Source organism: Rattus norvegicus, chromosome 17 (assembly GCF_021556685.1).
Source record: "Rattus norvegicus strain SHRSP/BbbUtx chromosome 17, alternate assembly SHRSP_T2T, whole genome shotgun sequence".
In the NCBI taxonomy this organism is placed as follows: Eukaryota; Metazoa; Chordata; class Mammalia; order Rodentia; family Muridae; genus Rattus; species Rattus norvegicus.
In genome coordinates this window covers 12590197-12708445 of record NC_141550.1, presented here as the reverse complement: position 1 = coordinate 12708445, position 118249 = coordinate 12590197, and the positions used below count along the sequence as shown (strand labels likewise).

Below are 118249 nucleotides of genomic sequence, written 5' to 3'. Positions count from 1 at the left end.
GCCATGTCTGCTGTTATTTTTTTTCTTTTTTTTTTTTTTCTTTTTTTTTTTTCGGAGCTGGGGACCGAACCCAGGGCCTTGCGCTTCCTAGGCAAGCGCTCTACCACTGAGCTAAATCCCCAACCCCTTGTCTGCTGTTATTTTGACCAGCATTTAAGTTATTGGTACATTTTAATATTTTCCCCATTAAAAGTGAGCCATCCTTATAGGCAAAGGATCTCGAGATGGCAAAAATAAAAGCAAGAAGTGACCTGTGGTATATTTCCATTTTCTTATCTTCTTCGAGGAGTAATAGACAAACGAAAATGGGATGCGGTTGGAGGCTTACATCGTGTCATCTTGTCATGCATGCATATTAGAGATGATTTACACAACTTCATCATTAACATGTCACACGCATGTGAACCGTGTGTATGTGTGTGTATGTGAGTCTGTGATGTGTGTGTGATGTGTGTACTTAATATCTGTAATCCATCTACCATACATAATTATTGGCTGTCATCATCCTAATGTTTCATAGATTGGGATTGTTGGCATGTTACTGTCATTTTGTTAAAGAAATTTTCCCACACATGAATGCTCCATTCTATCACAGCTGTACACACAGGCAGATATATGCACATACAAGTGTGCACAAATACATACAAATGCACATATATGTATGTGTACTAATACACACACACACACCCCTCATGATCTTTCATTAAAAATAATGATTAAAAAAATTTTTGAATGGCATTAAACATTACCATGAGGCTACATGGCCTGGGTAATGTAAGATGCCTTTCTAACTAGTAATTTCTTTCCTCCAGTTACACAGCTACATTGAGACACTGGCAATCCATCTCCATGTAGCTCTTTTATTAACCGGATCAACTTCTTTTTCTTGGCTACAGTTCACTGAACAAACTTCTGCCCTCTTCTCAGGGACCAGCAATGGACTTGTTGAACATCAGTCATGCACACAGAACAGCATGTTTTGAAGATTCTGCTTCAGTGGTTGCTCTAGAATAAGTCAGTGCCAACACTTGTGTGTGTGTGTGTGTGTGTGTGTGTGTGTGTGTGTGTGTGTAGAAAGCAAAATCATCCCATTTACTCAGAATATATTCTGTTCTTTAAAAGAAAACAAGACTGTTTTTATGTCTGTTGCTCTCTCTCTCTCTCTCTCTCTCTCTCTCTCTCTCTCTCTCTCTCTGTGTCTGTGTGTCTGTATGTATGTGTACGTATCTGTGAATGCATGCATGCACACACCTGCCATCAGAGGCTAAGGTAACAGAAGGCTGTGAAGCCACCTGGGAAGCAAACTCAGATCCTCCACAAGAGAAGCAAACGCACCTCGCTGTTGATCGGTCTCTCTGGCCCCAGAATGCATTCTGAAGTTTGAGCTTCCGTGACATAGAATAGATGCTATGAATTCATCCTCTGCCCTCAGGACCCATTTCTCCGTGACATAGCACACTCAGGGTGGGCATCGGGGAGCACGGAAGTCCCTCTACACAGTTGCTCTCTAAAAGCTAACTGTAGACACTACTTAAAAAGAATGTTATAATGTACTTACAAAGTATAATGGCGATGTGTGCAAAACATGTGGTGCCTGTTTTGTGTGTTGTGTGGTATGTAGTACATAGTATGTGTACATTGTGTGTGTGTGTGTGTGTGTGTGTGTGTGTGTTGGTGGTGGTGGTGGTACATAGTTTGAATGTTCTGTGTGACCAAAGGAAGTTTTGGTTACAATAGGTTGTATATGGCATGTGATGTGTTTGTGCAGTATGTGCTAGGTACATGTGGTACGATATGTGTGCTGTATTGTGCCTATGTGGAGTCTGTAGGGGTGGCTGCCATGTCACCTTTCCTGGGTGGGGAGGGGACGTGCACAAACATCTATTCTAAGAAATCCATGACAGATTCAAGTAATGATCCCACTAAAGTCCATCCTGGCAGACCAGTGAGTTCACGGATGTTACCTGCAGAGCATGGAGTGGGAGTCCCTGATACAATGGATAGGGCTGCTTTCCTAAGCATGATGTGTCAAAGGTACAAAGCTATACTCAGCCTGGACAATGATCCACACAGCCTGCACCTTGGGGCTCCCAATGCCTTAGAAGGTAGGAGAGTTGAAGCTCTTAGTCTCCTTGGCGGTTACTGTTGATTGCACAACCTTGGTGGACCTTGCAGCGTGTAGCTTCTACTACCCCGCTTTAAGCTCCGGGCGGACTGTGCTACCAGTCCCACCTGTGTTCCCTTGGATCTGTGGATGAAAGACACGCAGCTTCCCTATCAAAGCATCAGAACCACCCGCTGTGAACCTTGTTAGTTTCAGGACTTTCCTGAGGTTTGCAAATTGTTTTTTAGAACCTTGTTAGTTTTACGACCTTCCTGAGGTTTTTACTTCCTGAGTCTCATGAGTCTCTTCCCTGCATCCCTCTAGGATGTAATGTTCCAATTAGGAGAACATCGCTATGCAACAGTGCTGTCTTAGTCAAGCTTTTATGGCTGGATGAAACACCATGACCAAAAAGCAAGTTAGAGAGGGAAGGGTTTATTAGGCTAACACTTCCAGACCACAATCCACCATTGGAGGAAATCAGGAGAGGAACTCAAACAGGGTGGGGACCTGGAGGCAGGAGCTGATGCAGAGGCCATGGAGGGGTGCTGCTTGCTTCCCCTGGCTTGCTCAACTTGCCTTCTTATAGAACCCAGGACTACCAACCCCAGGATGGCACAATGGGCTGGGTCCTCCACCATTGATCACTAATTGAGAAAATGCCTTACAGCTGGGTTTCATGGAGGCATTTCCTCAGCTGAGACTCTTTTCTCTGTGATGACTCAAGCTTGTGTCAAGTTGACCAATCAGTACACATAGTGTACACCATATTCCTTATGTATGTGTGGTAGGCCCGTGCATGTATGCTCAGAGAGTGTGTGAGCGAGTGTCCCCTCCATTCGTGTCTCCCCCATTTCCTCCCTTCAGTAAAATACCACTTCACCCCGTTAAGGGGTACATACGTGCACGCATCAGATTGGTTTTTAAAGCAGGGCAAACACATGTGGTTCACAGCCCATCTACAAATGCACTTTGAAGGGCTGAACCCACGGCTGGCTTTAAATGGATTAAAGCCCATCAGACAAGGAGTCGTGGGGCACTTGGCCCCTTCTCTTCTTACCCCTTTCCCTGACACCAGAAGAGTTCTGAGGAGACTGTTAGCTTTTACCAGAAAGCTCCACATTGGCAGATTCCGGGTCTCCTAAAGTAAGCTAAATATACATGAAATTCTCCGGGGCAGCAATAATTTTCTTCCAAAATATCAAGTGACATTTAATCCAATTCCTTTTACCGCAGACACTTGGAGAGTTGACATTTCTCTGCACTTTATTGTTCAAAATGACTCAACATCGCTTACCGAAATTAATATGCTACCTTGGCATATTTGGAGATAAGGAATGAAACTCGGGGCCTTTTAAGAAGGAAGATGTGTTGGGGGAGTTGCTCATTTTCTAGCACGGCGGGTTATCCAGAATGGGGGACTACCCTAATTGTATCCCCAGCTCAAAGCAGTCCTAACAGAGGCTGGGGACACAGCTCAGAGACAGAGCAATCACCTAATGCGTGAGATTTCGGACTCAGTTCCCAGAGTAGCAAAGATAGAATTCTCCCCTCAGGATAGGGTATTCAGGGCCTCAGACCCCAAGCGGCGCAGAGAAAAAGAAGGGGAGACAGCATCTCTTTGTTGGGACCTGAGGGCTGTAGCCAGTTTGTCCCCAGACCTTATAGGACCACTCACCACTGACATCAGAAAGCGGGCATCCAGGTTTCTTCCCTGGGCCTAGGGCAGTCCTTTTAGAATCAGGGATACTTGAATTAAGAGATCTTGAATGAAATGGAAGCTGGCTCCTTACTGAAGTGCAAGCAGCCGAGTGTGCTGTCGATTTCTTATTCAAACAGCCGAGGGAAACGTGCTCTGCGGAAAAGAAGGACAGAGGACCCACTGCCCTTGGATAATTAATTGCTCCATCTTCCCTTGAAGAACTGGTTTTATTATCTCTAATGGATGTGCTTCTGCTCTGGTTGTGCACGGGTGACAACTAAACAGAAGTGCTCTGGCATCATATTGGCCCTCGGCTCTTTAAACGTCTCTCCTGCATGTAAGATGAGAGACGGTTTCCATCATTGATGGGTTAAGGAAGCCGCTCAGGCCCAGGTCCAGCCCCAAACCCTGCCCATGTCAGTGAGCTCCATGCAGTTAGAATGATCATTCCAAAGACATGGGACTTCTCTTAGGATTTTATACTTTTACTACCAGTTAGAATATTATTCATAGAATTTTATTAGAGAGATAGAGACAGAGACACAGAGTCAGAGAGAGACAGAAACAGAGACAGAGACAGACAGACAGATAGACAGACAGACAGACACGCAGAGTCCGAGAGAGAGAGTCCAGAAGGGAAGCTTGAGAGTTTGAGCTCCAAGCTATGTTTGAGATGCTTAGCAGACTCTGTGTGGGGGAGAAAAGGTAGGCAGGTAACCCTGTGAGCTCAAGACCCAGAGAATGAAAGACACAGCTTTGGGGTTCGTGACCGGCACTGAGGTGTATTGTTGGACATTAAGGAGTTGATTTAATGTCACAGACAAACAGACAGCAGCATGGCTTTAAGGAGAGTTCAGGTCCTGGCACCAGAGACAGCATGGCAGGGGCTCTGACGCAGAACCTGTCCTACACGGCAAAGCTGGGGGCCTTATAGCTTTGTGGGGAATGGGATAGTCAGGGTTTCTATTGCTGAGTTAAAACACCAAAACCCAAAGCAACCTGGGGAGGAAAGGGTCACATTCAATTACTGAGGGATGGGAAGCACGCGGATTGGGTAGGAACAGTCCACACACACACACACACACACACACACACACACACACACACACACACCTTGAGGTAGGCCCCGAAGGAAAACTGTTTACTGCCCTACTCTCTTGACTTGATAGGCTTGCCTTCTTATACATCACCCGCCAGTGGACTGGGCTCACCCACAACCAAGGAAGTGCCCCGCAGGCCTATCTATAGGCCAAGATTATAGAGGTACTTTTCTCAATTAAGGTTCCCTCTTCTCAGATGACTTGAGCTTCTGTCAAGTTGAAAAAAAAGTTTTTTTAAAATAGCCAGCACAGAGGTGGTTTTACAACATAAGTCTTCAGCCAGGCTTTCAGACTCCCAAGCAGGAGACTTGGAAGGGGTGGAAGGCAGGATGTGTGGAGACCAACACTGTCTTAAAAGTAGTCACTTCCCCAGGTGAGACATCTAGGCACCTGCCCATCTGTTAGCTTGAGATTTCACTGTGACTCCATGGGAGGCCTGACAGCCTCTGTGAGAGGGGAGAGGCAGCAGCCAGGGTAATGGCCTGAGAAGCTGAATTCTAACATCACCTTCTCACAGGGCTGCACTCAGAGTGGGAGGTAAATGCCGTCATCACAATCCACCAATTCCCTGTAGTGGGATCCAATGAACTCACTCAGGCACGGGCAGGGCTGTCTCAGTGGTACCCTAGGACCTTGCTGGCAGCCAGAGATAGGAAGCAACTGGCCTTAGGCAGAGTAAAAGCTCTGAGAAGGAAATCTGCAAAGGGAGGAAGGAAGTCAGTGGCCTGCGGCAGATACCGAAGTGCAAGTGCTGGAGCGTTAGCCATTGGTCTTGAGAACGAACGGCCTGCTGGCCTGTGGTGTACACACACACCGGCTGCAGAGGAGCTGTGAGGGCCAGACCCTAAGGCAGGGCTGGAGAAAAGCCAAACAGAAGAATGGGGGTGAGAGCTGTCAGTGAGCTAGGGCACTGGGGGGTGACTGCAAATGCCCTCCTAAGTGGAGCCCTAAAGGATTATTGTGTGTGACCTGAATGGGAGATCAGGGACCACCTCAGCTGTTGCTTCTCAGGCAGGCACCATCCACTTTGTTTTGGTTTGTCTCTTACGATTGTGTGTGTGTGTGTGTGTGTGTGTGTGTGTGTGTGTGTGTGTGTGTGTGTGTGTGTGTGTGTCTGTGTGTGTGTTTGTCTGTGTGTGTTTATGTGTGTTTGTATGTGTCTATGTGTGTGTTTGTGTGTGTGTATGTGTGTGTGTGTTTGTCTGTGTGTGTTTATGTGTGTCTATGTGTGTGTATATGCTCGTGTACATGTGCCACAGTGTGCACTTGGAGGTCAAGGACAGCTCTCGGGAGTTGGTCCTCTCCTTCTGCCTTCTGGGGCCTGTGGATCAAATCCAGATCACCAGGCTTGGGGGCCAACATGTTTTCTGAGACAAGCTCCTCTGGCCTTGACTTTTCTACCCAGACAGACTTGGTAACCCTTGAGGTTTCCCAGCAGGGGTGGAGGACGGCAACATTCAAGTTTATGATGTTAAAATGTGGCAGAGGACCATCTGGTAGAAACATATTTTTAAAAAAACTAATTATTATTTTTGTTTGCACACAGCGGACCTCCACATTGAGTACAGATGCTCAGAGGGGACAGAAGAGAGAGTAGAGTCCCTGGGACTGGATTACAAGTGGAGAGAGTCATCTAATGTGGGTGCTGGGAACTGGACGTGAGTCCTCCACAAGAGAAGAAAGCATTCTTGACTGCTAAGCCATCTCTCTAGCCCCAGCCCTGTGTTCTGACCTTGGGGGCTTTTGACCGGAGTCAGATGAACCCACGCTTAAGTTTCGTGGCTCACCTATTCTCCTAACATGGCAACATCCCTCTCAACAGGGGTCAGGGGTGGGGAGGTGTTGTTGATTGATACCCTGGAGCAGTTGAACATTTACTCTCATCTGTAACACACCCAACCCTGAGGGTACTGGGGTGTATATGTGTGTGTGGGGGGGTGGGATTGGGAAAAGTGACCCAAAGCCTCAGGGCTCTCTGAGAAACTGTCCCAGAATGAGTCAACTCTGTTCCCAGCCCCCAGGGACCATAGGCCCCGAGGGCCACAACTCCTCCAACACCTGTCTTGTCTACATGAACAGACTCAGCACCCAGAACCTGAGCCCTCATCTAAGTCAGACTTCTTAGAATTTTGTTGGTTTCGAACGTTACATTAAAAAAAAAAAAAAAAAAAAAAAAAAAAAAAAAAGGGGTTGGGGATTTAGCTCAGTGGTAGAGCGCTTGCCTAGGAAGCGCAAGGCCCTGGGTTCGGTCCCCAGCTCTGAAAAAAAGAACCAAAAAAAAAAGAACCAAAAAAAAAAAAAAAAAAAAAATCTTAGCTAAAGAAAATAAAGGTGGGTCCAAAAAAAAAAAAAAAAAAAAGCGAAATGAGTTAAATTTAAATTTGTGGTTCACAGGGTGGTGAGTGAAAAGAAGAACTTGCTGTGAGAACTTCAAATCCTCAGTTCCCTTTAAAAGCCATGCATGGCTGCTCTGGGGTCAGGTAGATCCTGGACGCTTGCTGGCCAGCCTAGCCAAACAGGAAAGCTTCAGTTCAGTGAGAGATCAGTGTCAGAGCAATAGAGGAAGGCACGCAGTGTTCTCTCTGGCCTCCATTTTTGCATTTGCACATTCTCTTGCATGCACATGCATACACCACACATTCACATACATTCATGCATACACACACACACACACACACACACACACACACACACGCAATGCACTCCCCACGAACGCAACATAATTTGTGTTTTATTAGTTTCTAACGAAGCTAAGTCCTGTGTTTCACGCTTCTTTATCTGCAAACGGTCTCGTGCCTTTTATCTGTTTTCAACAAAGCATTTCCCCTTTTGTGATGCTGCAACAGAATTCCTAATGTGTTTGGGTAGCAATGCTTCTCTGGGTTAAAAACCGCATTGTGCCTTTTAATGATCTAGAAGTTTCCGGACTTACCCTTTAGGGTTGGCACGTTAGCATCTTCTGCATGGCGTTCTTTGATCTTTTGAAATTACTGAAATATGGCGTCTTACAGGAGTCTTTAGTCGACTCTGACATTACTCTTCCCTTGGGAAATCACTGCGCCACCTTTTCGAACTGAGAGCAAAGGCCGTCTCTTCTTAGCCGGGTTTCCATGGGCCTGGCAGATCTCAGGGTCTCTATTCTGAGTTTCCTGGCAAGCTTCTGTATTAGCAGCACCCTTCCAGCCTATTGTACCCCCTTAACCAGCCGGGAGGAACAAGACAAGAGTCCCCTTGCCCCACCCAGGAGTTCCCTGTCCTGGACATTTATGCTTACATAGAAGACTAGAATTTAGTCAAAGAACCTTGTCAGTATGCTAATGGGATCTCCAAAAACTAAACGATAGCGCCATTCAGGGGAGAAATAGTATTTCCAACATTGCCAGTGCTTCTCTCAACAAAGGTGTATATGTAGTTTTTCTTCAAATCTTGCGGTAAAGCTTCAGGATTTCAGAGTATAAAGAGTAATTAACTGTATGCCATCATGGCTTACATATCTTTGAGAAGCAATGTTATCGTGTATGAATCATAACTTCGTGTTATAAATATTTACTAGAGCTGCATGTAGACATGCAGAATGTAAATCTGCACCTGGCGTGTTTGACCATCATTACATTTGGAATGATTGGAAGCATAATGCCTTATCAAAGTCTTCTACATAAATAATCCCTGCCCCCCAGATTCTGTGTAATTCGTCCTTAGTTTCTTTATTGTTCAAGTCTACCCTATTAGCAATGGCCTTTTGTAAATGTTGCCTTTTTAAATGTGTGAGCTACAATCTTGAGAGCGGACTAAGTCCGCGAACCATGTTTTTAATTTCATACCTCATCGATTTCAATAACTCATCCCCTGGACTCTGAATGTTAGAAGTTACACTAAATAGGCATAAAGGGACCCCAATCCTGACTCTCACTCATTAATTTGTATCCTCTTAAAGCAACTATTTAGACAGTGTAGCCAGGGAAGCCCCTACCTCACTATACAGCTGAACACAACCTTGAATTTCTGGCCATCCTGCTTCTTTCCCCAAGCTCTGGGTTTATAGCTGTGTATCCATCCCTAAGCCCAGTTTCGACTGGGGCTGCAGGCAGAACCCAGGGTCAAGCACTCTGCCAAGCGAGCTACCATTCTACCTTGAACTCTCCGTTGCTGTAACAAAAACCATCATGACCCGAAGCAGCTTGTGGAAGAAGGAATTTATTTAGGCTTACGTTCTCAGAGAAAGGATTCATAACCTCGGGGGAGATAAGGCAGTAAGAGGTTGGAGCAGAGAGTGGACCAAACAAACTGTCCCCAGCGTGTGTCCTCCTTCAAGACTGCATTTCCTAAAGATTCCACAACCTCCCCAAAACAGTGTCTGTCACCAGCTGCAGACTACGAGAGCCTATGGGGATATTTCCCATCCAAACCACCATATCCAAACAAAACTTTCCCTCTTGCCTCCAAAGGGTGATAGTCCTCCCACACACATGTAGATGCTTTCTCCTGGGCTATCTTGTGTTATATTTTCTGTTTAGTCCCTTTATCTTCCTCTAATCCTTCTTTTCCCCCTGGATAGACGCCACTCAGCCCACCTTCCCCCTCCCTTGACTGATTTGGTGTTCTCAGGACTCATGACCCTTCTTTCAGGGAGTTGCCTGGGTTCCACAGCCCATCAACACCTCCGCTCTCCCAGATGGCACAGAGATCTTAGGGATTTCAAGATGCATTCTCTGCCCTCCACACCCCTGAGCTCAGACCGTTGATTCACCCTCCGTCTCCGTTTCTTTATCCATGCCTGCTGGCTTGTGTTAAACAGAATTCTCGCTTGTTTGTGCCTGCTGTGTGTTTATTCTCTTTGCTCCCCCTGAACCCCTGTCCCCCCTCCTCTTTACCTTTCAGACCTTCATGAGGGCCATGGGTGTGTTCAGCAGTATGTAACTGGTTCTTCCCTTCCTGGATTTTATGTGTGTTTGGGGTACATGTTTGTGTGTGTGCAGTTCCATATGTGTGTGTGTGTGTGTGTGTGTGTGTGTGTGTGTGTGTGTGTGTGTGTATGGGCACATGCATGTGCACATGTGTGTGTGGAGGTCAGAGGACAGTCTCAAATGTCATCCCTGAGTGGCTATTCACATTGGGTTTTTTGAGACAGTGTCCCTGACTGGCTTGGGCCTCACCTATCAAGCTAGGCCAGCGGACCCCGGAGGTTCACTTGTCTCCTCCTTCCCCACACAGGAATCACATACATGTGCTTGTCTTTTTTGAGACTTCTGGGACTAGACACTCAGAACCTCATATTTGCACAGCAAACACTTTATTCACGGTTCAATATCCCTAGCCCTCATGGCTGAGTGTATCTGGGCTGCTAAGCTGATCCCTCTTCGACCTACCTCCCTTCCTCACCTCTGTTCTGCTCCATGATCTATTTCTCTGCTGTGAGAAGAGCTGGGAGCTGGAATTCTTCAAGGCTTGAGTTGAAATCCATTCTTCTGAGGAGAGTTCATTTGTTGCTAGGCACCTGGGATACCAGGAACTCCACTGTAATCGTTTGGTTTCCTGTAAGATTTTGCAGGCAAGCCTATAAAGACAAGCCCCAAACGCATCAGGAGGAGCTCTTGGTCCCTTCCTCCTCCTGTGCAGAGTAAAGCTGGCAGCATACACCCACACCTAGTTCCCAAGTAAGGCAGTGCATCTCGCATTCACCTGGGAAAAAGTATCACTGTAGGAGCTTTCACTCTGTGGCTTAGTTGTTCCTCTCGAGGGAGGTTAATGAGAGACAGTTTAGTTACCGGGGACCTCATTGGCTTTTGTTATATACACCCTGCTTTAATAATGCACTTGATAGTTTAATCCCATCATCTGAAAGGACTATGAATACACATCTCTCTCCAAAGAAATAAAAAAAATGCACCCTGCAACCTCAGAACCCCAACTCAAATTGGGCTAAACACACACCTCTCTCTCCTCAACACCAGTATAGATTTCCCTGCCCCTAGCAACAACCAAGTTTAGGCAGTTTTAATTCAAGCGCATTCTTAATGTATCTGGACACAGAGAATAAAAATGACGATCCGGTCTGAACTGGTTTGGGGTGGATATGCAGTAAGACAAAACTGTTCTTCAAGAGAACTTTAAGGGGGACCCTTGTGTCACACATAATTAGGCATGCATGTGATTAAAATCAGATGTCTTTTGAAAAAGGATAATGATGGGGGTGGGGGGGAATAAATACGCAGTGTGGTAGTTTGGATGAAAATGGTCCCCCTAGGCCCAGTGTGAGTCGAACAAGTTGGAGGTGTGGCCTTGTTGGAGTAGGTATAGCCTTCTTGGAAGAATTGTGTCACTGGGCTTTGAGACCTTAGATGCCCAAGTCATGCCCAGTGTAGAAATCTCTCCCTGCTGCCTGAGTATCCAGATGTAGAAACTCTCGGCTACCTCTCCAGCACTGTGTCTGCCTACACGCCGCCATGCTTCTAGCCATGATGATAATAGACTAAACCTCTGAACTGTAAGCCAGCTCCAGTTAAATGTTTTCCTTTATAAGGGTTTCCAGAGTCATGGTATCTCTTTACAGCAATAAAGTTCTAAACCACACAGCTTAACCTATCCTTCAAACTGTAGCCCAAAACTCCCCACTTAGTAGCTAATTCTTCCTTCTATGAACCCAGAGAAGAAAACTCCAAATAACATTAGGGGCCTTGAACTCCTCATCCATGTGGCCGGCTACCTCAGTGCACACCCTTCTGATCTGTTCTGTTTGCTTTACTTCTGAATAGTTCGCTTACTGCATTGCCCATAATGAGAAGCCTCACTCAGTTCTTTGAGTAAGAGGCCAATGTGGTGGTTGGGTCAGAGTGGCCCCCATGCACTCATGTGCTTGAATACTTTGTCCACAGCTCGTGAACTGTTTGGGCAGGATTAGGAGGTATGACTCTGTTTGGAGTAGGTGCGTGCGACATTTCGGAAGACTTGAACCGTTCCCAGTGTGCTCTCTGCCCCCTGTTCATGGTTTGGGGTGTGAGCTCTGCACTGCTCTCACTGCCATATCTTCGTTTCTTGGTCATGGACTCTAACTCTCGAGAATGGTAAGCCCAATTAAACGCTTTCTTTTATAAGTGACCTTGGTCTTCATGTTTTATCACAGTAATAGGAAGTAACTAACAAGGACCTGGGAATACCAGGCCCAGATCTGATCCTTTGGAAACACTTGCAGCCTGTGAGACCCCAAGATTGCCTTGTGGCATGGTGGATGGCTCTAAAACTCCATTCCAGCCTCACTCTGTACAAAGAGCATGTGCGAGTGTACTGTTTTAAAAAACACAAGAGGGAGAGAAAGAAATAAAGACAGGTCTGTGTCCCCAAGGCAGGTTCTGTAACCAGTGAATGACTGCCTGGAGGCTTTTCACCTTCTCTCTCCCTAAACAGCCCCCTTATTCTGCTACACAATCCGTGTACTTCTTTAAACCATATTTTTTAAAAAAGGCTTGCGTAAACCTTTCCAAGCATTTGCTGAACAAAAGGGAAGCTCTGTGGCTCCCAGACTGCTACATTACCAGAAATGGAGGTGTGCTCCTTCTAGAATAAGGACAATCAAGACAAATGAGTAAAGGTAAAGAAACAATAGAAGTCAAAGCCCCGAGTGGCCGGCACACAGAGCGTGTGAACCGCATCAATGAAGGATATTGACTGACAAGTAAACCCCACTCAAAGGCCAAGGTGTCACAGCCTTCATTGTCTACAGCACAAGAGGAAACCATCAGGAAACAATGGTGCTCTTTGGGCATTAATTAATTAATATCATGGAGGGAAAAGACAGGAAGGAGAGGGAACAGCCTGGAGCCTAAACTGATGAGAAAGACATACACACAAGGTCAGGAAAAAATGATCAGGCTCATCTAAGTTGCCACATGCACACACAAGCCTGCACAGATGTTCACACACATAAAAGGATGTATGTGTGCATACAGAATACCCAAAGAGCTGCCTCTACTGAAGGGCAGGCACATTGGCCGACTGCGAAGTCATTTTCTAATGAGCTGATCTTTCTAAACCACACTAATGGGAAGGGAGGAAGAACGTAACCGAACACTTCCCAATATTCACAATGGCTTCTGGATTCCACCGTGCCCACCCTGAGGGCACAGTCCATAGACAAACCGTTTCCGAGCGCCATCTCAGCAAGACGTGGGGGAGAGTGGCCAGGTTACAGGCATGTGAGGAAACCTCACCTTTCCCTGGGGTTCCTTGCCTGGAAAATGGGCACCCTCGCTCCATCAGATGGAGAGGCACCCAGAGCTCTGACTTCTTACTTTAAAGGAGAGAAAGAGGGAAAGGAGGGAAGAGGTGAAGAGAAGCTGAAAGATGGGGAGAGAAGAGAGGGAGGTAGAACAAGGCTTTTAGAACTGGTCCGAAGCTTCTAGAAACACGGCAGGCTTTCTTCACCTCTCACTTGCTTTGTCTCAAGTCCCAAGCCCTAAAATTCATGCCGCCCACCACGCACATGCGTCCCACCTGTGTCCCAGGAGCATACAACATGTTTACTATGTTACATGTATATGAACTATGTGTGCCATCTGTGTACTCTGTACATATGTGTATGCAATGTATGTCCCACTTGTGTACATGAGTACCACCTGTGTTGTGTTAACAACATTATGCACCAAGCATGCATTGCATGGTGAATTGTCTATATACTGCATCCAATGCCACAAGCCACATCTATGTACATTTGAATAATGGGATGCATGTCTAACATGTGCGATACATATAACATGTATGTAACAGGTGCATCCCCATGTCTATGTCATGTATGCCACATGTATAGCATATATACAACAGATATGAACCATATATATAACCATATATATAACTATATAAATTATATATATATATACATACTGTGTATATTCCATGAGCTATTAATGTGCCACATGTATAATGCTGTATGTATGATATCCCAATGCATATGTCCCTGAGTGGCTGCACCCTCAGCTTCACTGTACTTCATCTTCTGACTCAACAGGCAGCCCACGTGTACCAGGAGGACCCTGAAGAGAAGGAACTCTTCACAAACTTGAATTCCACTCGGCCACTTTGTAAATGAAGAAATAATGAAGAGGCAGGCGGTGGCAGAGCACAATCATGATAGCTGCTTGCCGTGCTATGACAATTGTCCTTTCAAATAATAACAGTCCTCCACTTGGTTAGGATAATGTAAAAGTCCACATTGTCACTTAACAATCAACAACAACCTGAAAACTTGTCCAAGCGGTATATTGGCATGTTTCATTTTTCTGCCTGTCTTTATAGAAAACAATGTTTTTTTTTTCACTTACGTACTATAACAAAATGCACATTGACTAGTCCTTTATTTTTTTTGTTCTTAATTGTGTGTGTGTGTGTGTGTGTGTGTGTGTGTGTGTGTGTGTGTGTTTACGCATGGGTACCTGTACCCATGTGCCTTTGGAGGCCAGAAGAAGGCTGATGAAATCAGACTTGACCTCTCGACAATCCAAGACTGAAGCTTGCTGCTCTTGCAGATGATAAGCCCATGTCTGGGGTCTCAGTGAGGTCTTCCCAGAGTTCCAGACTTCCTACACATGTTCCAATCAGCAGGACAAAAGACACTAAAGGGAAGCCCCTTCAGATAGTTGTTCACAATCAAGTTGCACAAAACAACCAGGAGGCGCCCAGCAAGTTTCTTGGCTCTCCTTGTTGCAAGGGAGGCTAGATGTCATATGTTGTCCATGTACAGGTCAGATAGAAGGAAGGCTGTGTTGCTAATGGGAGGAGAGTTGTGACTAATAGGATCAACAAATTATCAAATGCTGGAATGAAGTATTTTCCGAAGCCCTTGTATTTACACAGGTAAGAGCCCAAGAGAAAAGTTCAAGTATCAATGGATAGAGCAACCTCAGGACCGTGTCTGTCAAGAGCCACCATCTTTCCTGGATCAATAGCAGTTACAGAGACTGTCACTGTACAGCAGGCCAAGGATTCCTAAGGGGTTCCTTTCTCTAAGGACTTCAGCTCTCCCTTAGAGCTGCAATTAGACACTAAGATATTTATATTGCATCTTCTGTTTCTTCATGCAGATGGGGCTCTCAGACATCCTGCATTTAAAGACATACAGGGTACTAGCTGGGAATGTGCAGCATAGGGAGATAGGATACATGACACATATCTATAACTGTAGCATTGAGGAGGTAGAATCAGCAACATCAGGGGTACAAGGCTAGCCTGGTATGTTGAGTGAGTTCAGATCAACCTGACATCAACAAAATCCTATCTCGAGAAAACAAAAGGTAAAAAGAAGGAAGGAAAGAAGGAAGAAAGGAAGGAAGGAAGGAAGGAAGAAAGGAAGAAAGGAAGAAAGGAAGAAAGGAAGAAAGGAAGAAAGGAAGAAAGGAAGAAAGGTAGGTGTTATAGGACTTTTCCAGGAGAGACATCAGCAACTAAGTATCTATATAATCCTCATGGGGCACCAACAGCAGAGCAGAGACAAAAGTCACGGGAGTCTAGCTTGGTGAACAGATGAGTTTACTGGTGACTTCACGGCAGCTGCATCACCAAGAAGCCCTCCAAGGCTGGGTGACAACTCACCAAAGGTGCATCTCCTCAGGGCCACCTTCTGCCTGTCTGTCTATGACATCAATAACAATTCGTTTACACCAAAGGACAATCCTATAACTCGAAACTTTTTATCTCTTTTGTTATGGCATACAGAGTAATACAGTGTAACAATCCAAAATTCCCTGGAGGAAGACCCTAGACTCTGATATTTTGCAAAGACAAAGAACGTTTATTCTGCCTTCAAAATGGCCACCCTAGACAAAGGGGTGCAGGGAATTAGGGGAGTTTTCTAGAAGGATTAGTTAATATAGAATTCCATTGGTGGGTACTAGGGGTTACGAGAGTCAGCTTCTGGTTGGTTTGTGCCAGGCATCAGTGGTCTGCATCCCTATGTCATAACTGCAGGATGAAATAGGACTGCCCAGCACAGATGGCCCATCCTGAGATATTTTCCCATTTTTATGGTTATGCCCAGGCTGTTCTTTGGGAAGGGGTTTTATGACCTTGTTCCTGGATTTTATGGTCTGTTCCTGGAACTGGTACCTTATGGCCTTCATTTTGAACTCAGGCCTGGTCCTTAAAGGGAGACAAATGGGGTTTATGTGTCCCTTTCCAAAGCTTGCCCAGATCCCAAATGCTAGTTTGGTATAGGCTGGAAAACCTGCAGTCCTATTATGGAGAAAGGAAATGTAAGACAGAGATCTCTGACAAGCATGTATACCTGTTACTTGTAGACACTGCAGCCTTACTAGAAATCTCATAGTTGATGTTTCCATGTTTAATGGTGTTCCTGAAAAAGAAACTCATAGTGGTGCACATTATTTAAAGGCACTTTGACTAACATAAAGCGTCTTACACCATCTTATTTTCTGTCAACCTTGGATACTTAAAGGACCCTAGAGGCTTTCACCAGCCTTACACCCACTGCCTCAGACCAAGTACCAGCTTCCCACCTCAGGTCAAAGCTAGGCCAAGTTCCATTCTCCACCTACAGTTCTCGGGAGGAGCAGGGACATTCTTGAAAAACCATAGAATGTACTGACTGATAGTCCCCTGACCCTCTGGTCCCAGATAGAGTTCAAATGAGTATCACATGCTTGCTAGTCAATAGATTCAAAGGTCAATATGCTTAGCCAATAAGTTTAAACTGTAACCTTGCTGATGTAACATGTACCCCTAAAAAGTATAAAAACTGCTTGTTATAGCCATTCGGGGTCACCCTCTAGTCACTCGACATGAGGGGCTGGTTGAGGGTCAACCCCAACAAGCAGGAAAAATAAACCTCTTGCATTTGCATCGAACTCTGTTCTCATGTCTCACTTGGGGGTTCTCCTGATAGTTAAGACTCACTTTAAGTCTTACACTTGGAGTGAGGATAACTGCCCTTGGATCCCCTGCCATGCTGCTGGCTGCCTGTCTATGATGACAATTCTAATAAGTGTGTTACCCCAAAAACATTTGTCTCAGCTGTCCTTGAACACTAAAACCCAAAGTCTTTCCATGGATATAGGCTGTGTTTTATTAAATTATCAGGAAGAGGGGGAGGAGGGGAGGAGGAAGAGGGAGAAGGAACTTCAGAGTTGAATCCCCAAGTTTACAAGTTTTCTCAGTCTGTCGAACATGAAAATTGGATTTTTTGTCACAAGAGAGCTCAAGCTTTTCCTCAGTGTATCCCACTGTGGCAGCTGCTGAGTCACTTGGCAGAGAGCGATCTCTTTATTCTAAAGCCTTCTCAGCCGCAGAAGCCCACTCTTAACTTTCTATATTTTGTTATTCAAATCCACGCTGCAGGCAGACAGGAAGTATTTACTCGGCCAAACTGTGTACAATTTGCATAGCAAAGAGATGGCAGCTTTCCATTATCATAACAATACAGAATTGTTCTGCCCTGAGCCTGCGGAGTATGAATATAGCAGCCAGTCAGTTAATTAGGAGTACTCAGATGTCTGGGGCAGTCTGAGGCGGTGTTTTGCTTCTTTAGAAGCAAGGCAGTTTACTAGATGTGTTTGGGGGACTTATTCCCAAAAGGTTTAAATACAAAAGCACCGCTGGCTACTGCAAGTACCACCCAATTCGGGTTGAAGGATTATTAAAGGATCTCTTTCTGGTCAAAAGAATGGAATCTACCTACAAGTAGAGAGACGTCGACAATCCATTTGGGCTGTCACTCACCTGGCTAAGGAACATTCCCATGGAAGGCCGAGTCAGCTTAAGCCATGCTAAGGAGATGGGAGGAATACGTATCCTTTTAATTTATATTATATGTAAATTATACTATAATTTATATTATATATATAGTATTTATTGCCTTCTCAAGATCGCTGATTTCTAGGTAGTCACTAAAGAGCCACTACACGGAGCAGAAAGAGACTTCTCTAACCAACATTGAGAAAAGGCATTGATCTATGGAAATAAATAAATATTTAGAAGGCGTTTAACTATGTGGGACCTATGTTTTTATCTCATTGGTCCTCATCGGTTGTGTGTACATGTACCTCCTGGACCACCTTAGAATCTCACTGATAGGGGTTGGGGATTTAGCTCAATGGTACAGCGCTTGCCTAGCAAGCACAAGGCCCTGGGTTCGGTCCCCAGCTCAAAAAAAAAAAAAAAAAAAAAAAAAAAGAAAAGAAAAATCTCACTGATAGGAGAGAAAACTCTTTAGATAAAACATAGTGTACCAAAATATTCCTACTTCATCTTTTAACCTGGATATAGATTACCTCCTTGGACCACTGTCTCTTCAAAGGGCACACAATAACATAGACAGCTGTCGTTAAGTGTCAAGCCTCTCTTTCTCCATGCCCACAATCGCATCACTTAAGCCTAAGTGTGACAGGGCAAGACAGTTTTGTATTCTTCCTGAGGGCATTTCGGGCTTCACTAGAATTTGGTCTCCTTGATTGAGAATCCCATGGGAAATAGCCCAGTTCTATTCTAGGAACCCAAAGTTGGGATACCCTTAGGCCCTGTTACACGGCTTGCTAGTACCAACCTCCCTTGCAGCTGAACGAAATACCATGGTATAGTTGTGCCTTTAAAAGCCCCTTGGTCTAAATGCTTGGGGTTACAGGCGGGTCCCTGAAAAACTGAGTGTAATCCAAGCCAGCTGGAATAAAGACTTTCAACTGGCTGCAAGCTGTCAGAGTGGTCATCTCTGGTACGTACCCTGTAAACATCAGCATACATACCACAGTCTAATTTTAATCCATCCCATCTTCAACTCACTGACTCATCCTGAAATTCTCTGCAGTGAAAGTCAGATCCCAACTGCGTCTAAGTAGTGGTCTCTAGGAAGACTTCCTGGAGATGCTGATTCTATCACACGGAGATGGGCAACACATGCCCCAAGGGAGCCCATATTAATCTGGTTCGCATCCTGCTAACCATCGAGCCCCTGTAGTTCTAATCAGTCAACCTTGTAAAACCTCTAACCCAGGTACGGTCTTTTAAGAACTCCAGCTGGTGGCACCGAAGCCACCCACATTTTAATTCACGACTCCGAGAGGGTGAGACAGCCGTCCCTCAAACAGAGCTTGACAAAGGACGGGTGGGTGAGCTAGGCGCACAGCCAGCCAGGGTTTTCCTGTGATGCAGAGGATTCTCCTAGGTATGAACCATGGTGCTAATAATTCCTGTGGGGTCATGTGTCAGCCCGTGGTAAGCAGAAAGGGGGGTACTGCCCAGAGATAGTCCTGTCTGCATCCACTGTTTACAAAGACCGTATGAATGCCTTTGTATAAAAGGAGAGTCAGCTTTTCAGAGTCAATCCTGCATTCCCAAATAATGTGGTGAGCTAATAGCCAGCACACCTTAGTCAGCATAGGTGTGTCAGGACAGGGATTTGGAGGGGTACCATCTTAAGCTTCTCCTGAGTAAAGCACCACCCCCTCAGGTGGCTGATGGCACTAAACCGACCCTCACAAGATTTGCTGCCATGACTGTGGTTGGGGAGAGAGTGGTACCCAGAGCCCTGGCTCTGAAAACCTTTAGCTGGGGGGCTTCCCACCGGACATCCCAGATGAAACTCTGCCAATCAAATCAGGTACTAAAGACACCTGGTATGAGCAGTTTGCATTCTCACACGGGTGGTGTACTTAAAAGCTCATTTTTTGTTGTTGTTTTGTTTTAGTATCTTGAGAGTCTCACCTAGACCAGGCTGGATTTGAACTCACCACATAGCCAAGGATGACTTTGAGCTTCTGAGTGCTGAGGCTGCAGGTGTGTTCCACCGCAATTCCTTTATGTGCTGCTGGGGATTGAACCCAGGACTCCATGAACGCTGGGGAGACACTCCGCCAACCGAACTATAGCCCTAGCACTAACCTGTGAATTTTTTTTCATAAAATGTTTAAAGTCGTGAGTGCTGAGAAGCCTTTGACAATAGCTTGCTCACCAGAGCAGAGAGAATGAAGAAGGCCTGGCCGTGACTATGGGCACCGGATGTCACTATGTCCAGATGCTGCTTCAGGAAATCAGGTAGAGATGTGTCCTGTCGGTGACCTGAACGTAGAGGTCACATCCAGGATAAAGAAGGAACTAACCCCAGACCAGCCAAGAAGCTCTACTGGGTCATTATGATAATCAGGCATTCATGTCTGAATCCTAGCAACTGTGGCTATAAATTTTTTCAAGGTTTTTGCAAACAACCTGTGACATGCACACATTCTCTAAATGGGCAATTTCGGAGGCAGCAGCCCATACCAAATGCTTGGCAGAGGATGTCACCATGCTGTCATTTAGCCTCACAGTCACTTCCCCAAGAGCAAAAGAGCTCCCATTATGGGCACATTAATAACTGCTATAAATAGAGCCCGGGGGAGAATGCAAAAAACTGTTATCATGTCTCTCCGTGCGTGAAATGTAAGGACTCTATTAAAGAGGACAAGGTCTCACCGAGGCTTTCATGTCTGAGCTGGCTCTTCTGAAATGGGATTTCATCTGAGTCCTTGCTATGTGTGTTCTCTTAGCCTCCCTTCTGACAGGAAGCCCTTGTCCAGAGGTGACTGGTTTTTCTGAAAGCTGACAGCTATTACCAGTCCCTCACTTAGAAGAAGATGTCTGGCTGACACTCTAGTGCCCTCTGCTGGATATCAAGTCAGGTCAGGCAAGAAAAACCTCTAGGAGACAGTCTTCCCTCTCTCTCCCCCTCTCCCTCTCCATGTATGTATGTATTATGTATGTATGTTTATATATACATGTACATACATTTATTTACACATGTGTACACAGGTGCATGTGTGCACATACTTATAGGAATCAGAGTACAACCTCCAATGTCATTCCTCAAACGCCTTCCACCTTTTTGTTTGAAGGACGGCCACCCTTTGGCCTGGGACTTTGCCAAGCAGTCTTGGTACTCCTGGAGTCCACCTGTCTCCACCTCCACCTCGCCGGCTCTGGAACGGCAAGTGTGCGTGGTCATACCCGGCTTTTCACCCAAGACTGAATTCAGGTGCACATGCCTGTGCAGCTAACACTCTCCGCTGAGCTGTCTCCCCAGCCTGGGTCACTCGTTTTTGATAAAGCTTGTGAGACCTATAAGGAGATCTCCATGGGAACCGAGCGGGGTTGTCACAGTTAGAAAATATGTCGTTCCCCATAGCCAAAAACAGGATATCTGAAGATCAATCAAAGCTAAAGACACAATAGGGACAAGGAGCCTGGCAAGGGGTGCAGAGCTCATTTTGAGGCCCCCAGGGCCTGCAGCCCCAGTTGCACCTCTTTGCTTGAGACTCAGAGCTTGAAAAAGAGAATTATGCAAGTGGTTGAAACCCTGTGTTACACCTCACCATTCGACAAATGCTGGTTACCCATCTGTCTTAGTCAGGGTTCTCTAGAGTCACAGAACTCATGGGTAGTCTCTATATAGTAAGGGAATTGGTCAATGACTTACAGTCTGTAGTCCAACTCCCCAACAATGGTCAGCAGCAGCTGTGAATGGAAGTCCAAGGATCTAGCAGCCACTCGGTCCCACAAGGCAGGCAGGAGAGGAAGGGAGAGAATCTTCCTTCTTCTAATGTCCTTATGTAAGTCTCCAGCAGAAGGTGTGTCCCAGATTAAAGGTGTGTACCACCATGCCTGGATCTGGGACTTGCTTTGTCCCAGATGACCTTGAACTCAGAGATCTCCTTGCCTCAGTCTCCTGGGATTTATGGCCACTTCGCCTCAAGATCTCCATGCCAACATCCAGGTCAGAAACGTGTATCTCTCAGCCTCAAGATCAAGATCAAAGGTGAGCTTTCCAATTCTGGACTGTAGTTCATTCCAGATATAGTCAAGTTGACAACCCGGAATAGCTACTACACCACCTTTATTCCAACTTCCTTCTGATAGCTGCAGAGGCTGAAAAGGTACAAACCTTGGGTATGGGACCCAAGGTCACATGCCACTCAGGGGTAGAGAGGGGTGAATCCCTCCACTCTCCCCTGGGTGTCCCGACCTCGGAAGAGCCTTCCTAAGTCAGTCCCCATCACAAGGGAGCCTTCAGTCAGGACCTTTGATCGACTAACTCCAATCTCCTTACACCAGATTGGCTGGGCCTAACAGTTTTCCCAACAGAGCATTTTATCCTAAAGATGACAGAAACCCAGGGTGGATCCAGGAGTTTTCAAAGTGAAGAAAACAAACTCAATATGAAACAGGCCAGTGAGGGAGCAGAGGTCCTAGGAGAAGCGGTCATTGATGGGAAAACATATTCCCAGGAGAGAGGTCTGTTCATTCGTTCCCCAGTGGTCACTGAGCATTGCCCCAGAATAAGCATGACTTCTTGGTCCCCATGCTGAAGAAGAGAAAAGTGTGTGGCCGCTGACCCTTTTGGGCTGCCATGCCCTCCAGCACCTGTTGGGTGGCCCCATCACCTTTTCCTGAGGTTCCTCACACTCTCAGGGCTGTGACCAAAGCCACAGAAAGGCGGTTTCCTAAGACCCTGCAGAGCATGCGAGTCCTTCAACAAACAGTTTGAAAGGCAAAAGGCTCAAACTGAGAGCTTTTGTCGCCCAAGTTCCACATGTGCTGAAAGGGATGGCATGCAGGGTGCGGGCACCAGTGGATGCCCCTCGGATGTCTTCGATGTCGAGTCTGGAGGCATTTACCACAGAGCACCAGGGAGCTCACGCAGATACAGAGCTGCAGGCTACTGCTAACGGAACCCCGGAGCGATCCAAATTTGGCCCACTCACTGCCTCTTCATAGAATCGTTCCACCTGAGTCCTCCTTGGACCTTGGGAACAGGAGCACGCATTTTGCAAGTTGTTGCAAAGATTAGAGATAAAGACCCTGGCTGCTATATGAATGGTAGCTCTTAGTATTCCATAGTTAACCACAACACATGCATAGACCATGTGTGGCTCATTACACACACACACACACACACACACACACACACACACACACACACACATATTCATGTGTGTACATGAATGCATATAAAAATAGTCATACTGATCACTTTTCTATTCATTCAACATTTAGCCTAATGCTAGAAAGGAGGGGGGAAACACGTTCATTTGATTGCAAGGAGAAATGGGCTTACTTAGACAACGAAAAAAGTGAAAGTCACAAAGATACCGCCACCCCTTTCTCATCTCCTTCTGAAATTAAAACTTCTGCTCACTAGAAGACAATAAGACGAGGCCAAAGGCAGCCGTACCTGGGAGGGAGCACTTGCCCTGTATCCCTGCTTTGATCCGGACTGCAGGCCTAAAACTTGTAATAGTCAAAAGGTAACTCAACTTAAAGCAGTGGAACGTGAGTCAGACCCTAAGAGTTCTTACAGGAATTGGTGAGCAAAATGTTGAGCAGCCTATAGGACAGTCTCTTTAAAAATAATCAGAAACTCTGGACACACGATCCTCCACTCAGCTCAAGTGGCCGCCAGGGCGACCCAGACCTCAGTGTGGCGGTGCTCCATCCTCACCAGACCAACTGAAGACTGCATTGAGGGGCCAGAATGGAGGAGGCAGGGACAGGAAGCACTGGGCCTCCTGCTGTGCAGCCCTGCCTAGGAGCTGGTGCAAGCCCTTTGGAGCCTTGGGTAGCTTCCTGTAAGTGATCTCCTACTGTGTGACTCAGCGGGTGTGTCTGGTCTGCACGTCCCAGCCACCTAACTAAGAGGAATGATGCAGCCAGTCAGTAACATCCAAATAATATCGCTCATGTGGCTTCACTCAGACTCCCCAAACAAGAATCAGCTTCAACACAGGTAGATGATCAGTGCACACCCAGACAACGTACATATAACATGCACAATGCATACAAACAACACACACACACACACACACACACACACACACAATACATAATACATGTGTGACACATCACATACACTCAAGCACATGTACAGATGCAGGCACACACAGTGCATAATGTATGCCCCGCACACTACACACACAAACACACGCACATATATGCATGCAACACATAAACACACACTAATAACTGCGACAGAAAACCAAGCAAACTGCTTCCTTAACATTCGACATATGTTATCGGTGGGGATAGCGCCCCATACCAAGCCAGTCCTCAATACCAGCTGGGTAGACTACAGTTCAATTCATTTGACACCACCTACCTGGAGACATATACCACAGGGCAGGGCAGGGTCCCAGAGGTCTACCCCAGAAACCCTAGGCTGTGATCTATACTTCTGATCAGTTTGCTACAAACCAAGTCCCTACCATCCCTCCTCAGTTAGATGACTGGATAGGGCAAGTCACAGAACTCAGAGAAATAGTTGGCATTGATTTTGAAACAGTAACAGTCGTTACAGAACTGCAGGCACTAGAGGTTCTGGCCTGGCCATCTCCATCCAGGCATCCCTGATGCTTATCGACCCAGAGACCCTCCAAACACTGATCTTTAGAGGTCTACAGCGGTCTGTCTCATTACTGCTAGGAGGAGGACCTGTGCCTTTAGGCCAGATCCCACAGTTTGGGTCAGGCCACACCTCACTGCAGCTCTCTTGGACAGAATTAAGAAACTGTCTGTGCTGTGACTGAATGACCCTCAACCATGGCACCTTGCCCTTCCGCAACCTCTGTCAAATTTATGATGCTGAACTAAATCATGGGACACTACACTTCCTGCCAACCCTAAAAGGTGGATATCTCCTTTGTTCAGGGGATTTGGGTCTGAAGACTTCTTGGGGAGGTTTTCGTAAGAGTGGGGCATTCTCTAAAGAGGCTCTAACAGTCACAGTCTCCCTCCCACACTCTTTACTCCTAAAGGGAAGCTTCTTTTCCCCTTCAGGGCCCCAGCAAGTTTAGATCTCCATATGTTTTAATGTTTATGTCTAGCTCTTTCTCCTACATTGAGACCCAGCCATGGCCTTAAAATCCCTTCCTCGTAATCATCCTCATTCTCATTTAAAGGGAACCGTGCCAGCAGACTAATTTTGCTACACATGACGGATCAAATCGACAGCCATTGGCAGCCAGCCTTCTCTCTAAAATACCTCCCTGTCTTCCTGAGGCTTGGTAATTCATTAACCTTTTCACTCCATCACATAGAAGATCTATTTTCTTCAGACACCTCCCCGCCCACTCTCCCTTCTCATGGCTGTGGCTCTTTGCAGCATTAACTCTACCTGTAAAGTCAGTGTGCTCACTAGCTTACCACCCATGGGTTGCCCCTCTGGCGGCCAGCTTCAGAAGGACTGAGACCTCTGTGTGCTAACTCCAGTGCTTAGCCCGGCATGGGTTCTGCAGGCATTACACACATAAAACACGTTGATTTGGGCCAGTGCACCTGGCCAAAAATGTAGGGTCAGCTTCCCAATGCTTGTTCACCCAAAGTGTGTTTGATGTTCTGAAGCTTGGATTTTTACAAAACTTTCGGTATACACTTTCCCAAGCAGGCCTGATTTTCTCTACAGGGAGTTGTTTCTTCTCCTCCTCCTCCCCCCCCTCCTCCTCCTCCTTCTCTTCCTCCTCCTCTTCCTCCTCTTCCTCCTCCTCCTCTTCCTCCTCTTCCTCCTCTTCCTCCTCTTCTTCCTCCTCCTCCTCCTTTTCTCCTCCTCTTCCTCCTCCTCCTCTTCCTCCTCTTCCTCCCCTTCCTCCTCCTCCTCCTCCTTTTCTCCTCCTCTTCCTCCTCTTCCTCTTCCTCTTCCTCCTCTTCCTCCTCCTCCTCTTCCTCCTCTTCCTCTTCCTCCTCTTCCTCCTCTCCCTCCTCTTCCTCCTCTTCCTCCTCTTCCTCCTCCTCCTCCTCCTCTTCTTCCTCCTCTTCTTCCTCTTCCTCCTCCTCCTCCTCCTCTTCTTCCTCTTCCTCCTCCTCCTCCTCCTCCTTCTTCTTCTTTTTATCTGTACAAAGTAAGGTTCTTTTAAACACCATTATTGATTTTTCTCTTCTCTTCTGAAGTGTTTCTCTGTTTCATCCTGCTCCTTGTCACGGTTTGAGCCCTGCCAACCCTTTTGACTTCCAAGGAGCGCTTTTAGACGCAGCCCCATGCTCGCACACAGGCAAAGTTGATCTGCTTAAGGTCTTTTGGGGATTTATCGCCTCATCAGCCTCTCCAAGAAAAAAGTCAAAGGCCATCTGTCCCCAGGACGACAAGCCTGCAGGAGGAGCCAGGATTTCCACTACCCCCATCAGCACATCACCCACCTTTGCAGGTTTGGGGTAACCGACTAATTCGCCATCTGATTTTGCATCTGGTCCGTGGGAACACCGTTCACCAGCCTGGCGGCAACTATTCCTGGAGTAGCTTTTCTGACACCCACTTCTCCATGCAGAAAATCTGCTTTTGGGGTAGAATGAGGCCATCTGCTCAAAGATCTGGACCCCAAGTGCCAAACCTCCCAGTCCTCGGGGCTGATGATCGTGCGGTTTCTCCCCACCTCCTGCCTGTACCATTCTCAACCTCACCTTCCTCCACCCCATTTTTATCCACTCTTTGGGGCCAGTGGAGATGGCTGCTGGGAGTGTCTACTGAGTCACTCCAACCTTTTGAATGGATCGACTCTGGGGCAGTGCCAGCTGGGGACAGCATTGCTCTCTCCGTCTTGAATTTACGTCCAGAGCAACTCTGCTTTCGGTCCACTTTCTTTCCTCAGTTTGGTATTTTCAACTTGAAGTTTTCTTCTTTTTCACCGCCTATAAAATTGTGTCCCTAAGAGTAAGTTAGTACTGGAGGCATTCAATGGTTCGCACTGCCTCTGAAGTCCTCTGTCAGGAGAGCATCGTTGGCTGCCATTTTTGACAAGAAATGACAGAAAGTCATTCAGCAATGAACAGCATCATCTCCAATTTACTTTTTCTCCCTTCCTTCCTTCCTTTCTTCCTCCCTTCCTTCCTTCCTTTCTCTCTTCCTTCCTTCCTTCCTCCCTCCCTCTCTCCTTTCTTTCTTTCTTTCTTTCTTTCTTTCTTTCTTTCTTTCTTTCTTTCTTTCTTTCTTGCTTTTCTTCAGAGAGTCTCGTGTATCTGGTTCTGGCCTCAAACTCTCTGTCACTGAGCATGGCCTTGAATTAAGATAGAGAAACAAGCCAGGATCAGACTGAAGAAGATCGGCTGCACTTGAAATGTTTTATTTTTTAAAAAAAATGAAAAATTGTAAAAAAAAACAGAGTTGAGGCACCCATCTTTAATCCCAGCACTGGGACAGCAGAGGCAGGCAGATCTCTGTGAGCTCCAGGCCAGCCAGGGATGCCCAATAAGACCCAGGATCTAGATAAATAAATTAAACCAGGGGCTGGGGATTTAGCTCAGTGGTAGAGCGCTTACCTAGGAAGCGCAAGGCCCTGGGTTCGGTCCCCAGCTCCGAAAAAAAGAACCAAAAAATAAATAAATAAATAAATAAATAAATAAATAAATAAATAAATAAAACCAACAGGTTGTTTGATTTATAAGGGTTTAGGAAAGTTAGACCGTAGATCGTGAAGTTGTCCGATACCATTTTAACTTGGCTCAACAGCTGGGTGACCAGGAAACACCCAGCAGCAGATAAGAACGAACGAGAACAGCCCTGTTGACAATGTGAGCACCCCACAGCAGGGACAGCCATTTTCAGACGGCATCTCCAGGGTTGGAGGGTGCATCAGAAAGCTGGTTCCCAGGCATGGATTCTATGTAGCCCCATGGGAGCAGCTGGGGAGTGTGTGAGCGTAACATGAAAATCGTTAATTCTGAGTTTCTCTAGCATCTCTGAGGAGAATCATCTCTTTCCTCATATCTATCCTCACACCACCCCCTCCCCATCCGGAACCTCAAGGATCATTTCTGGTTCTTGCATTTGGGTCGAAGAAAGTCGCAACCTGAATGCCCAGCGTCCTCTGAGCCAGGGTGTGTTTCCCGAGTTGGCCAAGTCCCCTGCAACAGCAGGCTCTGGGTATGTAGCAACAGCAAGTGTAACCACAGGGGCCCGTTTTTTTTTTTTTTTTTTTTTTTTTCTCTCTCTCTTCTTATTGTTCTGAGGTAACGGTGACAGTCTAATTGTGGGTTAAGTTGGCACCCTGTTAGTCTAAAAATATGTATGCATGTGCCTGAACGCTTTTCACAGGGCTGTCGCGCCATGTTCCCGCACTCTCAGGCATAATAGAATGACCTGACGTCTGGGGGCTCTAGAAACCCGAAGACCTGGGTTCGAATCATGAGTCTACGACTTCCTCTCTATGAGCTTCCGGGTGGAGACCATCTTCATCAGCTCCTCCCCCCATGCGTGGACAGACACACTCCACGGAGAATTATCCACGGAAAGGAATTAAAGAAAGGTAATGGTTGGAGCTTTCGTAAACATCCGCTCGGTGTCTCTTCTGGGCAGAACCTGCTAGAAGCGCTGGGCAGATGAAAGAAGGTAGTAGACTGACTTGAGTAAATGAAGCTGTAGACACTGTTGGGCTGGGGAAAGGGGAACTGAGCCCCAAAAGGAGGAACTGAACTCAGCTGATACTCACTGCTGTCAAGGGTCACCCTTGAATTGTGTCCCTTCGTGGCAAAAACAAAATGTGAGTGCTATTTGTCGGAGATTCTCAATGGCCAGAAAGGGAAATCCATGCCCCTGTAACCCCTCACAGAGTATATTAGGCTTTTATTGCTGTGAAGAGACACCATGACCACAGCAACTCTTATAAAGGAAAACATTTAATTGGGCCTGACGTACGGTTTAGAGGTTCAGTTCATTATCATCATGACAGGAAGCTGGCATCACACAGGCAGACAGGGAGCTGGAGAGGGAGCTGAGAGCTCTACATCTGTTTGTGCTCTGTTTTCATTTTGAAAGCAAGGTTGGTTGCCCCAACTGCACAGGACGTGCGTGCTTGGTCACACAGAAGAGACAGGGTCAGGAAGTACGTCAGGCTGTGTGCAGCTTCCCATTGGTTAAAGATGAGAAGTACATGTCCTTGCAGGCTTTGCCCTTATAAACACCTGACTAGCACAATCTGTGATCACTCTCTGGGAATCCCAGGTATGGACCCGGCTGGTGCCCACCATCCTGGCCAGTTGCTTTAAATTTGGCAAAAAGAAAGTGACCATGGTCTTATTCTTGCCCCGTAGGATTATCAATATCTTATGATGTGTGTAATTTATAGAATGAATATACATGTTCCCATTCTCCAGAATTAACAGCTAACAGCACCCATAACTAACCCCATGTTAATATCCCATTAGCATTGGCGGGATTACTTCCTAGATCAAGTGCTCACAACCAAATCATAGGGACCCAAGCTCACATCAACCAAAAATAGGGCGAAGAACAATCAAGGAAGGAACCCAGGGTTGGCCTCTGCGTAAATGAGCGCACATGCATGCACACAGATGTGCGCGCACACACACACACAGTCAATATTTTAAGGCAATATCGAAGTTATGTTCATAAAAACATAATCTTTAAGCAATATCTAAGCAGGAGTTCGGAAAAACATAAATCTTTCAGTGTGGGCTGCAGAAATGTAGCACAGTTTCTTACGGAACTAAGAGCAATCACGATTACTCAGTATCATCTTGCTTCTGTCCCTGTGCAAATCCCTTGCTCATAGCCATTTTTCCCCCTCATTTTATGTATGTAGGTGCTTGGCCTGTACATCTGTGTGTTGCATGTATGCAGTGACTGTAGAGGCCAGAAGAAGCCGTCAGAACCCTTGAAACCCGAGTTAATGAAAGTGTCGAGCTCCAGGTGGGTGCCGGGAACTGAATTCAGGTACAAATATTTCTTATAACATACAACAATTACAGGAACAAATTACAGCCATAAGTCAAAAACATTTAGGTGCCTGGAACGTGGATAAGCTTGCAACATCGTTTGCTAAAAGTTTAAAAGCTTTGAATCCTGTGGATTGGATTCAGTATTGCATCTTCGCAGCCGTAGGGTCAGGGCTCATGATTGTTGTCTTATTAATCTTCCCTATTCTTTTTAGGGTAATCCTAAAGTCCCTCCATACCATCAAGCAAAATATCCTAAAACTTCGTCTTAAAAACAAAAAACCGGGAAATGCCACACCCACTCCAGTAGAGTCTGTGTGATATGAAGCCCTTGTGCGTCGTTTCTATCCAGAACAGAGGCTTGTGCCTGGAATGGCTCGGCCTCCCGGAGGTCCTGGCCGTCTCCCTACAAATAGATGGTGACTAGGGTCTATGCTTGCAGTGGAGGGGCCTTCTGTGTTCTAGCCTTGGTGATCTTAGCAACTTTAAGCCTGTCAACAATGTCTGATTTTAAGAATATAGCAGTGTGGGAAGATGGTCATGTACCTTTAAATGTCTCAGGAACTGAAAGTTCAGAGACGAAAATGTCTCACATCACCATGATCCCGATGAACTCAATGGCTACAATGAATTCAACTGCTGCACTCATTATTTCCCAGCAAATAGAAGAGAAATTAATTGTAACTATTAAGAACATGACTGTTCCAGAAAAGCCTCCCCCCACCCCTTTTGGGAAAGTTTTGTTTAGCATGATTCAAAACAGTAACAATTCTTTTAGAAAGATCATAAACAAGTTCCAACAAGTTAAATAAACTTATCGAGAGTTAACTATGGTTATAAAAGTTTCCATATTATTCTGAGAGGCCATAAATATAAAGTTTAAACTTTATTAAAACAAAGGTAAATGTTGAATGCATATCTGGTGCCCACAAGTCTGGCAGTATAACTGCAGTTTTCTAAACTATTGTTTGCGGTTAAGAATTGTTTCCTAGACTGTACGTTCTGCTTTCCTCCTTGCAAGGGACATTTGGTGGGGTGATAAATTAAAGCTGAATAACTGCCAATTATAATGTACCTGTTCTAACTGCTTAAATCTATGCCAAGAAGTAAAGCTTTTTGCAGCAGCACACACCTCAAGTTTGTGTCTGTCTGTCATGCCAAATCCGTTCTCTACCTAAAATCCAAGCCTTGGTCCCTCTGCTGACACACTCCCCTGGGTGGTCTGCTGCAATCGCCAATGCACTTAACCTCTAAGCCACCTCTCCGGTGCCTGGCAAAGATTTTCTTTTTCTAGCAAGCCATTTGTTTGTGAGTCACATCCCTCAGCTCCTGATATTTTTCTGGCACACAGTGGGAGTGGCAGCCAGATGGAGAAAGACGATGCAGAGAGGTAAGGGTGAAGGAGAAACAAGAGCCATGGTGTGCTATGACAGGGGAGCAGGGGAGGAGAGGCTCAGGAGACCCGGGGAGTAAACAGGTTACATATGGGGAGAACCGAAACCTGGAAGAGTCTCACGGCTACTCCCTAGTAGCAAAAAAGTAACAGTTGCTGAAGGAGGAAACTCCGAGCTTTGACACTGCAGGGGAGACGTCAGATGGTCCAGCGGCCTGCAGAGAGACCCCCTCACCCCCTGCCAAGCTCAGCTTCCAGCTAGTGTGGACCTCACCACCCTGCAGCAGATACATGAGAGACTCTGCCTCAAAACAAGGATGACATGACAGCCAAGTCCCCAAAGTTGCCCGTGACCTCCACACTCATGCCGTGGCATGCATGTGTGCACACCCACATACACGCATGCACACATGGAGGGAGGGAGGGAGAGAGAGAAAGAGAGTGAAAGTGCAGTGTAGATCCTAAATTCTGGGATAAGAGAGGTACAATGGTTCCAAAACATCACGCCTTTTCTAGTTATCCACCCTACGGTAAAGAGGAGAGTGGAGAAAGCAGTAAAAAGAGAAGCATTGCATGAGGTGTAGTTCAGAGTCAGCAGCTCGTGGAAAACAGAAGTGTGAGGGGGTCATGATCAGGCCAGATTACAACCCCAGCCCCACCCCCACCCTTTGTCTAGGAATCCCAGCCTGATCATCTCACTCAAACCCTGAGAACAGCTAAGAGGCTGTGGCTTATCCCTGCCCTTATCGTGTCTAACTGCAGGAGAGCAAAACGGTGGCTTGTCAGATGTGTGCAGAGAAAGCCGTGCCGGCCGTCACATGTGTTGCAGCTCCAGTGTCATTTGTATGTCCTCCTGAGGCTCCTATGCTAGGAGCTCAGTTCTCATTCAGTGTGGCATTGACTTGGTGCAGCCTTGTAGGTGTGGGGTCTAGTGGCGAGTAGGTAGGTCCTTAGGAAGCCACCGCCAGAGGGATTAATGCAGGTCTCCTAAGACTCTGGTTAGTTAATATTGTGGAAAGGGCAATCCTGGCTTCAAATGTCTCTTTGGGATCCTATCTCTGCCTTTCTTGGGAATACACTGCCACTCTTGTGATATCTTGAGGTCTTTGTCCCAGGCTTGACCAGTGGAACTTTCAGTCTCCAAAAATATGAGAAGACACAGTTCTTGTGGGGCATAGTTGTGTACCCCAATAATCTCAGCACTGGGACTGAGGTGGGGAGACAATGATTTGAGGTCAGGTCATCTCAAAACAAACAGAGAACCAAATAAGCCTCCCACAATCTGCTTACCAGCCCTAGGCATCCGGTTCCATGGACAGAAAAGAGAATTAAATAGCAACTAACTTGTGAGAAATTAGACAGAGAAAGAGACTGGTTATTCTTGGATTTCTTCAAAGCAGCACTTAATGCTTCGAACTCAGAACAAGGGATTCAACCAGTCCTGGGCAAGAGGCAGGAAGCAGAGCACCAACTTCCCACCCGTGTGGTCGTGCCACTCCCACACGGATGGTGACACAGACCACCCTGAAACTTGAGAAGACTGCCCGGGTCCACAGGTGGGCCCACTGGTCGGAACTAAGAAGGAAATTAGAAATGGGAATACAGTGACAGGGAGTGGGCTGGCTGACCAGGAGTCGGGGTTCTTTTTCGGACAAAGAAAAAACTGAGCACACGGAGACAAAGGAAATAAGGACCCAGGAGGGGTGACAAACAGGCATTTACTGAAGCCAGAGGCACCCCATCAGCAAGTGTGATCCCCAGAACTGGCAGACCAGTGACCTATGGTCTGGGCTGACCTTTTACAGGGTCCTCAACTCCAGCCTCTTGTGACCCCTCTTTCTTTCCCACTTCCCACTTCCTTCTTCCTCGCTCCCATTACATCATCCCCTCCTTTGGACAGTCTGTGGCCCAGGATAACCACAGTAAGTAAGGAGACACCAAGCTGAAAGGGAGGGTGGGGTGCTGCCGGTTCACATCATAGTCTAGCTGCTGTGTGGGAATGTTATCTCCTTCCTTCCAGCCTTTTCCCCAACCGCCTATTTATTCCTTGCTAACTCCTCGCAGAAACATTGGTGCAAGGGCCCCGAAGTTAACAGAGTCCTTTAACTCCAGAGCTAAGAATAACTAACCGAGGGGCTGTAGCTGAAAAAAGAAAAAAGAGCACTTGATGATCTAATCTTTATACAAGAAGCACCGTGGGGCCAGGTCACGGCAGCATGGTAGACAACGGCGTAATCTCCAGGCTCAGAGAGGAGCTAACTCTGACATTCAAGCTCACCGCCTAGCAACACAGCTTAAACTGTTTTCCTCTAGTAAGTGGGATAACTCGAGAAAACAGCCCATTTGTGATGGTCATGTCCACAAAGTCAGCGCCCCTTAGACATTTCTTCTGCTAGGTGAAACTCTCATAGTTGTATGGATATAGGGGTGTATAGGGAGGGTATTCTAGTCAAATGAGGTCGTCGTCCTGTGTGTGCATGGGAAGAGAACTCTGCGGTCACTGCCTCAGTTACTTCTCTCATGGCTGTGAATTCAAACCTGTCAAGAACAGTGCAGGGGAGGAAGGGCCTCTCCTGGCCCACAGCTTGAGAAGTGTGAGAGTAGAAAAGGCCTGCGGCTGTGGTGACAGGACTGTGAAGTGGCTTGATCATATCTGCCTGGACCAGAAAGCAGAGAGGACAAAAAGCGGTTCCATCTCTAAATCCTCAAGTCTCTCTCTCACACACACATGCACACACACACACACACACACACACATGTACATTCACACACATGTGTGTGCACACTCACACACGTTCATACTCATACCCATGCACACCCATACACATGCACATTCACACACACTTGTACATTCATACACATGCATACATATTCACACACATGCATACACACACATGCACACATACACATTGGATATGCACATTCACAGACATGCACACCCACAGACATGCACATTCATACACATTCACAGATATTCACACACTCGCATACAGTCACACACAGTCGTACATACATGCACATACACACACGCACATGCACACAGGGTCCAGCTGGAGAGCAGGTATTCAAACACAAGCCTATGAGTTAGACAAACTACGATAGTCACCTCAGGTAAATGTCCTGAATTTGTTGTCTTTTTTATTTTCTCTGTATTTGCGTTTACTTCCGGCATTTGAACAAAATCAAAGATAATTTTTTTGAGCAGTTCTGGGCTGACAGCAAAACTCATAAACAAGCAAATAATCTGCCCCAACGTGACCTCACCATCTTGCTCTCACCAGAAGTGGCAGAGCTCTGGCTGGCTGTTCCACATCCTGCCAGCATTTGATGGTGTCAGCATCTGTATTCTGACCAGTACCAACAGCTCTGCAGTGGGAGCTCATCAGTGTCTTTCTCTGCGTCCCTGCACCGTCTCATTCTCCTCCTCCCCAGCTCTACTTCATCCTAGGTGATGACGGAGCTCTCCCCGACCTTTGAAACCAGAGTCTTTGTTTACCACTGTGTCTTTAGCTCTTGGGACACTGCACAGCCATGCTGTCACTCCTGTCTTGTTCCTGGTTTGTTTGTCCTCTCCTTCTCTTGACACTGTCTTTCCACAAGAGGCCACTTAAAAAAACACGTATTTTGATAAGAAAGGAAGGAAGGAAAGAAGGAAGGGAGGGAGGGAGGGAGAGAGGAAGGAAGGAAGGAAGGAAGGAAGGAAGGAAGGAAAAGCAGTGAGTGAAAAAAAAAAGCACTGGTTGGTTCATGGAACAAGACTAGAAACAGACCCAGGATGTGGCCATGACTAGATAGATCTGCTTTATGCATGAGGAAACTGGTATCTCATAACTCAGGGTAGAAGAATTGCGGATTACAGCTGCTGTCATTGCACCCGTGAGAGGACTCGGTGGACAAAGGTGCTCGGTACTCGCCCCACACGACTGATGTCCTGAGTCCCATACCCTCAAGTTGGAAAGGTGGAAGGAGAGAATTGACTCCACATACACACGGTGTGCACATACATATACATGATGCACACATCGTGGGGCAGGGGGAGGGAATAACAGAGGGAGGAAGGGAGGAAGGGAGGGAGAGAGGGAGGGAAAGGGGGTGACTAAGAAACAAACTGGTTTCATTATGTCTTCCTTTTGAAGACAACTGTTAACGTTATGTGTCATATCATATACCAAGTTAAGTTAAAATAGATCTCGGGGAAGATGGGTCTGAAAAAGAGATCAACTATAAAAAGAAGGACCATTGGGAGAAAATGTAAGGCTAATGAACACAGTATTTTGTTTACTTTTATTGGAAGGTTTAAATTATTTTTAGATTTTTACAAAATGTGTATGAGTATTTGCCTGCATCCAGTACCCATAGAGGCTTCTGGAATTGGAGTTAAAGACAGTTTGTGAGCCACCATGTGAGTGCTGGGAATCTGACTCCTGGTCCTCTGCCACGAAGGGCGAACATTCTTAACTGTTGAACCAACTCTCCAACACTTAAAAGGTTAAATTCTGTCTGCAAGTCTTTACTCAAAAGAAAAAACAAATACAGGTTTATTGAAGTTTAATTGACAAATAAAAATTTATGTATTTTTAAATGTGTAATGTGGTGCTCCTGAGATAATTGCCATAACTCAGCTAATTAGCATCTGTCAGCACAGTTGGAAACACAAACATGAATGTAAGGCTTAGAGATTCCAAGGCAAAAGAACAGACAGAAAACACACCAACCGCCCCCCCCAACCAAACCAAACCAAAAAACAAAACAAAAAAAAACAACAACAACAAACCAAAAACCAAAACAAAACAAAAACCAAAAGTACAGAGCAAAATAAACAGACAAATAAAATAAAATACTCTCGGAAAACTGTAGCATAAATTCATATCACCTGCCTACTTAAAACACACAGCTGAACATGTTCCTTAAAACCATTCAAGGACTAATTACAATCTAGGTTTCTGCCAGAGACAAAGGCACTTTCTAACTGAATGAAAATGTCTTCCTTCTGGTGTCACCCAATACCTACAAATAATTTTTCAGGGATGATGAGTGGCTCACAGTCAAATGTTACTGAGTTCACAAGGAAGTGAGGCACTGTGAGCAAGGAACAGCAGAAATACTCAGACAAAATAACCAAATGTGGAAAGACTTCATGAGTCAGAATTAGCATGGAGAAAACTATACTGCATTCGCTATTTTTAAAGTTTTACTAAGATCCTGTAGACTAAAACCAGATTTTTAAAAACAGTGACTGTGTCGGGAAGTCCCAGGCACAGAGATTAGCTAGCAGGGCTTTTGGGGCTAGCACACTGTCATAGCATGGGTCCAGGTATGTTAAGGGGGAAGCCTAGAGGGCAGTCTTCAGAAAAACATGGTGTGAAGAGAAGAAATGCTGGGTGATACAATGCCTGGCAAGAAGATTTTGTTTTCCAGGGTATTTGTGTGGTAAACTTCAGTGCAGTTGACACTGAAGATGACTCAGAGGTGGGCAGGACCATTATGTCACCTTAGCCCCATCAGTAAAACTCAGAGAGACATGGTCTATTGGAAAAGGCTGGCTTTATTCTGCACACATGTAAAGCCCATGCACATCTTCTTACTGCTGTGCAGCAATTTCCTCTGAGTTATTAAAGTCTTGGAGAGAAGCTAATCAAGATTCATTAAGACACAGAAAGTAAATTCAGTAGCCCCAGGAAGTCCCTGAAACTGACCAGGCATATACACACCCCATCCCCACCCCCAACCCCCACCCCTGCCCAGGGTCATATAAACAATAAAGACTGCCAAGAGGCACTTGCACACCAGACAATCTACATAGAAGAGAGACACCGTTGGACTTGTTGAGCTACCTGCCAGTCGTTAAATGAGCTGCATGGTCCTAGCTTTCTGGCGTGGGCTCTCTATGATGCAGCTGCCTTAGAGTCATTCATGCTCCTGTCAGTAATCCTAACCCATACTGCAGAGACAAGAGAAGCCATAGGCCTGCTGCCCAACTAATGTAGTCAAATAGGTAATCCACAGGTTCAGTGAAAGACACTCCCTCAAAATTTCAGGTGGAAACAGATTGAGGGAGAATTCTGGTGTTGACCTCTGGACTCTACATGCATTTGTATGCACACATGTACAGCCCTCCACACATGTATGCATAACGCACACACTTGCACATAGGAACACCTACCCACACATACACTAACAAGTTAAAAATAAGTTAAAACTAAACTTAAAAACAAAACAAAACACAATAAAACAAAGGGCACAAAGATTTTACAGAAACAATGAATTTGTTTAGTAGTCTCAGAGTGCTGGATTGGGAATATGCATACCACAGTACACTAGGAGTAGTCACAAAGATGAGAAAAGGGGGAGCTTTTAATGGCACAATGTATGTGCCAGGCCCCAGTGCTGTGTAAAAACAATAATCTCTACTTGAAAAGATCACCAATAAGATCAGTGTCTGTTCAAAGTGACATGGGAATTAGTCGGACCCACATCCTTGCAGAAAGATTTTCTGTGTAAGGCTGTGATGGCCTTTGTACAAGGCTATGGTTTTGGCAAAGTTTTTGTGATAATTCTTGCTATTATTTCCGTGTATCTTAAGTACCACCCTTCACTATCTTCCCATTGTACTTATTATTTATTGCTACTTGCCCTTTTACCCCAGTTTTCACATGGGTACTGGGGATCAAATTCAGATCCTTCTGACTGCATGGTAAGCACTTTACCTCCTAAGCCATCTCTCTATCCCTGTTTCTGTGTTTTGACAGGACTGCTCTTTAAAATTCACTACAAACAGTATCTAGATTATTTATTTATTAATTTATTTACTTACTGTATATAAATGCTCTACTCAGAGTTTGACAAAAGTGACCGTTTCAATCTTTACAGCGTTAATGGACTAACAGAAAACAAACAAAAACAAACAAACAAAAAAAACATGTCAAGAACTGCAGGACAGGATTCAAGTTTGTGGGTAACAGGTAACATCCTCAAAAACAGCTTTGGTCAGTCAAAACCCTCTGGAGGCACCTTTCGGTTCACTTAGGTTCTCTGGTGTTGGCAGAAGTATGGCCTGCTGACATTAAACACACCGTGCAGTGAGCAGTCTCACACACAGTTTTGTCAGGCTGTGGTGGCAGGAGAAGGGGCCTGGGGACTAGCTTGAGCTGCATAGAGGGGCTTTGGTCCTCATGACTCCAGATCTGGAGAAGGACAAGCATTCCTCTGAATCTGTCAGACCAAGGGACCGAGAGCCAGTCGTCTAGAGGTGCTGCTCTGGCCTCTCTTCAGTTTCAGCAGTGCTGACCAGCTAGGTTAGTGATTCAGCTCAGGTTCACGGTTATGATCAGCTGAGGCTTGGCTTGGGGATCTAGGGCTACTTGACTCCTTTAAACGTAGTGCAGCGGTTCGGTTTGGGGGTGCTGTCCCGTCCAAGTTCCGGGTCCTAATTGCCCCAGGCTCGGTTCAGCGTGTGGTCCCGTTGTAGTTCGAGTTCGGGCTGGGAGGTGTTACCATACTGGATCTCGGGGTACTTCCCAGCCCAGCTCTGTTCTGGGCGCTGCCTAGCCCTGCTGGGTTCTGGGCGGGGTGCTGTATGCCTCAGGTTCGGGGCGGCGGAGGAAGCGAGGGCGCTGTCCGGGCGTATTGAGGAAGTTCCCGGAGGAGGAAGAGGCCAGCGGGGCGGTGGGGAGAACCGGGAACCCGTGTGTGCAAGGCTGGAGGAGAAACAGGAGGAGGGAGAAGGAGGGGGTTGGAGGACGCGGCCACCTGGCCAGGTAGGAGCCAATCCGCCTTGCCGCACCTTAGCACAGGGCCTCGGCCACCCACAGGCGACAGACCTTGGCTAATCTAGGCTGGACCGCGGCTTCGCTCCAGCGGCTGCGGCTGAGCGGGGACCCGCCGGACTCCAGCGCGCGGGACTTGGACTCCGGCCTGCAAACGCGCGCGACCGGGGTGCAGGGGAGCGCGGTCTCCCACGGGGCCGAGCCCGGAGCTCCGCCTCTGGACGGCTGGCTGGTCGGCGAGCCGGGGACACTTCCACGGTGCGCGCCCCCGAAGCGAAGCAGCGTCCCCAAGCATTTGAGATCCGGGACTGCGGTCGTGCGCGCCCGCGAGTCGCTGCAGAGTCCCAGCGCCTCTGAAATGCGGTAGGTGAGGGAAATAGCAGTTTCCCCAAACTCCGAACCCCTGCCAAAGCCAGCAAGCTCACTCCGCCTGGCGGACTTCCTATGTGAAGTCATCTCTCCAAATCCTTAGACTGGTTAAGGCACGGCAATGTACATTTGGATATATATCAGTATGGCTCCCAAAACTTAATGAGAGGAGACCCACTCCTTCGAAAGTTTGTAGAGTAGAAAGACTTGGAGAAGTCAACTTCCCCGTTTCTTTTTGCGTGTTTGTTTGTTTGTTTGTTTGTTTGTTTTTAAAAAATACTTTTAAATTTTTACCTGGCTGACCAAAGATTGTATTCAAAGTTAAGTAAAATTCTCGACTGTGGGTCTTCTCCTTGGCGTCTTTGTTTTAAACTCTTGAAACATTTCAACATGTGACATTCAAAAGAGATGGGCAGGCGGACACCTCTGAATTATAATGTTTGAACAATACCACGCGTGTGATGCCGGGCCTTTCCTGGAGTACAGGGATCAGGCCTTTGCTTTAGTCAAGGCAAACCCATAGCCTCTTACAGGGCGGCTTTAAAATCGAATGCCATGTGTCTGTCCTCTTTCCCTGCCATTACAATCCGAACAGTGTATGAATATTATATATTTGAGTAAAAAGATTTAAATACTTACAATATAGCAAGAGTTTTAAGCGATACATTTTGCCACTTGAAATTATTTCACCAAGTCATTTTTTTTCTATCCAAATCGATAATTTTCATAGATTTAAGGAGATTTTGCAGTAAAACAGACATAGATTAGTATTCTGTATTTAAGATGCTTAGATATGCCAGATTTAATGAAAGTTTGAAAAAACGGAAAAATTTTAAAAACTTTCTGAAGTTCGGATAAAAGTGGGGAATGTATTTTTGTGACCATATCTCACCCCTGAGAGGTGAAATTGATTTTTTAAAGATATGATTTTATTGCTAGACTTCTATGAATGGTGCTTTGGTGCTTTGAAGGATGTATTTAATATTTTACATGTGGGTGTTATCTCTAACTTGGGTTTTGATTTTTAAGCAAAGGGCTCTTGGTAGAACTTACCCAGCAAACTGTCCCTCATCATTCAATGTGCGTTTGGGATTTAAGGTTTACATTTATAATTTAGAAGGGCATTCGTATAGAGGAACACCTTTGATTGCGACCACTCCGGCGTTGTCGGGCAGTATTTTGTTATTCCGGGCACCATTCTTTCTTTGTCTATATTCCGAGGGGAATAGATACCAACTATAAATAGCTCATGTCCGTTTAGAGCAGGTGTTGTCGCTCAATGAGGTTCTTTAAAATTTAGCCAGAGAAAAGAAAAACAAACCTTGTTTTTCAACGCTGGGATGCAAGAATTAGGTCTGTATTGGCCTCCTTAAACTCTGTTGTACTTTTGAAAGTCAAGTGCATTTACTGCGGGACACTTACTCGTTCCAACACCTAGTGGGCACTTCCCCTTAGTCGGGAAATAGCGAAGATTTACCGAATGTCCAAGCATTTTAGCTAAATCCCAAGTTGTCCAAGCAAGGGTTCGAGGCTTCATCCTTTAGAGATAAAAGTTTCAAAGAGACAAGTTCCCATCATTCCTGTGACTTCAGGGGAGAGCTCTCCACTCTTCAGGAAGGGGGCGTGGCCATCCCTCACAGCTGCAGTCCTTGGAAGACAAGTTTCCGGTTCTCTCCGCAGCTGGGCCTTTGTTGACTTTATTTCTGTTCCCTCTGCCCAAGGATGGCTAGGTCTCCTTTCAGATGCAAGTCAATGTCCAGCATCTCGGCTTTCACTGTATGACCTGCTTCCAACTACCGCAGCTGCCTCCTTTGCAACTTTAAGACATTTTCTCTGTTTCTGGATTAGTGTTGTTGACAACTGGGTGGGTGAAAAAAAAAGAAATATAGGTTTTAAAGAATATGGACGTGTGTGTGTGTGTGTGTGTGTGTGTGTGTGTTCATATTCTATGGGCTGATATTTTTTCTTTTTATGTCAAAAGGCAGAGTCCTGTCAATGATGTAGATGAATTGCTTACCTTAGTTGGATTTTATCATCATGATCTTCAACCTTGTATTTAAGCAGTAGGCCAAAAAGGTTTTCCTATGGAAATACTGGATAAGATTAAAATGAGGCTGGTTGGATTTTATGTAGGCTTGTGCATTTTCATATATTTCAGGGATATTTCCATTTGGTTATAACTTTGACAAAAATGTTAGCCTAGATCCATTGGAGGGTTTTCTATTTGTTCATTTTGTTTTGTTTCCTTTTTTTTTTTTTCCCCGGAGCTGGGGACTGAACCCAGGGCCTTGCACTTGCTAGGCAAGCGCTCTACCGCTGAGCTAAATCCCCAACCCATTTTGTTTTCTTTTAAGAATCATTTATGGGAGAGGGAGAGCCTGCTCAGCAGTTAAGACAGCTTACTGCTCCTGCAGAGAGGGGATCAGGGCTTCGCTTCCCACATACACTGAGGCTCACAGCCATATATAATCAGCCAGCACCTGGGGGCTCCAACTCTCTCTTCTGGCTTTCATAGGCATGCATGATTGTGCACGAATGTGCACGCGCGCATACACTCACACACAAACATACACACAGAGCCATGCTTGATTGTGCACGAGTACACACACGCATATACATAAAAATAAATACGCTTTAAAAAGACTCGATTATGTACACAGGTGTGGCGACACATCTGTAATCATAACACTTGGGTGTCAAAGGCAAGAGAGCTATATAGCAACACTGAGACCAACCTAGACTAAATTGGACCTTTTTTTTTTTTTAAGGAACAAGGCATAATGGGAAAAGAAGCTAGGAGTGTGACTCAGTTAACAGAGACTTGCTTAGCATACATGAAGTCCCCAACATCAAATAAATTGAATGTGGCAGCGCCTGCCCATAATCCTAGCACCTGGGAAGTGGAGAAAGGAGGCTTAAAAGTCCAAGGACGTCCTTGGGCATTTACCCAGTTTGAGTCCAGCCTGGGCTACCTAACACCCTGCCTCAAAAAACAAAATAAACAAAACTTTTGTAATTTGTCCTCTGCATCTCTTTACAGCTCGCTGACTGAATTTAAATAGTAAATATAGTTACAACCAAGGCACGCAGAGAGAGCACGTCTTGTTTATGTTCCGCTCGGGTCCGTAGAGCCAGCCTGCCCCTCTCTTGTCTTTTCTTTCTTGGAGGCTTGACGGCGGCGGCGGGAGGAGGAAGTGGACATGTTTTGAATGTCATAGTGGCTAGTTTGGGGTGGAGAGCAGTTGTGTTGGGGGAAGAGCAAAGGAACTCCTTTCTCCCCCATACATAGTCCTGACTCTGGAAGCTGTGTGTGCTCTGGATCGTAGGACAGCCTTCAGGCTTGGGCAGGGACACGGGCATGGGGAGGAGTGAGCCTGCTGGGGTAATTAGCTAGGATAGGTAGAACCCGGGTACTGTGAATAGAGAGGGAGGGGCTCAGTCCAGTTAGGGAATTCATAATTCCAATGTTGACAAAGGTATGTGGGTTCAGCATGTCTATAAAAAGCACCAAGATTCACACAGTGGAAGTTACTACTGTCCCTTTCTGTACGTTTGACATCACTGGTAGACCTTCGTTCTAGGGAGATCAGCCTATGTCATTCACTTGACAGTTCCTGCGGTGTACCCATGGAAATGTCTTAGTGGGACCTGGGTTAATTTGGCCTTTTTACTTTGTTGTGATTTAACTGAGAATCCCTTCCCCCACCCAGCCTTTGCATCCGTCTTTCTGTCCCACAGTCCAGCTTCTCGGAAGCAAGCTTTTCGTTTTGGAAGCTGGGCATTCCTCGTGCAAGGCATACTGGCTAGTTCATTTCATGTGTCAACTTCAGACAGCATAGCTGAGAACGAGAAGTGGGTAGAAGCCAGACTCCTATACCTTCCAATGATAATCAATCTGTGATGTGGGGTTGACTGGTTTCCGAGAGTGTTTACTGAAGGTGATTCATTCACGACTTGCTGAGTCCACACTTTGTCATGGCGTCTCTACTCTGAAGACCTGGCCAGAGTCCACTGTCTTCCCCAATGGTGTCCTGTGCCCAGGACTCCTGTGTAACCTTTGGAGTTAGCAGTCTATCAGTTTGAATAGTTTGCCCATGGCCCTGAAGATCAGTGTGCTTTCATGAAAGTCTTAGAGTGGGTGTTTGGGTGTTGTAAAGCAGTTGTACCCTTGAGAACTGGGTCCTAACCAGGGGCTTGAAATGTAGGGCACTGTCTGCAGAAGAGGCTGGCATTGTTCTTCAGGGACCCTGAGGGACACAGCAAACCTGGTTTCTGATTGTCTTTGGCTTCTGTCTCTAAATAAGATGTCTTCTTATTTATGCCCCCTGTCAAGGTTCCTTCTGCCATCTCATTCTGTGGCTAACAGGGCCATACCAGTTGCTGAATAGATGGGACCACCCTGTCTTGGACTTCCAAAAATGTGAGCCCAATACACTTCTATAAAGTACCTAGCTTCTGGTATTTTGTTGAAGCAACAAAAAGTAGACTGGCCAGCCCATCATGCTATGCCCTGCCACCTCCTTCCTTGTTCCTCCTTTGCCTCTCTCTGCTGTTCCGAGGGCAAAACTTTGTTATTTTCATATTTTTGGATTGCACAGAACCTAATATAATTTTCTTCTCAGCTTAATGACATAAAACTGAAACCTCTCTTGACACAAGTTTCCACATAGTCAAAAATATGCCATCTTATCTCTCAGTTCCATTTTCTTCTTCTCCTTCTTCTCCTTCTCCTCCTTCTCCTCCTTCTACTCTTCCTCCTCCTCCTCCTCCTTCTTCTTCTTCCCCCTCCTCCTTCCATCTCCTCCTCCCCCACGCCCCCCCCCCAGCTGCCTTCTGTTTTGCTCCAGTCTTAGAGGTTCTTCAGTCTGGCTACACATATGTTTAGAACTGCAGAGAGAAATCCCTTGAGGAGTTTGTTGACTAAATCTATTTCTTGGTGCTCACTGTTTTTTGCTTTGCCTTTTGACAGGCCAGCAAGTAGGTCCATGGTGTTACCTAGGTCCTGTTGTCCCAATTGCCGGGCACATTCCCCATAAACTTTTTATTTCTGTGGTTACTTCTTAGTTGCAATAGAATTTCTGTGGTTTCGTCTATTCGAATCTATTTTGAATCATACGTTGTAAGACTTCTTTCACCTCCAGTGCAACAGTTAGGCATCTACATTCTAAATACATGTAATCCACCCACCGTCATTGCCCTGTTATCTGAGAGAGGGGGATGGTAGGCTCTCTGGAAAACCCAGGCCTGGCCTTTCCCCTCAGTTCTTTTAACTGCTGAGGTGAATATCATGGGTTGTAAGCACCTCCTCTGGAAAGCTGTCTTTGAATCAATGTGGGAAACAGTAGAAGGGTGTCCTGTAGCAAGCGGAACTCATCTGAAGGGTGCAACGACTGCTATTTTCATCCTGTTTATTTCTGTAGGTTTGTAGATATTTTTTTAAAGATTTATTAATTTATTATATATAAGTACACTGTAGCTGTCTTCAGATACCCCAGAAGAGGGAATCGGATCTCTTTACAGATGGTTGTGAGCCACCATGTGGTTGCTGGGAATTGAACTCAGGACCTCTGGAAGAGTAGTTGGGTGCTCTTAACCACTGAGCCATCTCTCTAGCCCCAGGTTTGTAGATTTTTTTTTTTTTTTTGGTTCTTTTTTTCGGAGCTGGGGACCGAACCCAGGGCCTTGCGCTTCCTAGGTAAGCGCTCTACCACTGAGCTAAATCCCCAGCCCCAGGTTTGTAGATCTTATATGGCCAGAAGTGTGCCTTCTCCAAGTTGGTAAATGGTGGTGGTGGTGGTGATGGTTGTGGTGGTGGTGGTGGTGGTGATGATGATGATGATGATGATGATAACACAATTTCAGTGGAAGGATGGATGGCGAATGAGAGCAGGAAGGAAACTAATTTTGAAACATGACATTTGTCACAACAGTTGGGCAAATTCTGTCCTTAAACAAGGGCCAAGGCCTCCAGAGGTTGAGAATTTTTCAAGGTCAAGCAGACTCTTTTGTTGTTGCTGTTGTTTAAATCTGGGCTCCTGATGCACAGGTCCAGCTTGAGCTACAGGGAAGTCTGGGGTGTGACCTCCTGCCCCATTCTATCTGGAGCAATGAAAAAGGTCATCACATTTTAGAACAGTTGGTGGATGACATCCTTAAAAGCTACGGTGTCTCAACTGCATTGGAATTTGTGAGTGTGCTGGATATAATGGCTGTTTTGTGTTGTTAATTTGTGTGTGTGTGTGTGTGTGTGTGTGTGTGTGTGTGAGAGAGAGAGAGAGAGAGAGAGAGAGAGAGAGAGAGAGAGAGCGCAGTGGAGAGATCATGCAACCATTTTCCTTCCACACACATGTGCTTACATTCACAAAAATCTGCCAGAGGGAGAGTTTGCACCCATGTGCACCACTTCTACATGAGTTCCTTGCACCGTTTCGGCTTCCTGATTATTTTCTTACATGTTTCTTAGCCCGTCCCAGTACTATGGAATCACAGCATCGGTTCTATGCCTGTTCCTGAGAACTGTTTTTTTTTTCCCCCTCACAATTACACAAGCTGCCTTCCTTTTGGTTGACAGCTCTGGCTACGGTTTCTGGGTGACTGTGGCTTGATATCTGGGCCTTTCAGACAGCAGCCAAAGGTGACCTGAAGACTGCTCTTATGTAGGCCATATGCTGGCATTGTGTGTGGTCATTTGCTCAGATCCAAATTGGCTATTACACTTCTGTCCTCACCACAGAAAGCACCAGAATTTGTCACATACACCTTTTGATGCAAGCTCTGAGACTGTGGCTTTGATCAGCACCTGTCCAATTCGGAAATGGTGGTTTCCAGGGGTCCTTTGAGTGGCATGACTGACAGAGGCGCCCAGGATCCTGACCCCACCATTTCCTCCATTTCTAGGTTCCCATTGTCTCATCTGCAAAATGATGCTGAATGCCCATTTTCTGGAGCCTCTGTCTGATCTATTAGGTATACTGTGCGTGTGTGTTTGTGTGTGTGTGTGTGTGTGTGTGTGTGTTGTCCATGATGCAGGTATTTGCAAGTATGTATAGAAACCAGAGATCAACCTTCATTGTCATTCCTCAAATACCATCTGCCTTGGGTTTTGATTGTTGTTGTTAAGATTTCATTTGATATGCGTGTATGTTTGAGTGTATGTGTCTGCACCACAGGCATGGAGGTGCCTGTGGAAACCAGGAGACAGGTTGGACCCCCTGGAACTGGGATTTCAGGTGCCTAGAACCACCTGATATGGGTGTCGAGAACTGAACCAGGAGCAAGGACAGCATGTACTCCAAGCCACTGAGCTGTCTCTTCACTCTGGTCCTGCTTAATCATCAAGAGCCTGGAGCTAAACAAGTAGGGTAGACGACCTGGCAAGTGAGACCCAGGAATCCTCTTGGCTTTCCTTCTCTCCTTCCCCAGAACTGGGGTTACAAGTGTGGACCTCCAGGCCCTAAAAATCTCATGTCAAAAATGCTAAACCTGGTGCCTACTTTTGCTTTTTAATAAAAAAGAAAATCTATAGCCTCCAAGTTTCGTCTTAATGGGAGAAACTTCTGGAATGAAGAGATATATAGAGCTCACAGACTGTCCCTTGGGGTTATACAGTGTCAATCATGGCCTCTCTTCTCATTAGTCTCAGAGTGGGCGTGCATGCTGCCCAGGTGGGCTCAGGGGGCTTCTCTCTAGCTCCCCTGTTGAGATGTTCAACATGGGGCCTGTAGCCGTGTACAGCCCAACTAACTTAAACAAACTTGATGTTTCGATTCTGAAGCACATTGCCCAAATTGCAAGAGCCTTGTAGCTTGTGGCTGTGCCAGTGTGCATAAGTATTTCCAGGGTGAAATGACTGCTGCACCCTAAGTTAGACCTGAACCTGCCCCACACCCAGAGGGTTTTGGGAGAGTCTGGAAGTCGGAGGAGTTTTGCCAGCCTTTCCTGGCCGTAAACACTCGCTCACAGAATATGAAACAGGCAACACTTGCCACGTTTCTATTGTAGAAACAGTCTCCCCATTGCCATAGTGGTTTCTTTTTCAATTGTCTTAACTAATACCATGGTCAAAAACAACTCTGAGGCGGAAAAGGTCTCTTTCAGCTTACACTTACTCCCATCACTGAGCAAAGTCAAGGCAGGAATCCCAGAAGCCATGGAGGAATGCTTTGGTCACAGGTTCATGCTCAGTTTGCCTTTCTTATGTAGCCCAGGCTTACCTACCTCTGGTTCAAATCACCTACAGTAGGCAAGCTCCTTTACATGCTGAGCCATCTCACTGGACCCCATCTTTAGTGTTTGAGACAGGGTCTGATTCTGTAGCCCAGGATGTCCCAGAATTTACAGTACTCCTTTCTCCCAAGAGGTGGAATTACAGGTGGAGCCACCATATATGGCTGATGGATCTGCATTTGTGTGTGTGTGTGTGTGTGTGTGTGTGTGTGTGTGTGTGTGTGTGTGAAGAAATGCCTCAGTTGTCGAGGTTCTCCTGCCATGGGCCTCCAGTCTCTGTCAGGTTGACAATTAAAGCTAAGTCAATCCTCTTTAAAGAGATCTAATGTCCTAATCAGAGAGGACCTAGGGGCCTAACTCTTACTTTAGCACAGCAGCCTCTGCCCGCCGCGCGCACACACACACACACACACACACACACACACACACACACACACACACCAGTGTGATCCACTCAGTGGTATGCTACTTATGAGTCATAAGGAAAACTGAACTGGTTCCAGTTGTTGTCTTGCTGAAGTCTTACAGATGAAAAGGCAGCCTCTGACAAACTGTAGTGAATTCTCACCTCAAACCGAGAGGTTGTTTCTGAGCATATGTAGCCCTCACAGCCACAGCTTCCTGAATATTGACCCAGCCTCAGACATAAAGTATTTAAAGACACCGCTGCTTCTGTCCTGTGTGCACACTGTCCTTCATGCCCTGGTTCCCTGACAGTACAGTCTGTTTACATGGCACTCACTATGTATTCTGTATCGTAGGGCATCTAACAACAGATAAAGCCTGTGTGAAAATGCGAGCTTTGGTTTGAGTGAGAACAGCTTCCATGCGCTCATGTGTTTGAAGACTTAGTCTGTAGTTGGTGGAACTATTTGGGAAGGATTAGGTCTCTCTCTCTCTCTCTCTCTCTCTCTCTCTCTCTCTCTCTCTCCTCCTCTTCCTCCTCCTCCTCCTCCCTCCCCTCCTCCTCCCTCCCTCCCTCCTCACCTTCCCCCTTCCCCCTCTTTGTGTGTGTGTGTGTGTGTGTGTGTGTGTGTGTGTGTTTGTCTGTCTGTGTGTCTGTGTCTGTAGCCAACACAAATGTGTCCCTCTGCTTGTGGATAAAAATGTAAGCTCTCAGCAACTCCTTCAATGCCATGCCTGTCTGTTACCCTCTTCCCCACCATAATGTCTCAGACTCTAACCCCTGGAACTGAAAGCACCAATAACTGGTCACGGTTTCTTTTCTAAGTTGGCTCTTCACAGCAGTAGGAAAGTAACTAAAACAGCAGGCGTGTTCTACACAATGCTAAGTGCTCACGAAGCTGCAGAGCTAGGTGCCCTGTGAGCAGATCTGGGTGCCCCATGAGCACCTGTGAACAGAGCTCGTGCTCCATGAGCACCTGTGAGCAGAGCTGGGTGCTCCATGAGCACCTGTGAGCAGAGCTGATGCTCCATGAGCACCTGTGAGCAGAGCTGGTGCTCCATGAGCACCTGTGAGCAGAGCTGATGCTCCATGAGCACCTGTGAGCAGAGCTGGTGCTCCATGAGCATCTGTGAGCAGAGCTGATGCTCCATGAGCACCTGTGAGCAGAGCTGGGTGCTCCATGAGCACCTGTGAGCAGGGCTGATGTTCCATGAGCACCTGTAAACAGAGCTGGTGCTCCATGAGCACCTGTAAACAGAGCTGGTGCTCCATGAGCACCTGTGAGCAGAGCTGATGCTCCATGAGCATCTGTGAGCAGAGCTGGGTGCTCCATGAGCACCTGTGAGCAGAGCTGATGCTCCATGAGCACCTGTGAGCAGAGCTGGTGCTCCATGAGCACCTGTGAGCAGAGCTGATGCTCCATGAGCACTTGTGAGCAGAGCTGGTGCTCCATGAGCATCTGTGAGCAGAGCTGATGCTCCATGAGCACCTGTGAGCAGAGCTGGGTGCTCCATGAGCACCTGTGAGCAGGGCTGATGTTCCATGAGCACCTGTAAACAGAGCTGGTGCTCCATGAGCACCTGTGAGCAGAGCTGATGCTCCATGAGCATCTGTGAGCAGAGCTGGTACTCCATGAGCATCTGTGAGCAGAGCTGATGCTCCATGAGCACCTGTGAGCAGAGCTGGGTGCTCCATGAGCACCTGTGAGCAGGGCTGATGTTCCATGAGCACCTGTAAACAGAGCTCGTGCTCCATGAGCACCTGTAAACAGAGCTCGTGCTCCATGAGCACCTGTGAGCAGAGCTGGGTGCTCCATGAGCACCTGTGAGCAGAGCTGATGCTCCATGTGCACCTGTGAGCAGAGCTGATGCTCCATGAGCACCTGTGAGCAAAGCTGATGCTCCATGAGCACCTGTAAGCAGAGCTGGGTGCCCTATGAGCACCTGTGAGCAGAGCTGGGTGCTCCATGAGCACCTGTGAGCAGAGCTGGGTGCTCCATGAGCACCTGTGAGCAGAACTGGTGCTCCATGAGCATCTGTGAGCAGAGCTGGTGCTCCATGAGCATCTGGGAGTCAGTCCTCTTCAGATACTGTGCAGAGTTCAGTTCCAGAAACAGTCATTTTTAAATAGTTATTTTTATTTATGCTTTAGCAATTTCATGTGTTTATGTAGTATATTTTGATTATATTCACTTACTAATTCCTTCCACTTAACATTCCCACCGTCATCTCCATCCCCTCCTCCACCTTCCCCTTCTCCTCACCACCCTCTCCTCCTCTTCCTCTTTATCTCCTCCTCCTCCTCCAACTCTTCCTCCTTCCCCTTCTCACCACCCTCCCTCCCTCCTTCTCTCCCTCCTCCTCTTCCTCTTCCCCCTCCTCTTCCTCTTTTACTAACCCAGGGAAAGCAGTCAGGATTGCCAGTTCCCAGGTTGTTGGAGCTGTGCACTAGAACCTGGGGCAACCTTTCAGTAGCCACACCCTCAAGAAAAGGAGACTTCTTCACTCAGTAGCCATCAGCTTCCAGTAACATCTCAGCTGGGCGAGCCTTGCCTCTCCTCCTCACCGGTGCTGGAGGCTTGATCTTATACAGGTTCCATGCATGTGACTTCTCAGCACACAGTAGCCCGTGGCACAACCAGAAGGCAGCAGTTAACAGCACTCCTCCTCATACCCTGGCTCTCCCATTCTTTCTGTCCTCTCCTCCATGATGTGCCATGGTGGGACACACAGCCTTGAGCCTCGGGACAGGTGCAGTGATGATATAAAGGCCCCATTTAGGGCTGAGCGCTCACAAAGAGTCATTTTTTGTTTAGAGGACTGTATGGGGATTGGGGAGATCCTTGATATTTGTTCATGTCTTCACAGTTTTAAAGAAAATAGTCAAGGTCTGGTTTGGAGCTCAGCGTTAAGCACATGCCTACCACATGAGGCTCTAGGGTTTTAGGTCCTGGTATTGTAAACATGCCCATGTGTACAAACACACACACACACACAGACACACACACACACACAATATATATATATATATATATATACACATACACACAATATATATACACAGACACACAGACACACACAGACACACACAATATACACACACAGACACATACACAGACACACACACAGACACAGACACATACACACATACACACACTATATATATATACATACACACATACACACAATATATATACACATACACACAGAGACACACACAGACACACACAATATACACACACAGACACATACACACATACACACACAATATATACACACAGACACATACACACACATACACACAGACACATACACACACGTAGACACAGACACACACAAAGAGAGAGAGAGAGAGAGAGAGAGAGAGAGCATACCAACATTGTTTTAGTACATATTTGGAGTCTGAGGTTTGTCTTTCTTCAAAGGGAGACCAAAAGAGGGCTCATGTCCCTCTCAGTGGAAAAATGTAAAGCCATGTTGAGCAGGTGCCCCCATTTGGTTGCTGGAACAGAGCCCCATGTGCTACCAAATCTGAGAGCAATTGGAAGGACATAAGCCAGCAAGAGGCCAGAACGCCCTTAGATACTTTTGGTGGATAGACGTGAATTGGAACCCTGAGGCTATTCCAGGGACTGGGGACCCCTCACAGTGGGCCTTGTGAGTCTCCTCTCCATCCCCTCAGCCCTCAACCACCTGGTCACTCGGAGTGATAGAGGCTGACATGCCTGCCTCTGGAATTCCCACGCTGTGTAATCTGGGGGAAGATAAGAGGTGGTGCTTTGCAGGCCCCAGTGATTAGAAGGCTTCCTCCCTCCCATGAATCAGCCTGGTGTCAGGAAGTGAGGAGCCTGGGCTGCTCCAGTCACCACAGCCTCCCAGTGGGCTCCACTGACAGCTCCCAGCACTGTCATAATCCTCTCGGGAAAACCTGCCGGATCATGGTGGAGGAATTTTAACTGAAAGAGAATATTAGTTATTTTTCTCAGTGCTGCAATAAAGCACATCCCACCCTGACCCCAAACGTAGTTTAAGGATGGTGTCTATTATTGCAGGTGGGGTGGGGCAGCAGAAGATTGAGACAGCTGGTTACATTATATCTTCAATCCTTCACAGACAGCAAGTTTGTTTGCACCCTGAATCCCTCATCTGTCATGATGAACCATCTCCAACGTTTCTTGCACTTCCACGGGACTTCCTTAGAAAATCCAGGGGTAATTTGGAGAGTTTTCTTTGGCAGGTCCCCCTCCAGTCATCAGCCCTGTGGCTGTCCTCTGATTTCAGGAGCCACTTCAGAGCCCCGCCCTCCTTATGGAGAGCAGAGTTCCAGGATGAGTTACTTCCCTCCCAGGCTGCCTGCTGGGCGCCCCTGAGAGCTGTTCCTGGGCCCCTGGCTCTTAGGGATTTGAAGATTCTGGAGAGCTTAGGACATGACCATGGGTCTGTTGGGTCTGTTAGGGGAACTGCCAAACCCTTGGAGTACTGCTGTTCTTGTGGCTGAGCTAGCTAGGACCAGGGAATGATCACCAACAGCACTGGGAGACACAGCTGGCCTTAGACGGTTTCTGTAGGCTGCAGAGGGCTGGATGTCTGGATTTTTAAGAACGATCAGTGACACAGAACATGGGCAGCGGGCCTCTGCTCTTCTCATCCTTCCACAAAGACAGGGTTGGCTTTCTGTATAATTCATTCCAAGCTCTAAAATTCCTTTCTGCCAGGCCTTGTTCAGCTGGGTGGACTTCTCCTGGGCTGTTTGGGGACACAGCTCACTGCCTTCTGAGACTGAGGTCTTGCTAAGGAGCAGCCTGTGGTGCTATGCTGTGTCTAAGCAGTTGGGAGTGACCAGATCAAGCTAATTAGCTTATTCACGACCTCAAAGGCTCCAGTATGCCTCAGATCCCCAAATCACAACTCTCTGACTCTCCCACACCCCCTCTCCCACCCTGGATACCAGCATTCTATCTTCTGTTTCTTTGAGTTTCAGAATTATATACTTCATTTTTGTTTCACTGCTCACCCCAAAGACACCATTTGCACCAAGTCCAGCTTGGTGTCTTAGAGTTTTACTGCTGTGAACAGACACCATGACCCAGGCAACTCTTATAAGGACAACATTTCATTGGGGCTAGATTACAGCTTCAGTCCATAATCATCAAGTCAGGAACATGGCAGCATCCAGGCAGGCATGGTGCAGGAGAAGCTGAGAGTTTTACATCTTTATCTGAAGGCCACTAGGGAAAGACTGGTGGCTTCCAGGAAGCTAGGACGAGGGTCTTAAAGCCCATGGCCACAGTGACACACTTCCTCCAAGATGGCCACACCCACTTCAACAAAGCCACACCTCCTAATAGTGCCACTGCCTGGCCAAGCATATTCAAACCATGACACTTGGTGAATTTATTGGCGTTAGAGGAGCCGTGTGTGTGTGTGTGTGTGTGTGTGTGTGTGTGTGTGTGTGTGTTTGAGAGAGAGAGAGAGAGAGAAAGAGAGAGAGAGAGAGACCAGTAAGAGCACAGGTGGCTTAAATGTGCTGCTTCACTCAATAGCTCACCAAGGCTGCATCCCTGGAATTCCTGCCCAACTTGCCCACACGCCCACATGCCCACACGCCCACACGCCCACAGAAGAGTCTCCTTCCCTTAAGTTTTATGAGCTTCTCTCCCTCCACTCTTCAGTTGCCTGATCCTCGGTGTCTTTTCATCCCTGTTTCTCTTTTCTTTAAAAGGCAACTGTGGTTTTAAAATCTTGGTTCAGTTACCTTCTCGGGTCTTCTGTTAATTCAGTGATGCGGGGCGTTGGGGAGAGGAGGGCCTTCCCTCATTGCCTGTTTCTGTAGTGTGATCAGGGGAGAAGAAGGTTGGCATTGGACAGCCTGAGAAAGGAAGTCCACATGTAACAAACCAATCCAACGTCCACCTTGAACCATTTCCTTTCTCAGGCTGTCAGATCTTTATGATAAGAACTTTCTAGAGGTTGGTCAGCGCTGGGATGGATAGCACCCCGAAACATCAGAAGCTTAGACAGCAAAAAGCTGTAGTTAATACACCCAGCTCACTGGGTTATTATCATAAAGATCTGAGAAAGAGGCCAGGGAGGGTGCAAACAATAAGTTTGCAAAGCACCTACATCCTGCGTAGGACATTTAAGTCCAAGGCAGAGCACAGGGTTAGAGCTATACTCCAGCGGCGAATTCCCCAATGGATTCTGCATTTCAGAACCCTCCTCACTTTCTGGGTCACTTATGGGACAAAAACCTCTACATTGGAGAGGGGCCAGGGCTTAAAGGAAACAGTTACATAATAACAAAAGGGCCAGACATCTAAGGAGATGTAGCAATGTGAAAAGTGTGCACAGATCAGCAGGGCATCAAAATGCATAAGGTAAACCCTGACAGAAATGGAAGACAAAGATGAAAGAGACAAAGCCAATATTATGGTCTGGATTTTTCAGTTTCTCTCTTTCTATAACTGATAGATCAAATAGAAAATCAATGAAGAGACCAGAGCAACACTGTCAACCAAGCTGACATTTGTGAGATTTTTGACTCTATCAACCAAAGAAGGCATTCCTCTCAAGTGCTCAAGGAATATTTACCAAAATAAAATGCACGCTTTGGAAACCCATTAATTTCACATTTAAAACGCCACATAAATTGTTTTTAGAAGACAAAAAATTATACTAAATGTATTGTAAGAAAAAATTATCTGGAAAATGAATAATGGGTTTTTATATAACCCGCGAGTTGATAGAAGTCTCGAAAGAACTCTTAAAACATTTTAGCTAGCATGCAAGTGAAAATCCAAGGCTCTGGAGGATTAGTTCTGCAGTTACACTTGGTGGATCTTACAGAGGACTCATGTTCAACTCCCAGCACCCCACTGACACCTCACCACTGTCTGTAACCCCATTCTCAAGGTATCTGATGTCCTCTTCTGACATCCATGGGTACTAAACACATGCATGATTTGCATACATAGATGTAGGCAAAATACTCATATGCATAAAATAATATATATGATATATATATTAAAAAATGAAAATACGGTTGACAAACATTTTTTTCAAATGATGCTAAAAGTAGTGCTTACAGGGAAATCCCCAGCACTAGGTCCATTGCTATAACAAAATCCCCGAGGTTAAGTACGTTATAAAGAAAGGGAGTTTAATTTGGCTTAGCAATTTAGGGCTTAAAAGCCCAAGTTCAGGCTGTCACATCAGGTGAGCCCCTTACATTACATGCCATCCTGGCAGATGGCACCAAATGGAGGAAGGCTGAGATTGACAATGGCTTTGGACGTGACCAAATTGGTTGAAGATAACAATTCATTGTCAAAGTAACTAACCCAGTCCACCAAGACGTAACTTAGACCTCTGAGATAGCCATTAATCTTTCCCAAGGCAGATGCCTCAGTGAACTCACTCCCTCATACCAGACCCCACCTCTCAAAGGTTCTGCCCCTTGAATATGCCACACCTTGGCCAAGCTTCTAGCACTCGAGCCTGCGATTGGAGCACCCAAACCCTGACGATGTATCATTCAAAGGGAGTGTGTCAACTCAGTCACCTATAATTTGAGGCGAGGATGCTCTAATTATAGCAAAATAAGTTTTATAAGGATTACAAAGAATTATAGTACATTAAGCCTAGGCCTCAATGGCAAAAGGAAGTAACATGAAAAAAAAAACTCTGAAGCTAAAAATAGGAAACTATAAACCAAAATGAGCAAACCCCATTTTGAGTCTTTAAAATTATCAGCTGAGTTAGTAAATCGTCAAACAAGGTGTACAGTAAGTTGACGAGGACAAAAATTGGTATGGCACACAGTTTTAGCCAGGATGCGTAGGGAACATGTGAGAGTCGGTGTGCCCATCCTGGTTGAGAACGACCATGTCTACTGATCCTCCTTCGGCTGGAATGTGTTTGGGAATCCCTGCCTTCCAACTGTAACTTCATTTTGACTATGAAATTACCGAGCACCGCCCTCTCCCCTCCTCCCCGACACACACATACCCTCTCACTTCTGCTTTCTGGCTGGTCTTGCTTGCTGACACTTTGAGGAAAAGCCACTTCCCTAGTTGCAGACACCACTTAGCATCAGGGAGCCTCCACTTGCTCTCCTCTCCTTCCCTCCGTCTCTGTGGCCACCCCCATTTTTAAGCCTGCCAGTTTGGTCCTTTCCACGCTCCATGCTGCCTGGTGCCCGGGAGCCCAGGCCATCTGCGACTCCAGGACAGGAAGGTAAGTCAGATTTGGGCAATCCATAATGGTGACCTCATGGCTCCCTGCACCATGGGCGGGCCTTAGCGAGCACGCCGATATCTGAGTTCGATATCGGCTTCCCCGGCTGATACTGTGCCTGGGCTACACCATGCCCTGGCCGACTTGTTTGCTGTGGAGGAGTTGACAATTACTGCAGTTCTCACGAGGCAGAGCCATCTTTCTTCCCCCAAGTACATAACCGTTGGCCCTATCTTTAAACACCGGGGTTAATTTGCGTCTCTAGATACAGCTGTGAAGTCTCGGGAGTAATTCCACTCTAATTTCCCGGAATATTTTACGGGCCTGAATTTCAGAGAAACCCAGGTTACCTTGAGCAGGTGTGGCATGCCCTTTGTGTCGAATTTGGGTCGTTTGGCTTTCCTAGAGGCCTTGAGGGCCCTGTGCGTGTTGTTCTTGTGAGGTGGGCGGATGGGGAAGTAAAATAGTGCCTAATCGCCAGCAGCTTCAGCCAGGCCCCCACGGCCTACTGAAACGGAGTCTGCCGGTCACAGTATCCACTGTGGCCTCAACCCTAGCCACCCAGCTGGGATTCCCTGGGATGGGGCTTGAGGGGGGAACCAGAAGAATACTGTAACTTAGCTGTTCACCTATCCTGGATACTTTGTCTCAAGATAATGGCAAGGAAAACTAAAAGACAATTCTTATCATGAAATGTCTGGTGCTTGGTCAGTTGTTGCTATTTTATGTGTGAGTGTATGTGTGTATATGTATATACCTGTATGTATGGTGTATGTGTGTATTGTATGCATATATGAGTATATACCTGTATGTATGGTATATGTGATTGTATACATATGTATGTGTGTGTATGTATGTGTGGTGTGTGTGTATTGTACATATGTGTATGTGTATACACTTTTATGTGTTTGTGTGTGGTATATGTATATATGTATATTCCTTTATATGTATGTGTGTGTTGAATGCATATATGTGTATATACCTTTATGTATGGTGTATATGTGTGTAATATGTACATATATGTGTTTATACCTGCATGTATGATATGTCTGAGTGTGTGGTATATGTATATGTGTATATATGTATATACCTTTATGTGTATGTGTATGTGGTATATATGTGTGTTGTATGTATATCTGTGTATATACCTTTATGTGTGGTGTATGTGTATGTGAGTGTGGTATGTACATATATGTGTATATGTCTCTCTGTGTGACATACATACATATATATGTGTGTATATATATACATATATATACATATATATATGTATATATATATGTATATATATGCCATCACCTGAGCAGGCAGAAGCTTGGACCTGTAAGTACTTTCTTCCTTTGTTCCAGAGTCATCTGCAGGTAAAGTCAGCCAGTCACATAAGTACCAGTGAGAACCAGGGTCCGTGGAGTCCTGGCTAGATCATGGCACCTGAATTCCAAAACTTTCTTTTCTCTACATGTTGTCAGGGAAGCAGTGCATTCATGCTCTCTCTGGTGCAGTTGCTTGCTGACTAGCTTGCAGTATCCATTCAGCAGGTCTGTCCAGTGGGTCGGTGTTTAAGATTTAACAGTTATATAAACAGGGGCTAGGAGATGGCTTTGTCTTGTCAAGCAAACACAAAGAACTGAGTTCTTTACCCAACACTGGGGATTTTAGAAAGCTGGATGTGCAGAGAGGTGGGTGTAATTCCAGTGCTGGGGAAGTGCGGAAGAGGCAGATACCTGGGGCTTGCTAGCTAGGTGGCCTGGCCTCCTTGGCTAGTTCCAAGCCAGTGGGAGGTCTCATCTCAAAAGCCAAAGTGGATGGCATCTGAAAAACGGCATCCGAGATTGATCTCTGACCTCCATACACATGAATACCCACTCATACATGAGCATGTACAAAAAGAAAATGTGCTTAGGTGAGCTGGTTGCCTGTTCGTAAGTAAACAGTTAATCTTCTGTGGACTACAGGCGTCCTCTGTGACTTGTGCTAATGTCATCCAGGTAGGCATAGAGACCAGCTTAGAGGCTTGCCTTCAAGATCTGAGGATGTCCAGCGGTCAGCCGAGAGGAAGTCAGCCTTTTCTGATGTGGGGATTCTCTACTCTGAAGCTGCCTCACACCAGTCTGGTTTTAAAGGGTCAGGACAGGCTCTTGTGCATTTTATTGGCCCTCTATTTCTGAATGACGGTGGGCATCAAGCTGGTCAGCCCTGCCTGTGATTCCTGTCTCTGAGGTACAGGCATATGCATTCTGAGACATCTCCTGTTACCTCCCGAGCTGCTGCCAGGATGAAACATGGAGGTGCTCCTCAGATAATAGTGTGGCCCCTCCTTGGGAAGCTAGGTGTCTGTGCAGTGTGACATCCAGTCAGCGTACAGGAAGTCTGGGGGACAGAGCTCCTGTAAGATAGCCTCCCAGAGGACAAGCCAATATCTGACAAGAAGCTGAGGCAGCTGCCCTCTGTGGTTCAGACCCAGGGCCCTCTGGGTTCCATTCTTCCCTGCTTAGGCCCCACGTTTGGGCCCATGCGTTTTCTTCATAGTGAGATCTCCAAGTAGAAGCCCTGTGAATGCTCACAGCTCCAGGAAGAGCAGTTGCAGGCAGTTAACTGCAGATCTCTGTGCCGTGGGGCGGCCTGTCACCAACCAGCCTGACTGGCCTAGTGAGACTGACTCTCCCTCCAGGCTGGCCTCATTCCTCTTTTTTTATGAAAATTAGCATAGCGCCCCCCCCCATCCCCAGAGGAAGTTTTTCTTTTAAATGAGGTTCTAGCATTTAATTACTCAACTTATGGCTGCAAGGAAATTTCCCAGGTACACTTGAGTGGGGCTGTTTTGCATTGGAGTGGCCATGTGGTTTCAAGTGAGAGAAACCTGCATTTGCATCTTCCTGATTTTGTTTTCCCTGTGTGGCCCAAAGTGGGCAGATGTTACCTTTGGCTGGTATTTTCCCAGAGAGCTGTTTCCCCCAATCACAGACCACAGTGCACCTAGGGCTCTTGTGGCCCCTCGATGGGAGAACCAGCCATCTTAAATGACTAAGAACTGCTGTCAGTGCCCCACAGGGAATGGGATGGGGTAGCTGGAAGGGGAGGGCAGCCTCATCTGCAGAGGTCATGCTTTGGTCTCCAAATGGGCCGAGGCTAGTCAGAGAAAGGAAACACGACACGGGCTGCCTCTTCTCCTCCAGTTCATGTTTAGCTAGGAAGTGTGGGAAATAACTCTTAATAAATATAGTTGCGTATAGGTGAAGATAATCTTAGCTTACAAATAACTGGTTTTTTCAAACCTGTCAAGGCAGCATTCTGGGTCTTTTCAAAGACCTGTGGGGAGAAGGGTGGACATTGCTTAAAGCCACTGAACATTTGTTCATGGATTCCTTATTTAAGGATTCACTGTTTCTTGATCCTGGGGGGAATGGTCCAGTCAGTGTGTTGCCTTGCAAGCACAAGAACCTGAGTTCAATCCCATGCACACTTACAGAACAACAACAGTAGTAGCAGCCATGTTGGTTCACACCTCTCAGCCGAGGTAGGAATGCATGGATCCCTGGGACTGCCTGGCCAGCCTCGCCTGTTTGGAAAGCCCTATGTCAGTAACAGAGCCTGTCTCAGAAAACAGGACAGCTAAGGTTGACCCCTGCTGTGCGCGTGCACATATGCATGCCCACACAAACACATACACACATGCACACGCACACATCACGTCACATCACGTCAATGCACATGTACACATGCATGCATGCACACACATACATGCGTGCACACAGGCACACACACTTCACTAAAATGTATTTGTAACCCTCGTCAGGTATGGCACTCTGTCATTTGTGGACATGCACTAAATGATTCCATTCTGTCTCTGTGAGAAAACCCTCTGACCAAAAGCAACTTGTGGGAGGAAAAGGTTTATTTGGCGTACACTTTCGGGTCACAGTTTGTCATCGAGAGGAGTCAGGGTGGAACTTAAGCAGGAACCTGGAACAAAACCACATAACAATGCTGCTTGCTGCTCACTTTCAGACTTGTGCTTATCCAGTTCTCATATACAGCCTAGGACCACTTGCCTAGGGATTGTGCTGCCCATGGCGGGCTGGGCCTTCCCACATAAATCATCAATCAAGAGCATCTCTAGTAGACTTGGATGCAGGCTAATCTGACCCAGACAATCCCTCACTCGAGGTTTTAGATGACTGCTTGTTTGTCAAGTTGACAAGATAACCAGGACAGTGACCCTCTTCTTGTCTCGCGGCATAGATGGTCTTGGTCTATTTAGGGCCACTCGTTGTTGGTGACATCTCTATTGAAAATAGTCCCAAGCATGAGGCTAATGTGCTGCCTACTGTCCCTAAGCACACAATGGCTGCTAGGTGCCTCATTAAGTAAATTCCCATGTTGGGTGAGTTTCTTACAAGCATAGAGTCCTGCTCAGAGTTCAATGTCAGTGTCTTGACAATGGATATGAGCTATTTCTTTTAAACAGAGGCCTATCTATCCGCTACAGTGTTGTTCCTTGTCTGGGTGGAGGAAGTGTAATCAGGGGATCTCCAGGATCAACTTTAAAAGTTCCCTGAGAAATGGTCATTGAAACTGTAAATTCTTAGACTTTTCTGTAGAAAGTATCTGTGGCTCATCATAGGAAGTAGCTACAGTTAGTTTTGTGCATTGGGAAGTAGGATCAAGGTCAAGGGTGTGGATGAAACGGGGGGGTGGGAGAGAGAGGTGGAATGAGAAAGACACAGCGCTGAAGATGTGTAAGCCATGACGCTTGTGTCGGTAAGATAACCTGAACTCTGGGGTTCCTCCGTGACCCCAACCACAGTAGGTGGTAAGTCCTGAGCTCCGAGGATGCTGTCCTGAGGGAACCCAGGCTGAGTACTCTGGCCCCTGGCCTTTCTGTACACATAGAAAAGAAGTGAGGGCACATAGGGTAAGACTGGCGGCGTCTTGGAACATACCCTCAGGCATGTGTGTGTGTGTGTCTCCACACCTTCCCTGACCTAAGTTCATTCTCCTTCTCTCTCAGATTCTGGGTACCAGAAAGCCTTCTCCAGACTGCCAGAGCCTGGACCACTGGTTTGTTGAGAGTACATTGAGATATTTGTTAGGTACTGGTTGTGCTTGTGGCTTGCCTTTTGGTACCTGCTTTCCAGGATCTAAGGATCTTCCCGGGCCTGCGCTGAGAAATGTGATTCTTTAATTAGCTCAGTGGCCATCAGAAACATTTGCAAGGGCAGGCACAGCTGTCACTCAGTGTCTCTGAGGCCGTGGGCTGACAAGATAATACTACATTGGTGCCTACCATAGGACAAAGGTCACGAAGTCCTCCGTAGTCCTGGGACTGGGGAATTGGCATGTGATTGTCTAATGGGAAAGGAAGTTCAGAAGTCAGTGGGTGAGCAATGTGCTTGCTCTGCAGCATGGGGACAGGGCTGGCACTCACCCATGAAAAGGCAGGGCTGGCAAACAGAGCCAGGCAGAGCCCTGAAGCTCCCAATGTACATCAGAGAGCTCTAGGTTTAATGAGAGACGCTGTAACAAAAATGATGTGGAAAGAGAGGCATATACCCAAGGTCAACCTCTGGCCTTCACATGTGCATGCATTATGTCCTCTCTCTCTCTCTCTCTCTCTCTCTCTCTCTCTCTCTCTCTGTATGTCTGTGTGTGTGTCAAAGTCTCTGTGTCTCTGTTTCTGTCTCCCCCCCCCTCTCACACACACACACAATCGCATGCACACACTCACATGCATACGCCATTGTAAAATGGTACCCTGTAACTCGTTATGAGACTGCTGACAGATGCTCAGATCCTCCTATCTGCTGGCAGAGGGAGAGAAAAACTGCCCAGCATGTAGCATTCAGATTTCTCCATCACCTAAACTACAAGTTTGGAGGCAAGGCACCTTTAGGGAATGGTGCCTTAGCCCTTTGATGTCTGCGGTCTCTAAGGTCAAGGCCCTCTCACTCTCCACTCTGCACACCCATGGAGTCTGCTTTACAAACCCAGACAGCCATTGACCTCTCCCTATAGCAGCAGGAAGCTGAGAATCAACTCTGAGGGTGTCTGTCTAAGCTAGAGGCACACAGGCAACTGTCATTAGCATTTCTTGCCTAGAGTCCCGGAAAGCCTGCCGTGGACTCATGGACGTATCTGAGATCACAGGAAGTATGCTCTGGTTAGCCCCTAGCTTAAACCTGACAAGGACCAAGCCTATGAAGGGGCATGGCTGTGCTCTGGACTTAACCGGTACAGTGTGTTCTGAGAGTGCGATGATGTCATATCTAAGCATCCCACCTTTCTCATCCTTGCGTCTGTCTCTGTTTGGTGAGCACACGCCTTCCTGCACAGCACGTGCTTCTATTCCTCTTCTTTTATATCTGCAGAACCCACTCCTCCTATCTGCTCAGAGCCTGCTGTCATGGGGCTCCAGTCGCCATGACACCCGTCTCCCATCCGCAACCAAAACACTACAGTTGCTCTGGCACTGTCCTCCATGTTCATAGAAGAACTGGGGAGGCGCATGGGTGTCAAAGTCATGCAGAGCCAGATAGGACACCAGCAGAACTTGCTTTTAGCTTCTGCTCTGCATCCCATCCCTGCTGCCTTCTAGGCTTAGAGGGCATCATCTTAGCCAAGAGGACCTCTAGGCCTCTGCTGTTATACTGCACGATGCTTACAGAAAGGGAGATGGCTTCCTCATCAGATTAGCTGCTTCTGCTTGCAGGAGTCCATCAGGAGCCAGTCTGTGGACTATGACATGACCTCGGAGAAGGATGGTGTGATTGGGGTCATTGGAACCCCAGGCAATACTATAGACACCCCTCCAGTCATTTGTAATTACAATTGTGCCCAACTTATATGTGCATATGACTTGGGGTCTCAGGGTGGGGTTGGAGTAAGTAGGATGGGGGAGACTAGCTAGAGAATGGGGGTTCTAGTTTTGCAGCCACGGGGAAGCCATCGTCCATACTGGGTACTGATCTTAGGTCCTCCATGCTCCTACCCGTAACCCCCCTCACCCATATTCTATAACTAAGCCTAAGAAACCCATTGGTCCCCTAGAGTGAATTTTGGTGGATTCTTTGGACCCTTATGAGGGTGGCGGAGATGTTGTTTATGTCTCCCTTGGGGAGGAGTTTCCCCAACATCTGCTCATTGTTGAGGATAATCATCAAATAAATGAGGGGACTTTGAGTTATTTAATAGATCACACAAAGACACAAAGACAGGCTGCATCAAATCTGTAGTCACATCACCACAACTAATCTAGTTGGTTTCCAGTGCAGTAGAAGAGAAGTTCCCGTCACCCTAAACGCACATACCAAGGACTGGTCTGGCCCCTCTGTCAAGACTGCCCAGGCCAAGCAGCTCTGAGATGAAACTTTGAAGGGCTCTGGAGAAACTAATGGACAGGATGGGGTGGCAATGCAGCTGTCTTCGTATGTAAATAGGGGTGGGGAGGGTGTCGAGACCACATGTGGAAGAGAAACTCCTCATTCTCCAGGAACCTGGGCAGATGCTGGACAGCTGGACCCACCCACAGCTGTGCTTGTAGACATTTGGCCTAGGCCAAGGAGATGAGAGAAGCAGCTTCAGGGTTGGTGTTTCTTCTTCTTCTTCTTCTTCTTCTTCTTCTTCTTCTTCTTCTTCTTCTTCTTCTTCTTCTTCTTCTTCTTCTTCTTCTCCTCCTCCTCCTCCTCCTCCTCCTCCTCCTCCTCCTCCTCCTCCTCTTCTCCCTCTTCCTCTTCCTTCCCCTTCTCCTTCTCCCTCTCCTCCTCCTCTTCTTTTCCTTCTCCTCCTTCTCCTCCTTCTCCTTCTCCTTCTCCTTCTTCTCCTCCTCCTCCTTCCCCCTTCTTCTTCTTCTTCTTCTTTTTCCATATAAAAAGATCATGTACAACATGAAATTATGTGGGAAAATTAGGAAAACACACATATGCTATAGATACCGCCAAATAGGAAGAGTGTATTGACTGCCTGTGGGCAGACCTTTGAGGTACTTGAGAGCAACTTATATGAATGGTGTCCTAGGGCTGCAGAGAAAAGGTGGGGAATCTGATGAGACAGCATTTCGTTCCTGAAGCATGGAGCATGTGACAGAGGTCCCTTCCCCACAAAAACCATGAGTTTGCGTAAGACATGAGTGAGCTCCATCAACACAGACAAGGGGCTAGGCATCTGGACAGCTGGTTTCCAGGATCCTCTGGACTTAGACAAATTGGACTTCGAGCATTTTTCATTAGGAAAATAGCATAGACCCACAGTCAAATCTCTAAAGGGAAGAGGAGCAGGTGCCAATTAAGCATGAGTTTTATGGACATCTGATAAACCCTAAAACATGAGCCACCAAGTCAGAATGTCCGGACCTTTGAAACTTACATTTTCATATAAGGGAAAGATGGCAGAAGTGTAGAAGGGAAATGGTCACTTAAGTGAGTTTAAATGAAGATGGATTGGGGAGCAATGTGGTGGGCAAAGACACACCAAAAAAATCAGATCGTAAGGCTGTCAAGGGGATGGCAGGAACAGACCACAGGCCTGGGAGAGAGGAGAGTGATGAGGGAGAATGCTGTAACCAAGACAAGATAAGCTTTGCATCCAAGCCCTGGAAGGATAGTGTGAGACACAGCTGAAGTGGCTGGAGTCAGGCCAAAGAGGAAATGAACAAAGAATGAGGCCCAGAGGAGAGGACCAGGTACAACTGGGAGGTGGGAGTTATCACAGGCAGTGCTGGGAATGGGTGAAGAGCACCAGTGGCTTGAAGGAGCCATTTGCAGACTATTGTTGCTAGGCAAACCCTAGCAACTGGCCAGTGAACCTCCCTCTAGACCATTGGTAAAGATTGGACTTTGAGCATTTTTCATTAGCTTGTGCCGGCGTGTGCCCATGTTTGGAGAGAAATCAGTCTTTTATGACTCCAGGGATGATCTATGGAGGATGGGAGAGAGGGAAGGCTCAAAGGAGTCTCCAGCACCATCTTCACTGGATGTTGCAGTTGCTATCCCCTCTGTTAGGGGAGAAAGCAATATGATGGTCCCTCAAGATGAGGGGTCAGGGTAAGGAGTGGAGTCAGGAAGGTCAAGCTACCTTTGGGCATCCAAGAGTAATTTAGGTGCGCCAACACATAGCGTTGACCTCACTAAGAAGACTGGACGTCCGTTTAACCAGCCAATTATGATCAGCAAAAAATGTTATGACCTTCCAACAAACATTGAGAGCTGCCCTGGGCATGGAGGTGTAAGGGTCCTGTTCCTATCTTCCACAGCCTGCCCTGCTGATATGTTAAAGGGATGTTACCAAGTGACGATGAACTGTGGAGAAGGCTGAAGTGGGGAGGGAAGACAGACGGCCAAGCGGATCTCAAAATATGAAAAAAAAAATCCCCTTGGTCTGGGGACGGGGGTAGCTTAGTGGGTAAGGCGCTTGCTTTGCAGGCACAAAGGCTTGAGTTCACTAACCAGAACCCATGCAAAACATCTAAGCTTGGTGGTACACTCGTGCCTGGAACCCTGTTGTTTGCCTTCTACACTAGACCAGTTCTCACTGGGAAGGCAGCAATGAGGGTATGGAGTCAGCCCTGGGGCCCAAGTTTATTTATCTTTGGTAATTCTTCTGCTTACAACTCTATTCTAAAGCAGAAAGCCTTTGGCTTCTGGATACAAACTCTTGCTAGCCACAGCAGGGAACTGAGAAGAAAAGGGGCTTAATTGCCTGTGCTTTTCTCTCTCCAGCTCAGAGATCCTGAGGGAGAGGCTTGGAGCTTATTAACTCTTTGTGAACCAGAAAGAAAAGGAAAGGAAGAAAAGGAGAAATCAATCACACACATGGACCCTTGCAGACTCTCGATGTAAAAGGAAAAAGGCTTGATTCATTTTAAATGCGCGCGCGCGCACACACACACACACACACACACACACACACACACACACACACACACACTTACTTGATAGATAGAACAAAAGCTTCCATGAACAAGTTCCATTAGAAAGTGCCAACACAGGAAAAAATTTATTTATTCTGAATGAAAAATAAGCTCCAACCTTTATCGCTCAGAAAAAAGAACAAGCTTCTATCTTTTTACTGTTGCAAGTAAGAAAACGCCCCTAAGTAAGAAAAAAAAAGTTTCTCCTTTATTGCTGAAGGAAAAAAGGCCTCATCTCTCTATTGGTGGAGGAAGGAAAAATGCCTTTTCCTTTTTACTGCTGAATGAAGGAAGCCAGGTGTCCTTTCGTCATCGTCCTTAGTTCTTATGCTTTCTTGGGAGAAAAGATCACATGGTTTTCCAAGTGTCTTTACATCTGAAAAAGACTCACAGCGAGTTCAAGACATGTTCTCAGGTCAATAAATCGAATAGGGAGTTGCAGCAGAAATGTGTAACAGTGTTTCCATTAAGACTAGTATCTAAATAAACATTAATTATCTGTCTTCTAGATCTATAAACTCATTAAAAGTTTAAAACAATAATTCTTACAGCATAAGTTAGCACAGTTTTGTCAAGAGGCAAATCATCTGCTGTGTGTCTCATTAGTATTGAAGTTTTTATAGATAAATCCCGTCAATATTTTATCTTTGATCCTTTCACCTGTAATAAATTTCCCTTCCCAGTTTATGACTGTTAGTTATCAGAGAATGGTTTCACAGCTGGCCTAGAAGGAATATTTTTCTGATCATAGATTTGTTCCAACCCTGCTTCCTTGTCCTAGTGCAATTGGCCTGTGACACATGAACAGGTACAGAGCTCTAAAAGCAGCTTTCATACTATAGAGGGCTCAAAATTACTCGTATAAGTCTAGGAGTGCTATATATCATTATAACCATTACTAGGAGTTATAAAAAAAAATCATCAATTGGTCTACATAGCATTACTACAGGAAAGTACATCTTCATTGATCTGCAGAAAATCTGCCCAACAGGCTGGGCTAATACCCAGGAATCATTAAAATATGTAATAATAACAGGAAATCTCTTGTGGCCTGGCCTCTCAGAGCTCACCCATCACGGGCCATGCAAAAATGGTGGTCCACTCCAGGAAAGGCATCCGCTTACCTTTAGCCTTTCCTAGATGGCTCCTGACATAATCCCAGCACTGGAGAGGTAGAGACAGGAGGATCTTGGGATTTGCCAGTTGGTCAGTCTAGAGTATCTGGCAACTCCAAGTCCAATGAGAGACCTGTTTCCAAAATTTAAAAAAAAAAAAAAGTGACTGAAAACAGCATCTGAGGTTGACCTCTGGCCTGTAAAGGTACACATGCAGAAGCATCCACATGAACTAGCATGTGTGCACACACATGTCTACACTATTAAGGCCTTGTGTGCCTAACTTACATCTTAAAGGGCCCCAAGAGAATGAGAGATTTACTGTGTTCTGACAGGTTCCCCATACACCTCACTGCTACCTGTACGGTGTGTGCAGAGGTAAATACTGGCTAGCTCTGGGCACAGGTAGAGTGGGGAGGAGTAGGGGTTGGTTTGTCAGCACTGGGGTCTTGATATCTTCCTCAAGTTTATGCTTTTACAAAGTGGCTTCACACACTTGTTAATGCCAAACTATGCAAAGATAGCATTGAACTGAGAGGAAGAGCAGGAGTCTCAGTACTGTCTAAGGTGTTGACTGTGAGCTGTGGATTCTCTCTGCAGTCAGAAGAGGGGAGCTCAGACATGACAGGCAAGCCACATGGCTGGTACAATGAGTACCATGGAACCTGAAGGAGCGCATGTGTTTGATAGTGTTGGCTCTTCAAGAGGCAGCAGCTATGGAAGTGCCAAGGGTGTGTACAAGAGTAAGTGAAGAACTGGATCTCTTTGGTTTTGTTTGTTTGAGGTCCTTTATGAGTCGGTTTGTTCCTTAAGCTTTCCTTTCTATTATCATGACACAATATTTCGACAAAAAAAATGATTTGGGGGAGAAAGGGTTTATTTGGTGTATAATTCCAGGTTGTATTCACCACTATGGCAGTGACAGCAGAGAGAGGTCATGGACACAGAGTGGTTTGCAAACAGTGAGAGACTACAGGGCTCTAGAACATTCTTTCATGTTGCTTGGGCATCTCCCCGGCATGGACACCTGATGGACTTGGTTAGATCAGTGAGTAGCGTGGCTCGCTGGGGTAGCAGGAGCTGTGGTGTCTGAGGTCCCTGTGATCGATCGGTTATCAAAGGTTCCTAGAAGGTATAATACAGATGAGCTGAGGAGCAGTGGGGGGTGGGGAGAGGTGGGAGGGCTTGGCAGAGAGAAGGATGTGACAATATGGATAGACTGAGAAGAGGAAGGTTGGCTGTCCTGGTGTGGGGACTGAGATGAAGTTGCGGAAATTGGCCAGACAAAGGACATTCGATAATAGTCAAATATTAAAGAAGCCCTACCTTTTGCAGACTGTTGGAATACAACGGAATTCACCTCCGTGGGGTCGCCGCAGGGTACAGTGTCGGGACACCATGTCACCTGTGCCCACATGGCATCTTTAGGTTGTGCAGCCTCAGGGACATGAACGTGGTGTGTCTATATGTCTTCGTGCTGTGTTGTCTGTATGTGTGGTATCTGTGTATGCTGTGTTAAGTGCGTGCCGGGCAAGGTGTGCTTGTGTATTCTGGGTACATGCACTGGCTGTGTATGTATACCGTGTGTGGTATGTGTGAGCTATATGTTATGATGTATATGTGCTGTGTGTACCATGTTGTGTGTGCATGTGATATACGTGATATGTGGCATATATTATGATGTTGTGTGTGCACATGTGTGTAGTACATGCATGTGGTGTGGGGGGGATTTATGTTTGCAGTATGCTATGTGCATGAGAGGTAGTTTGAGAACACGGAGAAGCAAGTGCTCTCTCCCCAGATGAAAGAATTGCTTCGTCTAGCATTTTCTAGATGACCAGCATTTTTTACTTAAACACTATTTGAACATTTTCTGAGTGGCACTGTGTGTCTTTTTACTCACAAATATGTCTGCCATGCACTCATGTCTCTTCTGCCGAGTGTGTTCCTCAGAGGTAGTATCTCCCCGTGTCAAGCTCCTTACACACCTCCAAACTACCGACCGTTTTTTCTGCTTTGTAGGGGAAGGAGACCGAATCAGTCAGGGCTCTGGATGTTTCTCTCAGAGGCACCCAAGGCCAAAGAGTGCACTCTGGGTAGATGTCACTGTTTATAACTTGGGGAATCACTTGCTGCTCTTTCTACCCCAGGCAGGAGAAGAGCATGCCTGTAGTAATGAAGCCATGGCTACGGCTCTCTGAGGTGTGACTAACAGTGCTTGTTTATGTGAAGTAGGCTCCAGAGGCTTGGGGTGTAGCTCAGTTGTCGACTGCATTTCCATCATGTGATGCTCTTGGCTGAGGACCCCAGCACCACATAAACCAGACGTGGTAGTTCGTGCCTCTGATCTCAAACTGGGGAGAAGGAGGCAGAGGGATTAGAAGTTGAGGGTCATCCTTCGCTACATACTGAACTGAGTTCAAGGTCATCTTGGGCAACTTAAGACACAAGAGACTGAGGAGGGATGCTTAGTTTTTCTTAGCCTGTTCTGTGCCTCCTGGGGCCATCTAGGGCTCTGAGGTCTCACTGGTTCTGTCCCTTGGACCACTGTCCACACTCAGGCTATGCCCTTGAGAACGGTGTCAAAAGACTTCTGTGTTTCTTCTTAGAATTCCTTGTATCAACTAGGAAAAAAAATACTATCAAATTGGGTCACCTTTGTCGAAGACCATGGATTTGGTTAACTAACCACGGGATGTGTGCTGGGAGACTGTGGAAATAAGGCAATAGAATGGACCACACACCAAGTTCCCACGCCGGTGTGAGCATCCTAAGCTAAAAAGGCTGTGTCCCCGTGGAGACGGTTCTGGTGGGCATAGCCAGCGTCTCTTGTGGTTTGGGTTCCTCATTGTGACTCTCCCTTCTTCGTGGTCCCCAGGTACTTCTCCACATACCTCCCAGAGCTCTGAAGGGGTGCAGACATGGCGGGCAATGCTGTGGACAATGCCAACCACCTGACCTACTTTTTTGGCAACATCACCCGGGAAGAGGCCGAAGACTACCTGGTCCAGGGAGGCATGACCGATGGGCTCTACCTGCTACGCCAGAGCCGCAATTACCTGGGTGGTTTTGCTTTGTCGGTGGCACACAACAGGAAGGCACACCACTACACTATCGAGAGAGAACTTAACGGCACCTACGCCATCTCCGGGGGCAGGGCCCATGCCAGCCCGGCAGACCTCTGCCATTACCACTCCCAGGAACCCGAAGGCCTTGTCTGCCTCCTCAAGAAGCCCTTCAACCGGCCCCCGGGGGTACAGCCCAAGACTGGACCCTTTGAGGACCTGAAGGAGAACCTCATCAGGGAATATGTGAAACAGACCTGGAACCTTCAGGTGAGTCTTGTGAGACCACAGAGCCCTCTGAACCTACTCGGAAGCCTTTGCCTCTTTTACACAAAGACTGGGCTGGCAGGTGGCTGTGTGGCACTGCCCCTTGCTGCCTTTCTTCCCACCCTGTCTATGTATGGGGCCAACGCAGAGTCCTCACGCCCCCCTCTGCTCTGTCCTCCCTTCGCCATGAAGGAGAAGGTTGTGTTTAAATTTTACTCCTTTGGGTATTTCTTTTTTAAATCAAACCGTGGCTATTCATACCAAGATCTCCCCCTAGGAAGGAAAAGAAAATCCTCTCAGCACTTAATTCGATTCCCTGTTTTCATTTCCCCCTTGTTTCCTCCTGGTCCAGGCTGCTCCCCTGGGCCTCCTCTAATGGCCTTCCTGAGGCATGTTGGGGTGGGGAAGACGGGACTGAGGACATGGCTGAACCCTGACAGACATGAAGCCACAGGTGCCTTCCTCACACACGTCATCCTTTCAAACTTTCTTTGGTTACACAGATTGTATCTGTGTGTTGGGGGCGGGCATCTACAGGTCTACAGCATGCGTGTGGAGGTCAGACGACTTGCAGGGGGGTCAGTCTCTCTTCCACCCTGTGAGTCCCGGAAATCAAGCTCAGACAGGCTCAGCCCCCGGCACCTTTACTGCAAAGCTGTCTCACGACCCCCGACCTCACACGCATCTTACAGCTCCTCGCCTGCTATGAAATTACCAGGTTTTCACACTGAAACTAGTTTGAGTATAGATCCTCCTTTGGAGGCTCTTAGACCCTCGGTATGTGATCAAAATATTTTGTGTGGCTTTTCAAGAGCCCATCTCTTCATTCGAAAGTATATTCCTTTATTTACATACTTGAAGACATGTGAGTGATTTACCAAAGTCTTACTTATGAATAAGAGAAAGGTGAACAAGGGGGGGAGTAGAGTTTAGTGTGATAGGACCTGGAATGGGTGGGTCCAAGTTCTCTCTACCTGGTCAGCTCAGTCTCTCTCTACTTACTGCAGGGCCAGGCTCTGGAGCAAGCCATCATCAGTCAGAAGCCCCAACTGGAGAAGTTGATCGCCACGACGGCTCATGAGAAGATGCCCTGGTTCCATGGCAACATCTCCAGAGACGAGTCAGAGCAGACGGTCCTCATAGGGTCAAAGACCAACGGAAAATTCCTGTGAGTGTCAGGCCATCTCCTTCCCTCCTCACCCAGAGGTGACAGCTTCCTCGGTTTAGAACTCAGGTGGCCCCAGGAAGGTGTCATACATCACCATCTACCAACATGGGAGTTGCTGTCACCTGTGACCCAGCATGTGTTTTATCTAATCTGACCACACAGTGTGACATCATTCATGCCTAAAGAAAATGGTGTTCAGCTCCATGAGGGTTGAGTTTGTTATCCAACATGGTGAGACCTGAAGTGCTTTGGATTGTGGGTGTTTTTTTATTTATTATTTATTTAATATTTATTAATATTTATTTATTTATTATATAGAAGCTGATATTTATTTATTATATAGAAGTACACTGTCACTGCCTTCAGACATACCAGAAGAGGGCATCAGATCTCATTACAGATGGCTGTGACCCACCATGTGGTTGCTGGGAATTGAACTCAGGACCTCTGGGAGAGCAGTCAGTGCTCTTAACCCCTGAGCCATCTCTCCAGCCCTGGGGGTGTTTTCTGATGGGGGAAATATTTGTACACATGGAATGAGAAGTCTTGGGATCTCATCCAAGCCTACATTAGAGATTCATTTACGCTTTCGAAGTACTTGATGATTATAATTTCTGGGCAATTTCTTGTGTGTGTAGGCTTTTCTGCTCACACATGTAAATGTATGTGCACATGTGTGTGGAGATCAGAGGTGGATGTTGGGTATCCCTACAGTTGCTTTCCGTCTTATTTATCTTAATATCTGTTTCTTATTTATTATTGTGTGTGCGTGGATGCTGGTGTGGGGAGTACTTGTGCCACAGTGCGTGCGCATGTGAAGGCCAGAGGACAACTTTCATGGAGTCACTTCTCTCTGTCCACCTTTGCATGAGTCTCAAGGACTGAACCCAGGTGTCTTAGTCAGGGGTTCTATTCCTGAACAAACATCACGACCAAGAAGCAAGCTGGGGAGGAAAGGGTTTATTCAGCTTACACTTCCACATTGCTGTTCATCACCAAAGGACGTCAAGACAGGAACTCACACAGGGCAGGAACTTGAAGACAGGAGTTGATGCAGAGGCCATGGAGGGATGTTACTTACTGGCTTGCTTCCCCTGGCTTGCTCAGCTTGCTTTCTTATAGAACCCAGGACCACCAGCCCAGGGATAGCACCACCCACAATGGGCTGGGCCCTCCCCCCACCCTTGATCACTAATTGAGACACAAAACCAGCCAGTACATTTGACAACCACCTTTGCCCAATGAATTAGCTCTCTGTCCTTCCCTCTCACCATGCATTTTGAGAAACAGTCTCTCACTGAAGCTAGGGCTTGCTGATTTGTTTATACTGACTGGCCAGCAGCCCCCAGAAGTCATAGTCTATACCTCTCCAGTGCCGGGGTCCTGGGCACTTACCGCCACACCCAGATTTTTACATGGGTTCTTGGGATGCACTTAGGATCCCGTACTTGTCTTACAAGCACTTTTGCCAACCGAGCCCATTGCCGTCCCTGCCGCCTAGCATCAAGGTAATTCTCCCCACAATATTGTTAGTGTTTTCAGAGCGCTCAACCTGAATTCTGCCTCAAGCGACAGACATGGGACACAGAGTTTGGTGGTAGAGCAAAGGTACGGTTTGTTCACTCAGATCCTGGGCTTGAATTCTGTCTGTGCTTGAAACTGAGGGCTAACGCCTGCATTCAGGTGCAAACTCCTCAGAGCGGCTTACACTAAACCTGGATGTAGCTGTCTGAACCGAAATAGGTGTGTGGGCTTCAGCCTGGTCAGCTCAGTAACACGAAGGCTTGCCTCTTGGATTCCTGACCTGGGCATCTGCACTGGGTCAGTGTAAGCCTAAATTCAGAAGGTTCTGGAGCATTTGGGCAGAGTAGCTGTGCAGGGTCTGTAGTTCAGGAAAAGACTGGGAGCTGTTCTTGTGTGGGTAGGCTGTCCCGTCCCATCTAAAGATGCACTGGCCAAGGGAGTGCTGTAGAAATGCCAGCATTTCTCACCCACTGTCCCTACACAGAGGCCCTCCGGGAACCACCACCCCATTGCTTCCAGGGAAACTTTCTCAGATTCAGTGGCGAAGCCTCGTGGTCAGGCGCGTTGATCAGCACCAGGTTGTCTTGTATAGGCGTTCTCTCTGCATGTGCATCTAGCTAAAGAATTCCCTCTTGCTCTGATATTAAAAAAAAAAAATACATAAGGTGCTGAAAAGATGGCTCCGTGGTTAAGAGCACTCACTGGCTGTTTCCCCAAAAGACGTGAGTTCAATTCTCAACACCCACATGGTAGCTCGCATCGGTCTGTAGCTTCAGTCCCAGGAGATCTAGTGCCCTCCTCTGGACTCTGCACGAGCCAGGCAAGCATGTGGTGCCCAGACATATGTGCAGGCAAAACACGCATAGGCGTAAAAATAATAGTAAAATAAAAATTATTTTTAGATGATCTTAATCATTTCTTTTTGGGAAAATGTTTTATTGGTTCTTTGTGAATTTTAAATCACGCACCCCAGTCTCGCTCATCTCCCCCTCCCCTTGCAAATTCCTTGCCCGTCAGAGAGAAAAAAAATCTCGTGGGAGCTGTAGTGTGTCACAGTGTGTCCCACAGCCTACCCTTTTGTCCATACTTCTGTGCTTGCAAACGTTCGTTGCAATGACTTGTTGATCTGGTACAAGGCCTCTGGCTTCTGCTCCTCTCTCCATACTGGAACCTCACTGGGATTCCTCTCAGATCTCCTGTGTCATGGAGCTTCTGTTGCTTTGGATCTATTGGACCAGCCCGGAAGTTCATAGGTGGGGTAGATGTCAGGGCGGGCCATTCAAAGCCCCGAAACTGGGCAGGTAGCCTGTGTGTGGCTGAGCTGTGGGCATGATACAGGATGCAGGTCGCTCTGGGTACCAGCCTCCATGACACTCACGATAAGACAGACCCGTGTCCTCTCTGCTCCTCCACCCCATCGGGAGGTACCCAGCAAGGTCTCTGTGTCGTTTCTGTACACACCCCTGCTGTATGTGAGCTCATGTAGGGGACATACTTCATCTCCCCGACCCTGTCTTGTTCTCAGTGCTCCACCGCAAGAAGGAGAAAGCCTAGGCAGCCACACAGGAGCTCTTGGTAGAAACAGACGACTGCAGCTCCATTTCATTTGGATCTGTTTAGGGTCCAGCGTGGCAAGTCCTCCATTGTGGGACTGTGCACGCTCTTGAATCCCTAGTTAGTAGTGACGCCCTGTTGTCTTTTCTCTGAGTGTGAGCACAGTAGGATCTGGGAGCCTTTCCCACTTCTCTTTCCTTCCTTGTTTTCTGTTAGTTTCCCACCCTGATCTATCGGCTGCCTGTGGAAGAATCACTGGGAATGCCGAAACAATGGGAGAAGGCCACCATAGCTCCCTCCACACTAAGGAAGAGCACAGCCAACCAGCCCTCACACGGGTTCCTCCCAGCCACTCTGCCCCAGGGGCCGGGTCCAGCCTAGTGCTCACCTCCTAGGCAGGGAATGTCACCGTGGCAGGAAGACTCATTACTTCATCCTGCAACCCCCAGTTCCCCTTCACATCGAGGAATTCAAGAGGGAATAAAGCCTCAGGCCTTCAGCCAGAGCCTGCGGGAGCTGCTGACAGAACTGCACAAAGTATAGGAGTCCCCAGGGCAGCTGTGGAGGCAGCAGCTACCATTGCATTCCCAAGAGCTATAAATTTCATCTTTGTGGAGTCATCAAGCCAGGAAGTCACTAAACTGTTGTTTGAGCCGCAGTTCCTATTTTTTGACTTGTGACATACATTGTGCAAAAAAAAAAAAAAAAAAAAAAAAAAAAAAAAAAAAAAAAAAAAAGGCAGCACGGAAGCAGTTAGTTTGTTCTTTCAACAAGAGAGCCGTGTGTCAGATGGGCTAAGCCTCAGGCAGCCTGGTGGGGGCTGGGTGGGGTTCTGTGACCATGCGTGCACATGGGCCTTTCTCCTCACATCATGCTTTCTATGTCAGGGAACATGTCGGTCATTCAGGTCCACATGCTACAGAGCCTCTGACATGAAAACCTGCCACTCCCTGCCACGGTGTGTCATAAAATATGCGTCTATGTATATACATATTCATGTGCGTGTATGCACATCTATCCGTGTTAGGGAGGGGGTCAGAAGTCAACACTCAGTGTGTCTCTCTCACTTTCCACCCATCTGGGGTACCTTGGGAGCCGGAACTAGGCTTTCGTCTTCAACAGCTGTGACCTTAGCTTGTGTAGCCTCTCAGTGGGAGGAACTCTCAGAGGACGTCCAAGGGGCTCTAGGAGAGAAAAAGGAGGTTAGCTGAGGAGGGGCATGTCCTAGCAGGAGTACCTGTGAGAGCCCTAGTGACCTTGTATTGTCAGAACGTGTTGCATGTGGCCAGCCATGGAAGGGAGGTTCCTCCCATGCTGTGGCAACTGGGTTAAAGTCCTTGTTTCACTTAGTAATGGCTCAAGAGAAGGAGTAATGGTGACCAAGAGAAGCCGTGCTTAATGTGGTACTTGGTTCAGGACCCTCTAGTTTCAGGCATCTGCTGGGAGTCATGGTGAGTGCCCCTGTAGATCAGTGTCTTCTATCCTGTTTCACTCTGGGTCGCTGTGGAGATGAGCTGGGAACTGTGGTAGACCTGTGCTCCCTACGTCCATGGATCTTTCCAGTCAACTCTGAAGGGTGCCCACTTTTCCCTTGTCCTTCAGAGGAAGCATGTCGGGCTCCTTACTATATCCTCTGCAGCCTGCTTCGTGTCCGCTGAGTCTCCTCCAGTGTCACATGGGTCTGTCGCCATGTTCTTTCTCCTACGAACTTCTGTCTGATCTCTGTCTAATCTGTTCTTTTACTCATAGACTTTTTTTTAAAAATAGTTACATTTTTTAATGTCTAGAAATTAAGTTTGGAGTAGGGTTTGTTTATTTTTCAAAACTGTTTCTCGACATTTTAGGAGCATCTCATTGGTTGGTTGGCACTGCCTGTTTTATTTCTTTAAATGGTCCGCGCATAGTTAGTCTGTATCCATTTCTTGTGGTTTTAATACTGAGCATATCCAGGTATATAGTTCCCCCGTTTTCCTCCTTGTCTCTCTTACCTGATGCCTCTTTTTCATAACCCATGCTCTTACTTAACATCTGGGGTGATCTTTTTGAGCTCGTGTTTAGTGGATGCTCCTCTGTGGGGAAGCTGAATGTCCTATGTTGGGAAGGCTTTCCTTCAGGATTCAAGTGGCGGCTGCTGGCCTGAAACTCCTGCACAGTATAGCGCTGGTGTTTGTCCTCAAACCTGTAGGTTGATGTTTCTATGCAGGTGAGGGCTGGCACCAGTTAGGTCAAGGCCATGATTGGACAGTGGAGGAAAAAAAGGCAGGGAAAAAGCTTTTGTAAGGCGGGAGAGAAGGGGACGGAAGGAGAATCAAGATGGAGACGGAGAAAGATGACCCAGATCCGGGTGGTCTTGAATTGCCAAGGCAGCTGGGATGGATTTCTGTAGGCAAATTTATCTTGCCTAGGTGGGCGGTTTTTATCCTTATCATTAGGTTTTAAGTTTATTGTGTGGATGTATCGTGGATTGAGAATTCAACATATAAACCTGATTTTTGGGTTACAGTTTGTTGAGTCTTGATTTTAACGGGTTGTTGGGAGTTTAAACCATAACTACGAGGGGATGGCTGTTAGGAATGTAAACAGAGCGGTGGCAGAGAATTACAGAGAGGGTAGCCACTGCTGGGGTCAGGGGGTGGATGCTGGGAATGCGAACAGAGTCTACAGTAAGAGAGCCGCAAGATATGAAACTGGTCTCTGTATGAAGCTGGTGTGGCAGCGACCTGCATGGGTCAGAGAGCACCTTGGAGGCAGCATGGAGTCACTGAGACAAATGGCCAGTTGGAGCCGGAATTAGCAAGAGCGACAACCAGGGTATAGGAGGGAACCGGTCGTGCCCTTTTATTATTTTTACCATAACACAACCCTACTAATGTTGGTTTGCACACGCGTGTGTGCATATGTGAGTGTGTGTGTGTGTGTACATGCAAATGCATGCAGGTGCATATGAGAGTGCGTGCATACAGAAGGCAGAACTCAACCTTATACATCACGTCTCAAGAGCCAACCACATGGCTGCTTGACACAGGGTCTCTCTCTCGGGCTCATCAATTAGACTAGGTTTCCTGGCTAGTGAGTCCCAGGGATCTGAGTCTCTCCATCTCCCCAGTGCTGGGATTTAAAGGATGCACCCCACTTCTGGCTCCTCATGCTCGCTCAGCAAGCATTCTACTGACTGGACAATCTCCCCCAGCCCCAAGCCCATGCTGTTGCTTTCGTTTGCCCCACAAGTTTGCCTCCTCAAGTTTCAGCTCAGGTTGTGATCCATACATACTTTTTTCAAAATTACATCGTGGGCATCAAAGAAATCCTTCTCTTTGTTTGTTAAGGAATGGAGTGGTGGCTTTTGTGAGCCTCCAGGGCCATAGTGAAAGCTGAGTTCAGTCAGTCGTCAAAAAAAGCATGTAGCCTGAAGGAAAAGTTCAAAGACAGCTGTGGTCTGATGTCTGTGTCAGTTGACTGATGCTTCTCAGAGGCCCTGGGAAGAGAAGCCACAAAGAGGAACTCCACCTTCAGGTACTGGAGCAGAGAGACAAAAAGAAAGCAGTGTGGGACTGGGTGTATGCCTACACAGCGAATGTGTGTGCAGACCGGTGGTCAGCCTCAGGAGGTAGTCCTCAGGAGCTGTCCACTGAATTGTTGAGCAGGGTCTTTCACCCAGGCCTGGGGCTTGTTGATGATGCTAGGACAACTACCTGCAGGACCCAGAGATCCACCTGCCTCTGCCTCCCCAGCACGGGGACTGCAAGCACAGATCGTGACACTTGGCTGCATGTGTTTGCTGTTTGCTTGCTTGTTTTAATAGAGATTCTAAAGGTTGAACTCGGTTCATCCCGGTTGCAAGGCAAGCACCTGGCCTACGGCACCACCTCCACAGAGCAGGGAGAGACATTTGGGGACAATGTTTTAAAAGATGCATGGGTGGAGAACACAAGTTTGAAATGCCTCAGATCTGCCTTGCTTTAGGGACTGATTTTGCTTTCAGGGTCTGTGCAGTGGACACCCAGTGTGCCTTGCTACTTCAAGGTGCTAGCAGACATAGTGTTTCTGTACCGGATGCTACCACCTACTCCAGGATCCCTATCTCCCTCTTTTCCTTAGCTGGAAAAGCTATTGTGCATTCTTAGCTCTGAGCGATGATCTTTTTCCCACCTAGTAATTCACCTCTCTCCTCTCCTCTCTTTCACTCCCCTCCTCCACCCCTCCCATCCCCCCTTCTCCTGCCCATTCAAACATTTTTCCTCCCCTTGCAACTCTGACCCCAACACAGATGCCTCTGGACAATAGCAACAGAGACCGAATAATCCTCAGGCTGGGGTGAGCCTGCCGCTCTGCTCTCCCTGCATCAGATGCAGACCACATCCCTAGAGTCTAGACACTGCAGCCTTCAGTGTCTCATTGTCTCCCAGGCCCTCCACTCATTGCCTGGTCACACCACCATCCACACTTGAGAGTAGAGAAGGCGGTCAAGCCCTTCCAGCAACAATCACACCCTTCTCTCGCTCACATCTGTGACAGGCAGTACAAGGTCTGTCTGCTGAGCCATGAACCAGCCCCTGGAGGAGCCATGACAGGGAAGGACAAGGACTTTAGTAAGGCCAGTTGGCACAACATCCGGCATAATCCTCAGGGCAGCGCCCTAAGACGAGCACCTCAAAAGAGCAAACTGCAGATCCATTCATTCACTTAACTTAGTTCAAGGAAAATATTTGGGTGGAAAGCGTCAGATGTTGAGTCAGGGAGACAGCAAAGTCAGTGAGGTGATTTTCTTGCAAGCTTGGGGACCTGAGTTCAGTCCCCAGAACCCATAAGCACACTTGTTGTTATCCTAGTACTGAGGAAGAGACAGGAGACTCTCAGGAGCATAGTGACCGGGTTCAGTCAGAAACCCTATCTCAAAAAGGCAGACAGAGAGTAATAAAGGAAGACCCCAGTGCCGACCTCTGACTTCATCATGCACACCCTTGCACATACCTGCATAAGCGTGTGCATGTATGTGTGCAAACACATACATATGCATACACACACATACACACACACACACACACACACACACACACACACACACACACAGAGTTAAACATTAGTCAAAGGATCCTATGAACAGTCTAAGGCCAGTAAAACCCAGCAAAATCAGAAAGATTAACCTTGGGACTCTCTCCACAGTCTTGGCCATGGAGTGTGTGTGGAATGATGTGACACCCATGATACCTGGCAAGGCCTTTAGAAATGGCAGACAGCCAAGATGGGAAGTCAGGGAGTAGCTCCCTAACTGGTTCTCTTGCTTCTGAGTTAAAAATAATCCTGGTCAGATCTGTCTGCAGCCTGCAGATAACTTCGAATTTCTGGACTGTTGGTGCAGATAGCCCTTCTGGTCTCTGCCATTTGTAGGTGCCGAGCCTTTGGGTTTCCCATCCCAGCAACCAAGGACACAGCTCAGGCTATGGATCCAGGCTGGAACCACAGCTGTTGGCTACCTGTTGCCTGATGGGAGCTTGGCTTCCAATACAGAGAGTCGCTTACCCATGGTCCCCTGGGGGAGCCTCCAAGAAGTGGGAGTTTTAACAGAAAAACTGTGTCCAGAAACCAGAGGACATCTCTATGTTCTCCTCTTGTCTTTCATGCTCTTTTGCTGTGAGGTACTAAATTCGGCAGAATTAGACATGTACAGTTTAAAAAATAAACATCAAGCAAACACCACCTAAGAGGGGAAAAATACAACCCAAGTGCCAGAAGCCCCTCCCCCAAGTCCCCAACCCATCCCCCCAGAAGGATGCTCTCCTAGACCTGTCTTCATAAAGTATTTACATTTTGTGTCTCTTCTCTTTTCTTTTCTTCTCTTCTCTTCTCTTTTCTTTTCAGTTTTACCAGCAAGATGCACATCTCTAAGTACAATCTTTTGTTGTGGTCCTCCTGGGACTTTGTGTGCGTGAGCAGCCACAAGGAAGGGGAAACAGTTTCATTTTTGAAATGGGTAGTTGTTCTTACAATTGTATTTATAGCATTAAGTATATTTACATCTTGAATTACCAGTTCAAGGTGGAGGATATGAAGGTGAAAGGCATTTAAAAGATGACTAATTTGGCTGAGTATGAGATGCAGACTTTGGAGGTTCAAAGGGCTTCTTGGTGAACAGCCTAAGAAGAAGGGCACGGACTCTCTGTTGGCGGACATTTGGGGGCTGCTCTATTGGGTTCTTGTGTCTTTCTACTACCCTTCCAACCCCCCAATGCTAGATAGGAGAGAAAGAAGGTCAGAGGAGGAAGGGATCATAGCTCTCTTTAGATTACTTCCTGCTGATTAAGAGTGTCCGGTTCCTTGGGGCAAGTCCAACCTCTGTTGTCAGGACATCTGCAACCAGCAGTCCAGCAAAACTGCGACCCAACAATAGCAAATGCAGCAGCAGGAACCAGCAGCTGCCGCCACAGGCCCACTCGGGGCTCTAGAATTTATACCCTCTCAAGAGTCCCAAGAATTCCAGACATAAACTTTCTGCAGCTGGCAAAAAACCGCGCCCCTTCTACAACATGAGACAATCATAGCAGCCTCATATATCCTACACCTGGGATTAAAACAAAAATGTAGCTACCTAACATAACGGTTTTTTGTTTTTTTGTTTTTTTTTTTTTAAGAATCAGGATTCTCACTACAAGAATAGGGCTTAGTTTGCCAAGCGCCTGTTTCTAACGCCTGAAAATGAACTGGTTGACCCCGTGTCGTGAGTAGTGTGAGGAGACCGTCCCAGGTGTCTCTCCAAAGTGAGAGGACTGTGTATGTTCCCAACAGCAACACGGGAGGGTGTTACTTTGTGTCAGCAACACTCGGGATTTGTCATTGTCTAGATGTCTGCCGGGTCCCCAGTTGTGGCATTTCCACAGTGCGTAGAGTCACTCGGCATAGGGGCCTGGAGTCCTACGTGTAGCTCCTGATGCCAGTGAAACAGTGCCTGGGCCTCGGGCTGTCTCTGTTGGCTCATGCCACGTGGCTACCATTCCCGCCTCAGGCAGGGGATGCCACCTGCTAATATCAAACTGTTTTAAACCTGGCCCTGGCACTGAAGGGAGAATAAAAAAGGGAAGAAGACCATGGGAGCAGAAGCATTAATAATCTTCCATGTACGCTCCAGAAAATTCTGTTTAAAAGCTCACTAGGTTCCTCATCTGCCCTACGCCTGAGTCTAGGGCTTTCAGGGATACCCAAAGCCTGTGCCTGTTGCCCTGTGCTACACACAACCCAAGCTCTTTCACTGATTGCCAATGGTCTGTGACCCCACTAGACCTTCGCCATGGTCCATCGCCAACCCTTGCATTTCCTTTTCACTGGATCACCGGCTCTGGTACTGAGCCTTCCTGTGATCTCAAGGTCTGGGTGCTGCCTGCACCACCACCTGGGCAGCACCTGGTGAGCACCTGCTGCCCTCTAGGGCTACCAGCTGTGGTGGAGGTACTGCTTCCTAGGTCAAAAGGTCACAGTGGGCGTAATGTGGTGTGCTCTCTCTCCCAGGATCAGGGCCAGAGACAACAACGGCTCCTTTGCACTGTGCCTGCTGCACGAAGGGAAGGTATTACACTATCGCATCGACAGGGACAAGACCGGGAAGCTTTCCATCCCCGAGGGGAAGAAGTTTGACACCCTCTGGCAGGTATGTCTCTGTCCCTCTGTCCTCTCTCTTTCTCTGGTCTCTCTCTCTCTCTCTCTTTCTCTGGTCTCTCTCTCTCTTTCTCTGGTCTCTCTCTCTCTCTCTCTCTCTCTCTCTCTCTCTCTCTCTCTCTCTCTCCCTCTCTCTCTCCCCCATGGAAGGCACAACACAGTCCCACTGGGCGTGCTAGTTCCAAAACTCTGTCCCATACCCCTCCATCAAAACCCACTCTCCGGTTTCTGGAAGACTTGTTTGAGACATGTTCACACTGACCATTATCAAGTCACATGAAGCCACAGAGGTTTCTGTTGTCTGGTTAGAGCCAGTAAGTTCCTAGTGCCTCAAGATAATGTCTCTTAGGGCAGCGCTAAGAGTTTAACAGAAGGCTCTGCCATCAGGAATCGGGGAAATGTGAATATGTGCATGCATGCGTGTGAGCACGTGTGCACGAGCACACACACACACACACACACACACACACACACACACACACACTGTAAATGACCAAAAAAAGAACCTAGGGGCTGTGACCCAGCTGGGCCTGGAGCTCTGAAATACCAGGATAGACACAGAATTTCAGGTGACATCATGGTGGATAACCAATACGGGGCTCACCCTCATAGCCAAGCTCCCTCATTGCCAAGCCACCGCCACTGCAGGAATTTAAAACAGCTTAAAAAGTAAGTCTACTCGGGGCTGGGGATTTAGCTCAGTGGTAGAGCGCTTACCTAGGAAGCGCAAGGCCCCGGGTTCGGTCCCCAGCTCCGAAAAAAAGAACCAAAAAAAAAAAAAAAAAAAAAAAAGTAAGTCTACTCTTCCTGGGCTCCCGACAACTGCCTGTCCAAGGAACACTGCGTTCATTCTCAACCTAGCTGTCAGTCAACCTAGAGGCAACTCAGGCACCCCAACATTATTCACCCAGCTCCCCACACTTGCTACCTGGCACAGTTCAGTTCCTTAATTTGGCATCACAGCCATATTAACTGTGGAGGCAGAAGGATCAAAAGTAGGAAATTCAAGGCCAGCCTGGGCTACATAGAAAAATCCTATCTCAGCAAATGAACAAAAACTTAAGTCCATAAAGGACTAGGTGGCGGAGACGGCATGGAGACCCCAAGCTCCTAATGTGTCATTATCTGTCTGCGTGATGGTTAGTTTTAATTGTTAATTGGACACCATCTAAATCACCTGAGAGTCTCAATGAAGGATTGTGTAGATTAGAGAGTGAGCATATCCATGGGGATTGTTTTGATTACATTAATTGATGTGGGAAGACTCAGGCCATTGGTGGGCGGCACCATTCCCTAGGCTTGAGTTCTGGTCTGTATAAGAGCAGAGAGTATTTGCTAAAGCAGTAAGCATGCATGCATTCGTTCACTCTCCACTCTTGATATGGATGTGACCAGCGGCTTCAAGGCTAAAAAGTTCATTGACTCTACCCAAGGACCTCTCCTGCCCATCCCCCAGTACCCTGTGGAGGAGACTACCTGGCTTTTAGATGGTTTTAAAACATGTGAGGGCTTTATCCCACTCTCTCCCTCCCCCTCTGCATCCCCCCCTCTCTTAACCATTTTCTTCCTGGCTTCTCTTCCAGCTAGTGGAACATTACTCTTACAAGCCAGATGGGCTATTAAGAGTCCTCACGGTACCATGTCAAAAGATTGGCGTGCAGATGGGTGAGTGACTGGCACAGAAGAGGCTCTGGTTTGGGGGAGGCGCTCACTGTCAACCTGGTGTCAGATTTGCCTATTCCAAACTCTCACGTGGTGAGGCTTTGATTTTACAAAAATTGATGTCACTCTGATTCTTGGGATCATTGGCTGAAAGATAACCCATCACTCCAACAACAACAACAACCTCCTAGTAGATTTTACTTGCATGTGTTGTCAGCATGGTGGCACATGTGTTCAATCCCAGCATTACAAAGGCAGAGTAGGGAATCTGTTCAAGGCCACCGTCAGACCCTGTCTCTAAGAGAAAAGCTTATTTAATCGAACGTGTGAAGAATCCAGTACAAGAGAAAAGTACAGAGGCAGGAGGTTTAGTCTCCCCAGTGTGCTCCAGTCATACAGATTGACCTGAGAAGTAGGCAGTGTGTACACGCACAGCAGTAACTGAACTGGCGTATTCTTCTTACAGGCCACCCAGGAAGTTCAAATGCCCATCCTGTGGTAAGTATTATCATAGGTGTCTCTGCTGGGAAGGCAGCTGTGTCTGGACACATGGGAAGGTCTGGTTTTAGTCAGCACAGGACACGTACTCTGAGCACATCCCTGGAGACCTGGGAACCTAGTGAGTCTAGGAAACCATCAGCCCGTGACCACTGCTAAGCTAGACGTGTTTCCATGGTTTCTTGGGATGAATAAGTTTTCTCTTCATTCTTTAAAAGTATACGGAGTGAGACAGAACCCCACTAGGAGATCAGAAAAGCCACCGATCACGTGTAGAAAAGGGGAGTAGATCGCCCAGTGTTAAGCCTTGTGGTGCTGTCTGTGTGAACTTGTATGTTCCATCCAGGCCTGCTAACATGCATGTCAGTAGAACACAGTATCTCCTTGAGGTTGGCTACCCAACTCCTTTGGCCAAACCAATTGATACCTTATTACGAGGGTCTTGACCTAAATTGATTTGACTAATGATTAGGGGAGGGAAGGAGGAAGGGAGCACTCAGTACAATTTCAAGAGAAAGTTCCAGAGAAGGAAAGAGTCTTGGCCAGAATGGACACCCCACTCCATGTTACTAGATAAGAACGTAGCCCAGATGTCCCTGTGTTGGGTAAGCCCTTTCATCGCAAAGAGAGAAGAACCTCAAGTCCCTTCTCCATCCAGGATGTCGGAGCTGGCACTTAGGTTATGACTCTACAAGAGTTGCTCCTCTCATATCTTAGGGACTTGGGCATGCACACCCAGCCCGTTGCCACCACCAGGGAATAATTCCTGACTTCTCTCCTGCTAGCTGCTAAAAATCAAAATCTACCAAAGGCCAGACTCACGTTCTGTCTCCAATGGGGGCTGTCGGCCACTTGCTACCGAAACTGTTCATTCCGGGGTTAGCGGTTCTTAGCAAATGAGAGGCCTTGAATTGGCTAACACGCTTGTGGGCTTGAGGGTCCTCTGAAACACAGCGCCCCCCCACCCCCCACCCCCGTGCAGCGGATCTCACCCGGTGTTTATCATTCTGTGCTCTTGAGACAGATCTGTGGCCAACTTGTGGCCTGAGGGCCACATATGTCCCAGGATTCCGTAGATGACAATATCATGTTGCAGCCAGCGTCACCGAACAGTGACACGGCTCAGCAGTCCAGTGACTTGAGTCTCTTGTGAACCCTGAGACACAGGATTTCCACAGAAAAACATGGCTGCTTCATGTCTCAGCTTCGGTTTTTGTAGCCTTCCGTGGAAAATATTTATCGAATATTCTAGACCTCTGTGCCAGAATGATAAACTCCTCTGGAAGCAACTCAAATGATCCGGACTTGCATGCAGGAAATCTCCCTGGGGCAGGTGAAGGGGAGCAGGCGGTGCATTTGCAGAATCAAGGCCGGGTAGCAGGTCACGACGAAGACTGTCTTGCATGGGTTTTTTTCTGAAACTAAATTGCTCTCTCTGTTCCTCTCTGCTGTTGCGGTTTCTAGACTTGGTCACCAGGTGGAATAATCTCAAGAATCAAATCCTACTCCTTCCCAAAGCCTGGCCACAAAAAGGTGCTAAAGTCCCCTGCTTGCTGTCCCTGACTAAGTGGTAGGATAGACCCTCCTGCAGTGCTTGGCTGGCTACCTTGTAGCTCTGCCTCCCACGCCTCCCGCCTGCGCAGTTTTGACCACACCCACTGAGCCTCGCTGCCCCTGCACAGCGCATGCCTGCTCCGGTTGTGGCTTCTCCATCCTCGCTGCCCCTGCACAGCGCATGCCTGCTCCGGTTGTGGCTTCTCCATCGCTGCTCCTGCCCAGCCTCCCCACGTTGTCCTGCTTTCTACCAACATGTACCTCATTCACCTCAGTGAGCACAGACCTGCTGGCTCTCACGTCAGTCTTTGCACAGAGTCACGTGCTGCAGCATTAGGGTTTCTGCTGCATAAAGTCCTTCACAGTGGAGGAAACCGAGGTCTCAGGAGTTGCCCTCTGATCCCCGTGTGTGTGCCTTGACTTTGGCACAGATTTCTTTTTTCCCCCAGGGTTTAGGAATCAAACTCAAGTGCTTTACCACTCAGCTGTGTGCCCGCCTCTGGTTCTTGTTTGTTTTTACTTTTGGTTGGCAAGACAGGAATTTACTCTGTAGCCAAGTTTGCCTTTGAGCCTACTTCCACCTCCCAAGTTCCAATTACAAGGCATCCTATCCTGACCTATGTCTTGTCTTGTTTATAGTGAATTACATATACAAGCGTGCACACACACACATGCCCCTGTATGTGTACATGTATGTATATGTATAGATTTGTGTATATATACACACATATATGTTGTGTATTATATACATATATGTGTATATAATATGTATAGATTGCTCTTTGATATCTTTTTATCTTCTTTAGGTAAAGACTAACTTTATTAACAGTTGTTTCGACTTTATATTAATGTTTTTCTTTTTCTTTTTTTTTTTTTTTTTTTGGTTCTTTTTGTTTCGGAGCTGAGGACCGAACCCAGGGCCTTGCGCTTCCTAGGCAAGCGCTCTACCACTGAGCTAAATCCCCAACCCTATTAATGTTTTTCTAAGCATGCAGGCATATGATTAAGCCAGTGCACACAGAGTTGGGTATTAAGGTATTTATTAGAAACAAAAGCATAAATGCCCGTGAATTTTACTCAGTAGTTGTTCCCACTCACTAGAGGGTCCTAACCCTGTTGGCCAGAGCACAGAAGAGAGAGGAACACGATGCTTGAAGAAGGAGGAGGCCATATTGTGTGTGCTCTGTGTAGTCAGAGATGGGGAATGCTGGAGAATGTTCTGCAGCTGCCCGAGCCCTGCTCAGAGCCTGACACACTCTCCTTGCCGAGGGCCCCGTGTGGCTGGGGTAGTTCATGTCCAGCAAGCCCAGTGGGAGCCAGGCAGCACGGTGCCTCACAGGCTAAGGTACTTACCCATGAGTGGTGAAGGGAGCTTCTCAGAGGTGTCCACTCAGGCCAGCAGCCACAGCACTGGGGTTTGCAGTTTACGCTCACAGACTCCATAGTCCTGAATGTGACACCACACCTAACAGTCCTCACAGAACACTGGGGGGCACAGCGAGCCTTGTGTCTCCCCCTCCTCAACTGACTCGTCACAAGCTTCCGACGACACTATCATTCCACTTCTCCTAGCCCAAGGCCTGTTGCTAACTCACAGCCCCCAGCTCTACACGGTCACTTTCACCCCGGCATCTCACTTTATCTCTTGGGTTCACCAGAGACATATCAACCAGAGATGGTGAATGTCCTGAGCACACATAAACATGCATGACACACTCATATACATACGTGTACACAGAAGTATCTGTGCCCGTGTGCACATAGTTGGATATGATATTTGAACTGCATATACACTGAATATGCATTGTATATGCACACATACATCCGCATGATATATTTGTGTGTGCATGTATTGCTGCTTACACATGGCAAATGTATCACCTGCACATAGCTACACACAGGTTTATTACCTCACAGAGTCACACAGACTAGCTAAGCGGGTCCAGTGTCCATGGGGGGAGATTGTCAAGTGGACGGGATCCAGTGGTGTTGCTAAGGGTGCCGCAGGGTATGGGTCAGCTTCCCTTTCCCCCTTCCCCCTTTCCTTAGAAAGTCTAAACTTGCATTTAAGGACCTTCAACTGACTGAGTCAGGCCCATGGGGGATCATCCTCATGAAGTAAGTCAGCTGACTAGGGTCTGTAATCCCATCAGCAGAGCCCCTTCTCAGCAGCGGCCGTACCTCATTCTGAGTCTTCTGTGGGATTCGGTAATCACCACCCAGGAGAGCCAGTTGCCATAGCAAAAGTCAGTGCTGCAGCTGGGAGAGGTAGCCCAGTCAGTAAAGTGCTAGCCAGCCCCTCAAGCACCCGTGTAAGAAGCCAGGCACAGTGGCACTTGGTGCTGTCATGGTGCTGAGGACCAGCCAGCCTGTTAGTCAAATAGGCAAGCTCCAGGTTCCATGAGAGGCCTTGCCTCAAACAATAAGGTGGAGAAGATACTGAAAAAGGTATCTGATGTCAGCCTCTGGCCCCTGAATGTACACATAAGTGAGCACACATTCTTGCACACACGTGCGTGCACACACACAGATGCACACACACACCGTGAGCACTTAGAACAGTCAACCCCAACAAAACCCAGTCAACAGGCACTTAAATTAACTCTAGCCTTTAGAGAGCTAATGAAAAGTGTGCTTTGATTTTAAGATTATCAATTAGAAATTTTCATTAGAAAAAAAAAAGTGAAACCAGGTCAAGGATTTAGCTCAGACACAGAGTATTTTTCTAACAACCACAAGGCCCTGGATTTTGGTCCCTAGCACCAGGAGGAGAAAGATAGAAAGTCAAGAACATTTTTTGTGAACTGATGTATTTCTTTTTATTTTATGTGCATTGCTGTTTTGCCTGCCTGTGTGCCAGTGTGAGGGCATCAGGTCTTGGAGTTGTAGACAGCTGTGAGCTGCCATGTGGGTGCTCGGAATTGAACCCAGGTCGCCTGGAAGAGCAGTCAGTGCTCTTGACTGCCGAGCCATCTCTCCAGCCCCCACCGAGTACATTCTTAGTAGATTGCTATTCATATGTGCATGCGCAGGTCTGTGCCAGTGTACTGCGTGTGGGCAGAGAGGTATCTCAGAGGCCAAGAAAGAGCATGGGATTTTCTGGAGCCAGAATTGCACCTGGCCGCGAGCAGCCCCGTCGTGGGTGCTGAGAACCGAACTTGGCTTCTCTGTAAGGAGCAAAGTGAATGCGTGACCTTAACCACTAAGCTTTCTCTCCAGCCTCAAGGCAGGTGAACTTTAACTTTAGAAAATAGTAATGTGCTTCCTGTCCTTAGAATGTCATTACAGTTAGGTAAGGCCTAAGAGTACTTGCAGCCGTCATTTAAAATCCCTGAGGCTGTGAATCCTAGCATCTCCACCGTGTTGGCTGCTATAACCATGGCTATAACTGTGTCTATAACCATGGCTGTGTAGACTGAAGGAGGCTTCCCAGCTACACACGCCCTCCCTAAGACCATTAAATGGAAAAGACACAGCCCTGGGATTTCTTGGTAAAGCCTGATTTCATGTTTTGTTCAAAGTAAACTTTGACGGCTGGGATTTTGGGAAAGTGTAATCAGAAGGGGCCAGGCCTTAGATCTTTGCTGTGAGATAAAAAACTAATTATATCGCGCGCTCGCGCGCACCCACGCACACACACACAAGCATGTCTAGTTAATCCCCACTTTTAGTGCATTGGGACAGAGTAGTTGGAACTTGAAAATGATCTACCCAAGGTTGGGTACCTGGCGCCATCTAGAGGTGACTAGGAGTTATGCATAGGTAGAAAGGTAAGGGCGATACTGTCAGCTCTTTCTCAGTGCAGAAAAGACGATGCCAGGGAAGGGGCAGACCACCAAGTACAAAGTGGAGAGATTGATCACACATGCTAGCACTGTCTACCAGCAATGCTTCTCACTACGGGTTACATTTCCCTCCGTTTTAACACTGACCCCTTGACAGTGGCCCATCCTACCTTGCAGGAGGCAAGAGGTGGCGGGTCCTAGAACTGAGGCATCCAGATGAGAAAGGTTATGTATCTCTTGGATCTCAGGGGCTCTGTCTGGATCTCGAATGCTCGATCTCATAGGCTGCTTTCAGATGGGCAGCATGGAAGTGAAGCCCCAAGCCACATCCACTTAAAGAAGAATCCTGGTTTACAAAGGAGATGCCCAATCTTTTTTTTTTTTTTAAACTGATTTCCTAAGACCCTCAACTCTGCTTTAGAAATATTCCAGGAGATTTCTGTTAGGAAATTGTGAGTGTTGGTTTATTGTAACAAACCTTTTAGAGTTCCCTTGCTCTGGAGAACATTCCAGAGAGCCCACATGAAGCCCCCAATTGGGGCACTGAGTGGCAGAAGGCAGGAGCTCTTATATCCACAGGAAGGTCTATGCCTGTCCTCCTTATCCTGGGGTATCCTTTAACTCCATGATGGGTCAGAGATTGCCTTGGGAATCTCAGAACTTTCTTGTGTACAGAGAAAAATCAAAAGACTTAACCTGGTAGTCGCTGTAACCTGAAAAGACATTTAAGGACAGCAGCTGGCGTTTGTTTACAGAGTGAGCAAAGCGGGATGGTATGTATGGTAGGAATTATCAAGTATAAACTAGGGGAGTTCTTCTCAGGCAGGGCACCCAGCACAATGGAAGTCATGTGTAAATGTCTAAGAGGGTCACGAGAGATTACCTGTACTTAGTTCCCTTCCTGGGTGCAAAGACAAAAGAGAGAATTCATTTTAAACCATGTAAGTTTACATTTCACATCTCTGTCTTCTGAAAGGTTGCTTTCAAATCAGTCTGTTCAACCATCCACCCATCTATTCACCCACGCATCCATCTGTCCATCTACCAACTCATTGATTCAACCATCCATCTATTTATCTATCTATCCACTCAGCCATCCATATATCTGTCCACCCACATATCCATCCACATGCATACATACATCTGCGGATTTGTCTGTACATACACACACCCATTCACCCACCTATGCGTCCATCCTCCTTCCTTTCACGTGCTTGTGTCGTGTGTTTCTCTTTAGCATCCATTACCAACGGGGCACAGCTACTGAGCTTTGACTTAATGCCTAAGTCCGCATAACCCCTGCTCTATTGCCATGGTTAGTTCTGTCACACGGTCCTGTGGGAGTGTTGAGAGAGATCATGAGAATATGGATCCTGTGACATCTGAGACTGGATGTCCTTTGGTTTCACTGAAAGAGGCCTTTTCCATGGGTGTTGCCAGCCTCTCACTCATGGTAAACACCATGAGGCTCTCACGTTGTAAGGACAGAGTGAGACCCCGCTGTTAAGCGTCGATGGGTGGGATTGTCTCATCAATGAGTGAGGTGGGTGGGACTTGGATGTGTGCTTCAAGGCAGTGGCTGTGCAATGTTAGCTGAATGTCTCTGTTTCTTTACCCTTCCCCTCAAATCTGGCGTTACCTCATTTCTTCATGGCAACATGTGGATGCTGATGAGGTAAGACCATAATGGGAGGAGAGGCCAGTCAGAGCTAGACAGTGGACGGCTGTTTGCCTGTGAGACAGGTTCGACCACCACCACTTTGCTTTAATTTGTAACAATGGGTCAGAAAAAGAGAGGAAAAAAATATGTTTCAAATAGAAAATCCTTAGGACTCTAAGGAGATTGCCCCCTTCTGCCTACTTCATGAAACAAATCGATGTTGATCGACTGAGTGAGACTTCTGCATGCCGGGGTCCACTGTGCCTTAGTGACCAGCCACAGGAATAAAACGGAAGAGTTCTCTTCCTTCAGGAAGGCAAAGAGAATGTCACTTTGACAGAGCATGTGCCTGCTGCCATTATCATGGTCCCTATCACGGTAATGGTCGCAGTGCATGGGGTGGGAGTGGGGCAAGGTGCAGATTTCCTCTTTGGGACTTGACAGTTGGCCTGGGCTACGCTGTGGTAGCAATGCCTTGCATCTAAATCCATATGGAAGGCAAAACAGGTGGACATGGTTTGACTTTACTCCTTAAATAACTTCCACATGACATTAGACGAAAGCAGAAATGAACCCACGGGGAGCGGGCGTGCGAGGTCCTGCCGTCCTCTGGGAGCTGTGAAGGGCACAAAACTGGAGGGAAATTCTCCTGGGATGGACAGAACAGGTGCTCTCCCTCCCTCTCTGAGGCCACCTCCGAGGTAGGAGTTGTAAGCCATGAGCCCGTCTAGCCTTCTCACGTCCAAACAGTTGCCTTAAGAATGAGACGAACCTTTCTGACCTCTTCCTAATCCTCTGTCTCCCCGGGCATAAGTTACCTGTGCATTTGAAAACGGTGGCACCGGGGCAGAAAATAACATCTTACCATCTGTGTGCTTCAGCCTCCCCCACCCCAAGGGAGCCGTCCGGAGAGCACCGTGTCCTTCAATCCCTATGAGCCAACGGGAGGGGCCTGGGGCCCAGACAGAGGTGAGACATGCACTTTTCCTTGATAAACATTTGAACAGGGTGGGTAGCCGCTTGCTAGTGTGTGGAGTCAGGGCTCAAATTCCTGGCGCCATTCCAAATTTGCCTTTCAGCGATGGCCCACAGTAAACAGCGGTGATGTCCGGCCACAGGCAGAGGACATCACCTATCCATAAAACCAGCAGGTCTGTCCAGTGGAAATGGTCTTTTATAATGAAAACAAGTGGTCAAGCAAGCAGACAAAGACCCCCAACAAGTTGTTGGCATTGGCAGCACCATGCCGTGGGTCTGTCACATTCCCAGGACCCTGGTTGCCTTTCTTGGGCAAACGTGTTGCCAAAGACAGTAGCATCTGGGTGGTTTGGACAGTAGGTTAACTCACAGGTTCTTCTAGATTTGTTCAGGGAGCTAAGATGATTGGGAGGCCACAGGGAACACAGTTAGGAGGACATAGGCGACTCATCCCCAGACATGGGTCTTGGTGCCTCTCTTGGGTTCATGAGAATCCGCGTGTTGTTTTATAATCGGCAAGCTTGAGGTTTGTTTATTGCTGTCGACGGCTTCCAACCAAAGGCTTAAAGCCACAAGAGTCAGCTACCTCTCGTTTGATTCATACCTTGTGGCTGAGGGTGTGACTCGAGTAGAGCGTTCGTCTAGGATGCACAGAGCCCCGGGTTTCATCCTCAGCTCTGCATAAGCCGGGCATGGTGTTCCACACACGGTCAGCATCATTGCTGGCAACATGTTGAGTTCATGGCTCACGTGAGCCTCAGAGCGGTGGGACCCAATCCTCAGCAGCTCGGAGATTAAGCACGTTGGCTTTTCAAAGCCTTGGGAAGCACACGCATCGTTTCTCTTGAGCTCTGTTGGTTCCGTTATGAAAAGCCAACAAGAAGCATCTTGTCGCTGGTGCCACCTCTCAATAGGAGACTGTTCCACCTGGCTTAAAGCCTCAGGGAGGTTTTATCCACCATTACTACTGGTGTAGAAGGTCCGTCTCCTCTCTTCCCTTGCTTTGCTTCTCTGCTGCACCCAACTGTCCCGTAAGACCAAAGGAGTGAAGGGCAGGGTGGCAAGGGGTACAATTTCCCAGGAGTCCAGACTGGAGTTATCTGTCCCCTGACTACGTTGCAGGCCTTCAGAGAGAAGCCCTGCCCATGGACACCGAGGTATATGAGAGTCCTTACGCTGACCCTGAAGAGATCCGGCCCAAAGAGGTCTACCTGGACAGGAAACTGCTGACCCTGGAGGACAATGAACTGGGCTCTGGCAACTTCGGGACTGTGAAAAAGGGATACTACCAAATGAAAAAGTAAGCGCCATTGCTTCACTTACGCCGCTGCCATCCATGCAGCAGTGCATTCTGGGAAACTTCTCGGGACGCACCTAGAATGTTCATTTAATCCCAGACATTGACGTTCAAGTACATGGCTGAGGACTTTTACACTTATTCATTTCTGATACAATAATTCTTCATTTATTTTCTGTTGCGTGCGCGTGTGCGCACACACGTACACACACGTACACACACACACACACACACACACACACACACACACACACACACACACACGTGTTGCAGCACTCATGTGATCAGAGGACCTGTCAGTTGGTTCTCTCCTCACACAGGTTCAGGGGATTAAACTCAGGTCATCAAGTTTGGCAGCAAGTCCTTTTACCAACCGAGGCATCTTACAGCCTTCGTTTCTGACTCGTTTATAGTAAAAGCATCCTTTGAGTATGTTGACTGGGGCGAGAGTAAGAACATGCTTGTTTTAGCATGTAGTATAACTACATAGGAATAGGTAAATTCACTAGAAAATAAAAACCTATTATACCTCCAGAGCACAACTATCTGTGACTCACCTTGGGGTAGGCATTTATTGGGTCTTTAGATGTGTGTGAAATCTTTGTTTCTGGTTCCTCACTTTCTGTGCATACACATAGAGGTCATGATGCTTAGTTTGAATCACAGCCGGGGTTAATGGGACACATTGCTCTTCCAGAGGATGGGAATTCAGTTTCCAGCCCTCATATTAGATGGTTCACAGCTGCATGGAACTCCAGCTCCAAGAGTTTTGCTGCCCTCTTCTGGACTCTGAGTGTACCTGCACTCGACAGGCACATATACACATACAGACACATACCTAGATACATCATTAAATATAAATCTTTTGAAAAATCTAAGCTATTGCTTCTTAGGCATTTGGATATAACCTTTCACGACCTGCCTTAGTTTATTGTTAGTTTTAATTTCTTGATTAATATAAATTAATATGGTCCATTAACATGAATTTATATACAATTTCAACTGCAGAATTTAGGGAGTTGAGAACTGGGTCCTACCAAGCCCATTGTGAGATGAAACAATGTCTTTTTCTACCATTGAGTCTTTCCATTTGTAAACTCAGCCCATTCCCTCCTGGACCTCATTCTTCACTGTCTTCCAGATTTCTCTCTGCAGACTTGTTTAGCTTCCTGTGTCAGGCCTTAGTCAACTTCCCTTACATGCATTCTCAGGTATTTTGTATGGAAATACGAAGTGCTTTTGATACTCTTAGTAGTTTGAAGGCATCACGTAGTGTTTTCTGTTTCTTGATCTTATATATGAGCTAAAACTGACTTTACACAGAGATATGACAGCCAGCAACACTGGTGAGTTCATTTGTGACCTCTGGCAGTTTACCTAGTTATTCTTTAATACAGAAATGCATCACTTATGAATGCCAGATCTGTGATGTGTGTGTGAGTATGCGTACATGTATGTGTTTGTTGGTATGAGTGTATATGTTTATATGTGTTCACAAGTATGCGTGGGTTGTGAATATGCATTTGTGCAGATACAAATGCACTTAGAAATGAAAAATATACAGAACCCATCCACTCTGCTTTTTGAAGCAGGGTCTCTCACTGGAGTCTGGAGCTTACCAATGTGGCTATGGAAACCGGTCAGAGAACCACAGGAATCACCTGTCTCTGCCTCCCCAGTGCTGTGATTATAATTGTGTACCACAAACATCTTTTTACATGTTGGAGTCTTGGGGATTGAACCCTGTTGTGGTAAATATTTTACTTTTTAAGCCACACTAGCGCCGGCACCCATAAGGCCACATGGTACTGTGGTATACTTTTATCTCAGCCGCTTCACAATGCCCCCAGGTACTCTCTGACCCAGGCAGTCCCTGAGCCCTTCCAGCTTGGCACTTCGCCACACTGGTCCCTAGAGTAGTTCCAGCACCTCTGGGGCCATACGGAACTAACCATAATTTATCTGTAGTTAGTATCTCTCCTGGCACTTCTCGACTAACTGCGAACTCCTGTTCCAGCTACCCGGTAAAGTCAGGGCTCTAGAAGTCCAGCATGGGCTGGCCTATCATGGCTCCATGCCACCGACTCTGCTCACATTCCCAACAACCCGGTGAAGTCAGGACTCAATAAACTGTAATTTATCAATCAGATTTATATGTTAAATTATCAATCTAATACATCCATACAGTAAACTCATAATCAATTGATAAGGATATAAAACACCCACCTAGATAAGATAAATTGATCTATAGAAATCCATCCCTTAAGAAATATTCATAACAACCTGTATCTTTGTAGAGACGCACGGCGAGGATCGTTTACGTCTGCCTCCCTGTTGTCTCCCGGCTCCTTTCTGCCTCTCCCTGTCCTTCTAAAACTTTGTTCCCACCTCCCTTCCTTCTCGTCCAATGACAGGCCTCGTTTTATCTGCCTTCACCTGCATAACAACATCAACCTACAGAGCCCCACCCACTCCTCATGATTTCCCAGGGTGACAGGAGTCTTGCGCCTGGTTACAGACAGAGAGATCCCAGCATTTCCTAGGGTATGGTTTATATCTGACACGACAACTGCTGTCTGACAGACGGAAGACATGGCGTGTGTTCCGGTATTTCTGTGAGTTCTGTAGTCATGCATCTGTGCTGAATTTTGTTGGAAGCTCTCCCTCCTCCTCCTCCTCCTCCTCCTCCTCCTCCTCCTCCTCCTCCTCCTCCTCCTCCTCCTCCTCCTCCTCCTCCTCCTCCTCTTTTTTATTCTGTGATGAGTTACAGCCATCAGGTTTCAGATCTTAAACCTGTCCCTCGATCTTGGGGTAAACTCCCCTAGCTTTTTGTCCATTGCACCTCTTTTTGCAAACAACCAAATAGAATCCATGAGAGCTTCTCGGAATTCTCATATCTGTGCTCACGAAGCGTCTTTTTTTTTTTTTTTTTTTTTTTTTTTCGGAGCTGGGGACCGAACCCAGGGCCTTGCGCTTCCTAGGTAAGCGCTCTACCACTGAGCTAAATCCCCAGCCCACGAAGCGTCTTAGTTGCTGTTCTACTGCTGGGAAGAGATACCATGACCATGTATAAAAGGAAGCACTTAATTGGGGGCTTGTTTAGTTTCAGAGGGTGAGTCCATGAACGTGGTGGCAGCGGGAAGGCATGGCCCTGGAGTAGTAGTAGCTGAGCTTATGCCTTATTCACAGGTTGGAGGCAGAGAGCCAGAAACCTCAATGCCCAGCCCCAGTTACAGGCATCTGCCAACAAGGCCACGCCCACTACATCAAGGCCACACCTACTCATTCTCAAAACAATTCTACCAACCTGGGACCAAGCCTTCAAGTGTATGAGCCCACAGCGGCTTTTCTCATTCAAACCGCCAGGTGAAGTTAGCAGTCAATTGCTTTCTTAAAATTCTCATAACGGAGCCTTACTCTCTTATCTGTAAAAGAGCCCTGTTGCAGTTAAAAAAAAAGGCAGAGCAACCGGTTCCCTTGAATACCTGGGCCGACCTTCTCTCGCAAGTTCCAGCTCTGGCGGGCCATAGGAACTAGCACCAATTTATCTCCGGGGCTCCACACAGGCCCCCCATAGCCGCACCTTGCCACACTGCGTTGCTCTCACGCACAGTTCCCTTGGCGGGTTGTTGCCATGGCAAGCATACACATCCTAATTCTGTGCTGGGCTTGGTGCGGTCCCTCCACCACCACACCGCCCTTCTCTTGAACTCGATTAAGTCGCCACATGAAAGAACACACCGCGCAATAACCTCTGATCCAGTTGATAAGATATAATTTGCCCATCTAGACAGCACAAAATCCTGTACACACCCATCCCTTAAAAATATTCGTAATAACCTGTGGCTATGCGCAGAGAAGAATCTTAACATCTGCCGCCATGTTCTTCCAGCTCCTTCTCTCCTGCTTCTCCCTCTCCTCCTAAAACCTCTGTTCCCGCCTCCTTTCCTTCTCGTCCAATCACAGGCCTTGTTTTATCTTGTCTGTCTTCACCTGCATCATGACATCAACCTACAGAGCCCAATGCTTGGAAGACCAGGAGTTTCATAGTCCCTCCCTGGGACTATGAAACAAACATTCGGAAATCAGAACAATGGTAGCCTCTTAGAAATAGTGGGGCATCCTCTTTCTCTTCTGCTTTCCTAGAAGACGTGGTATTTTCTTTTTTAAATGTCCTAGAGGAATCCAGAGACCTTTTTTAACTTCTTAATTTAGATCCCTGCCTCACACCACATATGCAATGATAGACCTAACTGTGGAAGCTGAAGTAGGTGGCTAGAGATGACAGAATGGAGCCTCTCATCTTCCCGGGAGGACCCAGAGAGGCTCCTGGGGGATTGAAAATATCTAAATCCTCCTGTCAGACTACAGGCTGCATTCTAGAGCACCACACTAGCTGTGTGTACTTTCCTGGGTGCCTGCCCCACTTATTCTGTTATTTGGCCTAGTGTATTTGGGGTGTGTGTGTGTGTGTGTGTACATGCATGTGGTCTGGGAATCAAACTCCAGTCTTCAAGCTTGGCAGGGAGCATTTTTATCCACTGAGCCCCTCATGGCCTCCTCCCTGATTAGTTCTGTTTATATTCTCCAGTCTGAAGGTTCAACAAAAGAAACAACTTCTCATGCTTGTGGAAATTTCATCACAGGTAGATTTTCAAAGCATACATAGTTAACGTCTGTTCTTTCACTTAAGCCACGCTTTTATGAGAATACTTTCAAGAGTTCAGCATGATCTGTGTGATGTTTTTGTGAGAGAAGGAAAAAAAATCTATATTTTCGAAACACGTTGAGGCTTGCTTAAAAGTAACAAAGCCCAGTGGGGGAGAAGTGTTTCCTTCCCTTTAACTCTGAGCTTGAACGGTGTGTGTGCTTCGAACTGGGCATGTTGGGTACACATCCGTGATACCCAGTGCCCCAGAGGTAGAGACAGGAGGATCAGTAGTCTAAGGTCATCTCCTACTATACAGAGAGTTTAAAGCCACAGTGGATTACATGAGACCCTGTTTCAAAAGTTAAAAAAATAAAGTAGAACAATGTATCTTTTAAAAATTCTGGGCCTGGAGGCTCATTTTCAATATCATAAAGAAACTTTGTATTCTTTTATGCATATAGACATAACCCCACCCCATCCCCACTGTTAAATTACATGACCCCGCAGAAAGCTGTATGTGTGTCACAACTGGGGAACTTTATTGAAGCTGTTTCTAATATTTCACAATTCAGGGACTTTCCTCAGCTTGGACCCTTCTCCACTGCTGACCACTACACGTGCTTACAGGGAGTGGGGCATAGTTCCTCTGTCTCTAAAAGAACAGCTGTCAAGAGAGTCTCTGGTGTCCTGTGTGGAACTATCACCTGTGAATAAAAAGCTGATGCCCATTGACTGAGGCAGGAAATAGGAGGTGGGAGTTCCCATAGGGAAGGAGGAACTCCGGGATGGAGGAACAGGAAGAGATCCACTCCAAACTCTGAGGAAGACAGTAGGAAACTGAGGAAAGGTAGCTAGCCTTGTGGCAGACTTAGAGTAGGTTAAACGGAATAGCTGAGTTATGTGCTAGCTGGGAACAAACCCAAGCTTATGGCCGAAGCATTTATTCCTAAATAATAAATCTCAGCCCCCAGTTACAAATAGTAGATTGGGAGCCTCGCTACAGTAGAAGCTTTTTCTGGGAGACAGGAACAAATATATACTCCTCCACACAGAGCACCAACCACAAACCAGAGAACCATCCCCGAAGTCCAATCTGGGGAACCAGTGACTGGGCTCACCCGTGAGCACTGCCATACCTAGTTTGAAGCACACATATTGTGAAAGCTCAGAGTTAAAGGGAAGGAAACACTCCTCTCCCACTGGGCTTTGTTACTTTTAAGCAAGCCTCAACGTGTTTCAAAAATAACCAATCTTTTTCATTTTTCTCACAAAAATATCATGCGGATCATGCTGAATTCTTGAAAGTATTCTAACAAACTGTGCATTACATGAAAGAACAAACATTAGCTAGGTGTGATTTGAAATTTTACACCTGTGATAACATGTTCACAAGAATGAGAAAAAGGGTACTAGCCATTTATTTCAATGTGTGTCCATGTGTCCATGTCCATGTGTCTGTGTCCGTGTGTGTGTGTGTGTTCACGCACATGTGTGCAGGTACTCCTGCCACGGCACATATATGTATAGGTCAAAGGACAACCTTGGATGTCACCTCTTACCATTTACCTTGTTTCCAACTGTTTCTAGGGGTTCACAAATATCCATAGACTCTCCCTTCTCTGCCTCTCATCTTTCCCTAGAAGTGCTAGGATTACAGATGTATGCTACTGTATCCAACTTTCTGTGGGTTCTGGGGATCCGAACTCTGGTCCTCACTCTTGCATGCAAGCACGTTATACACTGGGCTATCTCACCAGCCTATGACCGTTCTCCCCCACCCTCCGAATTGTTTTTAAAGATTCTCATTGGGCAGCGAGTAAGTCAGCATCATTCCCCTCCACCCACCCCCGCTCCACAATGGCCTCAGAGAAGAGAACCTCTAGGCAGTTTGGAAAGTTTCTCACAAGTTACAATCTGTGTTACAGAGTTGTAAAAACAGTGGCTGTGAAAATCCTGAAGAATGAGGCCAACGACCCGGCTCTGAAGGACGAGCTGCTGGCGGAGGCCAACGTCATGCAGCAGCTGGACAACCCCTACATTGTGCGCATGATCGGAATCTGTGAGGCGGAGTCGTGGATGCTGGTGATGGAGATGGCGGAGCTGGGGCCCCTCAACAAGTACCTGCAGCAGAACAGGTACCCTGGAGCACGGGAGCTGTGCGCAGCGCTACCCCCCGCCCTCCCACCCCACCTTTAGGCTGTGCTGGGGCCTGATTTCTAGGGGAAGCGCAGGCGCGCACTCTCTCGCTGCTCTCTCGCGCTCTCTCTGTCTCTCTCTGGGGGTGCACCTGTGTGTAGAGGTCAGAGGTCAGTATTGGAGATCGCACCTCTATCCTCTGTCAATCTCCATCTTAATGTTTTTTATTTACAGGTATGTTGGTGTGAGTGTGTGCTACACGAGTGCAGGTACTCCTGGAGGCTAGAAGAGCCTGCCAGATCCCTAGGCGCTGGAGTTACAGCTCTCGTGAGCCTCCCCACATAGGCGCTGGGAACCAAACTCAGGTCCTCTGCAAGAACAGTACCTGGTTCTTAACCACTGAACTCTCTCGTTAGCTCTCCATGTTATTTCGCGAGATAAGCTCTCTCCCTAAGACTGGAGCTCACCAATTCAGCCAAACTGGCCAGCCACAGAGCCCCAGGGATTACAGGTCCTCACTGGCATTACCTGGCTCTTACATGAGCTCTGTGGATCCCGACTCAGTCTTCATCCTTGTACAGCAAACATTTTACCAACTAAGAACAACTCTGCCAGTGATATAATCCTCAATGTGTGTGGACAGGGCGTTGCCTACCAACAGGCAGAACATTCTTCTGTCATCAACACCTTGAGCCAACATTTTCCTGGGACACCAGGAAAATTGTCTTGTCTGGCTGACCTCGTGAGTGCCTGCATCTGAAGGGGCAGCGGCAGTTCATTGATTCTGGTTAGCAGCGGTCCAGGCACAGCCGCCCTAAGGCGGCTTGCCGGCATAGAGCAACAACCTGGTTCCTCATTTTGTACAGCTTCCCTTTCTCATTTTTAGCGTGCATGTGTGAGGGTGAGCCTGGGCACAGGTGCAGCAAGTGCAGGCCAAAGGTCAAGCTAAAGCAACGCCCATCCTTGGAATACCGTCTGCTTCCTTTGAGACAGGGGTCCCTCACAGGCCTGAGCTCATCAATTTAGCTAGACTGCTTGGGCAGGGAACAGAAAGAATCCACCCACTTCACTTCCCCAGCCTTGGGATTACAAGCATGGGTCACCACGCCTGGCTTTGATTTCGCATGAGTGCTGGGCATCAAACTCAGGTGGTCCTGCTTGCAGGATGAGCACATTCCTAAAAGCTTTCTCTGTAACTCTATGATTTTATTTTATTTCATTGTCCATCTCAAAGCATGCGTGGGAATGAAACACACCAAGCCCAGGAGAACGGTGTTCGGTCTGGAACAGCCGTGTGTCGGCAAGATTACCTGCCCTGCTCATGCCTCCGGTTGTTTTTTGCCTGTCTCTGTGTGTAGTATACATATGTGTATGCACATCTGCATGGGTGGGTATGCATGCCCGTGCATACGTGCAGAGGCCAGGAGAGGACACAGTGTGTCCTTCTCCATCAGGTGCGGCAGCACTGCCTTTAATCCCAACGCCAGAGAGCCCGGGGTTGGTGGATCTCTGTGAGTTTGAGGCCAGTCTGACCTACACAGTGCGTTCCAGGTTAGTTAGGGCTACATAGTGAGACCCTATCAAAAAAGGGGGGAAAAAGGTTCTCCCACTAAACAGGAAGTCCTGCTATTGTGGTTTGGTTTGGTGTGGTTTGGTTTGGTGCTGTTTTGGCGAGGCTGGTAGCCAGCAAGCTTCTAGATCTTCCTGTCTCCACCTCCTACCAGTGCTGGGATTACAGCACACGTGACAACGCTCAATTTCTCCCCTGGCTTCTAGGGCTCAAAGTTTAGGTCCTCAGGTTGTACGTGCAGCAAATGTTCTCACCCCGAGTCATCTTCCCAGCCCATCCTACTGTTGAAGAAGAAGCAAGAAGTGGGCCCCTCTTCTGGGTACACGGGAACACGGCTGTGTGTTTGGAATGGCCCCGTCCACTCTTGGTAATGGCATCATGTGATTCTAGGCACATCAAGGATAAGAACATCATCGAGCTGGTTCACCAGGTTTCCATGGGAATGAAGTATTTGGAGGAGAGCAATTTTGTGCACAGAGATCTGGCCGCGAGGAACGTGCTTCTGGTCACCCAGCACTACGCCAAGATCAGTGACTTCGGTCTTTCCAAAGCCCTCCGTGCTGATGAAAACTACTACAAGGTAGGGCAGCTCAGTGCGGGAGGCTGAGGGTCAATCCATGGTCAAGGTTGCAGGTCAGAAAATGTGCGCCCTCTGTATTTTATGATGGCACAAATCTCACCAGTAACCTTGGAGGAAAGTGTTTTTAAGATTGATTCTGTCAATCAAGAAGCAGAACGCATAACTAGTGGTAATGTTTCTCAACCGGAGTCTTGTTCAGAGTAGCATCCTATGCTGGTTTGGGGGTTTTGGGTGGGGTGGGGGTGGGGGTGGTTGGTTGTTGTTTTTTTACATTTACTTACCTTGTCTGGTATACATAGGCATATGTGACATAGAGTACTAACAGAGGTCAGAAGACACCTTAGGTTGGTTCTTTCCATCTATTTTGTATAGAGCACTTGAACTCCAATCTTTAGTCTTGACAGCAGACACCTTACCTATTGAACCATCTTGCTGACCCTGAGTGCTTGCACCAACTTATTTTGAAAAACATAAGTTGGACAAGTTGATTTTTCTTCTTAGGGTTTCATGCAGCCCAAGTCGCTGTCTGTCTCCTGAGTGCTGGGGTTATAGGCGTACACCCCCACAATTGGGTTACCCAGTGGTTCTCAGCCTTCCTAATGCTATGACCCTTTAAAGCACTTCCTCATGATGTGGTGACCCCCCCAACCCCAACCATAAAATTACTTCATTGCTACCTCATAGCTGTAATTTTGCCACTGTTTCGGATTGCAATGCAAATGTCTGATATGCAGGATGGTCTGATATGTGACCTCTGATGGGGTCACAACCCACAGACTGAGAACCACTGGGGGCTTTATGCTTGTTGAATGAAGCCATTTCCTCGGTCCCAGAACTAGGAGATTCTTAGGAGATTTTTCTGAGTTCCTTTCATTTGAATTGACACTGTGAATTTCGGCAGAGGCCTTTTCCTGCTCCCCTCCTTAAACCCAACTCCTTTGTGCATCGGCGTGTACACGCCGGGCTTAACGCGTCACAGAATGTCCACTCTGCCTCCAGGCCCAGACCCACGGGAAGTGGCCGGTGAAGTGGTACGCCCCCGAATGCATCAACTACTTTAAGTTCTCCAGTAAGAGTGATGTCTGGAGCTTCGGAGTCCTGATGTGGGAAGCGTTCTCCTACGGGCAGAAGCCATACAGAGTGAGCCATGCTTAGCTGTGTGTTTCCTGTCTCAGCTTCTTGGACTTAGGAAACTGTCACTGAGCATAGGGTTATTGCCACAAGAACCGGAACCCAGGGGATCTGGGGACGCCCTGGGGTCTCTCATCACCTTCTAACAGTGGGTGGTTAGCGCAACCTAACCTAAGCTTGCACCCACTGGGGGAAATGACATGTGATACTAAGTGAACACGATCTCACTGTGTGCTACACACAGCCATGCACCAGACACAGCCCCATCCTTCCTGAGAGTAAAACAGGAACATCGAGTATTTCAGTTGTTGCCATGTGTGTTCTCATGTGTGTGCACACCATGTGTGTGTGTATAGTGTGTGTGTGAGTGTAGTATGTGTGTATGAGTGTAGTGTGTGTGCATATGTGTGTAGTGTGTGTGAGTGTAGTGTATGTGTATAGTATGTGTATATGTGTGTAATGTGTGTGTGTGTAGTGTGTGTGAGTATAGTGTGTGTGCATATGTGTGTAGTGTGTGTGAGTGTAGTGTGTATGTTTAGTGTGTGTGTGTGGGTGTAGTGTATGTTTATAGTATGTGTATATGTGTGTAATGTGTGTGTAGTGTGTGTGAGTGTAGTGTGTGTGTGAGTGTAGTGTATGTGCGTATGTGTATAGTGTGTATGAGTGTAGTGTGTATGTTTAGTGTGTGTGTGAGTGTAGTGTGTGTGAGTGTAGTGTGTGTGAGTGTAGTGTGTGAGTGTAGTGTATGTTTATAGTATGTGTATATGTGTGTAATGTGTGTCTAGTGTGGGTGAGTGTAGTGTGTGTGTGAGTGTAGTGTGTGTAGTGTGTGTGTGTGAGTGTGTGAATGTAGTGTGTGTGAGTATGTGTGTGTAATATGTGTGTGAGTGTAGTGTATGTGTATTTTGTGTGTGAGTGTGTGTAAGTGTAGTGTGTGTGTGTAAGTGTAGTGTGTGTGTAGTGTGTGTGTGTGTGTGTGTGTGTGTGTGTGTGTGTGTGTTTACTGGGTGCAGACAGATCCTAGGGTATCATTCAATGGCTTATCACAAATGAAGCTTCCCAAAAACCGAATTCCCTAAATGAGGGATCAAAACAGAAACTCCACAGCCTCCCCTCTCCCCTACACACTTCTCACTGGGCAACCAGGCTGACTCGAGGATTCCAGAGGAGAGGCCCCTACTCTTGTCTTGTGACTTATGTCACTTGAAGTCTCCTGTGTGTCTGCGGGTGAGGTACTCTTGTTTGTATATTTTGAAAGCTTGTGTCCATTTTCACATCTCAGGGGATGAAAGGGAGCGAAGTGACTGCCATGCTGGAGAAAGGAGAGCGGATGGGGTGCCCTCCAGGATGCCCGAGAGAGATGTACGACTTGATGAACCTATGCTGGACTTACGAGTGAGTGCCCAACCCTTCCTACCATTGACCTGAAGGTTCTAGAAGTAGGCAGTGTGGCTGCTGCTGTCCTAACTTCATTTCTGTCGCTGTGATAAAATGCCATGACCAAAATATAACTTAGAGGGGAAGGATTTATTTTAGCAAGGAACTCCAGGTTACAGTCCATGATCACAAAGTCAGGGAGGTGGAAACTTAAAACCATTTGGTCATAGCATATCAGAACGCTGAGAGAGAAGATGGGACACGTGCTTCCAGTGCTCAGTTCTCTTTCTCCTTTCACAGAAAGTTCAGGATTCCCTGGTCCAGTGGCCTCCCATGGTGGCCTGGGTCTTCATTCAAATAACACAGGACAGTTCCACCACAGGCCAACCTGTTGTAGACTTGTGGAAACTCTCTTCCCAAGGGGTTCCAGACTGTGTCGAGTTGACAATGGAAACAAACCACAGCTACTGCTACAGAGTTTGTGACCCCTGGGAAAAGACCATAGACTCCATCTGATGGTATTTAAAAGATTTATCGATTAGCTGCAAGCAGGAGGAGCAATCTCTGAGCCACTGTTTGAAACTGCTGTGAAGGAGGGTCGTGAGGGTCTGTTACTGCTGCTGCTGCTGTTGTTTTGTTTTGTTTCCTTTTGTTTTGTTTTAAGAGGAAAACCACAGGAAGACCTCCAGTATCTGAACAGGCAACCAAAAATTGGTCTGTTCTGTACCGCCAAGTTAATCGGTTAAGGCAACTCAAAAACAGCCTTCAGGTCCCTGCATAAGCAAGTTACAGAAGCTAAAAAGGCAGTGGGTCGTGTCATACAAGTCTGGTCGCATCTGTACCTTTGGGGTGGCGATCACTGAGTAGGGGTTACTGGGAATTTATCTTCCAGGGACTGGAGTCAGAGACAAAGAACTGGAGGGAACCAAGAGGGATGCCGGGTTTTAGCCATCACACTGGGTATTAACGTGAAGTGGGCGTTCTCTTGACGCATTGGGAATGTGCTGCCTTCTACATAGGTGAGGGCAGGAGGCAGGCCAGAGATTGACTGTGTACCTATCCAATCATGTCACTTCCCAGCAGGGATACTACTATGTACATTTTGTAACTGTGGGAGTGTCATAAAGCACACTTAGGCAAACCAGGGCCGCCGAGAAGTCACCAGCCCTTATAATTGTACGAGACTTTGTTGTGCCTGGGGGAAAAAAATCACAGAATCCCAGATATCCTCTCAAGCATCTAGAACACTCTTGCCTTTGCCAAACTCAGACATGTCTGGGAGCATCCCTGCTTCCGAGAATCCTAACATGGAGGCTAGAAGCTCCCGCTGACCCCAGAAGCCCCCAGATAGTGATGCAGGGTGGCCACATGCCACATTCATGACTGCCCAGCCTACAAGTTCAGACGCCCCATCCCTATTCTTAGGTACAGTGTGCTTTGCCTTCCCCACCAGCCCTGAGCAGGGCACCGTGCACACGGTGAAGCCACGGTGAGCCACTGGGCATGCTCAGCTGTGGCTGCGGGGAGATACCAGCCACTGTGATAAAGCTGTCTGGTGTTAGTGAGGTTCTCGCTAGCTGACACTGAGTGTAGGCATACATTTTTTTGCAACCTACTTTTAATAAGGGTTCAACCTCTCCTCTGGCCCACCACCCCGCAGAGGCAGTGGAAGAGGAAAGTTATTAGGATGTTGGGGAAGTGGACCTGTTCAGCAGCAGTTCTTTGGGGGCGAGCTCGATCTTCTTGGGCAGCAGTGCATTCCCATAGCAAACACCAAATACGATTCGGCAACTGCAGACCGGTCCTGTAGGCAGGCAAACACCAGGCACAAACCGACAGCTCCAATCCAGTTCCTTCAGCAAGCAGACCCCAGACAGCTGTCGCTCAATCCTGAAGAAACCGCCAGGCTCATCAATGGCCTGAGGCGAGGCCGTAGAATCAGCAGGCAGCTGCAGGGACCTCAGGAGCAGTTCTTGGGAGAGTTTCTCTCAAGGGCGTCATCATCACAGGTTGAGCTCAACAATGCTATGTAAGGCGTGTCTTTAGTGAAGAATAGCGAGGCAGGGCAAACCAAACCAAAGCTCAGTGCCCATCTCCCACTGTCTGTGGGGTCATATTCATACTCCTTCAACAAGCGTCCTTTCACCTGTGTCTGCCTCAGGAAAACAGTCTTTCATGTGTTTGCTTCAGCAAGACATCCTTTTTACTTTTGTGCCCCAGCAAGACATCATTTGGCATAGCTAACTTTCCAAAGAACTAGACGTTTCCACTTCAATCAAGACCATCCATTAAGATGCTACTGGGCCCGCCCACCCGTGCAGCTCTCTAGAGCTTTGCTCTGTGAGAGAATGCTGGCCCTGGGTTCTATGTCTCTTCTCTCTAATCTCGGCTGAGCCCTGTGGAGCTACGGTTGTGACAGGGCAGATGGCAGAGCAGGGCCAGTTTGGCTTTTAACCCCAGGTTTCCTCACTGAAAGCTCTGTCTGCTCGATCCATCACGGACCAGAATGTAGCAAAGTAAGAGAAGCAAGGTCGGCATTCCAGGGTCCTAAGGAAAGCGGTTGATTCTCAGACTCCATAGAGTCTGCACCAGCACGTTTACTGGGTTCGTTTTTAATTGCATCTGGTGAGAACAAGTTTTTCCTGCCAGTGTTACCCGTGTCCACAGACTGACAACAATTCTCTAGTGCCACCAGAAGCCTAAAAGCAACTTAAAACATCAGAAGTATGTGCAAAGACTGATCCATGAGAGCAGGGAGTACGTGTTCGTGTGTGCAGGTGTGTGCATGCACATGCAGAGGCCGCGAGCTGACTTGGCCTGTCTTCCTCTAATACTCCTGTTTCTCTTTGCTTAATCTCGAGTGTGTGTATGTGTGTGTGCACATGTGCGGGTGGGGGAAGGGGGAGCAGGTCAGAGAACATCATTCAGGCCTCAGTTCTCCTCTTCTACCATATGGGTGCCAAGGATCAAACACAGGTCCTCTGGCTTGGTAGCAAGCGTCTTCACCCACTGAGCCACCCCAGGAGTCTCTCTGCTTTATTATCTGAGACAGTGGTCCTTACCGAGCCCAGATCACATCGATACTGAACCCAGATCACACCAACTCTGCTATACTTACAGGCAGCAAGCCACATGGGATTCCCCTGTGTCTGCCCCACCCCAGTGCTGGGGTTACAGAAATGTACCCCCATACCAGGCTTTAATATAGCTTGTTGGTGACCCCTACTCGGTCCTCACAGTTGGACTGAAACACTTTTATACACTCAGCTGTCTCTCCAGTCCTTGGGCTGTTTGATAGCAGGAACCCGAACACCAGAGGATTTCGTTCTCCTGGGGGGGCCTGAAACCATCCCCTTGTGAGCACAGATGGGGCTGAGCTCCCTTTGAATTGTCAGGTAAAAGTTTCACCCATCACTTGCTCACCTCAGCATTTAAGCTGTCTATGATAGCACAGACTTGCAGGACAGAGACTTAGGATACATGGGGTTGGGTCCTGACCCAGATCACAGCCACAGAAATCTGTGAGTTCTAGCAAGAGCACAAACAAACACCCCTCTCTAAAAGTCCAGCTCGAATGCGGGCACAGTAGATTACAGCTATGTCTGTATTCTCGCAAGATATTGAGCCAAGGGACTAAGGAGATGGCTCTGTGGGTGAAGTGCTTGGTGTGTAACTGTAGGGACCCGAGGTCAATCCCTAGAACCCTTATAAAACATGCCAGGCATGGTGGCAAGTGCTTGTGGTCCCAACACCACCAAGGAAGATGGAGACAGGAAAATTCCAGATGCTTCCTGGTCAGCCAGCCTCGCTTCTTAACAAGTTCCAGGCAATTGACAGACCCTGTCTCAAAAAACCAAGATAGATGATGTCTGAGGACAACACCAAGGTTGTCCTCTGGCCTCCACACGCTCTTAAATCACACCTCCAAACACACGCGCACACACATTTATGAAAGTTCACAGAGAGATTGAGTTAAACATCTGTAGACAGCAGCACAGAGACAAATTAGGAATCTTCAGACACGGAAGAAGTTCTGTACCAAAGTAGCATAGAGCAAAACTCTTCCAGACGCAAGGACATGGGTTCTCAAGACGCTATAAAATGCAGGCTTGAATTCTGTAGGTTTGGAGCGAGAGACACCAATCACGCTGGGTCTGGGTACAGTGACCAGCCTTCACCACCAGGGGGCACGGTGACTTAACCGTGTTTCCACACGCCTACTGACAAACACTAATGCATCTATCTCTTCCTCCTTCAGTGTGGAGAACAGGCCAGGATTCGCGGCTGTGGAACTGCGGCTTCGCAATTACTACTACGACGTGGTTAACTAAGAGCTTGGGTGCCTGTCCGCGGCCACCTCGAATTCTCAAGCGATCGCAGGAAATTTATTCAGATGAACTGGCTCTCAGAGTTTCATCTCCCTCTGCCCAGAGGGAGAGCTAACCAAGCAAAGCTAGGAACTCACTCTCGCAACAGTTCTGGTCCCAAAAGACAGACAAGCAGCAAGCCCGCGGGACCTGAGGACTTGTCTGTCTGGCTTTTGTTTCCATCTGTGTGGTTTTCGTCTTGGGTCACGTTCCGGGAACCATTTCCAAATTCGCTTGACGTCATTCCGTTGCTCTGGGGCCAGGATTTCAGTGTCGCCCCCTGCAGGTCAGAAAGAGAAGTGCTTCGCCATTTCAGCAAAGGACTGAGAGAAACCTCACCAATGCCGTTGGCAAGGCGGAAGACGGTTAAGGAAAATGACAGACTCAGGCACTGCTTTTGCTCTCAGCACTGAGACTGAAACACCACGTGAATGGGATGCTGAGACATGCTGGCTTGGCTTGCACGCCCCTGGAGTCCGCCTCCTTGTAGAATGACTTGAAGTCCGCTGTTGTGTGCTTACAGGAGGAGGCGTGAATAGCATTCTGCATGAAGGCTGCCAGGCAGGGTGGGCTCCCATGATCCTCTGCGACTGAGCCAAGTGTATCAGGCATGGGTCAGAGTCCCTTTCTCTGCAGAAGGAATGAATGCATCCAGGACTCCTTGTTGCGGCCACAATACCTGACCAGCAACCTCAGGGAGGAAACGCTTGTTTGGGCTCACAGGCCATCATGGTGGCAAAGACTTTACAACAGGCAGGAAAGACTTGAGGGCATGAACAAGAAGCTGTAAGGTCACGTGGTATCCACACAGAGGAAGCGAAGAATGAACAGGAAGTAGGACCAGGCTATAAGGCCCCAAAGCCCACCCACCCCACCCCACCCCCCATCCCCCACCCCCCGTGACCCACTTTCCTTCAGCAAGACCCCACTTCCCAAAGGTTCCACAGGTCTCTCAGACAGTGAATGCCAACAGCTGGGGACCAAGTGTTCAAATATACGAGCCTCTGTGGGGAGCCTTTCACATTCAAACTGCAAGAGGTTCCATCCATTTTCTGATGCTATGACTGAACACCTAGATAGGGTGGTGTACAAAGAGAAGCAATGTATCTCTTAGCTGTACATCCCTCTCCAAGGGTCGGAACTGCCCCCAGTGAGATGCAGTGCCAGGCAGCAGCCTTCCTGAATGTCACAGGGTGATATCCCGACAGAGGGGGGAAGCCTTCTCAGGTGTGTCCTTCTCTTATGAGCCCCTGATACCGTCCCAGAGCCTCCTCAGGACCCCACTTCTTCTTAACCATCCCCCAAGGTCCCATCTCCAAACACCATGCTGTGAACCTAGGCACTAAGTCTTCAACACATGAGCCCTGAGGGGACACATTCATACTAGAGCAGACGGCAACACAGTGACCAGGACCACCTCAGGATGAGCTCGCGGATGGAATTTTAATTCAGAATAAAACCAGAGAGGTGACCTTCCCCACAAGTAAGCCTTGCTAAGTGTGACTTTGAGCTCTATCCTCCTGACTTGCATAAGGTTCGGCTAACTACCGACCACACACCAAGTGTCACCTGTCCATAGCACAGTTGCTGAGGACATAAAAGTTACAAAGGCTGCATAGCCTTCCGTCTAGGTCTAGGGGAATGTACAAAGGAAGCATCTCATCCTCACCCCTGAGACACTGACAAACACAGCCAGGGACGGCATGGGAGGCCCCACTGGCGGCGGGTTCGATGAACAGAGCCGGTGAAATGGGTTCCCCTCTTTAGACCAGTAGTTCTCAACCGAGACCCTCCAGTACAGTTCCTAGTGCTGTGATGACCCCCAATCATCAAGTTACTTTGTGGCTACTTCATAACTGTAATTTTGCTACTGTTATGAATCATAGTGTGAATATCTGTTGATATGCAGGATATGCAATGTGCATCCCCCAAGGAGGGCACACCCACAGGTTGGGAACCACTGCCTTTGATATGGAGGCGCTACACTTAGAAGCTATGGGTGTGTCTTGGAACTGTGCTAGTAGGTCAGTCGCCCTGTTGGGGGCGAGATCCCTGTGTGTTGCTGGCTGAGTGGGCCTGCAGAACACCTCCTTGGTGAGGAAATCCCGTGGGTCACTGCCTGATTGAGTCAAGGGAGGAAGAGACACTGTGTTGGTTATGGAGACAGGACCGTCTAGTCTGAGGAAGAAGCTCTCTGCTGAGCTCCTGGCCTACCTTCCCCTGTCCTCAGGGTAGGGCTATTAAAAGGCCACCTTGAAGGTCTGGGGGTGGTTGTGCGAGAACCCTATGGAGGCCTCTGTCTTTTTCCAGTCTTGTTTGCTTTCTGGCCTCTCTAGTAGTGCCTCTCCTTTCCAGGGGGTTGGGACTGACCATTCGTTATCGGGATGTGACCAAGCAGAACGGAGGGAGACACGGCTTTGTCTCCCTTCAGAAGGTCGAAACTGGCTCCTGGACGCAGAAGTCATGTGTGGCTATTGTCCAGGGCTCTCATCTGTTGAAAACTGTGTCTTGCTGTCAAGATTAATTCTCTCCCCTGGGGCCACAGAGGAGGGCGGATGGAGAGAGGATCCTCCCTGGAGGGTTTAGATTCTGAATGCACCATAAATTTGCAAGGTCGGAAACAAGGTCCTTCTCAGGCGTCTATACTTGGCCTAGGTCTGCTCACAAGCTGCCTCTGGTGCTCCGAATCCCTTCTGCCTGGCCGCTGGGCTCACTGTGTGCCTTCACCTATGACCCTTTAATCAGCAGAGCACACGGAGCACCTAATCTGCCTCGCCACATCCTACTGACCTCGCCACACCACATACCTCATGCAGAACCGAATGTCTCTCCAGTAAACGCCCAAGCCAGCCATTCATAAAAACCTGTCTCTGTGTGCACTGGAACATGTCCTCCCTGTACCCAAACCCACTTTGTGTGCCAGACAGTGACTCCACAGGGACGCCAGGCCTGTGATCGCATTGCTCGTTGCAGAGGGAAGCCCCGGGTTGTCCGTCTCAGGGATTACTCCCACCCAGAGCAGCACACAGTGTTCCCCTGTTATTTCAGAAATTATTTTTAATAAAGATCTACTATTAGTCTTGCGGCGACTTTTATGGATGCAGACAGGAGACCCCCGGCTGTACCCTCGACCGGAGTTGAGCAGCCTCTTAGTAAGTGCAACCTGCTTGTGAGATATTGAGTCCTCAGCCACATGGGAACAGAATCTCCAGAGCTCACCTATTCTGCCACTGGAGGAAGCCTGCAAGGAGGGCCCAGTCTTGTTGGGGAAACATCTGTGTCTGGGATTCGTGGGCTTAAGGACTGATAGCCCAACTCAAACCTAATAGAAAGTGGTACAAGGAGACCCAGAAAAGGCCTGGGAGGGCAGGGTGAGCTTTGCCACCGTCTATGAAGACAACATGAAAGCAGCAAGGCAGAGAATGTGAGGATATATAGGTCCAGAGCCCTGAGCTTCTCTCATTCTAAAGGCACATGAGCATACACTACATATAATCACATACATATTCATGTATGCATAGACAAGCATCTTACTCATGTGTACACAGGAACACATACACACGCGTGTACAAACATACATGTACAAACACGGAAGCAAATGCACCCTGCACACACAAACATGAACCTGTGTACACATGTCCACAATTACATGTACATGTTGACATAGCCCTACTCCCAGTGCCACCTTGCACACAAGCTAATCTGGTCTTGGAAACCCCTCCATGGAGAGTCCTTCCCAGGTGACTCTAGGCTGTGTCATGTTTAAGCATGGTAGAGAACACCGCAAGAACCTGAGTCTAGCCACCAGCACCAGTAAAGAGGCAGTGCATCAACATGTCTGCAGCCCAGCTCTGGGGAGGGAGACGCAGACCACTACAGCTCACTGCCATCCAGCCTCACCCAGCAAGGTTGTCACATTCCCAGTCTTAAAACCCTGTCTTAGAAAAATAAAGTAGAGAGCAGCTAAAGACAACACTCAGTGTCAACTTTCTACATGCACACATACGAACATGCACACATGAATGCATGCACACACACAAGAATGCATATGAACAGGCACACACGAACACATGCACACACACGCTCGCATGCACACATGGGTGTGCGCACACAGTAACACATGAACATGCACACACGTGTGCACAAATACGAACACATGCACATGTGCATGCGCACACATATGGGCACATAGACACACATGAACATGCACACACATGTGCACAAATATGCACACATGTGCACATATGCATGTGCACACATACGAGCACGTAGACACATGAACACATGAACATGCATGCACACATGCATGCAGGCACACACGCCAAAGAACACAATGCCTCTGAACGACCTCAATTTAAGAGCACTGCATGCACACTAATCAACACTTGTCTTTCCACACATGGATGTGTGTGTGTAAGAGCCACAGACTTTTAAAGCTGATAGGTTTACATGTTGTGCCAATCAGTTTCCCAACCCTGTGACAAATACCCCGGAAAACCAACTTCAAAGGAGGAAAGGCTTATCTTGGCCTTGTCCCTGGAGTGAGGGTTGAAGCCTAGGCCCTTGGACAGCCTAACAAGCCAGGTCCGGCCACTTGTTTCAGTATCCAATGGAAGACACAGTGGTGCAAAGCAGAGAATGGAGACTTAGCCAATCCATTTAACCACACCAGGAATCGGAACACAGAGGGCCGTGGGCCCCCTAAGTCCATCTTCTGGGGTCCTGGCTTAAATACAGCACCAGTGATATGTCCCTGTCCAGGTGTACGCCCATCTGGCAACACGCCTCAGCTCCAGTCTCCCTGGAGAAGCACCCTGACTCACTGTAAACCTCTCACCAGGAGACCAGCTTCCCTCCCCACTGGCGCCAGTTTCAGCCTTTTCCTTCCCCTGTCAACTCCCTGGTGTGCAACTTTGCTGCTCTGATGGCCAAAGGGAGGATGCAGGGTTCTTGTTACAGTAACTTTATTCCTGCCAGGACGTCACAGCTGTGGTCACCAACGCCACTGAATTGTGTCTGTGGTGACACAGCACCTCACAAGAGGAACACACGGTGGAGGCGGCTCCCCTCTTACTGTGGCCAGGAAGGAGAGAGAGAGAGAGAGAGAGAGAGAGAGAGAGAGAGAGAGAGAGAGAGAGAGATGGAAGAGGCATTCCCAACATCTACAACATCATTCCCCAATAATGTGTGTGTGTGTGTGTGTGTGTGTGTGTGTGTGTGTGTGCACGCTTGTGTATGCAAGGGTTCCTGCTGAGGCCAGAAAAGAGTGTGTTGTAAGCCACCCAACATGGATGCTGGGAACTGAACTCTGGTCATCTAGAAGAGAAGCATATGTGCCTAACCACTGAACTGTCCAGCCACGGAGGGCCTACCTCCTAAAAGTCTAATTACCCCCTCCCCCTCCCTCGTTCCCTCTCCCTCTCCCTCTCCCTTTCCCTCTCCCTCCCCCTCCCCCTCCCCCTATCCCTATCCCTATCCATCTCCATCTCCATCTCCATCTCCATCTATCTCTATCTCTATCTCTATCTCTATCTCTATCTCTATCTCTATCTATCTCTCTATCTCTATCTATCTCTATCTCTATCTCTATCTCTATCTCTATCTCTATCTCTATCTCTATCTCTATCTCTATCTCTATCTCTATCTCTATCTCTATCTCTATCTCTATCTCTATCTCTATCTCTATCTCTATCTCTATCTCTATCTCTATCTCTATCTCTATCTCTATCTCTCCTTCCTGTCCCTCTCTCTGACACACACCCCAGGGCAATAGAATCAGTAATTCCTTCAAAGAAAAAAACTTGATATCATTTGGCTCCAGCAGAGGGCGCTAGAGCATTGAGTTTGACAATTCCCAGCCGGCTCTATTTACAGCCACTTAATACTTTACAGCTTTGCAAACTGAACCCGCAGGAAGAAAAGCACTTCCAAAGTTGCCACTACCAAACCCAGGAAATGGACACCAAGACGCTCCAGCTACTGAGCTCTAATCCCACCCTTTGCTTGCTCCAGGTCCATTCCTGCCAGCCATCGCCAGGGCTGGAAGCCCACCGAGTTCTTTGCTTGTTTGCTTTTTCCTTTTTCTATTTTTTTTTTAAGCTTAGCATTTTTTTTTCACTGAAGCCATTAGTCACAGACCTCGGGGCTGAGTCTCTGAGGTCTGTGGGTGACTCAGTGCACCCGCGGTTGTCATCAAGCCGTGGAACAAAGAGTTCAAAATGCAGACTACTCGTAAACAACTCTTCCCTCACTGATGGAAAATAAAGGGCCAGTGTCTGGGACAGTTTCTTCCCCACAGCTCCTATCAGATGACAGCATCAATTTCTATAAATCACTGGGGCTGATGAAACCATGGGATTGCAGGTCATAAAGACTCAACTGCCTGGGAACAGGTTCTTAAGTTCTCCATGTCCCTTATGCAAGAGAGAAAGGCCTCTACCCCAGCGGGTGGGGAGCAGGTGAGGAAGCAGAAGGCTCACCACTCAGGAAAGCTCACTGCCAGACAGGAAGTAACTTTCCTGGGAAAGGGTGGGCTGGCGTCATCACTACACCAAACTGCATGGGGTTTGGCTAGAATGAACATGGAGGTTTGCAGAGCATTTCAGACAGGCCGGTTCCTCCCAATTGTAAATGTTCCAGACAGGTCGTATTCCCCACGCTGTCTCCTGCAATGGACACATACATCCCATTTCTTGTTTTGTTTTGTTTTTTTAATAGTCAACTGTGAAAAACAGAGGAGAGAGTATTTGGTTATAAAGCCACTCCTAGAGACCTCCACCCTGTGAGTGCAGCAGGGGAACCCCACAAAATGGAGACCAGAAGCTAAGCAAGCATCCTGTCAGGAAGGAGGGTAGGTCTTGGAGGGTGGAGAGATAGAGTTCTGGGAATGTGGTGCAGACACCTTGGTTGATACTTTTTCCTGTGAGCAAAACACATTTAGACAAATGCTTGTTCCAGAATGAATTTCCCTTGAAGTCAATAAGATACCCCATCTCAGTGTTTTCTCAGGAGACTGGTTTTTCTCAGTGTCCCCTCAGCTTTTTATTCTCAATTACCCCATTTACATCAGTTCTCTCCCTGATAAAACATTTCATCTGATAGGGAAACCTCCTTAAGATTAAGGAAGTGAACAACTCAAAAGCTTTAGGAAATCCCTGAAACTGAACAAATGCACTGGGCTCCTCCCTCCCCAAGCTTATATAAGCAATAAGGACTATCAAGAGACCAGACGATCCAAGCTACCTAGGACAGATGCTCTTCCGACCTGTTGAGCTGCCTGGCCGTTGTGCAGTGAGCTCCAAGGTCCTGGCTTCCATGAGCCATCCCCATGCTAGAATGGGCTTTTTTTGGTGTTGCCACTGCCTTTATGTCATTCCTGCCCACATAATTAACCCCTCACCCATACTCCCGCTAGTGATACCAGCAAACTTGTTGGTTGACCAAGCTTAATTTTGGTGGTAAGGGTATTTTTGGTGTGTCATATGGAGTCCCTATTTTGGTGGTAAGGGTACTTTTGGTGTGTCATATGGAGTCCCTATCTGTGGCTTGTTCATGCCTCTCCAGGAAATGGTGTCATGTAACAGCACCAGGCAGTAGCCAGCCTCCTACACAAGGCCTGTGAAGGTGGGGCTGCATGTGGCCCAACACACCTGCACAGCTATCGCACCCCAAGTGGGATGTGAAGACAGTCTGGAGTGGGGTGCTGGGCTTTTGTTCTTTTGTAGTGTGATTTGTGTGTATCTGCTTTTTATGTGCTTGTCTTTGTATGTATATGGCTGCGGAAGGGGCTCTATGTGATGTGTGATGTGTGTGTGTGTGTGTGTGTGTGTGTGTGTATGTGTGTCTGTGTGTCTGCTATCCATGTAGTAGGTGTGTTTGTGACTATGGGTATACTTATGCATAATGTGTGTGTATAAGTATGTGTGGTGGCATGTTCCAAGAAGTATCTGTGCATGTCTATGTGTGTGTTGTGATCTATGTGTACATCTATGTGTCATGTGTGTATGTGTAACAGGCATGTCTCTTTCTTGGGTGTGTATTCCTACAGGTATGGAGGAGCCATGTGTCTGTTGTTGAAGCTGGGGCTACAGACATCTGTGAGCTGCCAGATTTGGGTTCTGGGAATCAAACTCAGGCCCCTTGGCACCCACAACCACCTTTTGAGAGATCCATTATCATAACCTAACTATAAATGAAACCAGAGGACACATACACAAAACACACATTCACACAAGCACACACACATTCATACACACACTCACTCTCACACACACTCATACACACACTCACACTCTCACAAACACTCATACATACTCACCCACATACACACAAAACACACACTCACACAAACACACACTCACACACACAAACACACACATAGACGATTCAGGTGTCAGGCTCACAGTCACACTCACACACATTCACACACACTCACACACACATGCACAAACACACATAGTCACACAAATACACACAAACTCACACACAGATGATTCAGGTATGAGACTTACACACTCACACACTCGTACACACACACACACACACTCACACTCGCACACAGACGATTCGGGTGTCAGGCTCTCTAACCTGACTGACCTCTAGAAGCAGTCAGAGTATTGAAATGCTGATGTCCAATCCCACAGTCACGGAGATTGGATGTAGTGCATCTGTAGGGTAGCCTAGGGCAGTACACCAGGAGGTGAGGCTGTCCAACACACCATGTGGCTGTCAGTCACTTGCCAAGGTTTGGCAACCACTTAGAACCATTTGAGTCCTGAT

At 47.3% G+C, this 118249-nt stretch overlaps 1 protein-coding gene across 14 annotated transcripts; it reads left to right on the top strand.

Moving 5' to 3' along the window:
- The first annotated feature begins 27386 nt into the window (after positions 1-27386).
- Positions 27387-112548, top strand: Syk (spleen associated tyrosine kinase). Of its 14 annotated transcripts, XM_087589806.1 has the most exons (16): positions 27387-27776; positions 27948-28158; positions 29455-29585; positions 69879-70335; positions 71340-71500; positions 82079-82217; positions 83809-83890; positions 84354-84385; positions 85850-85918; positions 92266-92353; positions 93485-93662; positions 100236-100445; positions 102407-102596; positions 103596-103736; positions 105010-105122; positions 109363-112548. In XM_087589806.1, exons 4-16 carry the CDS (start codon positions 69922-69924, stop codon positions 109433-109435), a joined length of 1890 nt encoding a protein of 629 aa, XP_087445932.1. In that variant the 5' UTR covers positions 27387-27776; positions 27948-28158; positions 29455-29585; positions 69879-69921; the 3' UTR covers positions 109436-112548.
- The last annotated feature ends 5701 nt before the right edge of the window (positions 112549-118249 follow it).

Coding starts and splice junctions, on each gene's coding strand:
- Syk (XM_087589806.1), top strand. CDS start 69,922: ATGGCGGGCAATGCTGTGGACAATGCCAACCACCTGACCTACTTTTTT. Junction 84,386..85,849: donor GTTCAAATGCCCATCCTGTG/GTAAGTATTATC, acceptor TGCGGTTTCTAG/ACTTGGTCACCAGGTGGAAT. Junction 105,123..109,362: donor AACCTATGCTGGACTTACGA/GTGAGTGCCCAA, acceptor TTCCTCCTTCAG/TGTGGAGAACAGGCCAGGAT.